The sequence below is a fragment of the Phaenicophaeus curvirostris genome, chromosome 7 (assembly GCF_032191515.1).
Source record: "Phaenicophaeus curvirostris isolate KB17595 chromosome 7, BPBGC_Pcur_1.0, whole genome shotgun sequence".
Taxonomy (NCBI): Eukaryota; Metazoa; Chordata; class Aves; order Cuculiformes; family Cuculidae; genus Phaenicophaeus; species Phaenicophaeus curvirostris.
In genome coordinates this window covers 8,151,854-8,296,032 of record NC_091398.1, presented here as the reverse complement: position 1 = coordinate 8,296,032, position 144,179 = coordinate 8,151,854, and the positions used below count along the sequence as shown (strand labels likewise).

General features: G+C 38.0%; 1 protein-coding gene and 1 long non-coding RNA gene across 4 annotated transcripts; one reads left to right on the top strand and one right to left on the bottom strand.

Annotated features, from left to right (window-relative positions):
* Positions 1 to 83,393: 83,393 nt before the first annotated feature.
* On the top strand, positions 83,394 to 142,153 carry SLC39A10 (solute carrier family 39 member 10). Of its 2 annotated transcripts, none has more exons than XM_069860723.1 (10): positions 83,394 to 83,413; positions 118,387 to 119,460; positions 120,497 to 120,698; positions 126,562 to 126,731; positions 127,718 to 127,936; positions 129,303 to 129,423; positions 130,315 to 130,683; positions 132,476 to 132,556; positions 134,245 to 134,435; positions 138,923 to 142,153. In XM_069860723.1, the coding sequence occupies exons 2-10, from the start codon at positions 118,396 to 118,398 to the stop codon at positions 139,079 to 139,081; spliced, it is 2,577 nt and encodes an 858-aa protein (XP_069716824.1). In that variant the 5' UTR covers positions 83,394 to 83,413; positions 118,387 to 118,395; the 3' UTR covers positions 139,082 to 142,153. The 2 variants fall into 2 exon arrangements, with proteins under 2 accessions (XP_069716824.1, XP_069716823.1); XM_069860722.1 differs by lacking the exon at positions 83,394 to 83,413 and adding an exon at positions 100,363 to 100,557.
* Positions 90,022 to 100,259, bottom strand: LOC138722489 (uncharacterized). Of its 2 annotated transcripts, none has more exons than XR_011337714.1 (3): positions 100,029 to 100,259; positions 93,797 to 93,867; positions 90,022 to 90,125 (listed from the first exon to the last, which is right to left on the bottom strand). It is a non-coding gene; the product is annotated as an uncharacterized lncRNA (long non-coding RNA). The 2 variants fall into 2 exon arrangements; XR_011337713.1 differs by having other exon boundaries at positions 100,118 to 100,259.
* Positions 142,154 to 144,179: the final 2,026 nt, after the last annotated feature.

The window sequence follows — 144,179 nt, the reverse complement described above, 5'->3', positions numbered from 1 at the left end:
TTTATGCTGTGAGCAAGTCCAGTAGTGTTTTTAGTCTTCCTGTTATATCTATCTTGCCTATATTCATGTAAGAAAAAGTCTAAACATCGCCTTTCAAATACTGTGATTTACTTCTTTTTTAATTATACCAAGTTAGTTTTCCTTCTAAAACCTTTAGTATCTAATGTGCATTTTCTCCAAGTCTACAATGGTATAACCATTGTAAACAATCTTTGTACACCTAAAAAATTTTTACCCTCTTTTAATGCAACTTTTAATTAATTTTCCATGAAAAAGAGGGACAATTCCTTCTATAATAAACTTACCCATTTTTAAGCAGCTTCCCTTTGGAAACTGAAATCTGATAGATAAGAAAACTTGGCTGTCTTTGGTGTGGTCTGACAAGGGTGCTGAATGCAAATACATTATAGTCTTTGCATCACTATATTGTTTGTGCATCACTTAAATGGGATTTTCTTTACAAAATTCCTCCTCCATTTTCTTCTTCATTTTTGTTCCCTTCTCTCTGCCCTTGATTTTGCAGCTACGGGAGGCATTTTGGGGCTGGCTTGGGCTTCCTGCCCTTCCATACCCACTGGCTTCCCGATGCTTTTTCTAACTTCTGAATGACTTGCCAGTAGAAATTCTACTTTCAAATGTAGAACATGTGAAATCTCAGGATTCAGAAATATGGCAACAGGGTTTTTGTTCTGTGAATTTGTGATTTTTACATAAAGCTTTTTTTTTTCAGACAGTGGGTCTCTTTTCTTTAGCTCCAGTAAGTTTTGTATCGTATTTTGAGTCTTTCCTATTCACTCAATAAAATTATAGTAACCAATCCTGTTATTCCCTCATTTTTTATGTTATTTTGTTAGATAATTTTTAACACTTCTTGAAATCTACCAAAATAGTAAGCTTTTAAGGCAAAAATATATCTCCTATGTATGGAGTCAAAACAGTGAATTCTGGTGAGAAGGCACCTCTGCAGATTTGCATCTTAAGCAAAGATGCTATAGATGGTTACTTCATTCTGGTAACACCCATATTACTTCAAGGGTTAAAAATAAAATTATAAAGTGCTGCATAAAGCCTAAAATGACCAGCTTTAAGTTTTATCTTCCCCTTAATGCTGTTGAGTGTATAAAGTATGCACTAATTTATGGTTTTAGTAGCTTTTATCAATCCATCTTTCCTTTGTAAAGGAGACAATATCTAGTATGTATGGTCCCTCCCTCTCTTTATACTTTCAACCTCATGATAAATCTTATTATCTTTCCTTGTTTTACTTGAGCAATATTTGGTTGTTTGCAGTATGCAAAGCAATAAACAGTTCCTGCTCTGCCGGTATGTTCAGAATCATACATTTATACACCAGGTATGTAATATAGGTGTACCCTAGTTCAGCTGACTGAATATTAAGGCCTTTCCGCATAAGCAGAAAGAAAATGGTTCATAAAACTTTAACATATTGGCGAAAGAATCATTGTTGTGTGAAGTACACCAATTAATGTGTTTCTATTGACTATGTACTTTTACTTTAAGTACATACTTCCAGTAATATTCCTCAGCTTGCTGCTTTCTTAATGAACCTTCTGTATTATATAGGAAAACAATTTAATAAAAGAAATTACATGAGTAGAACAAAGCTATCAATGATTTCAAGTATTGTATCACAAAATAATATTAAAAAGTAATAAAGGGATGTTGCTTGAACACCTAAAAAGTATCATAATTGCAGTCATGCCTAATAATTGACATAAAATACATAAAAGCCAGGCTATAGCTTGGACTAAAGAGAGGTGATATAGTTTTCTTCTCTTTGAACTACATGGATATTAGCAGGGATCAGCAGCTAATAGCCATCATCTTCCAGGCAAAGATAAAAACAAGAGGAGATAAATGCAGCAAAGGCTTGTGTTAGTTTCCGTGGGTCTAATGTTTTTTTTAATCTGGAGAAATGTTGTTTCAGTCCTGGACTTTCATGTCAACATCTAAACAGATAAGTCATAAGACCACTTTCACTCACATCTCTGAATACACTTGAAGCATACAGGATAGTTTTCTTATTAATAGACTGTTATCATTTAAAAATTATTGAAAAAATATCTGTGTCTCGGTGATATATTTTTGACTGAACATTTAACATCACAGAGAAACTTCCTACCACCTGCCAAATACTTATTCAGATTCCATAAATGTCAGAATATTTAGACTTTTTTTTTAAATTACCAAGGTTACCTGTCTTCAAAAATACTGTAAAAGAAAAGCTTCAAAACTTAAGCCAAACTCTAAATACCGGCATTTGTATTAGATGCTTAGGATTTATTTCACAAATCTACAATACTGGATGCTTGTTTCTCTTTCCTTTCCACCCACCCTTAATCCCTTTGGAATCTTCAAGTTACCTGTAGACAAGAAAACAAAACAGATAGCACTTATTCTGCATCTTGGTAGATTGACTTAAATCATCATTTTTCACTTCCCACTTATAAACTGTGCTGTGAATGGAGCAGCTGAAAAGCTTTAGCTTGAAGGATGGTGACGTGCAGCAACGAACCACAGTGCTAGCCAGCGTGTGTGTTAGAGCTTTGCTTGATGGTTGTAAGGTATCATACCTAAGTTTTGATGGGATTTTCATAGAATCATACAATTGTTTGGGCTGGAAGGGCTGAAAGCTTCTGTGATAGGAAGAGCAAGATTTGGAAGATAGTGGTATTTTGTCAGTCTCAGCTGATGGGTTGTGACAGAGCAGTCAGAAATGAAAAATCAATGACTTTACGAATGGACGCTTAGCAGCTTTCTTGAAGATCTTCTGTCTTTCTGTGCCTGACTTAACCAATTTGTATATATTTAGTCATGTTCTTTTTGTTTAGATATACTCCAAATGAATGAAGAACTGACTTGAAGTATCATTTCTGATCACATAACTTTTCTGGTAGAGTCCTGAATCACTTGTCCACAACTGCTTAGCACAGCTATGGATAACAGTGCATTGTCAGGACCCTTCTGCATTTTGGAGCTAATGTCATTATGCTGCAGACCAGCTTTCTATAACGCTACATTGCAGTAAAGCCAGATGTAAGGTGTGAGTGTGGAACTAAGAATTGCTACCATCTCAAGCTCAGTACAATCTAGAAGCTGTGTTTTGCAGATGCCAGGGAGCTGTTAGTCTGAACAGCTTAATTGGAAGAACTAAGGAGTTGACGTGATAGGGGCGTAGACTCATAAAATCATAGAATCACCAGGATGGAAAAGACCTCTTGGATCATCGAGTCTAACCATTCCTATCTGCCACTAAACCATGTCCCTGAACACCTTGTCTACCTATTTTTTAAATATCTCCAGGGACGGTGACTCAACAACCTCCATGGGCAGCCTCTGCCAGTGCCTGATGACCCTTTCTGTGAAAAAGTTTTTCCTGATATCTAGTCTGAAACTCCCCTGGTGCAGCTTGAGGTCATTCCCTCTTGTCCTATCACCTGTCACTTTGGAGAAGAGGCCAGAACCCTCATCTCTACAACTTCCTTTCAGGAAGGACTGGAGAACTCCAGAAGACAGACTCTGTGTTGGAAGCAAACTTCACAAAACACAATGAGGAAGCTAAACCAAAGCCAGACCTGTGGGAACTGCACCTTTTCATCCTTGCTGACTCCAGAAAGATGAGCTCTCAACTGGATTCTCTGGTTCATAGTCAGAACCAGAACTGAACCTGAAGTATTAAAATCTATCCAAGAGTTAAAGTAGCCAATGAAGACAGCAAGGACATGGTAGTCCTTGTAGTGCAGCCAGTTATTCATTAGGCTTCAGGTAATTTCTTTGCTAGCCCACAGAATTCTCGAATAACATTGAACAAATCAATCTATCTTGCCTGTAATCCCCCTTTGCAAAAATAGAATGACACTTTAAGCTCACAAGAGAAAATCTGAATATAAAATAGGTTAACTTAACCATTATTGAGAAAGATGACAGCAAGAGAGTTTACAAACTACTGCAGAGAACTGAGAGTAGAGGTACTACTGAGTGGAAAAGTGTCTGCTGAAACAGGGGGTAGTAGGTTCTTTGTCGCTCTGCATCTCGTTCAGTGAGTTACCAGTAATCCCCTCCTGATTCACTGGCATCATATTCGCCTTTCTGCTATTAGTGCCAGGAAAAAAAACTGCCTGTGGTGCCCAGAATCACCCTGTGAAAGAAATACGGAATCAAGAATTAAAAAAGGTGGTGGGATGGGGAAAGAAAAGAGGAGAGGTAAGCTGCTTTTCTCCAAATACCTTTTGTAGTAGAAAAGATGGAGAATGAGTAGAAAGAACTTATTTTTTTTTAAAAAAAAAAGACAATTATGCAGAATGTATGGAGAGAGATGATGAGCTAAGCGGTTCACGTAAAGTGGGTTCCAGATCTAACCCTGCTGCCTTGCAGACAGCAAAACCTCTCTAGTAGTCATTGGGATATTTCTGTGCCACAAAATTACAAAAACGGTATCCCCTTCAAAGACTAATTTGAGGAATTTTTGATTGATACTGTTTTGAAAACAGTGTCATATATTAGCAAGCTTCTGATGAAAAGCAAAGAGAAGTGTTATGCAGTTCCTGGAGGTCTATGGGGTTTTTGTCTCCATCTCCCTCAGGATATTGTGATAAGTTTTCCAAACATCCAACACTAGGAGCATTGCTAGTAAACAGGAAGCTAGCAGAGGACACCTGTAATGCTTTTTCATTACTTTTTTCTTTCTTGTTAGAACTGATGTATAAGCCATGGTATAAATATGATAATGCTCTTTTATAAATACTTCTTCTTTTAAATTCTCTGTGGGCAATAAATACGAAAGTCAATTCACTGGAAACAAGCAGAAATAAGAAGCTGTAATGTAAATAGCAGTGTTTATCTCCTTAGCTACCTTTTTCAAGAAGTTTGTGATCAGGTCAGTGTTGTTCCTTCCTTGCCACCCACTATTCTCTCTTCATCCCACTGGCAAAGTTAAAAGAAGGGTGTATTTTCAGTGACATATCTGATGAGATATAAAGTCACCTCTCTCCCAATAACACTCCCAGTGATGCTATTTAAAGCAAAAGTTTTTGCTTACATAAAGCTGGGGAAAATGTATTCATGGTGGGGACCAGTGATCTCCCTGCTGCATTGTAAGGTAATATCCTGTGCAAAGGCTGTACAAGATGATTGGGGCAGATGTGATTGTTTTGCCTGATACGTGTTGGCATGGAGCAGAGCGCTGTTTGCACTTGCCAGCATTCGTATAATCTATTCAGATTACTGTAGCAACGTGGCCTACAAGAGTGAAGAAATCAACTACCAGTTTAGCTTTTAAGGCTATCATCTTTAAAAAGTTTTAAATTGGTTGTTTACAGGTTGCTCATGTAAGAAGTCCAGTCCTACAACTAAGATGCAGTTATTCACAAACCAGAGTGATGAAGAAAAGGTCTTTGTAACATTTAAAAAAAAAAAAAATCATCCCTATTTAAAACAATGCAAAAAGATAGCTATTGTGGGGTTATTTTATTTGTGATACCTGTTAGGAACCAGAGAGGAAATAGTAAAAAGTCGGTCAGGTTTAATAAACCAAATTTTGCAGGTGACGGGAAGCGTGAATGGTTGTGGGCTATCTCAGAGACAGTAAATCCTTGCAAAACATATCTCTGCTATGCAGCCTCTAGAGAATACTTAGGTCAGTCTATTTGAATCTCTGAACATTTGAATTTTGTTACCAAAATACAGCTAGTGAAATCCTCCTCAGTCTGTCAGTTTTCTTTATTACAGCTGTTTCCAGCTAGTGTAGAAAACACTGATCTGACTCAAATACAAGTTAAGAGTGACACCAAGTGGTTAAGCAGCTTATTCCTATATGATTTCTTTTCAGAATATTTTTCTGCTTTATCTTTGATTTTTAGACATCTCTCTTGGTTTTTCTTCTAAACATTCCTGGTTATGTCACTGAATATTTTTTCTATTAAATATGCACACAAAGGTTCTCACTTGCTTTATAAGCAAACATTATCCTCAGATATACACTACAATTCTTTCTGTTCATATATTATTTGTACAATATATGTCTTTTCTCCAGAATAAGGCAATTTCTAGGTTTTAATGAGCTACGTGTTGAGAAAGATGAGGCAATATTCTCAAAGAGAAACAGGAAAGCAGCAGCTGCACTACAGTTCTTTGACTGTACAATAGAAAAAGCATCAGCAGCAAAATGTGCTTTTGGTAAGGAATCTTCAGGCCAGAGAAAATCTAGTTATGGTAGAATAATGCACACTCCTTTCTCTTACACTTCTTTTCAAATGGTAGATATAAAGTGGCAAGCTGTTCCTTGTTTTCTTCCTCAGCAGAGCTCTGTGAAGGACAGGTGTGAAGCAGCCCACTTAAAACCCCGTCGAGAAAACCAGAATTGATAGAATTCTTGAATTAGAGCCTACTGTCAGAAAGCTCTTTAAAAGATGGCTTCATTAATATAATCAGCAAAATAACAGCTCTGATGATAGTTGTCCCCTCCTTTATCAATCAGTAAATGATTCTTGGTAGCCTTATGAAGAGCCATTTTTCTCAAATTCAGTAATCATTGTTCTTCCAGAATGAAAAGATCTTTCTCTGGTAAGTAAGAGGACTAAGCTGAAACAGACTGTCTTACCCAGTATCCTGATTATCCTATCCCAAAACCATAGTCTACAAGAGACCAATACTTCCATTTTTATGATCGAAAACACAAAGGAAAGGGAATTGGTATTAATGAACACTTGGACAAATGAAGGAGAAAGAAATCACATCCCTATCCAGAAGGCAAGCCTAACAAAGGGAGCACTGAAGAGAATAACAGTGGAGATTTTAGAATGAATGTTAGTTTGAATAGGAGTCATTGGAAAGCCTCTGAGCCAATGTCCAGTCCTGCTACCCACAGGGCAAATAGCAGTTGTGTAATTTCTTGCATTAAAAATTATGCCAAATATAGATCAGTTAAATATCTGTAAATAATGAAATCATTACTTAGGTCAATAGCTGTGATTTCTAAAAATATCATATTTAAATAACTAGTATTTAATAAAAAAAAGCAACTATTTTAAATGCAGACATGAAATTGTTTCCATAAGTGAATTTTAGCATAGATATTAAACTCTCTGCTGTTCTTGTAGGACAAGTATATTTGTGCCACTGAGTTGGAAGGTGACAATGTTTTTAGATGGTGCCCTTGTGATCTCAGTAATTATCACTTCCCTTGCCAGGGTGACAAACTAGTAGTGCAAAATACAGTTTTCCAGTAGAGTTGTGAGAATTCAAGTAATTCAACTGCTACAGCAGAAGTAGCTGATGTGTCAGGATGGAGTGAGAAAAAACTGCAAGGGATCACCCTGGATTTTGTGGAAATTTAAGAGCAGGATCATCATAAAGGGACTATAGCCATTTTGTATGAGTGTCTCCAGTTGATGCTCTAGTTGATTTCCAAATTTTAACATACAGATTTTTTTTTTTGAGCTTCAGTAAATACTGTGTTTGGACATGGTTATATTTTTGTATCTTGCAAATCAGAAGTTGCTAACAGTGAGTTCTACAATTTTGCTTTACAAAAAATAGTATGTCCTCAGTCCACGTATTTCTAAGGTACAGAAAATGTGACGCACTTAATTAATGTTCCTTGTGTACCTATTATCTGGCATTGTTTTGGCAACCTCTTCTTCATGTATTCCCTTCACCAAATTAATGGTTCAGCAAACATTATCTTCATGTGATATCAGTATGGATTCAATTTTATAAGACACAAAACAAAGTTTTGGCTGGTAATAGTCACTTTCAGGGCAAGGGGCATCAGTTATAACTAGTATATAGTTTCTTTCCCATGCACTTACGAGCTTCAGATGAAAAGCAAAAATTCTGGACATTAAGGCAATGTTTGTCACGTCAGCTTCCTCCCCATCTGCAGTAGATTACTGCGTAAGTGTGTTTTATTCATTTGTGACTTTGCATAGCATGCCATAGTGAAACCTTGTGCTTTGGAGCATCAGATGTTTGGTTTAAGTATCAAATGCCAGTAATGTCAAATACACAGCCATTTCTGGCCATGCCTCTCAATGGTCACTGTTTAGAGAAGCAGCAGTTGTTTTAGTGCCAGAGTTGCCTTATTTCCATAGAGATTTGATATTCTTTCCTTGTGATATTGAAAATTACTTAATAAGAAGTCTCCAAAGAAAGACTGTAAAAAGAGCTGCTTATGCTATAAAAGGAATTCCATATGGCTTCACATTTCCCACATTAAAAATCATTTTGCTATTCCTCATTCATGCTTTAGCAAGTTGAGAGCTATGTTACCAACTTCTTTTGCAAAAGGGCATCAGAGATAGCACAAAGAATAAACTAAGCACAGGAAAAAATTATTGTTGTTAATCAGTGGCAAACTAGGTCTGTCGTAAATCTTTCGTTTGAAATCTGTATCTTATAGGCCTGAGGCAAAGCACTGGAGAATTTATCAGGACGTGTTTTGAGATGATGCTGTTTATCTCCATTTGCCATAGGAAGTAGATTTTTATATATTTAAACTATTCATAAACCAAGTTTTTCAGTGGTTCATGCCTTCAAATATCAAGAGGGTTCAAACAGCCCAAGCAGTAGTCATTGGAAGATAAGTACTAAATTTATTTTGTGGTATTGTAAGCATAGAACAACAAAAATAATGGCATTTTTTCCATGATGGAGAGCCAGGAAGGAGAGCATACTTGTGTTTGGCTTGTTGTAATGCAGACTTAAATCCTGTAGGAAAAAAATCACCTTCACTTTCAAGATCCAGGCAGGTTTTGTAACATATGAGGTACCATATGGGATCTTGCTGAATCGTGGGATTCAATTTAGCTCTTGCTAAAGCTGTTTTATCTAAGAGATATTTTGAATTGTTTTCATACAGATTGCAGAAGTTAATAAAATATCATACAAAACTGTGTCTGAATCCATCAAAAGCATTTTGAATCTCTCCTCTGCTGACAGAAAAAAGGGCTGAGAGCTGTTTAATATTGACTGGCCTCCCTTGAGCTGCAATGAAATCAGCTGTTAAAAAAGTGACCATGAATTTTTATAGTATTATCAGGAACACTTTAGAACTGACACTTTTTCCAATGCCTTATGTGTTAAAGAAAAAAATAAAATCTAATCAAATGTGTATATCTGGTAAGCACTCCGTTGACCCCAGCAAAATGAATATGACGCATGACAACTCTAGCAATTTTTGTGCCTGGTACTTGAGTAGTGGAGCATCAGACTTTCAAGGAAATCTCAGAAGATGTTTTATACCATTTGTACTTTCAAAAGCCACAGGCAAGACCAATTTTTCTGGCAAAATTTAAGTCCATATGGTCAATGTAAGCTGAAGGTAAGTTATGTGAATTCTTGGCTCTTACATTTTCAGAGTCTCTATGGGCCCTAGTTGTACAGTATTGGTACAGGAGTTATTTTGAAAAACAGAGTTTGTCCCTGGGTATGCTCTTAGTACAGTGAGAAAAAGTTGTCCTTAAACCCTAATGTAGGCAAGTAGCACTAACAAGCGGTCTCTCATACTGTAGCTAAGAGTTGATCTTTGGGTTAAGTAGCTGGATCAGGCTAAGTTACCATTTGTTGTTCTGGGACTTTGCAAGATAGTTATCCTGTTCCATTGTCAGGAAATATCCTTTTGTTTAGCGAAGGCATAGTCTCATCTTTTCTGTAGTTATACATTCCATCTTAAGGCAGGCATAATCAGAGATGTTAAACCTCAACTACAGGACACTCCCATTTGCTTTTGTTCTTCTTTCTCTTTATTTTATATCTGTTAAAGACTTACTAGAAGAATCTAAACAGAGAATTATACAATGCAAAGAAAAAAACAATCTATCCTTTCTGTACCACCACAATACTGTCATCTCTCTCAGGATAAGTAAACTTTTACAGTTTTACAAGGAAGTTCTGTATCTATCAATTTAGAAGAACAATAATGGAAATGTCTTAAGGAACCTAAAAGCAGCTGAGCAGATAGAAGCTTGCTGGCAATTGCATATGATAAATAAATAAAATAAAACCTAGGTTTGTTTCTTTTGATGATATGCAGTCAATATGTGACACAAGACTAAATTCTCTGTTAGGTTTTCTTATCTAGTTAAGGAGAAATAGCCTAAGAGACTTCTCTAGGTATGCCATTGACAGATTAACTGCTTTTTGAAACTCTTGCCAGTTGTGTTCACCACCTCAGGTGTGGTGTAAGGGTTAAACTAGTATCAGCCCTTATTATTGCACATTACTAATTGACAAGACATAAATGACAATTCATTATTTTTCAATGAGGTGATTATGCATGAGGTCTTAGCAAATCAGTTAATGAAATCATCATGCTGTGCATGTTAACATTAGAACAGTACCCTACCCACAAGGGAGAGAGAGGAAAAGAAAAAAGAATCATTAATGAGGGACTGAAAATTAAAAAAATATTAACTCCTTTTTCTATCAAAATTAAACTGCCTTGTAGAAGAATGTGGGAGAATTCAAGCCAATTTTTTCCTAGGTTTTCTACTTCTTCACTACACTCAAACAAAGTCTTGCCACCTTTACAAATGGACGCTACATGTTTTCTCGTGCTTCTTAGAGTCTTACACAATTCAAGGCCTGAAAATCAGGGGTATGTCTGTGCATGGGGCACTTTAATTTCTTAGGGGGGGAATGACTTTTAATTTTAAAGAGAAGGAGTTCACCAATAGTATTTCATTTTTCACATAAACTAAGTTATTTCACCCCTGTTTACTTCAGCTTTTATTTGTCAGGACACCCAACATAGGTGTCCTCTGACACCTCTGATTTGATAATTCACATAAATAGAAAATTGAAAGAACAGGCATTTGAATAAATTCCTACAACCCAGGATAGAAGAACCAGACCTTCAACAATTTTTTTTTAATGGTTATTCTACTTGAAGGAAAATCTTTGTTCAGCGTACTCAGAATCCTTCTGTTAATTTTTGTGGAAATGTGAGTGGAAATGGTTTGGAAAATCTTAGACTACTGAGTAGTATTTTCCTCCACTTCAAAACATTCTTAAAAGAATGAAGTGTAATCATATAGAAATTGTTCAAGTATGAGTCATCATTCTTTCTCTTTGATTTTTTGATATTTTAGAATGTAAGTCTGTAACACTTCTTTTAAATAGTATAGATCAGGCCAAAATACCATTAGAAGGTTTACCACTTTATATTGAATTATATATTACTGCTGCCACTTAAATTTTTCAATGAAATTCACAGCAACAGATTTGTTATTGTGGTTGAAAAACATTCAGCATTTTATAGATTTTAATGAATACCTAAAAAAACCTCAGACATTTATTTAGATTTTTTGTGCCATTCTGCTTAGGAAATTGTCAGCCTCTGGCCTGGACAGGCGCACACTCTCCTGGGTGGAAAACTGGTTGGATGGCCGGGCCCAGAGAGTGGTGGGAAATGGAGTTAAATCCAGCTGGAGGCCAGTGACAAGTGGGGTTCCCCAGGGCTCAGTGCTGGGTCCAGCCCTGTTCAATGTCCTTATCCATGACCTGTATGAAGGCATCGAGTGCACCCTTAGCAAGTTTGCAGACGGCACTAAGCTGGGTGGAAGTGTGGATCTGCTGGAGGGTAGGGAGACTCTGCAAAGGGATCTGAACAGGCTGGACCACTGGGCTGAGTCCAATGGCATGAGGTTTAACAAGGCCAAATGCCGGGTCCTGCACTTGGGGCACAACAACCCTGGGCAGCTACAGACTAGGAGAAGTCTGTCTAGAAAGCTGCCTGGAGGAGAGGGACCTGGGGGTGTTGGTTGACAGCTGACTGAACATGAGCCAGCAGTGGCCCAGGTGGCCAAGAAGGCCCATGGCATCTTGGCTTGTATCAGAAATGGCGTGACCAGCAGGTCCAGGGAGGTTATCCTCCCTCTGTACTCGGCACTGGTGAGACCGCTCCTCGAATCCTGTGTTCACTTCTGGGCCCCTCACCACAAGAAGGATGTTGAGGCTCTGGAGCAAGTCCAGAGAAGAGCAATGAAGCTGGTGAAGGGGCTGGAGAACAGGCCTTATGAGGAGCGGCTGGGAGAGCTGGGGTTGTTTAGCCTTGAGAAGAGGAGGCTGAGGGGAAACCTCATTGCTCTCTACAACTACCTGAAAGGAGGTTGTGGAGAGGAGGGAGCTGGCCTCTTCTCTCAAGTGACAGGGGACAGGACAAGAGGGAATGGCCTCAAGCTCCACCAAGGGAGGTTCAGGCTTGACATCAGGAAAAAAATTTTCATGGAAAGGATCACTGGGCACTGGAACAAGCTGCTCAGGGAGGTTGAGTCACCTTCCCTGGAGGTGTTTAAAAGACAGGTGGATGAGGTGCTGAGGGGCATGGCTTAGTGATTGATAGGAATGGTTGGACTCGATGATCCAGTGGGTCTTTTCCAATGTAGTGATACTGTGATTCTTTAAGTGCTTCATTAGGGTTATGCTTCCTACAGCATTGGCAGGCATTCTTGAAACTAAGTGAATGTATAAAAATTCCAACACTGTAATCTAAAATCATTTACATTCTTGTCCCTGTAAACTTCTTACATATTCAGTTAAAGACCAGAAGATACGGTCAGTTCAGAGAAGCTGCTTTTGAGAGAGATTAGGGGCAAACAATGCTGGTTTCAGATATCAGAATCCAGAAATAAATGCTTTCCTTTTGTCTCATTTCCCACAGCTGAGGGATATTTGTCTGTGTAACCCAGGAGACATTGCTTACTGTCATCAGACATATGAATCCTTCTTCACAGGTTCCTGACTCAGCCATGATGTCCACAGGGCATATTAGTTGCTGCATGACATGCTACAACAGCCTGCTCAAAATTCTGGAGCAAAGACCTAGTCTCAAAGATCTTTCAGTTTGAGAGTATAAGGACAAGAATGGAGAGAAAAAAATATTTTCATAGCATAATATTGATTATGGTTCTATTATTTTCTCTTACCTTGAACTCAGTACCTCTAGTCACCAACAACTACACAGCAGAAATATTTACAAGTAAGGTAAACATTAATGTCCATTCCATAAAAACAACATCAGCAGGGCCCTCCTGGCAGATAGGAGTGAAAAAAGTGCACTAAACTTTGGGACTTCTAAGGTGTGCTATTCAAGACAATTTCAACTCTTTATTTTTTTCTGTATGGCACCAATTATTATACTAAAGCAGTGATGAGATCTGAACAATCAAACTGCTATTGCCTGCAGTCTCCCTGCTGCAGCTTCCCTTTGGAATAAGAGTTACAGAATGCATCCCAAGGCAGCTGCAATTCAAAAGTATGAAGTTTTCCTCATTTCCACTCTGTGACTTTGCAAGTACTTACAAAGGACAGTGAGCATGTAAACATTTACTGACTTTTCTTCCTGTGCAAGTTTTGTGCTTAAAATAAACTCTTCCCAAAACTTCTTAAAATCTTGCACCTGATTGATAGTCATGCACTGGTTTTTACCCCGTTCATTATTTTCCACAAAGAATACTGCACTATATGAATTCCGTCCAAAAAAGTAAATCCGTTCCAGCAACAGCTTTTCTGATTAATGGTAGTACCATCTCAGAGAAGTTTGACACTAGGAAAGCAGCAACTGATTTCTAAAAGCCTCCACCCTGAGTAGCAGGGTTGTGCTTGACTGCTCTAGCGTGACCAGAAACCTCCTACTGGACGTAACGTTCCTCTGAAGGGACCTGCCAACTGCTGCAGCATCCTAGCCACATGAACTCAAAACATCAGTGCTATTAAAAATGGTGGGGCTTTACTAGTTGTAAACGTTTTTAGTTAGAAAATGAAGAATACTTGTCAAGGAAGGTGTTCTGAACAAGATTCTATTTAAACATCTTTGAGTTTTGGGAGTATCCATATTAGATTTTGCATTTCAACATGCAAGAGGCTACTGTAGCAGGAATGAGCCACCCTGGACTCCAGGGCAGTGGTGGGGGAATGGGATATGAATTTTGTGGCCTGAGTGAAAAGAATGGATGGCAAAAATTAGTTTTGATTGCAAAGAGACAAAAAAATTTCAGGATCTTTTGGCAGAAAAAAAAACCCAGGACATTGTGGACCAAATGAAGGGTTATATTTGAAAAACTTTGTTGTAAATCTTTTGTCTTTTTTAAAAAAGTCTACTTTAAAATGGTAAATGCTATCACGAACAAAGCTATATTCAGAAATGAAACATCTTTTTTAAAGTTCCCTACTCTCTTCAACGGAAATTGTTTGCCAAATTCACAGATATGTTTAGCTTCCTGAAACGATAATGAGTGACAAATTTCCTCCTCAGAAAATACAAAATTTTGCCTAACTCTTTGCCAAATACCTTGGAACTCGGCAGAAGAAACAGATAATTGCACTTCCTGCAAGCTCATCTTTACAATTAATTAGGTAGTAAGGATGGGCTTGATTCCCAGGCCTGAGTGAAGGCAACCTGGAGTTTTTAGCATATTTCAATACCATGACAGAGATGCCTTCAGGCTTTCCTGCCTTTTCTTTTCATAATTAAGGGGTAGAAATATTTCCTATTAACAAATCTAGATTCTGATGTAATTGTGTTACTGTCTGTAGGTGCTGGCTTTAAAGTCTTTGAAGGTATGTTCTGCTTACCCCCTAATCTGGCTCTGACAATAGCCAAGGTAAGTTATCCAATTAAATATTTTATTCAACTCTCTGGTACAGTTACTTCCATTCTACAAATGAGCAACCACATGAAATTCATGTACAATCAGATCAGCTCCTCCCACTGCCTGGCCTTGTGAGATACAGCAGCCAAATGGTGTTTGGTGCTGTATAGCAAAGGTGATATTCATATCTGAATACATTCATGTATAGAGACTGAAAGTGGGACTCAAACTGAAAGGATGGGCCCTGAGCAGAGGAAAGTTTTTAAAAGTACAGGTCAGAACTCTTTTTCTTCTACTTTTGTACTTCCTTGGCTTGGCAGGTGACAGAGGGAGAGCACAGGGAATTATTCCTGTCACTAGGCTTCACTGCTCTAGTTAACCAGCTGCAGCAGGCCTATTATGTTTTCCATAAAAAAAGGGAAACTGTGTATTTTTGATCTGGCTTTTATTAATATTGTGAAAAAAAACGGAAGTTGAGCTTCCCATAAGAAAGAGCTGCATGTGTGAATGCTGTGAACCACAGCTGGAATAAAATGGTTCTTGTCTCAGTGGAAGAAGAGCTGCTCTTAGAAACATCAGATTAAAGTTTATGGAATGTAAAGAAAACCCGGTTCTTAACTACTGCATGTCACAGTTACTATATTTAAAGGAAAACTTCCACCCAGCCCATAAGGTGCGTGCACCTGCAAGGTGGCAAAATGTGGTTTCCAGAATGGGGAGAGCTAAAAATTAAAGAACAGTTTTGAAAGTTTGCTGCTGCAGGCTTTAATGAGACCCTGACTGAAGCCGAAGCCACAGCTATGTTTGGATGCACTCGTTCTTTGGGCTGAGCATACACTTTGTTTGTTACACTTCTAAAATCTCCATCTTCCCTTTCCTATTTACATTTGGAGGATAAAAAAATTTCCCCGAAGTCGCATATGGCTGCCTCCCAAAAATAAGAGTGACCTGTTTAGAAAAGGGGGATCACAGTGGGGGAGGACTGTTTTTAGTTTAAAAATTAGGTGTAGGTCAAATTTCAAATTCTAAAGCACAGTCCTGAGCCACTATACTAAATGGAAGATAAATGAGATAATAGGACAAGTGTTTGCTCTGCGTAAGACTGCCATTTTGATGAGAGGCAAGTAATAGCTTTTAACCCTCCAGCAAGCTGAAGAAAATAGACGCCTCCAAAATTTATGATCTTTCTTCCTTTTCCATGAAGGTATCCAACAGAATTGTAACCTAAAGGCAATATTATCATGTGAGCTGTTTTATCTGTACAGCAGGATGCAGCGTTGCTGATAAAGTGAAACTTTCCTAAGACTGATCTGATTTGTAAAGAGATAAAAAAAAAGGGGTCAACACATGAATAAATACTTGGGTGTATCACAGTTGGAGTAATGAAAAAGGGAGTTTGGATTAAGTGTTCTAGCTATACAAGCAGCATTTCTTTTTTCTTGTTGAGAAGGAAAGCATAGAAATGAGTAATTACATTAATGTACTTGGTATTGTTCATAAAATGCCCTGCAAAATTAAACATCCCTGAAGAGTTAATTCCATTAGGCAAATTTAACAGGAAAGTAGTGGAAGTCTTTTACTCTTTTTTTTTTAACAACATATTAAAACTCATATATTAAAACACATCATTTTTTTTTAAAGGCTGAGCCTGCTTTAGGCAGTAGGTTCCAGTAATGGACGTGCTGACTTTTTCCCAGACCATTTCAGGAGATGTGTCCCTTTTTCTCAGGAAGAGATATTACTGGCCTCTAAAATCTGTGAAATTCTGCTGTCAGTACAAAAAACAAGTGGTCTCTATGAGCTTGGAGGCATGTAATCCAAGGTTCCTCAAAGCCTCTCACATCTTTGCACAGTTAATCATCTGGCAGAGTTTGTTAGAAGGCCCTTGGGCTTCTCTAGATGCTGGTTTTAATACCTAAGTAACTGAGATCAGAACAGTATCATAAAAGACCAAAAAAAAATCATTACGAATATATTTAGCCATGTTACATGCATACTTGATTCATGAATACACTCTGTTATCAAAAATTACCAGTGTTATTTTGTCCCCAGAGCTGTGCTCTTTTGAGGAGGCTACTCTGAAATTCTGAAATGCAATTTGGAATATATCGATTTTATTGATGTCTGGCTGATGCCTTCCCATGCGATGAAATGTACCTTGAATGGGATTTGTTCTGCTCTAGTATTAAGAAAAGCAGACAGAGCTTAGGTGATTCATGGTTCATTCTTTTTCTGCATTTGACTGTACTAGTAAACGAACAGTAAAATATATATATATATAAACTGTAGCCTCAATATCCTCTGCAAATCTTTAATCTCTCCTCTAAAGGCACATTTCTATGTATCCTAAACTGTGTTTGTAAGTAAGTAAATCAGCCTGTCAGCAGGGCACAAAAAAAGCTATCTCAAATTTCAGCACTGAGTTTTATACCTTAGAAACAAATCCACCATCTGAGCATCTACAAAAAGCTAGCAAGAAATTGAGGCAAATATTCCACTGAGAAAGGTTACAAGATAAACAGAAACCACAGGGAAACATTGGTTCAGTATTTTGTCTTAGGTGAGAGGCTACTGATAGCTGATGATTTTAAGGAGAGTTCACAGCTGAAGTACTGAGAGGTGAATCTTCCTTTATTTCAGAATTTACCCTCCCACAAGAAGCTAGGTATTTAAAGAAAGACACATTTGCCAGTTGCCTACATATGAAAAATACAATAGGGCGAAAAAGAGTGGAATACTAGAAACCAGACTAAGTAAAGCTGCAATAATTTTATATCAAAGGATTCCAATTTAGCCTCTGAAATAATGAAGATGCAGAAGAATCATAAAAGAAAATTTAGAAACTGTTCAATGTAAATGCTTCTGATAGCAGTCCTCCTCACACAGCTGCACTATTTAAAAACAATTCTGTAAGAAACTGGGGTGTTTTTTACATGATTGGAATATTCATAAATCGGTGACTAGTACAACTAAATCTCCTCTAAATGAGATCCTTACAGATTAACAATGGATGGCTCTCAATGGAAGTTGCCATGGTTACAAGCACAATTTTAGATGGAGCACATTTTCATCACAAATTGTTACACATTTATATACAAATAGTTTGAACAATTTTTTTAAACTTCTTTTGAAATGAGAGCTAGGAGGATAGTCTTAAAGGAAAATTCCATATTTGTGCCTGGGCACAGTGGTACTCCAGCTGCACTCAGAGTCATTGGATAATTCAGGTTGGGGTGGAGCTCAAGAGGACTCTAATTGGACCTCTTGCTCAAAGCAGTCAGCTACCAGATAACACAAGGTTACTCAGGTCTTTATCCGGTTGGATTCTGAAAGCCTCCGATGTTGGAGACAGCACAGCTTCCCCGAGCAACAGCCTTGTGTGCAGGCGATGGTATTGCTGCTTTCAAAACTCTTCCTCTCTCCTTCCTGTGGCTGGGGTAGAAAGCACTTTCCTATAATCTGTTTTAGAGGAAAGACCTTATTGACATACTCTGTCAGCTTTGCACTCCAAGCCTGCAATAAGCCTCTTCCGTTCCACTTTCGCTGTCTTGCTCACAGTATGGAGTAGAAATAGCAGAAACCTTGCTCCAGTTTCCCTTGCTATAGCAGTGCCCTAAGGTAGTTTCAAAAGCCTCCTTGTGTGAAGACAAATGTCCTCCAAGAGGCCAGTTGTCCTGCTGAGGAAGTGTTACGAAAACACTTTTTTTTTTTTAATTACTCTGCTGCATTTCATTGCTCTGGCTTCATCAGAGCACACCATGCTTACTGAATAGACTGGTAACTCCTGTATAATCTTATATCAAAAAATTCCTAGTGTGCAAAAGACCTTCTTGCTTGTCAGTGTGCATAATGGGTGATTTGTCAATGTTTAAGATAAAATGCAACATCTAAACACCCATCTGTTTTTTATTAAACAGTCTTCATGGTTGTCAGTGTCTGGACAAGTCTTCATTTATAAGGTCACACTAAAGTACTGAGGATTACTTTGTGTGAAAGCTTCAACCTATAGTATGGGATATAGTATACTCTGGGAAAATATTTTGTTTGATTTTTGCTTGGTGAATTCAGCCACCAGCACACTATAAGGAATGGAATCACTCAATAAGTTTTCATTATGCCTTTCTGCAATATACTGGCTCTTCAGGTAGCCAGAGCACAGGATTGCTAGGTTGCTTTTGGAAATATGGAAGGCTTAAAGGGAACCTCTGATGCTGTGATGTCACTACCAGTGCTGTGGCAATATTTATTGGAGCAGGGGACTGTTTTTATAAATCCGTAAGAGAAGGTCACTGCATTTACAAAATTATTTGATGGTCTTACAGTTCTTCAGAGCCACCTTGCTGGAAGCAAGCCACAAAACCTTTCTCTGTTCACCCTTTTATGACATCCTTAGTTCCTGTAATGGATTTGTCCATTTGAGTAGGCTCTGTGATACAGCTCTGCAACTCTGAAAAAGAGGGAGGATTGTTTCTTTTCACCAATTTGGTCCAGAAAAAAAACAGCCTTTTCAATGACTTTGCCTGTGATTCTCATGTGACTAAATTGCGTCAAGGCTTCTTAGCACAGTTTAGGAAACAAGGCACAGCCTTTTTTCTTCTCCTCCCCTTCTCCTCTACTAGTCCCTGATAAGTAACATGAATTAGTAAAACCTGCAGGAGACCTAGGCTCTTCTCTGTATCTGGAATAATTTTTCAACATATGATTCTTGATGATTTAATTGCAAGTACAGTCTCAGAAGCAAGAATGAAAGCTAAGTTTCTAAATATATTGACATGTAATAGATATCAAGCCCCAAGTGCTCTCTGTGCCTATTCCTAAATCTTCCCCTTGAAATTTTTACCTATTTAAATATATGTCTGCATCCAAATACTTGGGCATTTAATGCAAATTTATCTCACAGTAGTGCTGTGAGGAACTCTGATCTTACTGAAGTGCTTGGAATCTGACTTTTCTCTGTTGAAAACTGGGGTTTTCATTTGTTCCTCTTTGGGTTTTGTGGGTTTTTTTAAAAAATTATTGATACAATTCTACAAACAAAGACTGCCTATTACTTACTGCAAGTCCAGTAAAAACCTTCACTGTCTGGATCGTGTTGTTTTACATACGTGTGTACCTACACAGCATGCACAGATCTTTCCTCATATTCATAAAAAAAAAAAAAACACAATGACTTTGTTGTTTGATACGCAGGATTTTCAAAATCCTCAGTAGGAGCTGTAGTCAGCTCTGCAAATGAACATTTAAAAATAAAACTCTAAGCTTATTTAACGATCTCAGTGTTGAACCTATCATTCATTGGCACAGTTTCCACTGCTTTAATGTCCTTCAGAACCTTCCAGTAGAGAAGAGAGGATTTTAGTAGTTATTTTCTTTATCTTTCAGCATTTGAAACACCTAATCACTTCTAAAAATCTTCTGGGCTTTTATTAAGTTAGCTCTGATTTATGTAATTTGCCATAAAGTTCATTAAAGACTTCATTAATTTTTCACTAATCTGTAACAGTAGTCTTATCACTGCTGTTTTTATTAGCTGAGATATAATTAACTAGGTTTGACTTTTTAAATTTGGGGGCAAGTAATTTACCTGCCCTATCACCACTTTTACACTAATTACATTTTGCTTTGTCAGATGTGAAATGGTTCTCTTCTGATCCATCAGTTCCAGCGATTAGGACCCTGTATTTCAGACCAAGTGCTTGTACTGACATTTTAATCTTAGCAGTTTATGTTCTCATTAACTGACTGAATCTTGGGTTTTCCCTTTTCCAGAAGAATCATAGTTTTCGATACTTCCAGCACTAAAGAGGCAAAGAAAATTCCCATTGACCTGCAGCTCAACCATGAACCCTGAATGGACTGATAGCAACCTGGAATTCACTTGATATTTATCCATCTGCCTTCCCTAGAGCTCACTGACCCTTCTTTGGAACAAGGAAATATGAAAACCCTGCAGAGGTACGTGCATGTCAGACCACAAGTCAGGGCAGTGATTAAAAGCTTCTTGTCGAATAGGATTTTTTAACAACTTTCTGTACTCTGGTAAAACTTTCCCACCCCCAAATGCTCTATCATCTGTACTATACAATCACCCATTTGCATTTGACTCTACTGGTGATTTTCAAAGAGACTGTCATTCCAGTGCTGTTGGGTGCCTGGATCCATTAATGGTCTGGCAGATCAGCTGGACCATTATGTTATGGACCAATGCCTACCAATTCTTGCAGGCCATGTCTTAATGTATGATAAGCCTTATAATTTTCTTATAAATCTGTAAAGGGTAAATAATAAGGATAAGTAAGTATTAAAGGTAATGTTGGGAGATGCAGTGGGAAAGAAGGGGGGAGAAGTTACAGTTCTCTGGTTTAACATAAAACAAAGGTTATTGACATTCTTTCATTCAATAATCTAAAAATGGCTAAAAATAAATGTGTTTTCAAAGGAAAACATGAAGCCAGTACACATTCACTTTTTCTTTCAGAACTGGCATGTCATAGTCATTTCCTCTAATACTAATTAGTAGGAATTAGAGAAGAAACATGATCTTGCAAGAGAAACCCTCTTTTATTCAGAATTATTGCCATAGTTTCAAATTTTCATCCTTTGCCCCCTTCTATTCATACCCATTCTTGGTAGAGTACAACAGCAGTGTAAAAGGTGTCAATGCTATTTGTACAATAACTCTGAGCCTTTTGCCACGACAATATTTGGAACTCTTCATGCCAAAGGAACGTTTCAATGCAGAAAGCAAAGCAATACATTTGGCAGGCACAGAGGCTGTATGACACATTCAAGTGAACTCTGTTACAGACACAGTGACCTGAAAAATACATGTATTGCCTCTGATACCTTAAATTCAGTGCTTTTAATCCCTACCTTTGTGAGGATTTTGATAAGTCATTCATTTGAAGGACTTCTGGGATGCATGGGTGACTCCAGTCCACATTGTGATTTTAAGCTGTGCTGCTTGTGTTTACTTTCTAATACTAAAGAGAAGGCATGTGGAGAGGCTTAGAAAGACGCTTTGCATACATTTGAAACTCAGCTTTGAAGCAGGAATATGTTCTGACCTTTAGCTGAGAGTTTATTCAGGGATATATCCTTTAAATTTAAACGTTATTTAGTACCAAAAGAGTGAAAGCATCTCACTTAACCACACTTCTGACTTTTCCCTCTTGACAGATGGGAAACTATTAATATACCTTATTTTAATTCTCATGACTGTCACAAATAGTGCTTTCTTCCTGCACAACATTTTTGATCTGAAGAGCTACAACAGTCTGTGTCAGCATGGGAAACAAAATTGCCATCCTGCATCCAGATCTTGTGATGATAGTCTCTGGAGATTATATGTTCCAAAATTCAAAACCTTCTCATAGCTATTCGCAATTCCCAGCACATAAAAATGAAATTAGACTTGATTGAATGTCTAAATTAAAACACGTTGTTCTGTTTAGGGTTACTGATTAATCTTTTAAAAACTACTGTTATTCAGGTTTTCTCTAAATTAGCAATGTTTCCTCTTCAAATTGTTCCTAAGAGGTAGGCCCTATATTTGTACCAAGCAACATTAACTCCAATTGGAACAGTGGCTTTGATGACAAAGATTTAACCTTCTTATAGCACACGAGTCAGATAAATTAACTTGCCTCCACGGAAACTGCCGAACTAGGATTTCTTAATATATGCTCGAAAATTTGAATTCACAAATATGAGAAGAAAATAAAAAGAAAAACAAAACAAATTACATAAAAGAAACGAGAAGAGAGGAGAAGGAAGCAGGTGTTTTTTCTGTTATTTCATGAGTTTTTTCTAGTTTGAAGGTAAAACAATAACATTAATGTGATAAATCCTTAATGGCAAAAAAATGAAAGAAAATGTCAGTCTGTGATGAAAAATAAGCAACCTCAGCTTTGCAGTTAAAAGATAATTGAATTCTTTTCACATAAATATAATTTTAGGAAGATTTATTTGTATTTCCCTTTGAGACTGATTGGAGTTTCAAGGGCTTAGCATCTCTGTAATCAGAATTTAAAAGATTTTTAATATCCAGCATATTTCAGGATAGGGAATGCTGAAAGCCTGAAAAGCTGGAGAAAGCTGCCTGTGCTGTATGTCTTTTTGCAAAGGCATTCTCCAAGACTCAGAACAGAAAACAAAAACATGTTGGCAGAAACATCCCTACTAATAGAGAAGCACTTCTCTCTTTTCTCTTTCTGATTAATGTGTACAGCTCTGCATTGTTCTAGCCACTGTGCGGCTGTGTTTTATCTTTTTTGATGGCCATAATAAAGCCTGTCGTTGGAGCAGCTGACCACATATAGGTGAGGTTCTTTAACAGTGACTAGTCCTTTCTGATGCACTTGGCTACATGCCTGTGATTCCTGCTGCTTCTTTTTCCTAATACCTCTCAAGCTCCAAGGCAGTTGCTACCCACTGTTCTCCTCCCAGCTTCTTCTGTCACTGAGCTCACACTGTCTCATGCCATCCAGACCCAAGAGATTTTTTGCTCTTTGCTACCCATAACAACCCCATCATTGCTATCTTAATCCAATTCTTCCATCTGCTACTTCTGTACTTCAAAAGCACTCTTCCCACTCTATACCTTTAAAAAGATACTCCTTGCTGTCTCTGTTGTTGAAAACAGAGGCATGCACAGTCCAAATATATACATGTCCTCAAACTCTATCTCCATTATTCTTTGTATTTCCTTCAGTGGATATTGTGCAGGTGGAGATTAAAGGGTGACCTGAGGAAGTTTATGTTGGAGCTTTTTCCATGTCCTGCATTCATTTATTATCTGGGATTTAGACTTGTCTTAAACACAGAATGACAATCCACCAAATTGCTTGCTGATTTCACAGAGGCGCAACCATGCACAAGATATATAAAATGTGGTCTTTGATGGCAGCAGCTGGTATGTTATTCACTCTAGCTGCTGGCTTAACACTAACAGGTTCTTTTGCCAATGAACATTTCTCTTCATCCTTCTGAAATTTTTGCTTAGCCTTATCCAGTAGCCTTATAAATATTTTAAACTGTCTCCAACCAGCAGTACTCTTCTTACATATTATATCTCCTAAGATCAGTTCTCAATTTATGCGCTACTCTTTTGGCAAATATGTGGCTTAGAACAATCATACACTCTGTAAATCAGAGAATTATTTGAAGAGACATAAGCTTTGAACACATGCACAAGTATCCTGCGAATCAAGATGTAGGAAAGTAAAGGAACAAACAATTGTCCTGTGCACAAGTATAGATTTTTCTTAGTGTCTTCTATATCACCTATGTTTTAGATGTGTTTCGTGCTGGGATGTAAGAACAGAATAGCATGGAGTAAACCATGTTATGAATTCGTAGCAGTTAGCTACTCCTTGGTAAATACCGATGAGTGAGAACACACAGTTAAATGTAATTTAGAAATTTATTATGTGCCCCTGTCTATGCTTTTATTCCATTGAAGCAAAGATGCTGCATGCTATTTTTTCTCTTCTAATAGAATTCTGTCTCACTCAACTTTACAGTCACTTCTTATTGTCTATTAAAAGTAGAAGTCTGTAATGTCTTGTTAGACCGTCATTCATTGGAAGATCATAGAAGTTATTTACATTATATAGCACCCAAGAGAAACACTTATGAAATATATTTTCACAGGAACCTCTTCAACCACCACGGAAATGTATTTTTTTCTAAGAGAGAGTTGAAAAATACACAAAGCAAGGCACAGGAGTACACTCAATGGTTTTGAAAGATACAAAAAGGAAAAATTACATGGACTTGAAGGTGATAATGTCAATCTGGTTTTTTTCAAATTATTCCTGGAGAATTTTCATGCATTCCTTTAAAGGCAATAAATTATATCATGTCTTAATCCAGCTAATATTTTTAATACAGCAGCAAAACTAGCACTGTGATTTTCTTTGAAAATTAAAATCAACGAAAAATCGGCGAAGCCACCATTTTAACTGAATTTCAACACATTGCATTATACATTCATTATCTGACCTACAAAGGCAGTTGTTTATTACTATCATCAGCCTCATAAGCACTTCTGTTAGTGTGCACTTTTTGTATATTTAAATCCATTGTTAGGTGTGAACACATTCAATTTCACTTAATATATGGGGAGAGGAGGAGCTCATGTGTTTTTGCCAAATCTACCTAGAAAAAGCAGCACTAATATCTTTTTCAAATAGGACAAAAGACAGAGAAGGCCTTCAGGCCAGTAGTAAAGGCATTTTTGTATTCAATATACTTTTAATGAAAACATCTGTCAGTATGTCTCAGCTTGTCACTAATTATGGATTTGTCATTAATTCTCTTGGGTTTTGGTTAATCTGCTCCATATTGGTTTGGATGATACTTGTTCATCCCTTATAATTCAGAATTAACTATTTAGCTCAGATTTTTTAGTTATTAAAATTAACATTTTGTTAATGTTTCCTTATTCCTTATTTCAGCCCATAATATAGAAAGCATTAGCACCAGCATTTTAAAACACCATTATGTTGAAATTTTTTTTTATCGATGATTTTAATCTGCATGTAAGGTGTTTAAGTCTAGAAGACAGGCAGAAGCCTTTATTGCTGTGGTTTATTGTCTGTAGAAATAGCGTTAGTGTGGACCCACTGCCAGCTCAGTGCATTTCTTTCCTCTGTAAGTGGCAGAGAGATGTAACGCTTCAATTTACGTACCGTGTTTAGACTGTAGTCAGATAAGGGGTCTGATATACACAGTCTGTTCTCTAATACTTGCTCAGTCAGTAAAAGCCTCAGGCTTTGATGATTTTGAGTTACTAATTTACAACAGGGATACTGAGGGAAGATAGTTTGGTGAGATTAAAGAATTAAAAACATCCCTGCGCCATTTTGGAGAACAAACAGGATATGGACCCCTGATCTTAACAGAGTTGTTTGAAAGGAACAACAAAACTTAGACATAATAATAAAAATGAGTTGCCTACCAGCTTTAAGGAAGCTGATGAAAAGCTGGCAAAACACTTGGACTATAAAGTAGGAGATAACTGGGAGTACAGGGCAAGTGAGGTAATAAAAGCAAGTCTTTTTGCCTGTGTGTTCTGTCATCATCCAGAGTCTGGGCTGTGTTTCTTCTTCCACCCTTACACTGTCTTCTGGGAATAGGGTTGAAAAGATTACTTGGATTTCCTAGAGAATTCAAAATTCTATCTTCTTTCTGCAAAGAGTGCCTTTCACAAGGCATTTTTGGCATTAGAAAGAGTGAATTTTGGGCTTTCTTTCCTAATTCTAATTGAAGAGAAAGAGAATATCAATATTTTTCACACAATAGCATTCTGCAAAAAGCTGAGGTGCCTATGTTAAATACTGTATATTTTAGAAAGACTGTCATTTCAATTCAGAGGAAAAATAGGATACAGACGTTGTAATGCATTGTGTGACAGACATTTTAACACCTAGTCCACTATTTGCTGAACAGAAGCAAAAAAAAGAGTTTTCTGAAGGCACTGCAGAAATAAAAAAAATATAAACGGCATTTAAAAAAGAAATTATATTTTGTACTTCTGAATCACTAGCATTATGACATTTTATGCTCTACTCCCCAACTGCATTTTTAATTTTTCTTCAGTATACCAGTGATGAAGTTCTGTGGTCAGAACTCAAGACTACAAGATGCTTTCTAAAGCAATGAACTGATGCAACTTTCAAATATTTGGGGAAATATTTTGCATGTAGCATATAGACATATGTCTGAGTTTACTCAGGTCCTGTAGTTCTGAAATATTCATGTAATGCATAAACTTGTCTGAACATAAATGTCAAAATCTTGTGCATTCAAATCACAGCCTCTCAACTGTATGTTATTTCTATAAAGAACTACATCAAAACTCAGGTCTAAACACATATACACTTTGTTTACACCCAGATCTAAATTTTGCAAAGGAGACCAACCTATCCCATTCTTAGTGTATCCTGTCCTTAACAGATCAATCTCAAGTTGCAAGGAAAGTGGATGATATTTTTAAGTAAATATTAATCATATCTATAATAGTATCCGGTGCTGTTGGTTTTGAGTCCCTTTCTTTAAATTTTAATTAAGAAATCCAATTTCAAAATTCTGTCCTGTGACAAAATTGCTTCTCACTCTGAACTATGCTTGAATAATCAGTCTGATGTATTCAGTTCTAGGAGTCATAATTAGCGGCTTTCGAAAGTAATTTTTTTCAAAAATTATGTAAATCCCTGTGTAGACCTGCAGTAAATCCAAATCAATTGGGATTCTGTTGGATTTATTTTTCAAATGTCTTCTCTTTGTTCTTCACAACTGAAATAAGAACTATTTCTATTTTCTAGTGTGCCAGAATAATCTGGATTTTGCGTCCTGTAAGAGAACTTACTTCCAACATGTGAACCTTTCTCTGATCATGTAAACAGGAAAAGACACACTGCTCAGTTCACGTTACCAAAACATGAACAAAAAGACAATTTTAGAATTTTTTTACTATAGTATATAGGTTTTATAGCAGCTACATGAACACATAAATGGAAATAGTAGCCAGTGAGACACAGCAAAGGTGTGATGAATTTGCGTATAACTGATCTTTACTTTTCTCTTCTCACAGCTATATTTATTTGGGTTGTAATCCAGTGTCATAAGCCCCTAAGCAATCTCAAGCAGCCAACAATTAAAGCTCTGCAAAAAATGTTTCCATATCCCCCAAGAATGGAATTTCCCTTAATCTTGTATATGTTAGCTTAGTGGGTGGCTTGCTCTTGGTGTGTTTTTAGAGCTATATCTCAAAGAGTAATTGATTCATAAGTAGCAAAGCAACTTGTAGAAAAAGTGGCAGCAGAAATGAATTTTTTTCTCTGCTTCACCGCAACTGAAATCTAGAGCCCAGGAAGTAAGATCACCATTATTTATGTGCAGAACATACGGCAGTTCAGCTTACTGCTCATCAGCACTAGGGCAACTTTGCAAGACTCACAGAAAACACAGGTGAGCTGCTATCTTTCCTTTGCTAAAGGTTAAATGAGCGGGTATCCTGGAAAAATTCTTGGGCTGGTTCTGAATTTCACCATTGCACAAAAGATTTGGCCTTATAGGAAATGCTCCTCAAGGTAGGAAATAGAATTCCTTGGCATTCCGTTGATGTAACACACTGCAGAATTCTGCCAAGAAGCTATGACAAGAACTAATAGTTTGCTTTTAGAAAGCAGGCTATGAAAAGAAGATACAGAAGATTGTTCCAGCTATACAGCAGAGCCTGGATTTAAATTAAACAGAGAGAAGCTGCATATATTTCTTAAACTCACACCAATTATTTAACAACATTTGTGCTCTGGTTGGACACCTCATAGAAAGCAATACTCGGTCACAAAGGTAGTCCATGATTAACATTGAATAACTGCTTTATCAAGCACCTCTTGCTACTCTTAAGATAACAGTAGTAGCTGCTTACTCTCCATTATAAAATTATCTAATCCTAATCATTTTATAGACCATAATCTAGCTTCAGGCCTTTCCCCACCCATAGCTATGCCTCTAATTGAGTTTACTTAGGAAGTGAATTATGTAGTTGTCACTAACAAAACTGACAGACTCATTTTTCTCCTTCTCAAACAGTTAGCCATGCAAACAGCCATAATATCTGGCAGAATCTTGCTATTTGCCTGTCAGCTCAGCATGCTTTCTTCATTGTCTGTCTAAAATACCTTCTATCTCTAAAATAATTTACTGGTTTCCATGGCTTCCTGATACGTAGGAGATTCTGTCAGTGTGGTGTTCTACAATATAAACTGATCTAGTTATTGTATTAGTCTGAATTTTTTTTTTAAAGGAACCTTATTTACCTCAAACAGTCTACCCAGCATCTAACAGGACTTGGAGCTGCCTCAGTTCCATTCAGAGAAATGGTGTAAGCAAATCAGAGGCAGATAAGTACTCTTGCCTTTGAAGGCAATGTTAAGGCTGGAAATGGAGATAGAAAATACAATTTTGCTAATGGATCAGGTTGAAGTAATATAGATCCCAAAGACAGTTCCTGGTCCCAAGGAGCCTTCAAATGAAATAGCAAGAGAGGGGAGATAAGTTCAATGGAGGGACAATATCTTAGAGGAGCAATATAGAACGAACCAGGTTTACACATGACACTGAATCAAGGGAAGTGCATAGAGACAATGGTGATATGTACACAGCAATGCTAATAGGTAGAGAGTCTTACCATGCTACTTTCTTGCCTTGAAAAGGGGAGAATTGAGATAACAGCCTACAGTTCAGCATGGGCTAGCAGTTATTGCCATCTTAGCCTGCTTTTGGATAGACAGAGAGCTGCAGCCCACTGGGAGGGTGTTCCAAAAAGTGGCCACTGAAAGAAAGAGGTGAAGCGGATGTTGATTTAACAAACTGAAAGTCACATATGATGTAAGTCATCTTTCCGATCCAGAACCCCAATGCATCATCAACAGCACAGCCTAGAATTGATGAAGATTCCACAGTGAAGAAAAACTTTAGGTAACAATTCATAAGGTGACAGACTGAGAACGAGACATGATGTGAGACACAGAATGAGAGGAAGAGAGGCATCCCCTTTATCTCTGAATAAGGCTGCACTCCTACAGATGTGTTTAAATGTCACTGTGAAAGGCATTGTTCTTCACAGCGGAAAGATCTTTTAATTTACTGGTATTATCATTACAGACTGGTACTGCAAGGGTTAAGTTGCTTAGGTGCCTCAGATGAAAGCTTACAAATAAAGCCCAGTGGATACAGGAGCAGGCATACATTTCTTAAAAAATATGTCTAGAATAAAAAGCAAGCCAGTCCCTGATGTTTTCAATCTCTTGAGTGCTTGCTGTTTCTACCTCATATTCCAGTAAAGCTGAGGGGGAGGATGAGAAGTGCTGTCAGTGGCTGTATATCACTGATGCTGAGATGACAGCATTGTGTCTGACTGGAGGAGCACCTCAGATTTTAGTACCAGCACATTTGACATAAAGCATTTTATCCATTGAGACTAAATAAAATGTTTGACCCTCATGCTCACCAAAGATGATGGCCTCCTCTGGGTGAAAGCTTACTTATTGTGGTACAAGCCCAAATTCTGCTCTGTTGAGCAAAACTCGTGTTTCAGCCTGCATTAACTTCCAGCAAGTGTTTATATTTTTAACTTGCATTGCAAATGTGTAAAAACAATGTAGTTTTGATATTTACTTCATTGCTTTCCTGAATTGTGCCATAATGACACTAAACAAAGCTGATTTCACCAGTGCTTTAGGTTCTCTGAGATTAGTTTCAGAATATTTCACAACTGAGTTAAAAAGCATTTCCACAAAGTTATAGTATAACACCAAATCTTATGTTCATCTAATTTCCTGATTATTTGCAAGTATGACTGGCACTCATAACATTTGCCAGAATAATAATAACCTTTGTTTCTCAGGACACTTCTAGTGTCTAAAACAAGAAATGTCATCTTCTGAAGAGTTTTAGAAACTATTTTTTTTCCTTACAAACTTCTAGTAACAACACAACAATATAGGATAGTATTTTTATACAGTGTGTGTGTGTCTTTCTGAGTGCAATTTACCTTAGTATGAACAGTAATTAGTCACACCAATATTTTCACTGCAATATCACTGCTTTCACTTTTTAATTTTAAATGGCTTTCCTGGGCAAGATAAGTTTACAAACATAAAAATCACAGAAACTGCAAAGGATAATTGCTCCAGACGTAGAGCTTTTCCAGATCTTCTCATTTCCATGACTGTAATTAAGGATAATAGTAATAGATATGGTACCCTTGCTATTTAAAGTCCATTATTTCTTAAATAAAGTTCAATGTATCCAAAATATTTCTTCAGATCCAGTACATGAAAGTACTGCTTCTAATAAGTCAAACAATAACTATTACAGTTCATTTTATTTGAACTCAGGTCAGATTAGCATATATTTCTTTTAGACGGCTAAATGAGATTATCTTAATACAACTAAAATCAGAACTGAGTCTCACACACAGAAACCACAGAAAAGTAAAGGTTTGTTACCTAGTGTACTACTTGTTTTCATTTCATGCCACTGAACTATGTAGGCAACCACAGGCACTCAAGTGTAATCATTAAGCATATAAATAGTACTGAATATCAGTGACTGGGGAGAATCAGAGAGAAATATGACCTTCAGAGAGTCAGAAAATTTGCATAAACCAATAGTTTGTACAAGATTTTCTGTGTTACAGAACCCCAGCAAACTGCAAAACTAGGTGTGCTTTTATTATGTAACAACCAACATTAAGAATTCCATTATCAAAGCTAATAGTTTTGTGGTGTATAAGGCATGATCAGAATATGCTGCCTTTATCATCTGTATTAATGTAATCTTTCCATTTGCTGATAAAACTAAAACCTTTTTTTGTTAGATTAGGCAGATTTGACTTAGAAGACTTACATTCACTCAGATATATATTACATTGTTGAAGGTGTTTTTTCCTCCCTAAGTTTAAAATGTGCTTTTCTCCAGTAAATTCCCTGTGGTATATACATTTTTGTTTGAAACATGTAGCTGCTTTTCTTCTCTGAAGCAAAATTGCTAGGCAATTGCTTTTTATTTTAATTTTCTTTTGGATAAAACTTTAATGTATTACACTTCTGCTAGAGGCACAAGAAGCTCTAATGTGGGATTACTGGTGGAAAATTCTTTTGGAATTACTTTTTTCCAGAACAAAATTAAATTTTGATGATTTTATATAAGAGAAGAGGCACACTACTGCAGCACATCTTCCTCTTGCTGCTTTATACAAGCATATCAGGGTAATGTTCCTTTAACTTTGTTTTCTGTGTATATAGAGTTTCAAGACACACCAAAAGTCAACATCATTTTAACTCAGTTTTACAGAGATAACAAAGTACTGCATCACTCTTATTTTAATGAGTCTAGTATCTAACACTATTCACTAGCAGATGAACCTCAGACTTTTGTTGGTTATAGAAACATAGAGATAGCTCAAATCTTTATTTTCCTTTGAGCAGAAAATGCTGGGAAAGCCAGCTGTTCCCTTCAGCCCTTCACAAAAGAAAGCCAGAGAGGTTCAGTTCTTTTCCTTTCTCTAATTCACCTGTATGAAGCTATTGTTGGAAATGACAGTTGGTGAAGAGCAACAATGCAGGAACAACAGCAGAGCACAAGGAAAGAGTATCACCTTGCCATAACAGTGGAAAACTGAAATTTATTAGAGCCTTATTTAAGAACATGACTGAATTTGAACAGCAAAAGAGAGCTGGATGTAGAAAATTAACATAAACACAGTTAAGTCACTATACCAGAGGTATTTGGCCTCTGTTCATGTAAGAAATGTGTTGCCTGGACATCTTTTTTGCTGCACATAAATATCCAAAGTAGTGGCTGCTGAAATGTCACCTTCTTTCTGCAGAGCACCGGAAGATTGGTCGTTCTTATCAGGCTCTAATTTGGCAATAGCAATGCACATACTGACTTCTAGGCTTGATTATTGCAATTCAGTATAGCTAGGAATGAAACCATTTGCCCTGAGACTGCTCCAGTTATATCAACCCCCTCATTCGGCAGCCAGAGCTGCCAGCTCCTTGCTGTCGACTTTCTGACCTGTTCTCTGTCCTGGCTCCCTGGAGAATACACAATCCAATTCCAGGGTCTGATCTTTCTTAGTGGGCGTGGGATGCCTAATCAGAAACCACCACTGGAGCTGGCAGTGACTGGTGCCCTGTGTTGGCACTAGATGCATCTGGAGATTGGGCAGACCACTCCCTTGCAGATGGTCTTTCTCCACCTATTTTCCAAGCCAGCGCCTGCATTCTCTGCAACTCAAACCACCCACTGAAACGAGGATGTTTTGCATGCATTCAAAATCGATCCAAACCTCTTTCTTCTTCTGAAGAATACTTAATTAAGATGCTGAACTAGAACTGAAGCATTTATAGTTATTATCTAAATTATTATTATATGTCAGTTTTTATCTGAATACAGTATCTTATGTTATTTGGGTTCATAAAAGACTCTGCAAGAGCTGCTTGCCAGTGTTGTTATACAGACATAGATTCTGTGATCAGAGACTCATGAGATTGAACTCACACACGATAGAACAAAAGTCTCTGACAATAATTAGTGGCAGATGTCTAAACAAAGCATTTAAATTGGATTAGTATAAAGGGGCAACTTCCTTGATATGCCTTCCCAATTTTCTACAGTCTTTTCCTTATGAATTTCCTGAAGGCATTGCCTGTGTTTTTGTCTTTAACAGACTTTTGGCATATTATATATAATTTATCTGTGTGAAAATTATGTGAAAATGGTTATGAACAAACAGTTATTCTCTGTGACATAGATGTGACAAGAATAGATGTAAGCATGAGACTTTGTTAGTTTACTAAAAAGAAAATTTGAAAGGCTATCTGGTGCACAGAAAGCCAAACAGTAATGAAAACTTAAGGGTTTTTTTCTTCATTCTGCAGTCTATATATGTTAGCTGTCTTCAAGTATGGAAGCCTTCTTACAGTTTTTAAATTCTCTCCTAGGAGGGAACAGCAGCGAGTATATTGATCCTGGTTACACACAGTTCAGCCATGCTGAAGCCAGAGCAAGGCCAAGGTAAGCATTGCTTACAGACACAGCAAACCCTATTGTTTCAGTAATTAAGGAAAAAAGTCAAAGTTCCATCACTAATCTTTATATTCCCCATATACAAATATTCCCTCTATATTCCGGAAAATAGGAACGTGGTATTGCCATATGAGGTCACACCAAAGGTGATTTCTCTTTTATCTATGATACCAAGGGAAGAATGTAGGAATAGGTAGATCCTATGTGTACATACAACCGGTATTTCCCAGTCTGCGATCATTTGCAGTCTTGGGGCATTTGGGGGGGGAATGTTTTATACTTCTTCAGTAATCTCTTTTAAGATTCAGGCACCAGAAGAGTATCTGTACGTAGTCTGCCTTTTGGTTTTTACTGAGCACCAAGATGACTTCTTCATACAACTGTCGTAACACTGTAAGATTTCTGAGTTATAATGTTCAGCTTGAAACTCATAATTTCATGCATGATTGCTGTGCAAAAATTATTTCATTTATTTGTATTTAACCTCACCTGCCATTTCATATGCCCAGTTACTTAATCTTGTAATGCTCCTTTGAAATTCTAGCTATGTTTTTGCAAATTATGAATCTCAGAACAGACAGGAAGTAATATATGGATACTGAAATAGAAAAAAAAATGAAAAACCATAGTAGAAATGACATATAATGAAAAAAAGTATGCTTGAATTTTGGGAAATAAATGGAGATCACATAAAAGCACAAAAAATATCAAGAGATTTTGACTGATTTATTCTAAAACAGACAAGGTAGTTTGTGCAGTGTTACAAGAGGAGTAGATGTGACACAGTATGATTGGATCGGCAACGTTTTAAGCAGTAGCATGAATAATTTAGTAAGAATCTAGTATGAAAGACCATATTCTGATCACATCATAGGAAGAAGTACTAGAAATTTCATGAATGTCCTGTCCCACCTTAACCACTCTGCAGCCATTAAGCTTTAGATGGTTTATCACTAAACCATTGGAGAGTCTTCTATTACTATTTTTCACACTGCTTATAGAGGAAATAAACTTTAATATCTATTTCAAACCCAACCTGTGAATATCCCAAACAACTGTAGAAAACACGTAATGGACAAAAAATGGGGTCTCTTTTAAAGATACTATTGAATTTTAGCAGGTATTACACTATAAATAACTCCTTTGAAATGCAGACTTTAAAGGCAACCACCTGTCTCAAAGCTGGACAAACATGGTTCTCAGAACGCTGTTTGCTTTTCACTGTGTGATTGGCACTTCTTAGTGCAAGGATTTTGAATCAATGACCAAGTAGAAATGTTACTGTGACATCAGCCTCGTCAGCTACCTAAATATAATTACAGATGCTCAAGTGAAACATGAGTTATCTTTCTCCTTTGACTGGACAGGTATCATAGCACATAAACAGATTAAGGGTCTCTTCTACTGTAGGGCAGCCTCCTAGCAAAGCCTTGCACAGCTTACTCCTAAAGTATCCTATATGCAGGCTATAATAGCCAAAGGCTGGGCTAGGCTTGAGCTTGAAGGATAAGACAGCAGCCATAGAAAAGCAGTTGTTTCATCATTGTCTTCCTTGGTGGCTGATACGGAAAGGAAAAGGAAGAGGGATGTTAACTTCAGGAACACTAGTCATTTAAAACAAAAGCTGGAAAATGTCAAGTGTAAAGTAACTAGAGGAAATCAAACTACATTTTAATATGTTAAAACATGCATACTTAAATGGTTGCCTGGACTTCCAGCTGAGTATTTTGGAGAGATAGTGGACCACAAGATTTCCTGGTTCATCAGCAGGACTGAGTCTGGAAGCAATGTTCCTTTAAATCTGAACTAGGAATCAATATCCAGAAGACATTTCAAGGCTAGAATATGATGTGGTTGCAAAGCAAACAAAGGAGAAGCAGCATGAATGACAGCCTTACTAAAACATTAGGCTTCACCTAAGGCCAAAATCATGTGTAAGTGGAATAAAATTGCCAGTAATGATTTTGGTCATTAATGTTTAATTATGCATTTTATTATGTAAAGTTCCTATTGTAAAGGAGTTCATTAGTAACAATTAGAGTCCCTCTCTTCTAATTTATATGCACCTGTTCTTAATTACCATAGTATTGAAGTCAATACCGAAAAATGCTTAGGTACATTGCATTTTACATAATGTGCTGTATACAACTAGGATTACACCTTCAATGAGTTCTGCTGACATTGGATATACCTCCTGCTGTTCAGCTCCATACGGTTATTAGCTAAAGATCAAGCTAACTTAACATCTGCTGAAATATGTTCCTCTCTGTTCTAAAATGAGGTCAAATATCTTCCTATAAAATCTGAGTTTCATAGTGAATGCAGAAGTTACCGAATTAAGTATTAAACTTATCTTTGTAAACCATATTAAAATAATATTTTTTCCATTTTCTATCATTTTTAATTTCTCCATTGTAGTCTCTGTCACTGTTGTATACCAATGCTATATATAGTATAAATAATATAATTGTTAAGTCAATTCTCATAGCATTTATTACTATCTGATGTCCTAATAGAAATAGTTGCTAGGGGTAGTAACCACGTGCCAAGAGCAAGAAAGCTAGCCTCAGATGTTTCATGTGAGACTACAGACTAACAGCCCATTATCAATTCAGTGCCCACACATACCAGTTCTACTCTAAAAATAATTCTTATTCTTTGTACTTTTTCATACATAGGTGGATGTCCTATATAGAAAGTCTAGTTTCTAGAATATGTAACTTTAAATGGGTAATGGTGCTTTGCCATGTAATTAATGAAAATTTTCTTGATATGTATCAGTGATTATGTTTAACAAGCAACTCTTCAACAAGTAAGCAAACCTTAAAATAGTAACCCTTTTAAGTTCAGCAAAGCATCACTGAGGTTGTAGAGCTGTGCCTTAAAATAACTCAGCCCCAGCAACAAACACAGGAGTCAAATGAGAACCCTCCCAAGTTCTCTTTTTCCTCTAGTGTTTTGGTTTTGAAAACATGCAGCACACTGAGATTTCAAACATGTTCTTACTTAAATTTCTTTAATTCCTGGTTTGTGGTAAATCAAATATCAAGCACATTGGGCACCTGTAGGAAGCCAGGCATGTCTTTCTAGATTGTATCTGATTCCTCAACTGTCAGACAGGTATTAGGCATGCTTCAGGTACAAGATCTGTTCTGGTTTAGTTTTAGGAGTACTCATTGAGTTAGACCAACTGCCTTTCTCTTTCTCTTTTCCCTGGCCATCCTCCCACTTACTCAACCTACAGCAGCATTCAAGCAATGGCTCTATGTGAGGAACGTTCTTTAAACCACTTAAATCTCCAGTCTGATCCACATGGTCACTCATGTTCTAAGCGAAAGGAGTTTGACATATGCATTCTTGCACCTGTCCCAGAATTAACAGAACAATCTTCCCCTGTAAAAGCAAAACACAGGAAGTGTGGTAACATCATAGCATCAAGGTGTTAGCAGGAGATATTAGCAACAGTCCATGCAGCCTTTTAGCACTGAAAAGAAAACCGACCCATGATACACTAATACACAGAAATAACAGAATCAACTTCTTTTTCATACAAACCCAAATGAAAGTTCATTCCTGGTTATGACTTAAAGGTATGATATGCCACAACAAGCTATAGCATCTTTTTTTTACATGAGAAAGGATTCTCAGACATATTCTTTTACACAAATTAGTTTTTCAGTGCATCCTGTACTAGATGTACTAAACATTTGCTTGTATCTCAAGAAGATGCCACAAATTTTGGTTGTGAAATTCCCAAGAAGGTGAAAGAGGGTGAAACTGTCTTCATAATAGGAGTCTAACAGGAGGAACTTGCAAAGAAAAACTGACTGATGTAGCAAATACACCAAAAGCATAAGAACAAAGCAGTACTCTAAGTTGTGAGACAGATAGGACTTGGGTCTGAATACTTTACTTCATAACCAGTAAAGAATAGCAAACTAAATAAGAAATGGCAAACAAGAGCTAGGACTTGGTTCTAGAGCAAATTAAAAGCTATTCTTTTTTATGCAATATGATTTATAGATGCTACATCTGCAAGCCATATTTTAATTGCAATGCTCTGATGATCTAGATTTAATTATATTTTTAAACATGAAACTGAAAACCCAATAGCATTAATTTAAAATGTTTCTTTAAATTATTGTTTTACATCCATTTATTTAATTATTTTTACTTAAAATAGCCATTAAACTGAATAGTCCTGAAAGATCACTTTGTTCAGAAGGACTGCAAAATTGTCTGCAATGTAATTATATTGTCAATGTATTTTGAATTACACAGATAATTACTGTTTATCTTCACAGAAAAATAATCTACACAAAAATAGTTACCAGATGTAATCACAGAATCTACTTAATTCTCTTGCTCAAATGTGGCCAATGTTGTTGTAGGGCTTAGTTTAGTGTTTCTGGAGGACTAAGGAAGAGAAACAAGTAACACCCTTGCAGTGGACAAGTATTCCTGCTCTTATCCCTCAGTTCACTAGAGACCGGGGTTTTCTTCTGTTTCTGAGCCTTTCCTCTGTAAACTGCTAGTTATATCGAACTTTGTGGCAATTCTGCAACATGCACAAATTACATATCAGTCTCCCTTTCTCTTTGTACAGGATCCCAGCTTTATGATGCTGCACCAGGCTTTTGTCTGGTTCAGGATCAATCACTGAGACTGCTGCGGTAAAACAACTAGAATTGTTCATCAATCTTCCAGTCCAATAGTTTTATCTTTCATGTAGTAAAATTGATTTCCTTATCTGAGCTTGTGAAGAAGTGGAATGTGCACCTTTCTTGATTCATAGTTCAGTAAAGGCAGTAATGGAGAAGTTATGAAAGCAGCAGCTTTTAGGACACCAGAACGGCAGTTTTAGTTGAAAAAGTGTGATATTTACTTATGGGTGGACTGCATATCGTACAGTAACTAGGAAAGCAGTTTTACTTCTGCAGTGACTGAAAATCTCTTCACTCATAAATGGGTATTTAAATATTGGGAAATGAGATCCCTGGGGAGCATTAACTTTTTTACATATGTGGTTTATTTATTCTCTACTGAAGAACTTCATGACATTTTATATAGTACAACATATCTCTTTAGTTGCAAGAGAGATAGATTTATTCCACTATGTTCGAATCAGCTAAAAAAAATAAGAAGAAACTTTGAGTTGAACTACTGAGTAATTTACAGCTTCTTTTTCAAGGACCAACAGACCTAGGAATAGAGAACATTTCCATCAGCAACTTACCTATTTTAGGGCCAGATGATAGGAAGAAGCATTGGAAATCTGATTAATACCCTGACTTGTTTTTTACCAGCTCCATGGTTGCTGACCTTTCAAACACTTCTCTAAACCTTTTGAGTTTCTTTAGTAATTAGTGTTAATAGAGGTGGTAGCTGTACCTAATACCCCTTTGGGCCACTACAAAAAGAAGCCAGATCTTGTTTCTACTCTTTGATTTAACTGATTTAACTGTGACAGTGTCCTACCTAGAAACTAACATTTAAGGCACTATTTTGTTTCCCGTTCCTTTCCACTGTAGTCTGGGAATGGCTATACAATGCTTGCATAGCCACCAACACAAACTCTTGAATGAAAGTCCGATAAAGAAGATCTGTATAACTTTGAATTTTATCTAGACTTTAATCTTTTATCCACCATCTACCTCCTCTACTTTTCAGTAAAAATGGAAATTATTTAAGCCTAGAATACAATTAGGTCCTAGATCCCAGTTCTATATGGCTTCTTTTTGACTAAATAATTATTTTGACCGTTTTCTTTCCACTGAGAATATACTCACAGTACTGCATTAATGTTCTGTGGACAGAAAAGAAACAGAGATAAATCAGCTACACATACCACAATTATTCCGAGGTCTGCAAAATAATTGCCTCGGTAGCCGTTATTCTTACTCTTTGCTCCTAGTTTCAGAACTGTCTGCATGAATAATGAGGCTGTGCATGTAGATATTACTATAGCAAGGCACAAGCTCCACTAGAGTAAAGATTAACAGTCACTCTCTGTGCAAAGACCATCTTCTCTACGGATCCTACTGACATGGTTAGTTAGGAGAAGGGCTAAGGAGTGTACTTGCAGCCATATTGCATCAATAAACAAAGCAGGGAATTTGTACCACTAATGACAAAATATCACAACCACAAAAGGGCAAAAATATAAGACAGACCTTTGATGATTATAGATTCTGTTCCTCATTCACATTACGTAGCCCGTTATCCCATGTAAATACTTGTGACTACCAAAGATAAACATTTTACAGTGTTACCAACAGCTGAAACTGTTTCCAGCAGCTGGAATCAATAGCTAAAACATAAGTCAGACAATGAAAAATGAAGTTTGAAAGTTTATTGTTGCTTGGAATCACAGCACTGGAATCTCTGACTTGTGCATTTTCAGTTTGGGGTCTCTTGACACCTTGGTTCTTCTGTAATTTCTGTAGAATCCACAGAAGTCAGTTAAGCATGTAAGTAAGGAGCATGAAATAAATACCTATTTTTTGTTCAACACCATCCAAATACAGTGGTCACCTTAGGAAAAAGGAAATCAATATATGCCAAGAAAAAAAGGGTCAGCACAAAAAAATAACATACTATTATCACAACACACAGTGCTGCACACAACTAAACTGTCAGCAAATGTTCAGAAATAACAAGAGAGATGGAGTGAAATCCCTCTTATCACAGTTGTTTGGAAAACAACTGGAATCAAACCCATTCAGCCAGGGACAAGTCTTGGTCTCCTCTTATGAAATGGTTGACAACTAAGTTGTCTTAGACTAGGGCACAGGAGGGGAAACATAAATAGAGGAAGCTGGGGGTTTTTTACATTCCATAGTTCCTTGCTTCTTTGAAATAAATATTTTGGGCTTCTTATCTCAATCTTCTTATTACCATGAGATCTACTTGGTGCATATTTTTTATATTATAAGCTAGATGTGTGCTAGATCTAGTCTGAAAAATCTGTTAAAACGCCACTATATGGAGAAGACTCAAAAAGACAAGGTTGATCAGCAGTGCCTTTTTCTGGATTACATCTCTTCTTCATTCACTACATTTTTAACTGTCTTTCAAATTGTGGTAGAACTGATTGCAAGCTATAAGGTCCCCACAGGACAGACAGGTAAACAGTGTGTGAGACATGAACTCATCCAGCATTGCAGATATAGAAACGCTTAAGCAACTGTGCCATTCAGAAGGTATTACTCAAATTCCTCTCAGAGGACAACTGCACAGCTAACGTACCACATAAAATCTACATGAGATTTCAGAGTGCTAACTGCTTAACCTCAAAAAATCATGTTTTGGTCATCAGGTCTGCAGGGATGAGTGGAATGGGTACTTTTGGAAGTGCTTTTGGACAAAAGAACAGATCAGTTGAGAAAATATAACTTGGACCTTTCCCATTTGCTTTGTCAGCTTAATAGAATCAAGATCGAATGAGATATTTAGTATTATTACTATGGGGCTAAAGTGGAAGGCCTTTATCTGCAAATGTCAGCATTAAAAGTAATGGGAAATCCAACTACCAGTGCAAGGTAAATTCCTGCATAAGAGAAGAAAATCAATGAGCTATGGCAGTTGTCTGAAAGCCTTATCAGTTCAATGAATCACATTTATATAGACACTAATAATTATAATATAAATAAGGCAGTCAGAATAATGTAAAACAACCCATCATATAATATTCAGTATGTCAATGATATTACCATAGTGTTACAATTACTGGAGTTTCATAGAGAAATATAAGACACATGCAGAAAGTAATTGAGATAAAAGAGCATGGTAAATGGTATAGTATTGTAGAGTGATGAGCCACAGTTATTAATTTCAACAATTATAAACTTATAGAGCAAGTTCTGCTTCTCATGTCTCAGTGAATGATCATGTTAAAGCAAATAGTCCACACTGAATATAATTCCCCTACTTCATAAACCTGGATTTTCTGCAAAGCTATGCTGCTTGCATTTGCGTGTTTCTTCCACAGCAGTAATTGCAGAAGGAGAATGTCTCTCTAGAATGTCTCTGCACTTTGAACTGTCTGTCCTGAATGTAGGAGACATGCCATCAGCCTGCTCAAAGCTAAAGACGTTCTTGGATCTCAAATGAAATAAACTAATCCTTTTTTTTTCTCTCTTACACTAAAAGTAACTCTCCTTTACTGTCCCTGGAGTTATGCCCTTTTGAGTGGCTTCATAGGAGAGACATAAAGAAAAGTGATTGGCTGTGTTTTTCATGTTTCTACATTTCAGTAGGAAAAAGCAGGACAGAGGTTTTGCATAACCAAAATAATTGCCATTATCAGGTACAAGTTCAGAGAAATACCAAAAGTCCAACAAGCAAGTTAACCTGGTGGCAAGTTTGTACAGTTTATATCAGGCAATGTTTCCTGCAGAAGAATATCCATTGCAGAGGGATGGGGAGAGTCTCTGTTTATGGTTTAAGGAGTACGGGATACTGGCTGACTTGGTTGGCTTTGGAAGCCAGCTGAAAAAGATTTTATGATTAATCAGAAAATGCAGATACTGAAGTGTTTATACTGTAGAATAGCCAATACAAACCTCATTGAGCTCCTCCTGTGATGAGCTCTTCCTTATTAACTCATACATGCCGTAAGCTGTCCTACTTGTCCAGATGTTTATAACTTTTCTAAAAGCCCCATCAAAACTCTCTGGCCTTATTGCGCTACTGGATTGTGAGTAGAAAGCTGATCTCAAAATAGTCTCAAAATGACCTCATATTCTACACAGCCACAATATCCAGCAATTCGTTCTTCTCTCCCAAAACAATCTTCCCCCCTGCTGCTTGCATGTGTTCCTTCTGCAGCTTCTTTTTCATGCCACCTTCCTTAACCCCAGAGGGTTGCAGAGGATCAACTGAGTAGGAAAAAGTGAGAAGATAGCACAAGATTTAGTGTGTCAGTTGCAAAAGATGCAGGTATTCTAGATGCTTCAATGTTTCTAATGATGAAATTATACAGTGAATGAAATACTTTCAAAGAGAGAAGGAAAGTATTTTTTTAAATGCTTGCAAGTTCAATTCAGTAATTAATACTTTGCATAGATATTAATAGGGGAATAACTAAGGCTGGATGAGACTGAAAATGTCTGTTATGAATTTGTATTTTTGCAGGCAATCAGAAGGACAATTTAAACGGATAATGTGCAAATTGATTGAAGTAGAGCCTCAAAATCCTTTAATTTCCAGAACCCCTTCAGTAGAGTATTTAATAACTTTTGGAGCATTCCTAGGATTTACAGTTGGAAATCTTTAGAGTCTAGGAAGGATCAGAAGTTTGTGCCTGTTTAAAAGTATCACCTATGAGTCTGAAAAAAGGGAAAAAAAAATGTAAAGCTGGGAGAGGGAGTTACTGCTGGGACATATGTATCCATTTTCCTGCCACTGTAGGAATGTACAGATTATCAGTCTGGGTCAGTGGAAGAAATTCAAGAATTCACCCATGGGCCTTATTTTTCCAGCCGCTTTTCTTCAAAGGTATCTAAGTGAGTTCTATCAGTATAACTCTCTCCAGGAAATAGAAGCATCTGCATCCTGCTCCATAATATGCACACCCGTTTTCAGGCTGCTTCATGGGAGATCTAGGTGTCATGTGAGATGAGGGGAAGGAGCAGCAGCATCAATTGCCTGTAGTATGGCCCCTCTGTAAAACTGAAAGCAGTAATAAGAAATTTCACAAACACCAAAGTAACTTCTTGCTGTTGTGAGCAACTAGATGTGAAAAACTATAAAGTACTATTCCAAGTGTATACTTAAATCTCTGTTGATATAGAACAATTCCTAGGATTTCGTAGAGCAAAATAAAAAGTTGAAATATACTTTATATTAAAACAGTCAAAGTAAAATAGAAGGCATTACACTTTCCTAAATGAGCTATTTCAAGTTTGAAAGCATTTTCAGAATTGCATTTCAGACACAGGAAATCCAAATCTTAACTTTTCACAGTTGTTCATATCCAAAAGGGATGTAGAAACATTGAAATGTTTCATATGGTGGAAATTGTTTTCCCCACTAGTTATACTTCATTCTGATATTTGTCCCTTTACTCACCCTCCCACCCCCCCAAAAAATAAAAGGAGTTAATAAGTTGTTCACCAAGGTATTCATATAAAAATTAAAAAGGAACTGCAGGTTAATGTAATGTGATATGATATAGTATAATATGATATAATATGATATAATGTAATATAATGTAATATAATATAATATAATGTAATATAATATAATATAATATAATATAATATAATATAATATAATATAATATAATATAATATAATATAATATAATATAATATAATATAATATAATATAATATAATATAATATAATATAATATAATGTAATGTAATGTAATGTAATGTAATATAATATAATATAATATAATATAATATAATATAATATAATATAATATAATATAATATAATATAATATAATATAATATAATATAATATAATATAATATAATATAATATAATATAATATAATATAATATAATATAATATAATATAATATAATATAATATAATAGGCATTCTCCTTAAAGTCTAATCCAGTATCCACTGACATTAAAGAACAGACCTCTTTTGGATGAGACTAGTCAGTGATGAGACTGGATGATCTTAGCCACCAAAATGAAGATGCTACATTACCAGACTCTCTGCTCATATTATGAATCTTATGTGAAGACCCCATTATTAGTTTGTGTTTACATCAAGCTTTACAAATGATCACAGTATGTTTAGATCTCTTCTAAATTCTGTTTTGTTATTAATAGCAATTTGTAAAAATACTGTTAGTTCATAGTCAGGCTGCAAAATTTATACATACAGAAGTATTTCTCTTTTAGGAAGCTTACAACAAGTTGGAAAAAACAATGAAAATCTGTTTACCCATAAAATCAACACACCAAACTATGATTCAAAACAAAATGTCATAAATATGGAAACAAGATATTTGCATAACTCAGACAAGAAATTTCATGTAACCTTCTGCCAGTTTTATCAGTTATGTTAAATGATACTTTCCTACATTTACTTCATTGAGCCTTGATAACATTTGTCTTTCTTGCTGGATTGAAAATGTGGTAGCATGACAAACACTAGAAGAGAAATCTGCTCGGTGATTTATGGGAATGATTTATGAAGAACTTGGTACAGAAGCTTTTAACAATACCTAATCCTGGAAATTTAGTCATGACCTTCATTAACCATAACAACATTGCCAATTACTACAAAAGATGAACTTAATGTGCCAGGTTTTATTTAAAAGCACTGAAAACCAACCCAAAAACAAGACCAAAGAAAAGCAGGAAAAAGAAAAAAAAGAAATCTGCGTATGGGGCAGGAAAAAACCCCAGATTTCCAAACCAGAGTTGAGTCATTACTGAAGGACAAATTCTGGATGACAAAAATGAGACAAAAACTGCAGATGTGACATAACAGTGAGTTCTCCAGAGATCTTGACACCAGCAGCACCACTGTGCCTTGTCAGTTGGATACCCTTCCTCACTGAGCACTGAAGTCAGGAGGCATCAAGTGGATCTGAAACATCCTGCCAGGTCACTCCAGTGTCCTGTGAAGCAAGGGCTCAGATCCCACAGATAATATAGTCCTTTTATACCATGGATGTAAAAGAAATGAGGGTGAGATATTACCCATTCAGGAACCTTTTTGAGAGGCACATCAATAAACTAGAGAATCCATGGGGAGCTAGAGCTGTTCTTTTTCACGTTGGACAGGTATATATAGGTATATTGACACAACATGACATTAGACACAGTTGCAGTCCACGAAGTCTTTGCAGTAAAGGACATTTCTCCTCATGGAGAAAGGTATTACTTGGATAGTAAGTGTGGTGAGAACACTGGTTATAGTAGTTACAAGATCTTCCTCTTGCTGGAGGACAAAAACACTCCTTATCATGCTTTGTGCTGACAGCCTATTTTTCCTTCAGCACTTTGAACAGGAAGTATGTGTGTGGCTGCAAAGCCAAAGCACTCCCCATCTCCTTTAGAAGGAGACACAGAATAGATGAGTCTATGGCTGTTTATCCCTTGGCTGTGACAGATTTGTAGACTATCGTATACCTGCCGTGTCTAGTTGTTTTCCTTCTATCAAAGGAAAGATGTTTCAAAACTTGTGAGAGTAGAGTACAAATGAATCCATATCCCTTATGCTGCTATTTATATTTATATATTCCTAGGGCACTCAGTGGACCTGTTTATGGAGCAGGTTCTTGTTGTGTTCAGTACTACTCTGCTCATAAACACTTAAGTGCAAACAACTAGATATTGCCATGTCTACACTTAAATTGCTCATTGTAATTTCACATCGGCTTCAATTCCATATCAGTTTTTTATGCAACATATTATAGTATCAGCTCATGGTTTTTTGTGCAGACTATGTAGCAAGAAACTTAATCTAAAACATCTGCGGCAAGACAAGATGATCGCATAAATGTTATTCCTTGCTGAGGTTCTGTCTATAAACTACACTGAAGTATGTTTCCACTGCATCAGCACAATTCTACCTTTGCATTTACCTTTTAGCATCAAAATGGAGAACAAAGGAATATAAAATACAAGGGGAAAAGTCAAATTCCCAGGCACATAATCAGTATGTTCAGACAGAAACTGACAAACCTCTGAAAATTATGCCCCTAATCTGTAAACTTGTTCAATAAACTGCATTAAATATCACTGCTGTGTATCTGTTTATGTGCATGAATTCCCAGTAAGCCATATGGAAAATTACTTTCTAATGTGGAATTGCCAGAGCTTTTTGATAGCAAAAACTCCACACAAATGCTAAAATGTTCCAGAGTAATTCATGTAGTCAGCTATTTGCAGTTTTCAGAGCCTAATGAATGCAGTAGACACTTAAGGGATGTCTCAACTTCAGCAGCGGCATTGTGCTCCATCACATTACCCTGCAATAGAAGTAATGGCATACAACGCAGTCTTGAAAAAGATGGTATAAATTATCCTTGTAGTTGAGATTTAACCTTGAAGTTCGATATCTGTACTCAAGCATTTTCTCCTCAATCATTTCCTTTAGGCATTTTCCAAAGGACAGGAAGGTTGCATGGTATTGGGCATGTTTCAGCTCTGAAGTACTTATATGCTGTCTCATCCACGTATAAAATAAAATAAGGATGCAGCTTGCCATCAACACACAAATAGCTTTTGTCAGCAAATAAGCTAATTACAAAAATATGTGTTCCAAGACTTTCCATGTTAGTTCCTTAATGGACTAAGCACATTAGCTGTTTTCTCATTACATCATTTTGGATATGGGAATTATTGCAAGTCCCAACACAGGTTTCAGGCACTACAGAGTGCAGATTAATAGCTGAAAAAATTCACAAACAAGAGTCATTTTTACATGGGAAAATGCTCTGAATGGAATAATTTTAACCACTGTTAAAGACTGTTAATGCCCTTTGGAAATCAGCGAGCACTTGGATCCCCTCTTACCTTGCAAGACTTTATTAATAAAATTCAAGTCACTTTGCATGACTTATAGCCACATATTTGATTTTTCTAGTTCAGAATGTTCTTCAGCATCCTTAGTGGACCACAAGCAGAGGAGTTACATATTTGTACTTCTAGACACCTACAAGGATTTTTCCCTTTTATTACAATCCACCAGACTGTAAAAGGATTCAGTTAATAAAGCATACTCTTAACTCCAAATGACCTATTATATGATAAATCAGAATATCAGAGCCACTGGTATAAATGCAAACACATCAAAACTTTAAATTCTGGTGACAAGGAATTTATTGGCTTGTATAATTTTAACTAAAATAAATTAATATTGTAGGGGCAATTTCATAAGATTTTTCCAAGAAGACTGTAAGAAAAAAATCTACCCTGCCTTCTGCTGCTGAAGAAGCAAAAAAAAAATGTAAAAGCAACATTTACCAAACAGAAAGAAAACTCGGGGGAAGAATGCTCATTTTTAAGCCTCAAAACTTGGCTCTATGTACCAAAGCAAACTGAGGACGTAGTACTGTTAGCTCCTGGTGAATTCTCTTCTTTGGATTTTCAGAAGTCTGGGGATTAAATAACAATCAAAATCCATGAATGATAGGACAGTGTTTGTTTCAAATGGTTTTGCAGGAGAAGAAACACAGCCCTCTGGTACTGAGTTCAATCTCACCTCACCCTGTAATCTGCACTCCTGTACTCAGTGCCCAGGCAGAGCCTCCCTGACAAGCAGAGGTTCCTATGTGCGCAAGCACCAACTTGTTAGCAGATCGCAGCTATAATCACTGCATCTTCAGTGGGAGCAAGAAAGAACTGTGAGAAAAAAACTTGGGACCAAAAAACTGCCTAGAGCCTAAACACTGGCAATGATTTCACTTTTCTATTTAGGACAGAAAGGAAGGCAGGAAGTCCTATTATGTGCAAGGAAGGAAAAAAAGTCCTTGAGGCTCATTGGTGAAGTCTGTGAATTGAAAAATACTAATTTAATGCATGGGTAGTAAGTGGAATTATGGTATCCCTTCAAATGAATTCATAAATTAAAAGGTATTTTACATTCTTAGGGGAACAGTTGTGTTGGTTATGAAGAAATTAACAAAACTGAAAACCTCTGAGTAATACATTGTAATTGGATTCACAGGTTATCACTGAACAGCTCTGTTAAAGGAGGAAAATAACATCTACAAAGGTTTTGAGCTTAAAATGAAAACTGTGGCGAGTCATTCTCAAAGACAGTTTACTTCTTGGCAACTCTTCTAAGAACACATTGACTGATCTCTGCCCACATAAAAGAAAAGCCTATACTTAGTGCCTTCAATAAATTGAAGGTATGGATATTCCAAGAGGGTGTGGAGAATCTGGGGAAAATGTAGATTTTTAGAACAGAATTTTTTAAAATGCCAAGTGTTTCCTTCTGTAGAGTTACTGTGCTCAGTACAGTGAAAGCTGGGTGAAATGTACTGCATATGGAATAGAAGTCAGCCTAGGTAAGCCCTTCTGACCTTAAAATGGACATACAACTTAAGAGTTTTATGGGACTCAGTAACATAGGCATCTGGCCAAAGAAAATTTTGTGAGAGTATTCCTTTGCATTATAGTCATGTATTTAATTGGACTTCATATTTTTACTGTAAATTACCATACCTATCAAATTACTTCCTTTATCATGTTGTTTCCCATCTGCTTCTTTTTCCTTATGACTTCATATTTTTCTTCCTTCATATCCTTTTCTCAAATTGTTTGTCGTTTTCCACTTTACAGTCCCCAACTACTTACATTCTTTAAGTTTTTAATTGCATATCACAATTAATTCCTCCTCCTGTTTCTTTCTGTCATCATCATCGGAAAATAAGTACTGATAAATTTGCTGCTTTGCCTGCATTACTTAAAAATATTTTACAGCTGGGAGATTAACACAGGTAATAAATAGTTGGTTTGCTAGTGCACCTTTAAAGAATGTGTCACTGATAAAACCAGAACAGAGATCTTCTGTGTTACTGGGCAAAACCCTAACTTAAAGAACATTTTTCTTGTTTATGAAACTGAAAGAATCATTATTACCATTGTAAATATAGCATAGTCTTTCAGAGATATACTACTTCATCAGTAAGAAATCTGACAGAATTTTTTTGGAAGGCCTTTCATTCCCCATCTCTGCTTTTGAGAGACACCCATGTTAGAGACTCTGCAGAATAGGCAGTAAGTCCATTGACACCACTACTATTAAATGGAACTTCTTCTACATACTACAGCAATTACAAATCCACTCCCAACTTTTTCATACATCTGTTAAGTTTCATTTCTGTGGTTTTGTCCTCTGCATTAAGTTGTCATGCCATACCCCAAACTACACATCATTAAGGCTTTCAGTGCACTCTCTGCAGAGGATGATGAAGATCCAGAAATGTCCCACAGAACTCATTGATAATGCTGTGATTTATTATGAAATAATGAGGAAACAGATTGTCATTAGTTTCAAAGCTTTGAGTCAGGCCCTTTGAGAATGGATAAAATTGGATTGTATGATATTATGAGCTAGAAGATTTAAAGAAGATTTCTTTGAGCTGTATTACAAAAAATTCTGAAGATATTTAGTTTAAAAAAAAATAATCACACAGTCATTCTCCTAAGTGGGAAGGCAAGAAGAGCGAGGCAACCATTTTACAAAGCTGAAATGTTATACTCCTAGCCAGCTTCCTCATCTATTTTGCAGTGAAGTAAATAACAGCTTATACATGTGTCATTATCACTGCAGGATTAATTAATTATTATTCATTGTACAGCAATTCAAAGTAGAAACATTCACTGAAAGTATGAAGGCTTTAATCAAAACTATCTATAAATACTTAGTACTTAAGTAATTTTTCTGTATCAAGAATTTACCTGTGGAAAAAAGGAAACTTTCTAAATTATTTATAACAACACACTTAAGTAGTTAATCCAATATGAATTAATTTGCTTCTTCTGTAAATTTTATTGCTGAGAAATAAAGTGCATGGGTATTAAGCAGGGTCATGTTTCATGGCAGTCACAGATTTTATAGTGCATGAAAAACTGTCTTGTCTTACTTTTCACTTCAGCCTGCATAGGATCAGCATTTTTGTTTTGTATGCCTCTATGAAATTACAAAAAAAAAAAAAAACCAACAAAACCCCCAAAAACACAAACCAAGCCATTTTATTTTTGTAAATAAGTATTTATTCTTCTTAAAGCAAATGGTTGAGGGTACATCTTGTTCATTAGCACAATTACTGACCTAGACAGAATTAAATGAACTCTGCATTTAAACGTACATGCTGTAAACAGCAATGAATAAGGGCACCTAAACAGCAACTTAAATGCATCCATTTTGGTGGAATGAGTATTATAAAAGAGAGACTTAGTTCATATTAGAAATAATTTCCTGCCCAACTCAGCATCTTTATATTATCTCCTGTGTTTATTTACTTTTCATATCATTACCACTGTTGCTTTGCCAGATCTTTTTTTTAATGATAACATCAGTTTTTCTCAGCCAAGATCTTGTTTTCCGTAATTGCTTTTCATATTAGAACTTTTAGGAAATTAATGGCAATTTGGCACTAGTTGTTGAGGTGATGCTGAGGACTTTCTAGACATCCAGAACTAAAAACAAACTCCCAGAAGAGACAGTGGGAAATAGTCCCACTACCAAAGGTAGGTTCCTAATTCAGCTGGTGATACTGACCAACACTAAGCCAGCAAGTCCATTCAGGGCACCTCTGAATTCAGTGGAGATAGAAAGCTTCTGTTCGCTGTTGTCCTGTGTAATTCAGACATTCTCTGTTTCTGGTGAGACACTTATGTGCTGCTCCTCAGGGTTGATTCTCAATTTTTCTTTTTATATCCATATGATGACCCTTTAAAAAATTAGATTTCTTGTAGAAGTACAAGACAATGTTGTTAGAATCATATAATGCAGAGTAAATCAGGATTTCCAAGAATGGCATTCTTAACTTTTTTGCACTAAGAACTGGCTTTTCAGAAAAGAGATCATTTTAAGGCCAAATAAGGTAAGAAACAGTGATTTTACATTTTTATAACTGCTGTACTCAATACTGCCTCTTTTCATACTCTGGAAGTCAGAATTTAGCGATGAATGCTATCATTTTTCTTAGAAGTTTAGTTTAACCTGTCATTTGCTTTGTGTAAGATGGAAAAATGATCTCTTCATAGTTGGGATGGGACAAATGAGAGTTAACTGTCACAAGAATAATTGCAGATTCAGAAAACTGTTGATGAAAAGAAACTATAGATGTAAAGTAATCCTATCATCTTCCTAGAGCTGCACAGAGCTCAGAGTAGCCCTGAAAGCTGACTGGAACACTAAATTCATTGTACCTATTTAGCCATCTCCTCTTCTGGCCCCCCTCCGATCTTCTCCACCTAGAAATATGCATGAACACAGGAGTAGATATCTGTGCTAGATTTGTCTGGGATAGTTAGTTTTCTTCACAGTAGGTGGAATGGAGCTATGTTTTGGATTTGTGCTGAAAACAGTGTTGATAATACAGAGATGTTTCAGTCATTGTTGAGCAGAGCTTTCACACAACCAAGGCCTTTTCTGCTTCTCACCACACTCCATCAGCGAGTAGCCTGGGAGTGCACAAGAAGATGGGAGGTGACAGAGCTAGGAGAGCTGACCCCAGTTGACCAAAGGGATATTCCACACCACGTGATATCATGCTCAGCATATAAAACTAGGAGAAGAAGAAGGAAAGGAGAGACATTCAGAGTTGTTTGTCTTCCCAGGTAACTCGTATGTGTGATGGAGCCCTGCTTTCCTGAGGATGGCTAAGAACCTGCCTGTCGATGGGAAGTAGTGAATTGATTCCTTGTTTTGCTTTGCTTACCTATTAAAGAACCTTTATCTCAACACACAATTTTTATCACTTTTACCTTTCCAATTCTTTCACCCATCGGACCATGGGGGTGGGTGAGTGAGACGCTGTGTGGAGCTGAGCTGCCAGCTGGGGTTAATCCACAACACTATCTTATCTGTTCTCCTCCGAAAGAGGTGCCAACAGGCAAGTTGCAGCAACTGAAATAATACGACCCCAAATCATTTAATTTTGCTTGGCAATTCCTTGAACTCAGTTCTTTTCTCAGTTATTATATATCTTTATAATGCCAGGAAAGTTTCACTTACAAGAACCTGACTGAATGCAGCTTGATTGATTATTTTTTCTATAAGTTACAAGAAAATGGCACGAATGTGAAGTTCAAAATCAGTGTCTCCCAACAGTCCCTATCCCATAGTTTCCTTACAGCCTTACAAAAATCAACATTTTTGTAATCAGTGCCTCTGTACTCGGCACTGGTGAGACCGCTCCTCGAATACTGTGTTCAGTTCTGGGCCCCTCACCACAAGAAGAATGTTGATGCTCTGGAGTGAGTCCAGAGAAGAGCAACGAAGCTGGTGAAGGGGCTGGAGAATAGGTCTTGTGAGGAGCGGCAAAGAGAGCTGGGGTTGTTTAGCCTGGAGAAGAGGAGGCTGAGGGGAGACCTCATTGCTCTCTACAACTACCTGAAAGGAGGTTGTAGAGAGGAGGGTGCTGGCCTCTTCTTCCAAGTGACAGGGGACAGGACAAGGGGCAATGGCCTCAAGCTCCGCCAGGGGAGGTTTAGGCTAGACGTTAGGAAAAAATTCTTTACAGAAAGGGTCATTGGGCACTGGAACAGGCTGCCCGGGGAGGTGGTTGAGTCACCTTCCCTGGAGGTGTTTAAGGCACGGGTGGATGAGGTGCTGAGGAATATGCTTTAGTGTTTGATAGGAACGGTTGAACTCGATCACCCGGTGGGTCTCTTCCAACCTGGTTATTCTGTGATTCTGTGATTCTGTGATTTATACCCTATTGGGTATAAACTGGAGGCTGGGAACACAGAAGGTGTAATAAAAGAAGGTGTAATAAAAGGTGGTGAATAAGGTTCAGCAACTATTCAGAAACTCTCAGAAACAACACCTACTGAATCAAAATATTATTACGTTATAGTGTTGGCAGGTATGGGACACCAGCTGTGATATGCACCAGTTCATCCTTCGACCCAAACCTGCCTGGAATACACATTGTGACTGTATACTCATGGTCAAATGCATCCCATAGACAAGCTTGATTACCTGCTGTCAAAATCACCTATTGCAGCATAGTTTGATGAGCATGGTGCTCAACATATGTTCCATACACTCTTACAACATCCACTGGCCAGTATCAGAAGGAAAATATCACATCCGGGAGAAGAACTTGACATCATGCGCCGTAGGGTGGATGAGAGTTCTATACAGCTTCGGTTCAGGCTGCTGTTAAAGCAATGGGGAGCAGAGGTCCTGAAAAACAGCTGCTGTACACCTAGTATCAATGAGATGCAAACTTGCATATGGTCCCTGTAATCAATGAAAATGTAGTCTGGGTAGTTCTGAAAATATCCACTATGTGTGGGAATACTGAAACATTAAAAGCACCCTTTTTTAAATTAATCAGAAAATTAACTTATATTAAAGTAAGATCAATCAGATCAAAATCTAACCCAGAGATGCTTTCTGGGGAAGACTTTCCCTATGATTACACTTCATGTTTAGGTCTGCTGGTCTGTGGTTCAGAAAATGCATAATTATATTTTGGGACTTCACCAGGTGATCCAAATTTCCTCACAGCTCAGCTGTTGATTCTACAAAGTTATACACATAATTTAGACACCTTGATCAGAAGCCCAAATGCAGAGGCTCATGTTCTTGGACTGTGTGAACACTGGCAGAGGGTGGGGGCTATTATAGGGCATGGTTCAGAATAACATCTAAATTAGGTGCAACTGGAGCAGCTTGAGTATTCCCTCTTCCTTTGTGACTCCCAAAACTGTAATTTAGATGGCATAGTCCATTACTTAGGTAGGGCAAAGGCAGCCTTATATTACCCCTCAACTTTCAGGAACGCTCTAGGTACTAAAACGGTACCTCAAATGCAGTAGCATAGGCCTAAAGCTATTCATACTAACCTTAAACTGGTTTTGCACAGGTGGAAGCCAACCCTGGCCCCTTCAGTCCTAAAATATTTCTGAAGTTTTAGTTCTGAAGTCAGTGATCTAATGAGTCCCGATCAGCGCAACAGCTTCAGAGTGGTTCAAGGCAGAAAACTCCAGGAGCACAGTCGCACTGCGGAGAACCTGGTAGGGAACTTCCACAGACTGTAAGTGATCCTCACCCCTTTGACAAACTGAAATGAAAGTCCAACCAGCTCAGCTACAGAACTGCTCTGTTGTTTGTAATTCAGAGAACATAAAAATGCTCCACTGGCAGCATTTTATAACCTTTGACAAGACAATTCTCTAAGTGTCAGTCCTGCTATTTGCTTCATGTGGTAGACTCCATGCTAGACCGCGCTAGAAGGCTGGTGTTGGAAAGAAAGGGCATTTGCCCTGAAGAGCCCTTTGGAATGTGTCAGTGACAACGCTTTGGTAAATCAGTCTCATTTTATCCAGTACTAAGAAAGGGTCTAATATATTTCATGGCACTGTGTGGCTTAATTGCTTTTGGTTTTTTTCCCCTCTGATTCTTTCAAAATGAAGAATGTTATTTCCATATATCCTCACAGGCTACATGCCATTAATGATCATCCAGGCCACAGCTTTATATTTATTTCTGTGTACAATTTCACACTGTCTCTCTGAAGTCTTTACTTTTAAAATCATTCAGTCTTCTCTTGAAAATGTGAATGAGTAAGAGGCCAGCTGATTTGTTCCCAAAGATAATCAAATGCTGTATAAGTGTCTGTGCTGGTTTTTTACACACTACTCTAGCCTCCAAGGACAGAAGTACTTTTTAAATCTAAGTGTTAAAGCAAGACGAAGGCAGGAAGCTGAATCAACTAGGCACTCACTTTAGAATGAGATAACTCCATGCTTTTGTACTTCAGGATAGCTGTTTCAGGATCTTTTGCTTGCAAAGGGAAACAGCAGTTCTGATTAAACACTATTTTATCTGTGCCCTTTGTGAGCATAACTCAGTAAAGATGATGATATGATATGGCTGAGTTTTGAAGGCTTATGCTTAAAAGCCGTGTATCTTTAAGGCTAGTACCTTCTGTGGATTCTCTCCTAATTAAGAACACCTGTAGAGGCCTGACCAGCCCCTGTGGTTCAGTAGCAAAACTGCCGAAGGGCTCTGAAAAGGCAGAAACTTTGTGTTGTCTTTTAATCTAACTTATAACAGGGTTCAAGCCTGTGCCAAGCAGAGTAAAGCTATATAATTTACAAGCCATGAGGGCAGCTCTGGGCCCCTCTGAGGTGATTTTTATCAGTGCAGTAGCATAAACAGTGCTTTTCTTGAACACCGGGAACCAGAAGCACTGGAAGGCCTGCCGTATAAAGGGGATCCAGCCTGTGCTAGCATCTATGTAGCCAACAAATATTCAGGTAAGTGCATTTGCATTCCTCCTCTTTTTTTGAGCAATGGCTGAGGAAGAGGTTATGCTTAGCTCCTCTGCAGGAAGCTACAGGCTGAGCACGGGCTGTATTCTGTGTGACTATATCAGGCACAATTTGATGACAACGATTTGAGGTTCGCTGTTGAAGTTTTAAGCCTATTAGAGAGGATATTTTCTACTTTGTTTGATTCATTGCCTGCCTTTGTTTTAGAAGGCTCAGTTGTGCCAAACCTCACCAGTGGTGTAATGGGACTACCCACAGTAACACAAACTGCACTCCACTGTAATGATGGATTTGGGCCCTTGCTTTGTCTGTGTTTTGAAGAAGTCTTATTCTTATGCTCAAGCAGGTCCTTGAGTCAAGCAAAGTATTTGCTATAAGAAGAACATGTAAAGAACTCTTTTATTTGTTTACTATGTATTGTTAATATAGTCATATATAAACCATAAAAGATGGTTTGTAATAAACTCAAAATTACTGTATTGAACAGAACTCAACATATTAATCTTCTTTCTGTCACTGTTTGAGGGGCTTTGGGAGGCTTAAATAATAAGCTACTACTGCAGTTGCCTGTTCTGTTCAGCAAACACTAGGCAAGAGGTGAGAATAGCCTAAAAATACCAGCTAACTGGAAATAGATCTAAGCAACGTCCAGTTGACCCACCTCCACAAATAACAGATAGGATGGATGACCATCTGGCCACTCTTTCCATCACAAAAGGTTGGTTTCTGTCGTGGGGAGTTTTGAGAGGGTTTTTTGTTTGCTTTTTTTCAAGTTGTCATTTTGACCTTTATCTTTATAGGAAAAGGGGTGCCTTTAAAAATCTGAGAACTTGGTATTGTTGCAATTATTCCTAGTAGCTTTTGCTCTTCCCCTTGCATCTTCAGTAAATGGAGTTTATAACACAGTTTAAAGTGAAAACTTTGAAGTCTTGTTTGTTCAACAGTGCATCTTTAAGTACATATACTCAAAAGAAATGTACTTTCATCAGAACAGCAGGGTAATCTTGAGGAAATCTTTCATGATACTAGCTGTTACTCGTATATTGATTTGCATTTGGCATCCTGTTCTGAAAATGTACTTCTGGCCTAGCTTCTTCATGTAGTTGCATAAAATGTGTGGCACATCCACCACTATGTGGTTTGAGTTCAACTTTTTCCCTCAATGCTTGCTTGGTAAAATCTGTTAGGAAGTAAGAGATTTTGGCTTTACTCAGTGGCTTCCTTGTCTGAAGTTCTCCAGTTTGTCTATCTGATGAAGCAAAACAATGGAACCAGTTCTTGGAGTGTAAGCAGTGTCACAGTATATCGACGGGCTGTTAAGATGCACAGATGGTAAAATGCACTTACAGACTGTGCTTCTTGAAAGGAGGCTAACTTGATGTACTCGTCCTGTCTTTGTAATGAATCTGTTGATTTCTTTATCTGTTTCCTCTACCACTTCCATCCCCTCCCTCTTGAAATTAGGAAGTAAGTAACTTACTTTCCTGTTCCTTTGCAGATGGGTAAGAATAGTACCACTCACAGATAGGTCTAGACCTATAAGTGGTCTAGATCTATCTATGTAAGTGGGATTTACTTATCTCTAATAAGCTTTATTTGAGTCCTCATATCACATGTGAGTTCTGTATTGTATGTTGAACTCAAGACAGTCCATATCTTTATCTACAGACATAAGAATGATCCGTGTTTTTTGCAAGAGTAAAACATGCAGATATACTGGACCCCCAGGAAAGTCAGAGAAAACCCACCATATTGAAGTGGGAAGTGGCTCTTTATTCTTGCTGCAGCAAATGAAGGCTGCATGTTAATTTTGAAAGATCTTGGTTTAGGTGGTTTTATAAAAGGATACTTTACCAGCTTCTTCTGTTCTGTATTGTTGTAGTCAACTCGTAGTAGCAGTCAGAGCTGTCCAGTCATGTCAATACTGCCTCAGAAAAGTCTGACTATACCATCTCCGTTAGGAACAGAATTCAGGCAAATTACCAGACCTTAAAATAGTTTTGAAGATATCCTAACAAGCTTTGGATAACACTTTAAGGGAGATCTGTTTAATCAGAGTATATATCAAATATTCTTTAAGACAACATTTTGGGACATCAGCACTGGTCGTGTTCATAGATGTGAAAATCTACTGAAACTTCTGAGGGTTCCACCAAAAAAACACATCATTTCAGTGTAAGGAACCAGATTTCAAGCAATGTAAATAAGCACAGTTCCACTAATTGCAGCCTGGCATTGGGAATCTACATTCTAGCTTCAGTAGTGCACAGCAAGGGCAGCTACAGCAAGTTGCCCAGGATTGTGTCTGGATGACTTTCAAGTATCTCCACAGAATTAAATTCCACAATCTCTCTGGACAATCTGTTCTGATGGTTGACCACACAGTTAAATAAATAGGTAAATAAAGTGTTCTTTGGTTTTTGATTAATTTATTTTTTTTTCATTTATGCCCATTATCCTGTCACTGGACATCACTGTAAAGAACCTGGTTCTGTCCTCTTTACAGTTTGTTAGCAGTAACTTCATCAAGAAAGACATTTGTAAAGGAGGTGATTAATACAAGCTAGATTTCCACTGCCCTGTTTTGCCTGGCAAGTTCCCGAAGGTCCAAAGCAACGTTTGCTTCAGTAAAGGAGATTTACTAGGTCTCCGTGCTGTAGTGCCCACAAAAGACAGAGGCTTGAAATACCTACATATTAAAGATGCTCTTCCATATTTCAGTAATTTAAAAGCTGTAAAGTGTTTCCTAAACTGACTTAGAGTCACTGCATTCCAAACATGAGCTGTCTTTCAATTTCATGTTGACTCTCTCAGTGTTTGTCACTTTAAAACCTTAGATAGCTTGCAGTTCTGCCTGAATTTATTAGATATCAAAATGGGTCATCTAAATCTCCACCAACTTTGTCTGCCACAAATATTCTCTATTGCTTGCATATATGTTCAGCAAGAATAAAATGTAAATAACTCTTATAAGCTTTTATTGGTTTTGGTTCCTGATGGTTACTGTTAAAACAGCTACAACAGTAGGTGTCTTCATTTAGATTTAAAAAAAAAAAAACAAAAAACCTCTTTTTAGTTGCTCTATTTTTTATTTGCTCTGTAATGTTATGTGCTGGCTGCTGCAGCGGGAGGGGTGGGGAGATACATTTCAAGCTGAGCTTACTAGTCGCAGCAAAAGAGATTTGTTATTTAAAAGCTTTTTCTTGATTAAAAGCTAGAGCCCTGCCCTCATTAAGCACTGTCATTTGAAATAGCTCTCTAGTGCTGCCCAGTTATGCCCCATGAGTCTGGGATAAGAAGCATTTCCTGCTAAATGATTAGGAGGGAGACTTTTAGAAATGTTTTACAACATTGTTAGGACTGAGTTGAGCAGTAGGTTGTCCATGGACTTGAAACAACCAAGGCCACAGTTCCAGCCTGAACATGAGCTCAGTGTTCTCATTTGGAGTTCTTCAGGATTTTAAGCCATTACGGTCTATGACTAAAACCGCAGCTTAGATTGGCACAGTCTCAAAGGAAGGTATTTCCCTGCATCTGGAAAAAAAATGACTGCAGTCAATGGCCTTTTAAAGCATAGTGCAAGAAAACCATACAATAGCTAGAGGCATCGTGTATAGGTCATTTAATTTCTTCAGCATTGTTATCCTTTTAATAGGTGTATGCAAGTGCCATTATTCTTTCAGAAATGCAGTAAAAGACTAAATGCTTGATCAGTTCAGGCTAATGACTTATGGGATCTGTACTATTCTTTGTTGTATGTTTAATGCAATAGGTTTGTTCTGTAAATTGGAGATCAAGGTCAGATTTCTCTTGCATGAACTGAGCATCAAGAGAAGTTGAAGTAGCTTTTGATTAAAAACTTCTAATATGTGAAGTACCCTATATAATGCTGATACTGTTGTTAATACTGTAATTGAATTAATAGCATCACTTAATACAAAAAAAGCCCTCAACACACATACTATAAAAGTGTATAAAAAAACATATGGGTCTAGATTCACTGGATGATTATGCAGCATCCACTATGGCTCACACTTCATTTTTGTTGTAATTTTTGGCTCATTGTGAGTCTGTTTAGCTTTGATTCAGAAAGTTAAGTGAGCATTTTAAATAACAAACAGGAAAAAAAATATTATTAAAAGCAATTTGGAAGTTTCTCCATCCCCTCTTCCCCAATACTAGATCTAGAGATGGATATTTTCCTTTGTCTGAAAGGAGTAATAGAAAGTCGTGCCTTAGAGTGATTTAATCCTGTATCAGATACGCTTTGTCCCTAAAATAATGTGTGCACGTTGTAATAGTTGAGGTGGTCACTCTGTTTATCACTGTGAACAAGCACAGAACACTGGCCAGTTGAGCCAGGCAAGATTCTCATTAGATATTTGAAGGTATGCTGATAGCTGTGGTGGATTTTTCTGTAATATCTCACAGGGTGTCTCATAGAAAGAAAAGAATGTGGAATATGATTCTTCTTTTTTTTTTTCCTTCTACATTGTCCATGTTTTGCCCTCTTACAGGTAACAGCAGTTTGTGCATAGGTTTTCTGTTGCTGTGTATAGATCTTTATTAACCAGGCAAATCTGCTGGTCAGATTCCAGAGTTTATACAAGTTGGGAATATTTCATACTTACGAGTTGTCTAAAGTCTGTCTAGACATTGTCTGTTTCAGTATTATTTTTTTTATTATTCATGTCATTACTCACCTGATAATCATGGTGTTCATAGCACCTGACAAAGATGCACATAGATTTCCCTTCTTCTCAGCTTTTTTTTACTGTAATACCTGCTTTTAAGGCTCCATGCTGCTAAGGGAGAATTGAGTTGCAGTTGTTCACAACTAAGATCACTGTCTACCAACCTCTACTAACACGTTCGGAGCATTTTACACTTCAAGAAAACCTCTTTAAAAGGCTATTTGCATTTAAATTCAGGTTATCATGTGTACCAGCCCTTGTCATAGGACTAAACAGCAGAAGGCTGCCCAAATCCTTCACCTCCTTCAAAAGCTTCTCTTGGAAATCCTCTGCCTTGGCTTGGTGCTGGAGGCACTGTCTGTATCCTGTTGGTCGCTATCGCTGTGACTGTTCTCCAGCTTAGATAAAATAAGTAGTTTGCCAAACTGAGCAAGTAAGCTCAGAAACACTGTAAAAGACTTCATACCAGGATACATACTTTAGGGAATGTGCATTCTGTAATGCAAATGCCCAGCACTTGAATGAGAAGGTAACATCTGTCCAAGATAAGTGGAGCGTGTTGGTGAGCAGAGAGGTTAGTCCACCCTAGAACAAAGCAGTGCGTGGTGGGGTAGCTGCTGAAAGATTGCTAATGGCAGACATTGGGAATGCATCTTCATTCAAACAAAGTCCCTGCAATTGAAAGTAGTGCCATGACCTGAAAGGCCAAGAAGTCATGCTGAAAAATATGAATCTGGAAATTATCAACTTTAACCAGTGTGCACTTTGAAGTGAGGAGGTCAGCGGGCCTCAGAAATCTGAGCATTGTGTGCTTTGTGCTCTTTGCGCTGTAAGGCCTTCAGAGGAGGGAATAACTTTCTGTGATGATGGAAGATGATCTGGATGCTTCCTGTAATGAGGTTGTTCTTGGCTAGTTGAGCAGCTGGCTACAGTCACAGCAATACTGCATTGGTAGGAGCCTTGAAGATCAGGAAGTGGTGGTGTCTTCTGTCGAATTTCTGTACCGAGCTTAATCCTTAAGAAAACAAGATGAAACACAGCAATGCTCTTTAACTAAGAAAAAAATTTTAGATGGCTAAAGGAAAATATCTTGCTGCTAGAATTAGTCTTGCAGTAATTCCTGAGGCATCATCAGGAAAGTGCACAAAATCAGTAAAGTCTGCCAGAACAGAGTAATGTCTGGTATTGCTGCTGCTGCTGACTGGGAAACTGCCCCTGTAAGCCAAAGGGAAATCTGTGAGAAATCAGTGGATGACTCTGATTATACTTGTTCCTAATGTTAAAACCTGAGGAAAGAGAGCAGGAAATATTTGGGGATACGGAGGGAGGCAACCCCATTATGCACGGAAACAGCACATTTGAAGAGCAAGTCTAAAATGCACATTGTCAAGCATGGACTACCTAGCATAGATTCATAGAGAAGGCAGAGTTTCATATAGCACTGTAGAGTTTGGGGCTTTCTTCAAAAGCATTAAACAGACAGCTGTCTCCTATGTAACTGTTAAGAAGAGAGGAAAATGGTGCCATAAGAACTAAAAATAAGAAAATCCAAAGTGTGGATTCTGGCTGTGCACCCTGAACTTGCACTAAGCCAGAAACAAAGCATGGCTTAGTTTGGCAACCTCATTTAGGGGACAGGGATTATTGTATTGTTATAATTGACTTCAAATGCAGCTTGGTTGATTGTAATGAAAGGACTAGGAAAACCAGGAAAAACTAATTCTGGTCCCTGTAAGACGTCTCTCATACTCAAGTCAAATATTTGGATTTTGATTGAAATCTATGGATTACTTCCCTCCTTTACTTAGGCATTACATATATAAAGCTGCTACAACCCTTTCTCTTTATCAGTGTAAAAGTCTAACTCTACAAACTTGCTAGAAAATTTCTTTACTACTTTTCCTTTCAGCTAAACCATAAAAAGTCGCATGCATGAGGTAGCCTGTGTGCTTTACAGGTTCAGAACCATGCCACATTAGTAACTTTAATCTCAAACTCTTCAGTACTGCCGTGATCTGTTTTCCTTGGATGTTTCCATTGATGAACAGACTTTATTCACAGTAAGTGTCAGCCCTGTTCAGTTGCAGCTGCTCTAATTTTGATCCATTATGCAAAAAGAAATGTCAGTGTACTTCCCTAAATTTTAGCTTTGATTTATTATTTCTTTTTAAATTGTGCTAATTTTGGGGCTACTTGGCAGTGATATATAGCTTAAAAAAAAAAAAAATATAGTGACTCAAACGTTGTTGCCAGGTTTCTGTGGTTTACTTTTGCCCACACCAAGCATTAAGCAATTAATATCAAGGTCTTAGGCATGGCAGAACAAAACCACCTCTCAGATGTGGCTTACTGTTAGTTTGAGAAAACTTTCATTGGCAATGAGGAATTTGAAAGAAAGAAGAACAGAATATATATATGAACAACAAATAAATGCTTCTGTAAGCAGAGACTAAACTTGGCATTTGCAAGATTTTTACCTGTTTTCCAAGTATTCTGAAGCACAGGTAAACCCTTTGATAGGTCAAACTAAAGATCTTGTATGAGTTAGCTACAATTCTTAAATGTACATTTTTATAACATCTTCCTGAAACCTGAACTAGGGTTTTTTCCTTTAAAATTTCCTTTTTCCCCATTTGAAAAGGTGTGATAGACATGCCTCAGGTGAAAAGTTGTCCTTGAAATCAATGGCAGATATTGCACAGATAACTTACATTGCTTACAGGAAATGTTGAATGAACAGTGAGTATACAGTATATGGCTGTCCACACTTAATCAAAGTGACTTTTCCTTCAGTGAATATGGATAGCTAGACAGCACCTACAATGCTGGGAATATTTGATGAGCCATATCATGATGCATAGCTCTAACACTCTATTGAAAAGGGTTTTTTCATGCTACAAAATGAGAGAAACTCACTGGTAAATAAAGACCGCAAGAATATCTTGCTTTTTTCTTGCTGTGCACCTTCTTAATATGTTGTGTACTTCCAATTATGTAAGCTGGAATAAACCAGCTACAGAATCATGTTTAAAGTGTTGGATGACATACGAGTGTAACCATGCATATCTGGGCTAGGTGTGAATTTTCCAGCACTGCTGTGTGACTTGTCAAGCCCATTTAAAGCCAGGCTAAACTGTGGGACCTAATAGTTCCCAGCCTCACTAATGTTGCACCATGCTGAGCTCTGATACTGAGCACACAAGCATGCATGCATGCTGAGGAATGAGTGAAAAGCTTTTTAAAATACTTCTCACTGCAGGCTGGAGTGAGTAGGTGGACTGGAGCCTGGCTGCACATGAGTGCCTGGCATGCAGGACACAGCATAGAATCATAGAATCATAGAATAACCAGGTTGGAAGAGACCCACCGGATCATCGAGTCCAACCATTCCTATCAAACACTAAACCATGCCCCTCAGCACCTCGTCCACTCGTGCCTTAAACACCTCCAGGGAAGGTGACTCCACCACATCCCTGGGAAGCCTGTTCCAGTGCCCAATGACCCTTTCTGTGAAGAATTTTTTCCTAATGTCCAGCCTAAACTTCCCCTGGAGGAGCTTGAGGCCATTTCCTCTTGTTCTGTCCCCTGTCACTTGGGAGAAGAGGCCAGCACCCTCCTCTCTACAACCTCCTTTCAGGTAGTTATAGAAAGCAATCAGGTCTCCTCTCAGCCTCCTCTTCTCCAGGCTAAACAACCCCAGCTCTCTCAGCCGTTCCTCACAAGACCTATTCTCCAGCCCCCTCACCAGCTTCGTTGCTCTTCTCTGGACTCGTTCCAGAGCTTCAACATCCTTCTTGTGGTGAGGGGCCCAGAACTGAACACAGGATTCAAGGAGTGGTCTCACATAAACCCATGAGGATCACTCCTGTGCAGTCACTCTAGCCTCAGCTATCAATTACTGCTCTGCAGCTGCAGTGCATGGCATCTACCTTTGCCCTGGTCTGGCAGCACAGCAATCAAACAGCTCAGCTATGACCATAGGTGAACTTGATTGGAACACATCCGACTGTTTACATGGCAAGCAGTAGCTGCAGCAGCCTCTGCCTTTGAGCTGGTAGTTGTGCTGCTTCTGCAGTGGTTAGACACAAGGATAGCCACTCAGGAAACAACCTCATCTTTTCTGTGTTTGCTGCTGAAGTAGTCTTCTTAGCCTTCACTTTGGCTGCACTTTCTCCCCTTATCTGGTGAAATCCCAGAGCTCTGCCTGAGACTCTGCTGAAGCATGAAGTGTAAATGCTGCAGATCTTGATGAGCCAAGACACATCAGCCTCAAATGGGTTTTTCTAATGGGTCAAGATGACCAAGAGCACGTAGAAGCCCACAGACAGACTGGCTGCTCACCAGTGCAAATTGCCAAAGCTGAATGGCCAGACAACAGCCCTGAAAAAGCGCTGATCTCTGCTTGATGTCATTCTTTGCTGAGACCCAGGATGAACGGTGTGTGCAGGTGACAACATAAAATAAAGGGTATTTAAACCACCAAAATACTTGAAGCAAACAAAGATTTTTGATGATGCAGGTTGCTTTAAAAATACAAATGTATCCTCAACGTAAGTACCAATCAGCTCTAACATTTCTACTTCACATCCCTCTGGGCATATATTCTGAAGAACTGGAAGAATTGTTAAACCAAGAAACTGCTTGTTTCTTGAGTTGGGTGTTCTGAGACAGGAGTGGGATTTAAGGACAAATGTTTGAACAATACACTGTTGTTACTGGAAAGTTTCTTAATGATAATAGTTCAGAGAAAGCCCACTAGAGTGTTAGCACAAGCATGAAAGGAAGCCACATAAAAATGACTTCTACAGAGAAGGTGACAAATGTTTTTGGACTTCCCGTCATGAGACATGCTTTCAAGTTCTTGTATAGGGAAATCAGAGAGACTGAGAGGAAACATAAAAATTTGCCAAATACTTTCAACTTTTCTAACAGGTGTGCAGAAGAAATATAGTCCCTGTCACAGCTTTCTCAAGCTTTATTAGAATATAAAGTTTTAGATTTAGACTAGACATAAGGAAGAATTTCTTCACCACGAGAGTGGTGAGACACTGGAACACGTTGCCAAGGGAAGTTATGGATTCCCCATCCCTGAAGGTGTTCAAGGCCAGGTTGGATGGGGCTTGGGCAGCCTGATCTAGCGGGAGGTGTCCCTGGCCATGGCAGGGAGGTTTAAACTAGATGATCTTTAAGGTCCCTTCCAACCCAAACTATTCTATGATTCTGTGAAAGTTAATGACCAAAAATAACCAAGTTTTGTACAATTATATTGTCTCATTCTCCCCTGGCAGCTTTGGAGATGTTGGCCACTTTGAAGCAAATTTGACAGAAGAGTTTTTAAAACTTTGGCGAATGTCATTGTCTTTATGAGAGCCATTGTATGAGCGGGGAAGAGAGTTGCTATAGCTAATGCTAGAGAATTTGCCTATGGGTATGTTAGGTGTTGTCCAGGCTTATCCTGGTAAAATTTGGGACAAGCTGCAGGGTCTTCTCCCATTAAGCATGGTGTGGCAAAAGAAGCATGGGGAACTAGTGTAGAAGAAGCTAAGGGTGTGGATCTGAGGGTAGGAGTATGGTGTCTGTTTTTTCTAACAGAACTGTTCTGTAAGGCTCGTGAAATAATTTTAAACCATGTTTTCATAACAGCTCAGTAATGTATTCTGCCAATGCTGTCAATGCCCCAACTAACATTTTGAAAGTTGTGAGGATTTGTGACACTGTGAGGGGAATTCCTAGCTGGAGATGAGCCTTCTTACCAAGAAGCAAGGAACATATTTGTTCTGCTGGGGAAAGACCTGTTCTCTCCTCCTAACTGCTCTGCTACTATTTAACAAAGCACAAATCCCACTTTTTCTGCTCCTGTATGAAGCAATGGACCCTGCTTTCTTAAAGCCTGTTTGCACCACCACTTTCTGATTTAATATACATAACCCAAACAAAGCTCAGCTATGTTGTTCTCCAAAACCCCTTCCCCTGTCTTCACGTTACCTATTACCTTTACTCCATTCATTTTAAATAGTTGGTTTCTGTAGTTCCCTCTTATCTGTATCCTCTTAGAGATCCTATCCTACGCTTGTAGACCCATTTCCTGTTCTTGTTAGCCCTTGGATCCTTTTATGCCTTTCCATGTACCCATTTATAAGCTACATTTAAGGGCCCAGGTGCCACAATAAGATTAAAAAGCGAACCCAAAATTAACTAAATATAGCTGTTCCACAGGGAAGCACCTTTACTGATAAGGCCACCAAATTACAGGAAAAAATAGAGATGTAGAACATTAGTCCTGTACAGCCAAAAGCAATTAAGTATTCAAACAATGGCTAAACCAGCTGGATAGCAAAACAAGGTTCAATACAGCCAGGGAAAAAACATGCAGCAAAATGCTTTAGCTAAGTAGTGCTCTTCAGGCAGCCTTGCCTTGCCTCCTACCTAGGGAACTGAAGTGCAGTCTGGGCTTTTGCCTGCTGCCCAAAAGGCATGGTTATCATGAGGCTCCCTCAAGGAAGAAGATGGTGTACTAGAAACCTACAATGATGGTGGGTATCTGCTACAGGTGGGATGGGAAGGATATCTGCTACAGGTGGGATGGGAAGGATTGCTGCTACAGGAGCAGGCAGAAACTCCGATTTTCCAGAAGTCTAAGCCATTCCTTTCTCTGACTCCCTGCCTACCCTCACGGTGAGCCTTCACAGGGTCATGGGCTGGAAGAAGGGATTGAGGAAATCAACAAATGGCAGTGTCCATGAGAGGAATCTGGCTGTATAGGTAACAAGTATATTGACTTGCAGTCATGATAATATAGATTGGCAGGGACCTCTGGAGAACGTGTTGTCATCAACATCGTGTCCAATCAACCACGGCTTTGTCTACGCAAGTCCTTAAAATCTCCCCAGATATGGAGATTCTGCAGCCTCTTCGGATGCAGATCTAGTGCTGCACAACTACCCTCTTAAAGTCTTTCCTAAAACACCGTATTAATCTCCACTTCTGCAATTTGTGACTATTGTCCTTTGTCTACCATCTGCCATTACTGAGAATAGGTTTTTCAAGGCAGGGGTGGGGGAAAGCTACTATTTTCCACATGGAAGGTGAAAAGCGAACTTGTATCTGTACAGTGTGGATCACTAGGAAGTAAGAGATAGAGTGAATAACATGCCACATCAAGGGCACCACTAGCTGTGCTCATAATTTATGTGGTCCTGTGAATCCCACCACTCTCCACCCGCATTCTTGATTTAAAACTAGGATCCTATGATACATAAACTTCACAGATTCACCCTGTTTAATGGTGTTTACCAAGGGGGCAGCAGGAGGACAGTGAATGATGAGCTTTTGTTATTTCTATAGCTGCCGTTTTAAAGCAATATGGAAATGATAGCTGAGATGCCAGTCCTACAGTGACTTTGGTGAGTTGTTGTAGAGAAGCCGTGGAAGGCCAGTCATCGGAAACAGAGTGTAATAAAGGTGTTGTGTAAGGACAATAAGCTGCAAGATGCTATTGAGTCCACGGTTGAAATACTGGCTTGGAATAGGATGGATTGTATTAGCTGACATGTGTCTAATTTTAAATGTAGGCACTCATTTGCATATTGCTGAGGTTAGGATAACACTTAGGAAATAAAAATCTGTACAATCCATTTAGCTGTTCTCTCATTGTTAGCCTGTGAAGCTAGATGGAAGGCTGTGGTTGGAAGTTGTACACAGTTTGCATTCATCTTGTTGAGTGTAGAGATCACTCTTATATTTTTAAGTCATTAACATCAGGGAAATAACATTTTGTAGACAATAAAAAAAGAAGCAGGGAAGCTTGTAGGCTTATTTCCTATACAATTTTGCATAGGACCTAGGTAGTACAAGGGCTAGCTTGTTCACAATCAAAGAACTTATCTATTCTTGCAGACCTTTCCCTGACTTTCATTTCATTTGATTCCTCTTCAAAATACTTTATAGCCTTCCACCTTAACACTGAAAATATTTTTCCTCGTCTTCTTGAATGTCTGTAGAAAGACAGTCTTTGAGAGTTTAGGAAAAACTGACTGGCTGCTCCTGCTTGCAGTGCCTCCCATGATCGAATGTTAGCTTTTCCAGCAATGTTCATCTCTGCCTCTTGAGTTAGGGATACAATTTCTAGTCAGAAGAAATACAGGTAGACTAAATCAGTGCTAGGCACTATAAGGAACTTGGTCATAATCAGAAAGTGTGAACCTATACTACTGTCAGATACTAAGAAGATGCTGCAGCAAGCATGTCCAAGTGGCATTTATGAGCTTCTATCAAAAGCTTATAACTTGGCCAAACTTGGATAGATTCTTCTTTTCTTGGAATAGCACAGGATCCCTCCTCGACACATGTTCCTTTCATTCTCTCATTCCCTACTCATATGTATATTTTGCTGTGTGAGGCATAGAAAACAATGTTATCATAATTCTTGGTACATAGCTAGAATTGAGAGCTTTACACAAACACATAAAAAAACCCTGAAAGTAAACAAGAAAAAAAACCCACCCAAACTCATCCATGCACTGGGAATGGAATATCTAAGCCTAAAGGGCTGAACCCTTAGAAAATTATAAGCAATTGTTAATGCACCTTGTGAGAAAGAATTGATGAGTAAGCATATTAATATGTATTAATATTACAAGTTTCACCATTAACCATTATGTGAGGTTTGATTCTTGGAGGGTTTAAAATCTTAACAGCTGAAGTGCAGGATGCTTTTGAAGAGTGGCTAGTACATACTGGAAAACATAAAACACTATATCTGTTTCTCTGTAAATTCATATCAAGAGTGATTAATCTCATAGGATAGTAGTAATACAGTTTTCCTTTAAGTCTTAAGCTTGAATTCAGTCTCAAAGTTGAAAGCCAAGATAGGTTCCTTCATTCTGGTTCATCATCAATAATAAAATGTACGTAGGTCAAACTAGATTTTCGTTGACAATTGGATAACCTTATAGAGTTGCTGCTGGCAGAAAATAAGCAGTTATCCTCCAGCCTTCATATTTTTGGTGGTTTTTAATGAAGAATAAGGAAAAAGCAAGTCTTCAGCATATTCTTGGCTGAACCTGTAGAGCCAACAAGATAAAAACAGCAAAACTCTTGCATTAGTAAAGGAAGCTACTAATCCACCAGGATACAAAATTCACCAAATGCATGAGATGAACATAAAAAAGTAAGATGGAGTGCCAGTTACTCTGAAATATATTATTAATTGCTGTTGTTGGAAATGCCTACACCAAATGGTGCGTGAATCGTGAATAAGGTATATTCTCTTCATGTTTTATAAGGGATAGCACAGAGGCAAACACAAGGAACTCGACTGGAAGTAATGTACTGGCTATATTTTTATCTGTAGGTAAATCAATAAATAACTGGATTTTTCCTAGTAAAGTCTATAAAGGTAATCCTGCTGGTATGCACAACTATATTGTGCATGGTAACAGTAAGACTCAAAAGGGTTGATGTGCTTTGTGTAGATTTCAAGTCTTTCATTATGATTTGTCTTGTTCAAAGAACATGGCTTCTTATATAGCTTGTCTAATCAAGAGACTACAAAAACCCTAACCATTATTGTTTAGGAAGTAAACTTTCATCTGCAGAAGTGAAAACAGGATGTAAACTAGCACATGTTCTGCAGAAAAAAAAAAACCCTGTGCTTACAGTAAAGATCCCCTGTGGGACTGTACACAGCTTTGGGCTAGAAGGAAGTTTGATAGATGGAACAGTTAGTTTCCCATTCTCTTGCCAGTTTCTCTGTAGGTGGGGAAAGCTTTGAGCAGTTATATACCAGATCAGGTGCGGTGGGGAGGAAAGGAGATGTGGAAGAGATGTTTATTGTAAGAGTTGAATGTAGCTACGTTTGTTAATCTCTATCGGTACACTGTTCCTATGTGCTTTATTCAAATATTTATTAACATTGCGACTGAACCACAGATGTTTGGCCTAAAATTAGTGTAAGGAAATTAGGGGCTTGAGTCAAAAAGCTTCCAATTCACAAGTTTTAGGAAAATAAATAAGGGGTAGTGGAGAATGAAGACAAAATTAGGCCAGTACAAAAGTACTCTGGAGAAATCTCAATGCACAAGCAACACTCCGCAAATCTCATGTAGAGCAGGAAATTACCTTGAAGCTCTTAGGGCCCTTTCTGCACCAGTGAAGTAATGGGGACAGACATGCCAGAAGTATTTGACTTCATTGACCTACAGGTGGTTTGAGCCTTGCTACTGCTTCAGCTACTGGTGGTATACGGACATGAAGCTTGCAGAAGATGTAGTAACATAGTTATGTTTCAGAGAGAAAACAGACTTATGTTAACACAAAGATAATTAAGTTCTTAATGGGTGGCAGCTGGTGGCCAAGTAAAGGACCAGGAGCAAACCACAAGACACGTAACAGAGAGAGCACACTTAGTGCCTTGATGAAGGGGAAAGGCAACAGTCTAGGTTGATATTAGAGACTCCAATTGAGTAAACAAGCCAGTGAAAGAAATCTTATCAGAGCTACACTGCAGAAGCAAAATCGTTAATCAGAGGCTGAAACGACTACAAGAAATGGAGCAGCCAGAAAGAAAGGCTTGACGTATGTGAAATCTTTAATCATACTCTCGTTTTCCACCCTCCCCAGCCAGGTTGCTTTTTTTCAATTTTTGCTTGCCCTCTCTCCCCTTCCCAGTGAAATTACTCTGTGGTCACAAATGATTAGTCAGCTTTCCTCAGTATTAGGTCTCTTGTGATCTGATCTTTTAATCTCAGAGCTGAGAAATATTAACATGATGGAATCTCAGAAATTAATTCTTCTTGGTACAAAGTAAAATATTCAGCACTAGATAGTGGTCTGATCTCAAGACTGGTACTGCAATTCACTTTTGATTCAGACTCAATGTAACTGGCAGTAGAACCACCTCCTCTCTGTTGATCCATTTTTATATTATTAGCATTTAGACAAGCTAGTGAGACCAAAATCCCTGTTTTTCTAAATATTACGTCATACACAAAGCAAGACTGTAAAACCTTTACAATACTAAAATTAAGGATAATCAACACTTAAATAAGTCTGTTGGGGAGTAGGCAGCTAGTTGAAAATCTGAAATAAGTAAAAGCAAGTCTTTGCTCACAGACTGGCTGAACTGTGGTTTCAGCACAAAATAAAATTACAATGTTTTACAAATAGCTGCCTGCCAAATGAATCACAGTAATAGCCTACATGGACCTGCTTTATCTGTCCCAGTAGTGAGGTAATGCAGCTTAGATAGAGCTTGCATGAAAAAATACACTGTGTCTTTTGAAGCAATCCACTACTACGAAGAAACACTGATGTATCAAGGAAGCTGAATGGACAACAAATCATTTTACTGCCTCTTCAATATAAAAGGGAGCAGAGAGTCTTAGAACATTAGGGAAATAAATCCTGGTGGTCTTTTGACTAAAACACAAGACAAATATTGTGGTAGCACCTCCAAGAGTGAGCGCTGAATCTTCTGGAGATATGGTATGAATTTTAGGATCAGAAGATGTGTTTGGTGAAAACTGAAAGTCATCTTTTAAGCTGAAAACTCTTAACTAGGTGAAGTTGATTTCACTGCTTCTCTCTATAGTGAACAAGGCACATGCTGGTCTATGCTCCATGTGACAAATTCATGGCCTTTTAAAAGGAATGGAGCGTGCAAGGTAGTGAAATTACAGCATGCTTAGTTGGTGAACAGATGGGTAAAAACTTGAGTACATAGCCTTTGAAGACTTCCATGTATCCGTATTTTATGCATATAAATAATTTTTTATTTCACTGGATTGCCTCACATGTAAAGCTAAATCAGTTTGTGTGCGCAAGTAAAATGTCTTTTGCTGATTTTGCAGGGACTAATTCTGTAAAGCAGAGCTTCTCGCAAGCCTGTATTAGTGCATTTAATCCTCTGTTTATGTGGATTGTTATGTGACAGAGTTGCATCCCTGTAAGCATTCCAAGGTATTAACCCATTTCTGAGAATGTTTTTCTACTGACCTAATGGTAAGCATGCAGAAATGTGGATAAATGAGCTGCTGATCTATAGGTTAAAAGATTTAATGCACAGGAATTTTCACAGTCAAGTTGTAATAAGTATTGTGGGTCTTCAGAATAAGCTCAATCTCTTGTTACTGTTGTGAAGCCTAACTTGAGTGTATTTTATTAGGTATCATGAGATAGCATCAGCAGTAATACTTGATAGAGTTGCAATGAAAAAGCTGAATAAACTTTACTAATTGGGTCTTTACTTGAAATGTAAACGTATGATTTAACAGATTGCTGGAATAGATTATATATTAAAATCAAACTGAATTTTATTACTTCTTTAGAACATTAACTGAGGTTAATAAATGCTGCATGAGGAATAAGAAACCCCCCAGAATTCTACTGTCAGCAGTTTAAAATGCATTCATCACTAATCATATGTAACAGTTGTCAAACAGCTAACCCTAGTTGGAACTTATAAGGAAGATGGGTTCTTCATGGTCTTGTCAGGTACCTCATATTGTTTTTAAACTGAATTTTGAGCCCATCTCACTGATGTCACCATGCTATTATAAAAGGAAGGGTAACTATTAAGAATCTCAAACTTATAGATCGCTGCCATCCTCTAGATGTTAAAGATCATTAGCAAGTGATGTGTTTGTTTATGACTCTAAGATGAACAAGATATGAACTTGGAAAGAAATAAATTTAGAAGTACCTTCTAGCTTTCTTATTTCAAGGGACTTAAAGCAAGGAAAAAACAGCAACAACAACAAAAATATATCGTGTCTTGTTCCATTACTTAGTCATGTCTAGTGCCAATAGCCATTACCATTCCTTCGGCCTTTCTAATAATGATTAGTACAGCTGGGAATATGAATTAAGCCAAACATGCTGGCTGTATTTAGAGCCTCTGTAGGAATAAATAAACCTTTAATAGAGATACTTAATCATACCTTTGTTCTTGAAACCAGTTTCTCCACTGGAAATGGCACTATTAACCAGACCCTGCTTTTCCTTTTTTGCTATTTTATCTTCCTTTAGCTATTATGCAGAAATAGGTTTGGTTTGGTTTTTGAGTAGCAATACTTTACCAATATGGATTGAAAAGTAAACATAACTTTAAATGTCAGACAGAAAAAATAATTCAAGGAACTGAATTTGCACATTTAAATAGCACTGGACTGAAGGAGTTGTTTGGGGTTTGTGTGCTTTGTTGTCGTTGTAAGTATTAAAATGCCCCATAACATTTGGTTGGTTTTTCACAGGTAATGTTTTATTGAGAAAACTTAAGAGATCCAATAGCTTAGAAAAGCAAAATGCCCAGCATGTAATTAGAATTGCTATTAGAATTGCTTGTATCTGTACAACAAAGTGGGAAACTCAAAGGGGCTAGTTTTTAAATTAACCACCTGAGCCATGTGATCTAGCAAAGCTTCCAAAGAATGAAAAGTATGCTTAATCTGGTAACAACTTGTTTGATCGCTTACTACTAAAGGAACATAATCGGTGTCGGTTTCTCAAGAGTTTCACTCTCAAATCCACTTAAGTTTATTCTCAATAACCTGGAAAAAAAAAATCTCACCATTCTAAAACATAAATTTAAGGCTGAGATTTTTTGAGAGCACAGTAAAGCCCAGGTTCCCAATGCCTACTGAATTCTAGTAGAAACAACAGACTTTCACAAGAGGGACAACCCAATGTGTTGTTTTCCAGCAGTTTCATTTAAAGACACATTTGATTTTGCTGTGGCTGTAACTGTCGTTACAGAAAGCTCTGATGTTTAAAATAGATCTCAACAGTGTAGTTATTCTCAGAATTGCATCTTTCTGCCACCTTGATGTTCCTCTTCTCCCCTACCCTGCCGTCTGCTGCAACCTCTGGAAAGAGCCAGAAGGATATAGGCAAAGGACTGGCATCTCCAGCCTGCAGGCCATCTCCATGCAAGTGAGCATAATTCAGCTCTTGTCAAGCTCTAGGGAACTTAGCAGGGAGCAATCATACAGACACACTTCTTGTGCTGTACCACACTTCTATCTAGTGCCGCTGAGGTTTGGGGCAGGGGGGCTGGATTTCTTGCCATATGAGAAACTTGCAGCCAGTATGTGAGTTCTCATCCATAGAATCATAGCATTACCAGGTTGGAAGAGACCCACCGGATCATCAAGTCCAACCATTCCTATCAAACACTAAACCATGCCCCTTAGCACCTCATCCACCCATGCCTTAAACACCTCCAGGGAAGGTGACTCCACCACCTCCCTCGGAAGCCTGTTCCAGTGCCCAATGACCCTTTCTGTGAAAAATTTTTTCCTAATGTCCAGCCTAAACCTCCCCTGGTGGAGCTTGAGGCCATTCCCTCTTGTTCTGTCCCCTGTCACTTGGGAGAAGAGGCCAGCTCCCTCCTCTCCACAACCTCCTTCCAGGTAGTTATAGAGAGCAATGAGGTCTCCCCTCAGCCTCCTCTTCTCCAGGTGAAAGGGCCCCAGCTCCCTCAGCCGCTCCTCATAAGGCCTGTTCTCCAGCCCCTTCACCAGCTTTGTTGCTCTTCTCTGGACTCGCTCCAGAGCCTCAACATCCTTCTTGTGGTGAGGGGCCCAGAACTGAACACAGGATTCGAGGAGCGGTCTCACCAGTGCCGAGTACAGAGGGAGAATAACCTCCCTGGACCTGCTGGTCATGCCATTTCTGATCCAAGCCAAGATGCCATTGGCCTTCTTGGTCACCTGGGCCACTGCTGGCTCATGGTCAGTCACTGTCAAACAACATCCCCAGGTCCCTCTCCTCCAGGCAGCTTTCTAGACAGACTTCTCCTGGTCTGTAGCACTGCATAGGGTTGTTGTGCCCCAAGTGCAGGACCCGGCACTTGGCCTTGTTAAACCTCATGCCATTGGACTCTGCCCAGTGGTCCAGCCTGTTCAGATCCCTACTGCAATGCATCCTGCAGAGAATAGATAACTGTGGTTAGTCAGTGTTTGAATACCTCATTCATGTCACAAGGTAACTAAAGAATTGGGGAAGAGAGGAAAGTTTCCATTATATTCTTCACCCAGTCTCTATTTCAGAAGTTACTGTGTATTGTAACTGCTAGTTGCTGTGAATGTTGGTCCCTTCCACATTATAATTTATTCTGTCAGTGAAGGGATCTCATTATTAATTATTCTGTGGTAGAGTATTTTGGGGTTTGATTTTCTTTTTTTTCCCCCTTAGTGCTGCTGGCTTGCTTTCAGTTTGATTTATGGCCTGTACTTAGCTGCATATTTTTCAGTAGCTTTAAATGGACCAATAGTTAGCATCATAATTCAAAGTTTTCCACCCTTTGCTCTCCTGCTCGTTTCTACCAAAAGAGTTCATGTGAATATCATTTGATAATTATGTATCGTGTAAAGGTGATAATATAATCACGCAGTTTCTTCTAGGATCTTAATTGAAAGTAGATTTATCCTTCATAATTTTGGAGTGGTGGTTGTTTGGAGGGTTTGAGTTGGGGTTTCTCTGTTTGTTTTGCTTTTAATGATCCTGCTAATCTGTTGTTAAATCCAGATGATGTTGGCACATGTTTGAATGTTAGTGAAGCCATTTCTTTGTTTTTATTTTATTTCCTTTCAGTTCAACATCACTAAAAGCTTGTAGTTTCACTAATTATGATCAAAAGACTACAAAACCTTTTAAACCCTTTCCTGCTACAGGGCCTGACGTATGATATGCTGCCATTGTAATAGCAGGATGTCTTTTTTTTTTTCATTTGAGGAGAAAGGGCAGTGTTCCATGCTAGTTCAACCCTCTCCCACATACACTCATTTTTCATTTTGTATGCTAGTAAAGGTCAACAGGAATCTGAAATATGATTTGTTGTCAAATAACAGTAAAAAAGACTAAGTTCCTGGGTTTTTGCATCTACACTAGCATACAGCCTCATTTTAGCTTCTTGTGCATCCTCCTCACGCTCGGCTATTAAAACATTTGACATGAAGATTTTGTTGTCTTCATTCTGGAGGTAGAGTTTAAACTCCAGCTCTCTGCAGAAATATGGGTAATGCCACAAGTTTGCCTTCATAAAAATAACACAGCAAGAGATCCCTTTGAATAGTACATTCCTGGTTGAAAGGAGATGATAGAGCTATTGGTTTTTTCACATAACTCTTTGTGAATAGTAATAACTACAGCTAGATTACAGCAACCAGCATTAGGATGTGGCCCTAGACAGGGCTGACTTCTTTTATAACAGATCCTTCAGTGGCTCAGAAAATGTAGCAAGGAGTGGTGGGCGCAATAATTTTCCTACATCTTTGACTGTGTGAGATAAAAGTTGCATTTCACTTCTTTCTTGCACACTGTGACCACATCTGCAAAATGATGAGGGGAGAGGAGGAGAGAATTGTCTTCATTGTCCACATGTTCTTCATCAGTACTGTCTTATGCTGTAACCTCTCTCCTCCCTCGCATCTGTTCTCAATTTATAGGATCATTACCAATAAACATTGACGTGGAGAGTGAACATAATACCTCTGTATCTTTAGATCTCTAGTTTGATCCACCTCACAGGTGACTGCCTGTGTGATAAATGATGCCTAGTTCTATGCAGAGCACTTGTCTTCAGCCTATCATTTGGGGCGACTTGTTTTGAATGGTAAAGCTTCTTACATATCAAAAGAAATCAAACGAACATGTGTGAGCATTTGCTTGTGGCTATCACTTGACTGTGTGCTCTCTCGCAAACACATGCAGACTATATTACATCAGTTTTTATGTTTAAACATGTTACCTAAAATTCTCAGTTAACACTGGTCATGAGCTGCAGAGTTCTGATCCCTAGCTAAGATTACAAAGCTCACAGCTGAAGAGTTGCTTAGATTTTGTGTGGTTCCATCTCAACCAAGTCCATCCTAATAGTAATGTTCTGCCTTTTTTTCTGCTGCCACTCCCCCAAAGCATTTAAAATAGTTGTTTACCTTGGGGCTTGGGAGGGAAGCAGTCTTTCCAGCCAAACTGCTGTGCTAGCCTTTAATCAGTTGTGAGGAGGAGCCAAAGTTAAAACTTTTACTTTTTTCCTAGATTGATGACTTCCTGGCTTTCCTTCATTCTTTGTTTCTTCCTTATAATCCCAAATTTGTTCTTGTGGATTCACTGAGCACCAAAGGTACAAAAGGCTTTTGAGGGTCATGCAGCAAAGACTTTTCAAATTAGAAGTTAAAGAGAATAGCAAAGACTAATCAGGAGTCCAGCTGTTGGACCAGTCTGCTTTTATCAAAATATTTCTAGTTTATTTGTAGTGGAGAAGTCTAAAGCATACAAACTGAACAATATTTTTAAAGGCCTGAAGGATTTTCTTTCTTTGAATTTTTTTCCAAAATTGCCTTTCCCAAAAGCACAGGATAACACACCATGCTCTCTATCCCCTACATCCAGTCACAACCAAAAACAATGAGTAGCAGCTACTATGTCTAGTCTTACAGAGCTGTATTTGCCCAATTACGCTGCCTTCAGTTCTGATACAAGCCCTAGGCTCTTTGCAGATTATTCCAGTACATAATGTTGACAAGTCCTCAAATCATCACACTGCCTCATATTAAACAAGAGGCTTTCACTGATTTAGGGTCATTGATTGCTTTGTCCTGAATCTCTCTTTCATAGACTGGACCCTTTTCTAACTCAAAGTTGGAAAGTATACTCCTGTAGAGAAGGGCAAGATGAGCTAACACACAATGCCACGAAATCTAGTGGTTTCTGCTAACTTCTTAGGAACATATGTGGTTTGCAGTGACTGCTTTTTAGTTTAGCTAATTAAAGAGATGACAAACAATATAATGCTTCAACTGCGTGTGTACGTATGTATATAGGTGTCAATTTTAAAGACAGAAGAGAGTCTAGAAAATTCTTCAACTATACAATCTTTTTAACTAGGCTTCACAAACTACTTTCCCTTTGGCCTTGGGCCCAGCATAACCATATTATGATCTCTTGCCATGAAACTGTGTCTCTGACGGTTTAATTCTTCTGTTAATGACTAAATAAAGTTTCTGGTGAAGTGTTAAGCACAGAAGAATGGGTGACCTTCAAACAAATCACTTTTCAATACCTGAGAACCTGGCTGGGAACTGTGCTGGTAGCGTGCAGAGCTGAGCATTGTACCACAAGCACTCCCTCTTATCTCGCACCTCATGTCATTCTGAGTCCCTCTCTGATTGGTGTTGCTGCAGTGAAGTATCTCTGGCTTATTCTTCGTGAGAACAAAGGCTTCACAACCTAGTTGCAAAGCAGATTGCTTCTTGCAGCTTTTCAAAGCGGTTTGCCAGGTGGTACTTTTCTTGTCAAAAGGGAGGCTAAGCCCAGCTCTTAGGTTCCTGTTGACTTTCAGACTCACTCGGAACTGGATGAAGCTGAATGTCCTCTGAGTCCTGAGGAAAGCAGAAGGATCATCTTTGGTTATGAAACATTTATTGTCTACCATTACCTGTCAGCTTCTCCTTGGTAAACCAGGTAAATGGCTGCAAATTGAGGGGAATGCCAAACAGGAAAACAAACATTTCCACATTCATGTGAGCTGTCTTCTTGGTCACAAAAGCCCAAATTCCAAACTATTAGCATCAAAAGATCATGCTAAGATTGTTACTTTCCACACAGGAGTGAACTAGGCTTTGCATTACTGTGGGGAAATGTCTGGTCTGGAAAGAGAAGCAAAAGATATTGTCAGTATTAACCACACAATTCAGAAACACCAATTCCTCCAAACCACCAATTATTTTACATGCTAGCAACCTTCTCTACCAAAACATTAACTTTTACGGGGGCAGGTACTGTTAGTCAGCTCAAATCAGAGAGCTGCTGGATGAGAGGAGGTGGACATGGCTTATACGGCCTCCTCCTCTCCTTGAGAATCTGCTGAAGCACCAGATTTCAGTGTGGCTTTTTTGCTGCTACCAGGCACCACAACTCTGCTTTGACTGCACCATATGAAATGAATTACTCTGTTCCCTTCCTTCAATGCTAATTAGCCAAACTCATATGCAACGCTGCTGTGTGAAGCAGCTCCAGGTATAAGCTCTGTGGAGATCACTTTGTGCTCAGAAAATAGTCCAGATTTTAATCACACTGTGTAGGTGAGTTAAGGCCACTGTGTTCCTAATTTAGGTGATAAATATGAGCCACTGTTAGTCACCTTGATGGCAGATGATTCTAACAGCTTGTGATCTTACTGAACCTCAGTACTTCTGCTGGTGGGTGTCCCAGTGAAAAACCAGGGAACACTTAGAATTTTGGGAACCTTCCCCACTGGGATTCCTGGTTGTGGAATGCAGAGGTATTGCAAAAGGTGCATTTGATAGATAGCATATTAAATATCATATGCATACCCTGCAGCACGACGTTCTTTCCAATAAAACAGGCACTAACGAAAACAGATTACACAGGAGTATTCAACAACCCAAAGTGGATTTTGGCAGGAAGAACACCACAAACAGTAACACGCCCCCTCTTGCTAAAATTAAAAAAAAAAAAAAACACCAAGAAGAAAGAAAAGAAAAAAAAAATAAGAAAAAGACACTGAATTGTTAATGACCACATATAATCAAAACTTTGATCTTGATTCCAAGAAAAGACACCTCAAGCCATTAGCTGATGTCTCAAAAGCAGGCACAGGCATTGGTTTAATAATGGCACAGACTAAGCTTAATGATACTGTCATAGCCACCTACATTTTTTAGATAAGAGATTTGTTTTTATTGATAATGAAAGACTTCTAAAGTTTTTAAATACATTCTATAAAACAGATGATAAACAACTGTCCTTCAAGAAAGGACATTTCATGGTAGTAAGAGGCAGCATGTTTAAATTAGAGTTCTCAGCCCAATTTGGCACTGACTTTAAATAATGCCTGTAAAACTGAAGTCACAGAATTTGTACTATGAGTACAAAACTTAGCAAATGATAAACAGAAGGCCATTGGTCTTAGTGAGTATTTAGCAGTCTATAAATAAGCTTGGAAGTACTTGTGTGTTCCTCATGGAAGTCTTATCTAAAAAGTGAGACCATATGTCAGAAGCTGAAGAAAATGAAATCAAATAAACCTTAATACTTAGTGGTATGTCTGCAAAACAGCTGCTGCCGCTAGAAATGAGGAGAGCGGGGGTGAGAACAAGGATCCCTTGAAAGAAATTTGCTCAAACTCCAGAGGTGGAAAGAACTAGCTTGTGCACAAGTTAGGACTTCACTGAGGAAAACAAATCAGTGAAGAACAGAGAATGGCGGAGTGGAGGGATGAAGGGAAAGGGCAGAGGGGCTCATGAACAACACATCACGATCTAGAAGGTAGCACAGGCTGATAACTTCTCCCATGTCAGCTACTAACAATAAAAGAGCTGACAGGGTGTGTTTGTGTGTTAGTGGGGAAAAAAGGCAGGTATTACTATATTCAAAGACCATGATCCTGTTCAAGTTAATGAAAGCTGAGTGGCTCAAACAGCACCTGAAAGTTTAAATGAAATTGTAGCTATATTTAAGATCTCCTACCAGATCGTATAATTACATGATTAACCAACTACTTCTTGCAGTCCAAAACTTGCATAGAAAAGCTTTTCAACGGGGTTTTATTTATTCTGTTCACACCAAATACATTTTCTACAGTCAAATATGTTGTGGAGTTTTGGGTAGGGATTTTGTCTATGTATTTTGGTGTATGGGGAGGGTTAAATCTTTCCTAAGAAAATGTAAGATCAAGCTCTAGGCATTATGAATTATTTTTTTCATCCTTCTTTGTTTTGGTCATAGGACTTGTCCTACTGAATTTTACAAGATACATGCTGTGTTCCTGCTGACTTATTCCCTTTGGGGAAAAAATGATCAGCATGTGTCCTCAGGCTTCTTGCCTTTAGGATGCATCTTGAGTAACTAATTGCAGGTTTCTTTCAGCCATTTCTCCCCTTGCTTCCTAAGAAAATCTCAGATGATTATGCCAAAATTTGCTTTCAAATAAGGAAGTTAATGGATAGCTCTTTTTAAAATTTTTTTTTGGGGGGGTGGTGTACCTTTTACGATGTGTTCTAAATGTTTCAAATTGGATATTCATGAAAATAAATTAATTCTCTTGTTATTTCTTATTGGAGAGAAAAAAAGGTGAAACTGGGGTTTCTCTGGCCATCCTTTGGACAGCTAAAAATTACTTCCAGGGCTCTAGTTTCAGCGTATGCGTGTTTTTGTTAAACAGCTCCTACAGAACTCATCAGCTGGCAAATGCAAGGTGAATTAACAGGGGAACTGAATGACAAGGAAGGTAAAGATTCAACAGAAGCAAATTGAGGCATTGAAATTACTGGGGTTATAGTAAAAAGTAAAGTGCTACTTCAGAATTCAGGCCATAAGTAATAGGTTTGACGTTGAAAAGGGTTCTTTGCATAGCTGTCACTTTACTTCCTAAGCTTTTTGAAATACATTTACATCTTAAATCTAGCTTCTGTTATATTTCACGAAAAGGGTTGTATTCAAGGGAGATCTAAAGTATAAAATCAGGTCACTGCTGCTGCTACTTATGCAAGAGGCAGCTCAGGTGTTTCTTGGCTATAATCCACTCCTATTACATAGTGGTGTTCTCCCTAACTGCTCTGGCTATTTTAGGTGTATCATGAACAGAAGATGTGTCTACTTTTATTTCCCCTGCACTTATGTATCTTCTGTTTCTTTCTATATCTATTCATTGGTTGTATCTCCTTGTTTTAAATTTATCTGCATTAAAATGTGTCATTCATTACCTCAAGGGCTCTACATAAATTAGTCTCCTGCATCCAGCAGTTTTATTCTTTCTGGTAACTGCATCACCTAGAAATAAAATTATTTTTGTGTATAGCAGATACTTGAATTTCTATCCCTTAACTACTTCTTAGTTCAATCAGTAATTTTTGCAGTTAGATTTTGTTGAAGTCCCATGAATCTGACAGAATAATTGCAGTCAGAACATTCTCCTTCCTAATCTGAGGAACTTAGAAATTGGAAAAGCCACGTGGTGTGTATGTGTAAGAAAGAAAAGGTTTCTGACCCTTTTCTTAAAAGGGCTCCAAGACCTATTTAGACAGAAAATACAGATTCACAAATGTGAGCTGTAGCAGCCTTTCCCTGTAGTAAAAGTACAGCACCCAGTAAGAAGTTCACATATAAATGTGAATTTCTAGTGAACTCTTTGGTATTGTTTTCTGTTCTAGGAGTTTACTTGACAGTAAAACTTTATGTAGTCCTCCTAACTACTCTGTAATCATAAATATTCTTTTACTTCTAAAAGTACTAAAATATTCTGCAGGTAGATATGCTCAAATTAATTTTTCACATAACTTAAAACTTATCAAACATAATATAATTTCTTGTAATAACATCAGATATTCACAGCAAAACATTAACTTATATGGAGAATGCATTGGTGCAAAACTGAAAGGTAAATTTGATTATCTAAATTAGCTCTTGGTAATTAATGCTGATCTGTAATCTCTGCCTAATAGACATGCAATAATCCTTCCCAAAGCAGTTGTACCAGATTTCTAGAACTTTATCCAACTAGGGAACCAAATACTGCTATTATTTGACTCTCTAATTGTATGATTAAAAAACTCCAAAGCCCACTGCTGCTCCTGGAAGGAGCTGGATAGGCAAGTGTCTCATACACAGTACTGAAACCTGCCTGCATGGAGGAACTTCCTTTCCTATGTTCCTCTCTCCTGACTACCAGAATATGTCCCCTTCTGCCAGCTGCAGCATCTGCTCCTCCAGACTGACCTGCTGCCCAGTGGGTGCACAGCCTTCCACTACCTGCAGCTGCTTTGACACCTGTACAGGCGAGAAGGACTGTTTATTCATGGTGTGAAGAAAGTGCTTCTTGGTGCTTCACCAGTAGTGGCTTCTGAGGATAATGCTTTTCAGGTAAGCATATAACCCTATCCAAGCTGAACAATTAAATATTTCGCACTCAAATATGGTTTTGAAATGGGCAAGACTTTAATTTGTTTCAGTTACCTGTACAAATATTCTAACCCAGGGATTAGTTGCCCTAGTTTGAATAAAGTGTATGTTTAACACAGCAAAACACATGCCCCTAAACTTAGCTTGCAATGCTGAACCAATTTCTTAAGACAGATAGATGTTCAACATGGTTTTGGTATCTTAAATATATGCAGCTGACACTTGAAGCTTAAAATACTAATTTTATTTAGTTAGATGTTCTATTTAGTTAATCTTATTTCTGTAGTGCAGAAATCACTTCACAATTACATAACCATGTCCTCGGCACACTTCGGTGTCTTTTGTTGTTTGTAAATCATCTCAAGGGAATCCACAAAGCAACTACTGGCAGTCAGGAATTTTAAGTAGTTTTCATGACAAGCATTTTTCCGAAAGTGCCCTGTTTCATGGCCAGTTCCTGGTATCAGGCTCATGTGATAAACATCCTCCCATGTGTTTCGACCCTCCTGGTCCATAAAATGCTACCCCAGTAATCTTCTGTGGCACTGCTGTGGACAAGACGCTTAGAGAATGCTTTACATACATTAGAGTAAATTCTCCAGTTGTGAAGACAGAGTCCAGTCATCTCCAGGATAGCCTGTAAGTGTAATAGGATGTTTCATTTATTTCTGTTATCCTATTGAGCAGAGAGTATATTATCAGACAAAAAGTGGTGAAATATAACAACCAAATATAATAAACTTGTAGATAATTGTTAAGAAAGTTGCAGAGCAAGAATTTGAGTCTGCTCCCATTTCCCTAACTTTAAGTCTTTAGATATAAACCTGAGGGCAGAATTTGGTTACTTTATTAAACCAGGAGTTTACAGGAAGTCGATGCACTTTTCCTGTTCCACAGACTGTTTATGAAACATCAGGGGGAAAAAAGAGAAAAGTATTCCTTCAGAAGCTATAAACCTGGAATTTAGGATTGTATTTTTAGGTTAAAATTTGTTGTGGGTATAAAATACACTTCCAGGAAGTTGATTCACAAGAGGAATCATGATATCAGATGTAATAATATCCATCTCATGTATTCATTCAGAAATGTTGCAAGCTTTGCAACTTCTTCACATTGGAGGTTTGGGTGTTAAACTCTAAACAAGGTGAAGGTAATAGGAAAGCCTGTTGCACACTAAATTCACTCTGCAGCTTGATAAATAGCTTCTTGTTGAGCTATTAGTGTGATTTGTTTCCTTTGTAAAATAGGCACTTCGATCAGCAAAGACCTGATGGATGATTATGAAAAAATGGAGTAGACGCACACAGAATAAGTGCAGAATATAGCTGAATCAGGATTAGATATGCTAAGCAGTAATGAAAGAGAGAAACATGCTGTTAAGTGTGATCATCACTGATCTTTACCTAAGTATTCTTCTACCATTCATGTATAGAATTTTAATAGCATACACTCAGAAGCAGCTCAAAAAAAAAAAAACCACAACATAATTTCCTCCTGAACTGTTCTTTAGAGTTGTTTTAGATATTAAACAGACAAGTAGTAATGTGGAATGGCAAAGCAGAAGATAACTTAGCTGTCCAAATGGATTCGCCAAAATCTGTATTTAATAAAGATTATGGCAAATTTATTACATTCTTATCAGGCAGTGCATGTTGTGTTGTGTGCTTATAACTTATTTTTGAATATAAAAAAAACCTTTATAACTGAAAATTTAACTCAAAAGTGATGAATCATCAGTAACTAGAGTCAAGCAAAGGTTAGAGTTGCTGCCTCAAGTTAGAGATCAAATCTAGGGGTGCCCCCTAAAAACAATTTTTGGAGGGAAATTGTTTGGAGTGCAGAAGGAGTAGTCTTCCCAAACCTATTTTACAAAATGCTGCAGGTTTTTTATTTCAGATTACATCTTATCTTGGATAAACTGCAAGGAAACTGAGTTATGCAATTCTATCAAATAAGACTGGCAGGTTACATATGCATGTAAAATATCAGGTTTCATGATAAACTGTGAAAGAAGCATCAGCCTCAGTCCTTAATTGCTTGACAGCAGGTAAAAAATTTAGGGTTCTGGAGCACTATTAGCATATTCTGTTTACTGTCTAGGCAGGTGATGATTGCTTCTGGGTAGGCTTAAGGGAAATGAACATTTTGAAAGCATAAAGGGGTGCTCACTGGCAAAGAGGGAGGAATTCTGAAGTTACCTGGGACATAATGAATGTTAAGAAATCCTTCTCAGCAGGGTGGAATGAGGAGGTGGCCTTGAATCTTAATAAACCCCCAAGAAGGGTGTTGGTAGCAAAAAAAAAAAAAAGGAAAAATTCCCAAAGCAAAGCTCCCTATATCTCTCAGGACATAACTATGCAAACAGACTAAACCTATGAATATTCGTGTTAGATTCTTAATAAGGGAAGAAAGTTCTGGTCTTGCAATAAGTAGTTTTTCTATATCTCCTTCTCATTGCTGTCCTCTATTTGTAAATGCTTTGTATGTAACTTAGTTATCTATTTCTGTATGCAGTCTTCCTACTTGTTCTTAAATAATCTGGATTTTAATGACTTCAAGACCTCTAACGTCAAGGTATTCCACCCTTTACAGGCAAAATAAACTTTAAGCTGGGATGCTGGACCACTTTCACAGCGTACCTTCCTTACTCCCCTCCAACATTTCTCTAAGGCATCCAAAGCATAACCAACCTTCATTAAGGTATACAGGCTACTGTAGAGATGACAATTCAGAGCTCTGGGTCAAAGAAACATCTTTGACATAATTAGCCAAGAAGCTCCTTGTTATATATTAACATAGTGGGGCCTATGCAGCTAGTAATACTTAATGTTAGCCATCACTGAATTTTAGCACCTTTCTGCTCAGTATGTCAGCTGCTATGAAAGATACTCCACAACATGCATTGTATACATTGAGTATACATTCACTTAGGCATGGAAGCATTCACTACATATATTCTTTTTGAGAATCTAGTCCTAGGTGATGTAGAGGCTTTCAAAAGTATTATCACCTTGCTTAGATTGTGCCCGCTTAAATCTTTTTACATATTTACTTCTATATGATGAGCATACAGGCTCCCAACCAAAACTGGTCACTAATATTGTAGCAGTTCTACTTACAATACCACCAATACAGATTAATCAACAATATCCACTTTGAAAGTTATGTCTTTTGGCAGCTTTCAGGGGACACCGGGGCAAAGTCAATCAAAGAGAGGGTTAGGGCTTTCTTCTTTTCCTGAATTGACACTATACAAATTAAATCTTAATCAAAATGTGTCCTGATAAATTTTAAAGAGTGTCTCATCTGTTAAAACTTCCCTTTAAGGCTTCAAGTACTACTTAGTCTTTCATTCTATCAAACTGGTTCTTTTAAGGTCATTGCACTTCTTCAGTCAACAAAACTTCCCCATGACTCTTCCCATGATCACTTTTGCTGTCTCTTTCTCAGTTCTCTTTTTTTTTTTCCTTTTCATCCCACGTTTGTATTTGAAAAACATATTCCTATTCATCCAGTTTATATCCTCTTATTTTTTTCCGGAATATCCATTGCAAATATCCGTTACCTTTACAATATCTTAGTTGGTCTAACAGAAGACTCATGTTTTTAGTATTTCCGATTATCTTTTCCCTACCACCATCATTTGCTCTATTCTCTTCGTGGTTCGCTCTAACTTATTCTTTTAAGCTTCAACGTAGACACTAGTATGTTATTCCAGGTGCAGCTGTGTTAAACAAAGTACTGGCCATTAAATTATTTTAAAGTAATAGACATGAGTTGTACTCCTTTCTTCTAAAGAAAATTAGACTTTATTGGCAAGGAGACAGTGGAACTGACTGTCAGAAATTCTACATTGCATTTCCAGTTGTGTATCTGTCCTGCTATGTAATTTACTGGGATTTTCTTGTGCTTCTAATTCCAACCTCCAAGCCTATGTATTGCAATGCTTGTCTTAACTCTTACAAGAGTACTTTATCTGCATTCATTTACAATTCTTGTTCCTCAGACCAGTAGAAATGAAAACACTAATTCAGTAACTTTGAAGCAGCAAGTGCACTTTTAGTTTTATGGAGGAAATCTAGTCAAAATCAGACAGTATTTTTTTTTAAATTAAAGGTAGATATATTAAATGGCTTCTAGTTTTTGCCTCTCTTTTCACTGGTTTTAAGTCTTTACTGCCTCTGCATAGGACTGTAGCAACATCAGAAATGACAACACGTTGTTGTTCTTTTTTGTCATTATTTATAATGCAGTAAGTATTAAATTGAAATGTCAAGTGAATGTTCATTGTCCAGAACAAAGTCATCTACACAGTATTGGAAGCTAGCATTGTAAGGTATTTTTCCTTTTGTTCCTGTTAGTCAAGGCTCTGTTTTTCCATTCCAGTTAGGGTGAAAAGACAATATCTCTGAGGTTTATGCTGATTCAAGGGCCTGTCTGCCCAAAGCTGACTTCAAGAGGAAGATTTGAGTCAGTGTGCCTTCCTCTTCTTGTCTGGGGATAAGAGGCCTGTATGGAAACTGTCATACTTCAGGGTAACTGTCTGCTTGTATAGCATGTCTGTGAGGACAGTATTGCAAGGGCAGGCTTTGCTATGATATACAAGAACTGTGACATGTGTAGGGGAACATCAGTCTTTCCACATGTAAGCTGCAATAGGATGCCTGTTCAATGGATGCCACAGATGTCCAGGCAAAAACCAGTCACGGATGAAAGAGCTTGTGCTGTTGCATGGATCTGCGGTAACCGCACGTAAGAAGGAGTTTTGAATTCTGCCACTAAGAACGGGACCAATATACCAAACAAGGTTCTATCTAGAAGTAGAAGACTCTCCTGGGAAGCGTAAAAGCATTATATGCCTGGTTGTTTCACACTGGTAGATCTTCCAGGGGATCTCCATGTATGTAATGCATGGATATAAAGAATGTTAGAAATGCAGCTCAAGGTGTCCGAAGCCACAACTCCTGCCATCTTTACAACATGTATGGTAGCAGCTTTATTCACCTGCCATCCTTGCCAATTCCAGTTAGATTATTCCTTCACCTGATCTACAGAAGTGGTCCCCAAAACAGCAAAGGAAAAACTTCTACAAAGCGGCAAAACAAGAACTCAGTCTTAAATTTCAGTTTTTAACTAAATCTCCTCAGGACAGAAATAGAAAGGTTTTTCTTGACACAGGATTGTCATTGTGAGTAAACTGGACTTAATAACTATAGGCTAATAATGCGAACATAAGCCAATGAAGGCAGAGAAAAGAGGCAATGTATTAAGGCAGAGAGTGCTTAGTTTCTTGAATATCTATGCTGCATACTCTCCTGCAACAACTTCTGGCAGTTGAAAGCAATGAAACATCTTGCTGCTTACAGTGAAATTAACTCAGAAATCTTCTGTGATAGCTCAAAGAAACTAAAAGCTAAAACAATTTTCCTTAGGGGGCGAAAGGAAAGGGAGCCTTTCTTCATGTGCACAGATCTCTATGGGAAAGAAACCAAGCTATGCTATTTAATGATAGCTATGGATTACTGCTTAATTGTAGATGTTGTTTTTATCTTTCATATTCTCCTCTTCCATTAAGAAAACTCTCTATTGAAACTTGAGAAACAAAACTAACTTTGAATTTTAATCCAGAGTCTATTGAAGTGGATTATGCATCAGTTATTCAGTACACTGATTTTCTCACAGAGCCACATAATTCTTGGCAGTAGTATATCTATACTTCTCTGCACGCTAAAGAGGGCTAAACGCTACTTTCAAATAGAGAAAGAAAAAAATATCACCTTGGTTCATACTGAATTTGGTGTGTACGAAGCATTTCATAAAAGGTTGGTTATGTTATGGTATCCCACACCTGGCAAATAGAAAGATTTTTTTTTTTTTTTTAATCTGTATGCAATGTTCCTAAAGAAATAACATGGCTTTCAAACACCTGGCTTCTAGCACCTAGCACTTCTCCAGAAATGGCAGAACCCTGGAAATGCTTGAAAGCCTCATGGCAGGAAACAGACACTCCCTCATCCACATCCACACTGGCTTCATGTCCTGCCACGTTCTGCCTCCTGTAACAAACGCTCTTGTCCTAATTTGGCGTACGGTCATGACCACATTTTTAAGTAATGATTGTGACATGCAAAGGACATGATTCAGCAAGACCCTAAAGCATGTGCCTCACTCATAGTACATTTACATTCCCATTGATTTGGAAGGAACTACTCAGCAACTGAGTCAAGGTAAATATTTGCCTTTGTAAAGCTGGCAACATGTTTTAAACTCTTGAACTGGAGCCTGATAAAGGGTAAATCCTGTGTTCCTTTATAAGCTTGTTTTATCACTTTCAGAGAAAAGACTAAATCAAGCAGACTTCCTTTAGGTTCACTAGGTGACTACTGGCAATGATTGCTTCATGGTAATAGAAACCACATAATCTTTTTTCCACATTCTCCTGGAACTCCACCAACCAGGAGCACAATGGGGGGTGGAGGGAGGAAAGTCCTACATCCCATTGTCTCCACAGGACTCACTGTTCCCTACTGAACATCAGTGTCTATTTTTCCAATGGCTTACAGATTTATCATATGGGAAGAATCTTTCTGCCAAAGATAATGTATATGTTTTGAGTATATGTATAAAGAAGAAAATCGTGTCACTCGCATACAGCTACCTTGTTCTTTAAGCACTTCAGTAATCATTCCTACATTGTAGTTCATGGTTGCTTTGAAGTATTTAAGATTAAATTGTACTTATCTTCACACATCTCAACAAACTAATATTGCTACAGGTACCTCAAATTACATACTTTTTTTTTCTTTTTGAAAGATCAGTGTTAAAAGTTCTCTTTTTTTTTTTTTTTTGTGTGGGAGGTTCCTAGTGTCTGGTTTTGCACCTCCTAGAATGTAAAAGTGAAACTAAAGGAAAACATATTTTGCCTCCTCTATGAACTTACATTAACAATGTGCTTTTTTCCAAAAACAAAAGAGAGTTTCATAGTATTATAGAATGGTTTGGGTTGGGAGACCCTTAAATGTCATGAAGTCCAGCCCCTCTGCACTGAGCTGGGACACCATCAACCCAATCAGGTTGCTCAGAGCCCTGTCCAATCTGACCTTGATTGTCTCCTAGTATGGGGCATCTACCACCTCTCCAGGCAACCTGAGAGTTTTAAGACCACAAAACTACTATTGATAAGCTTTAATCCCCTGAAAATAAAGTCAGGCTAAAGCAAACAAAGTGTATTGAGGAGAAGCTGTTTTTATTGGGACATTAACTTCAGCAGCACCGCAAAAGGCTGTTGCAGTGTGTGTCACTATGCAAGCATCAAACTGGAAAGCGTTCTCAAGCTGCTTCTTCCTGTGTGCTGTTGAAGGAAAAGTGTTTTAAAACTTGATTCTGTGACAATTATTCCTAATCAGTACCTCAGGAACAGAATACATGTATATTCTATGTCCTGTACATTGCCAGGGCATGACTGAGAGAGATGCTACATAATAACAGTCAGTATTTAGACTTCAAAGGCCTGCTATGAAAAGAGTGACAAGGCAGTGAAGAGAGGCGATAGCTTCAGTTTTACAGTTGAGCCCTTATCAGCAATGGATTTGGTTTTCTTATTGACTCCTCTGTACTTGCCACTATTCAGTTAGGATTCCACCTTTGGAAATGCTGTCACAGAGGACCGAAGAACCTAAGTACAATGTTTCCTGACCTTCCCTCAAATGGCAATTTGGTAATGTTATGATAGCAACACGATTTTTCTTCTTGGAGGAGAGACAAAAAAGTCAAAGAGGGAAGGCTACTTCGGAGGAGGAAATCTATTTTAGAGCATCTCCTAGACTGGATATGTGGACTTTGTTAGTATTCCAAAGCAGTGGTCTGTTGTGAACACGACTGTCCTTATCTTACACACACTTCACCACCAGAAACAGATGCTAACAGATGCTGATCAGGATATGTTAGCATGAAAACTGACTCTCTGTCTTCTGCCCTTCAGAAGATCATAAACTTTTGAGATGAATCCTGGTTTTGTTCTGTTTTACAGTGTAACACAAGTGGCATTTAAAAAAAAAAATTAAATGGAAAAAGTTGAACTAATTTTGATCTACCCCACCCTCCACTACAAAAATCATTTTTCTCTGTATTAAGATTTTGGATTATGATTAAAACTTTCAGAAATAACCTCTGAAAAACAGACTTACGCCGCTTTGCTCCACACTGCACACATCTCTGAGTTCAATAGTTAAAAGTTTTGTGAAGCAAGTTGAAGTGCCCTTCTGTGAATATAGCAGCTCTGGTTTTAGAACTAGAGCCCTACAATAATATTGCTTTTATTAGTTCAAGGTTCAATTTCAATATAATAATAGTGAAAAAAACCAGTCTTGTTCAAACAGCTCCTTAAAAATACAGTACTTTAAATATGGAACTGCACAGAGAGCAACTATTCCTGTTCAGGGAAGTGACTAGAGGCCGTGCAGTCCCTCCCTCCTGTAAATGAGGAAGAGAAAGGGCAAAATGATGAGAATCAGACACTGCTGTTCTGAATGATGAAGTTGGCACGAAAAGTTTTCTAAGTGGATTGATCTCTTCTGCAATGGGTGTGTGCTGCTCTCAGGATGAGGGGAGGGCATAGCTGGCAGTTCATTTTCTGATTCACTGTTTAGAAGCTGCATCATTAAGCCTGGTTTTGTCTAAATGATGACTGTGGTACTGTTGGTATCTCCTGAGATAACGGGGCCAAAATTTGTATACCTTTATTTTAGGGTAAGAAGCATAGATTACATTAAAACCAAAGCCCCCTTGGAAGAACAGCAATGAATTCTTGTCATTCTGATGCTGTAAATTTGATACATCCTGTAATATAAATAATGTTATCCTGCAATCACACTGTCCAAACTAAGCATATTTCAGCCATTTGAGATAAACTTAAGTAAAACTCCATGAGCTCATTTTGGAATGAGAATTGCCCAGAATCTTGCCTCTGCTTCATGTGGGAATTTGTCAATAAGCCAGCCCAGCCCAGGTACGTGGGAGCTGCAGAGTCTCTTTCCATGTTACCTGGTTTGCCTAAAATATTTTTATTCCAAGCTTCCTTGGAAATTACTAATAAGTATTCATTCTAGTTTTAGCTTCTATTTAGTTTTAAGAAACAATGTCTTAAAGATCCTGCATACAATTTCCTTCTTTTCACTATATATATATATTGATTTGCCAAAGGATATTATGTCGTGCTTCAGAAACTTATTCTCAGAATTTTAGTGAACTAGAAATCTAACAGATCACAGGCTTTCGAACTGCAGACTTCACTTGCAATTAATCCAGTGGATTTCTCATATATTTAACAATTAGAAAAGTAATTCTGAAAATGTGAATTAAATTACAGTGTTTACCCGGTTACAAAGACTTACATTAAACTATCTGCATAAAATGGAGAAAGATGATTCTCTGAAGTAAGTACTGCTCAAAATAAGGCTATGACTCAAAACAATCATGTTGACGTACTACGTTTAAGTAACTACATAAGTGGTCTGAGCCAAAAGCCGCTCACTTCAAAATACAAACAGGATGAAGTACCTTCATGGGTGGTTTTTTTTCCTTCTAAGAAATAGCTGAGAAACCTCAGCAGTAACTTCTACTGAAAAACTATTCAGAAGTTATATACATATAAACATTCTTCACGTATTTAGAGAAAACCACCTGTTGGAAGAAGTTCCACAAGGAGACACATTTCTTGTGAGACACCACTGTGATTAAATGGAAAAATAAATATCTGTTCACTCCTGAGACTTGAATTTTGCTTCTACCTCTCCAAAAGGCTGTATGCTTGTAGAGCATTTTGGTATAGATTCAATGATGTTAACCTGTTATAAACAACAGCTTTCGCTGTTCAACATTTCATTTTTAACATCCTTGGAATGCACGGCTTTATCAAATAAAAGTATAAAATCAAACTTGTAGACTATTATTAGAAAGGTCCACAACATCTTCATTACAGTTATTGTAGAGGCTCATCTGAGTTCATGCTTTGTGTATATGGGAATCAATTTTTAGTTATATTTATATAGTGAGAGGTAAGGGATAAGAGAAGGGAAGGTTATCCAAGAAGAGCATAAAGACACAAATAGCGTGAGTGAAATCAAGCATATTCAAGCATAACTTTTGTCTTATTTTTATTACCAATATCAGTGTTGACAAAGCTGGCATTAAGTTTCTCTCAGACTGGTTTGCTTCCCCCTGCTTTGCTTTGTCAGCAAAGGCGCATGACCACATCCCCTCCTCCACAAGCAGTCTCATTAGTCCCATGCTCACTTGAGGAAATGCTTCAAAACTTCTCTTCCTTTTCCAGATGATAATGGGATTTATTCATCACTCTGTTACACTACCCTGCTACTGCTAGAGCTTGGTCTCTGTGGAGTTACTATTGGTTTACAGCAACAGACATCAAGTGAGGATACTAACTCATGCAGCTTTGAAAAAGCAATTAAAAAGGGCCTCCCCATTTTTCCACCTCTCTTCCCACATCCTAGCAGTGCAACATCCATGTGGCCCATCTCTCCACATATTTTCACTGGTATTCACCTATGATTTTCACATTTCTTGTCATTTTGACCACGTTCTATGTATCCCTATGCTTCATCTTTTTGTGTATCAGCTGAAGGTTTCTCTCTTCTTTGTAGCTGTTTATGGTTAAATTCACAGTCCTACTTCTGTTATTAAAACAGAATTATAAATTATGGGGAAAGAAACCCAACAACTTCAGTACATGCCAACATTTCAAAGCCAAGTTCAAATACTTTTAACACCGATGGCAACATCCTACTGCTCCCTGTAATTCTCACTTAACGTAATTATCAGGCATAGAAGGATAAACGCAGCCAAGTTTGATCTAACTTGTTCCCTAAACTTTGGGGCAGTCATCAATAATTTTTGTTTAGAGAGCTTTCCTGATGATTTAGTTTTTGCTACTGGTACAGTTGATTTAAAGAAAAACAATCAAAACACCCACTTCATGATATGTTTCATTCCAGCAAACAATACCTTTGTTTTTCTTGTCAGCACATGTTCTTTCCTCCTGTCTTCTCCATAAGGGTCCCTTTGAGGCTTTGGATCTGTGATAAAGAAGGGATGAGGCTGTACAACATCCCTGCCCATTCAGTCAAGATTAAGTTACTACAGCATGTTCATGATAGCTCATATTGGCTTCCCTTTCCACTGCTGAAATTCCATAGACCACCAGTTCCTCCTGACAGTTTTAAAGCAGGCAGCCAGTTACTTAAGGATGTCTTCACTTCCTGCTTCTGCCTGCCAATAATGGAGGGATTGCAGGAGTTTAAATTCGTCATTTCCACTTCCACGTGCAACAGAGGTGAAAGAAATGGGGAACTTCACCCCAGCTCCTACTAAAATCTAGCTTTAGAAGAGCTACGCTCATATTCCTCAGCTAAGACTAGGTCATATATAAACACTGCCAATTACCAAACTACTGGTTAGAAATAGACAGGGACTGATGTAAAAGATACTGACCTTCATTTTCTTACTTTACTAAACTCATTGATTCTTTCAAATAATCTTAGGGACAGTGTAATTAATTTTTTCCATTCTGTTTGAGCAGAGGGTGTAAAACAAATTCCTCAGCATGTAAAGAGGTTAAATTAAAGTCAATATTCCTTCTTTGGTGTGGTGGGTCAGTTTTGGAACCAATCCAGTTTGTTTTCGTAAATGTAAGCCTTTGGAAGAATTTTCAGTTTACCCCACCCAGCCAGCTAACACAGCTTTGTTTAATGTTTTGAATCCTGCCTGGTTCCAGCAGAGAATATCCCATATCTATTGATACAGAACTCTTCAATGGATATGACCCTAAGTTCTTTCTGCTCAGCCATCTCACCCCAGTTATGTGCTGAAGAAAGCAGTTAACTGGCCTTTCCCTCTCAGCATGATATTTTTACTGTGTTGTCCTAAAAAAGAAAAAACCTCAGAACCCTATGAGATATGTGGATTAATCCAAAACCTATGTTCTCTTTGCTTGTTCTAAGAAGTGAAAGGTTGAAGAGGAAAGGCCCTGAGAGAGCAGTATAAATTATGCACATGAAAAATATGCAATACAGCATAGAGTCTGGGTCATACCCTTTGGTAAGAAGATGAGATCTTTCTGCAACCAGTGCATACAGGTGGTTGCAGCAGGCAGGAAGGAAGGGGGAAAAATAAATAAACCCAAGTCTGCAAGACAGTAAGGAGGCTGTGACACACTGTCCTTGTTTCCTCATATCTTTCATTATGAATCTTATCGCATCACTGCTACCAGCAAATCCCATTTGTCTCAGATCTTACGGAAGGGCTTTTGGCTGCTTTAGACAGTAGGACTAGCAAGTTGTGCTTAAAACAAATAATAATAAAGCAAAGCAAAGCTCATTTAATAAAATAAAGTTTGCCCAGCAAGAGTTTTCCTGTGGATAAACTATACCAGCTTTTGCTAGGTTTGCAAGATTAACCAAAGGTCTACAAGTCACACTGCCTTTTTTTCTATGTTGCAGAAAAAAAAAGCTCTGTGTGAAACAAATACTTCAGTTGTTCCTGCAGCATCAAGCCCTTCTGCTTATGTCCTTTGATGTTTGTGTAACCTTCAGAGCCAATGAAAAAGGCTTTCATTTTTTTTCACTAAAAATGTCAGTTTGTGTTTAAAAACAAAACCAAAAAGCCTAGCCCTTTCCTACGAAGAAGCAAGCTCAAAAACTTCTGAAACAAAGACCTTTAAAACTTGTTTGGGCAAGTTTAAAAAAATCATGAGCTTCTGTTTAAGTTAATTTCCTGTCACTATTTACACTAGTACCATACTTAAAATTATGCAGGCTGTGTCATTGACATAAATATTTTTGCTCCAAAACCCATGCATATGCCCATGCACGTATATATACTGTCCAAATTGGGGGGGGGGGGGGGTACATGTAATTGTAAGAGAAGATGGGCAAGAATGGTTTTCAAAAACAAACAAAACAAAAACCCACAAAGAAAGCTCAGATGGATTTCCCTTTTTATCCCATCTGATGAGTAAAGAAGCTTTCAAATTATACTTCCAGTTGGTAAAAAACTAGCTAGATCTACTTTGAATTATCATTGGAATTCATACAGTTGAAACCAATTAGAACTAACTAAACAAATCTGCCAAGCAGAGGCTTAAACAAGATCACCCAGTTTAGCAGGAATGTGGAAAAAGCATATATAGACTCTACTAAAAGTATCATTTTTAAATACAGCCTTGGAATTAAATAAACTTGAGCTTTAAATCCACTGCAAACAAGCCATATAGTCCTGAGGCAGTAAAATCCCCTAGAGGACATCACTGTCTATTTCCAAGCATGAGCTTTAATCACAGAATCACTATTTATTTGTAGTGATACTTAAGCTTACCCTGATGCTTAAACACCTTCACTTACATCCTCGCCATAAGCAAAGTTTTTGCTGCTCAGCACCTCAACTCAGTGCCCTCTTACACAGTTTGGGAATGAGCTGGTATCAAACCACCACACCAGACAGTGAAGGTATAGGAAAATCTGTAAAACTAATAGTGTGTGGTTATCTAGTGAGTACAATGGCAAATTCAAAGCAGAAGAGACAACTGTCATATTTTGAGCTCTGGATTGGAAAATTATGTAAGGAGCAAAGAAAATGTCATCTTTATGATTTCCTGACATTCCACTTCAGCAGTTCTTGTGAATGTACTTCTGAGCAAAGTCTTCTGTAGCAAAGCTCTTCCACTCTTAAGGAATTTGGTAAGATCTCCCTGTTTGGCTAGTTCGCATCAACAATAGCTGGGCCCAGTCAGCCATTCATGACCTCCCTGAGGTTAATTCTGCCACTTGCAATCTCCATTAATCTCTTTAGCTGGTGAATAATACTTGTTGGCTGTCATCAAATAAGAAATGGCATTTCTGACTTTGATTCAGTCTCCTACAATGAATGAAAGGCAAGGACAGGAGCTAGAAAAATGTTTTAAAGAACAGAAAAGAAAACGTACACCACAAACCCAGCTATGCTGGCATTCAAACTTCCCTAAATTCTGATTAAATCTTTGGACAAGACGGTTTCAAATCAAGGAGGAAGTTGATGGTCAAGCCATCATCTCGGCTTCTTCTTGAAACATCACTCTTTTGAAATTAAGAAAATTAACTTGGGCGCTTTGACCAAAAAAGCTGAATTTGCCAGAGGCTATTGCTTTAGAGAATAAATTAATAGCAAGGAAAAACTTGTTTCTAAGCAAATTATTCTGGCGTACAGCTATATCTTAACCTTCTATCCCTCACACATAAATGGGTTATTATAAGAAAGGACAGGAAGATAGATCAGCATATGACATCTGTAAAAATGTCCAATCTAACACATCTTTAGGCCTCCATCTCACGCCTGAAGCATGACACAAGATCCTGTCCCTTCCTTTACCATCTTCTAGGTGAACATTGCTAGTTGACCTAAACTAGTGTCTGCTGACCAAAAGCATCAGGTCCACTGGCTACTGGAAAAAGGTCACAGCACTGTTCTGGAACTGGAGATGTGCCTCTAGGCAGGATCCCATCTTGAGACAAGCCCTGTTTGAAGCCATAATCTGCTTTTGCAGTATTATACCCCAAGACCTTCTTTGAGAAGATATAAGAGGTCTGACAGAAAAAAAAAAAAAAAACAAAAACCTACTGTGCCTGTAACTCCTTCTATTTAACAAATTCAGGAACTCAACTATGATCACTTTCAAAATAATTCTGTTCTGAGTTGACACACAGCTGCATACAATGCTGCCAATGTTCAAAGCAAATCCGCAGATCATTTTCTGAAAGGCTGTTGAGGATCTCTGCTGTTTTTTATTTCATATCTTCTACCAACAAAAAGATTCCTTTGAACACAGGCTTGATCTTTGGGATCTCTTCACCCTAAGTCTTAGCCAGTAACTGAAAAGTTTCCATTGCACATTTCTTCATTTTCACAAGAAACTGAGTGATCAAGATGAGCCTTGATTCACTGTGACAGGCTAGAACGTGTTCGATAACCATCTCTTATTCTCTCCCCTCCCCCTCTTGGTTCCTGAGCTATAGGGTTAATCTCAGGTGTTCTGTGTTGGACCTTGTCTTCTCTTCCTGCAGCCCAATGTATGAGAGTACACCATGCAGTGATACTCAAATGTAAGTGCCCTGTAAGAGAGGAGAGAAGACAGTTGTGTTCTAAAACCATAGTAATGTAGCATTCTGCTTTGAAGCTTGAAAAAATAATCTGGATTTCTTGAGTGCATTTGTTAATCTCAAGCCATCGGCACTTTTGCACTGCTGGCTACCCTGCTCTGTGGTACCAGTTTCCCTGCAGCACAGAAAATTGCTCCATGTGGTTTATGGGGAATCGCACTTCTCAGTTGTGTGCTTTTCATAGTAATGCCGGATCTAATAGTTTGTGATCTGGGTGTCAGAATCTGAGGTATAGAAACTTGCACTTTCTTTTCTCCAAGTATAGATGAGCGGACAATTCTTGTAGTAAAATGTGGGATTAAAACTAAACAGAAGTAAGCTAATACCATGTACAATTATAGGGAAAATATTCTAGATACAAAAAAATCTTTCAATGTATCAAGAGAAAGCCATCAGCTGACTCAATGGGGAGGTTATAGCCTAGCTTAAAATAAAAACGAGACCCTCATTTCTCAATGAAGAAAGGACACTCTTACATCACAGTCCTGGTAGGCCTGGTCCCTTCTGGCTTTAAAATACACAAATACACGTTAAAGTGTGCAGCAGCTGGAGAGGAGGACTTCTCCTGCATAGAGAAGCCCCTAACATAGAGATTTTTTAATTTGTATACTTTAGTTGCGTGAATTTCTGAAAAGGATCTATGCAGCATCAATACCTCCACAATAAGACAAGGTTGCCTTCAGAAAAGCTTCCTTACCCACCTCCTAAAGTTTCAAAGTTTTCTAAATACAGCAAAACTACTACAAAATCAATCAATCAGTCCCAAATTTTTAAAGGACTTTTCTGTATTAAGCATCTTAATTTCAATTTATCAATTGAAGTGCTCTTACTTGATTTTGGGGGGAGGTGTGTTGAGATTTCTATACTATTTGAATTTTACTTGAGAAAACTAACAAACCCCATTAGCCCTATTTTATTACTGTGTTCAGTAATAAAGTTCAGTCTTCTGAAGGAAGAAGACATAAAACTACATTTCTTACATTCTTTGCACTCACTTGTTTTCTTCCCAACCAAACAGCAGCACAAATCAGTCACGCCTAGTGATCAACACTGGGTATTGAGGTAGGTGTCTAATGACAGAGGTCAAAATCAGATGTGTATCTAATTTGTCGTACAAAAATTGTGACAGTTAAAAAACCTGCTTTGAGGCAGAAATCATCCAAATAGTAAAAGTGATCTGGTGCAACAGTTCGGTACAGGACCTTTTAAGAGTTGCTAAAACTTGACCCGAGCAGAGGTTGTCAAATTTTTGCGCTAATGTGGTTTGTATTTTCGTGATTGATTCAGTAACATATTTGGGGGAAAAAATGAGGGTGGGAATGTAGATGTTACTTTTTACCCCTCAAAATAAATACTAAGGAGGGAAAAGCTGTTGTAGGACACCTGAAATTAGAAAGCCCAGGACATGAAAATGATTAGGGGGAGGGAAGGACTAATTGGAAAAACTAAGCCAATATTCACCATCAAATACCAAAAGATTGATGTAGCATAACACACAAAGCTGACACAGTCTTAGGTCCAGAACCACTTGATAGTTCTACATGCCTTTATCAGATTATGTTGGTCGGTGGAAGTGATTCTACCCTTCTCCTCTCTCATGACACCCCTCCTGGAGTCCTGTGTCCAGTTCTGGAATCCCTAACGTAAGAATAGAATGGCTAGGGTTGGAAGGGACCTTAAAGATCAGCTGGTTCCAACCCCCCTGCCCTGGGCAGTGATACCTCCCACCAGACCAGGCTGCCCAAGGCCCCATCCAGCCTGGCCTTGAACACCTCCAGGGATGGGGCAGCCACAGCTTCCCTGGGCGACCTGTGCCAGTGCCTCGTCGCCCTTCGCGTGAAGAACTTCTTCCTAGTGCCTAATATAAATCTTCCATCTTCCAATTTAAAGCCATCCCCCCTCATCCTCTCACTCCATGTCCTTGTAAAAAGTCCTTCCCCAGCTTTCCTGGAGCCCCCTCAGGTACTGGACGCTGCTCTGAGGTCTTCCCTAAGCTTTCCTTCTCTCCAGGTTTAACACCCGCCTCGTCCCCCCCAGCCCCTGCTCACGGCGGAGGCTCCGGCCCTCGCATCCCCCCGCAGCCCTGCGGAGGGGGATTCTGCAGCTGTCGCCGCGGTGAGGGGGCCGCGTTTATCACCTCGATAAACAGCTTCATCTTTCACTTCGTGAGCGAAGCCCGACAGGGTTTTCTGTAGTTAAAACAACAGGGGTAGGAAGGCCGACCCTTGTCCGCCACGCTCCTTTTATCCCCGGGACTCTCCAGCCTGGCTGCTCCCGGCCCGCCCGCTTGAGTGATGAGCGCAAGCCGCGGCGGGCGCTACGCCATTTTCGTAGCGGCGGCGGAGCAGGGGAGGGGAGGAAATGGCTCCGCATTGGGCGCCGCGGGGACGCGTGTGCAGCCCGCTCCGCAGGGTGCGTAGGGGCGAGAGCGGAGAGGGCGGCGGGGCTCGGCGTAACCGCGCTTGGTGAATAGCGTATCGGCGGCGGCGGCAGGAGCTGCGGGAGGAGGAGGAGGAGGAGGCGCCGCGGCGTTTTGGTACCGAGCGGAGAGGGAGATGCACACGGCACTCGAGTGAGGTAGCTATAAAACCCCATTTGTTTACATTCCCTCCCCCACAACCGGCCGGCGCGGCGGTGCGGGTGGCGGCCGGCGGGGGAGCGGGGGGCGATCGGCGGGAGCGGAACGGCGCCTCCGCCGGGGTGCGGAGCGGCCCCTCGTCACGTGGCGGCGGGACCCGCGGGTGGGCGAGGGGCGGGGGGGGGGGGGCGACACGCTGAGCCCCCCCCGGGCAGCCGGGCGGGAGGCGCCGCCGCGGCCCCGCACCGCTCGGTTCTTTTCCCCGTTCCACGCTCGCCGTGCGGCGGGTGAAGCCTCCCCGCCCCCGTCTCCCCTCCACGGGGTACCGGGAGGCGGCGGGCGGGGGGGGGGGGGGGGGGGAGCGCGGCGGAGCCTCGCCGGGGCTGAGGTTCCTCGCTGCGGAAATCGCAGCCGCCGCGTTGCCTGAAACAAAGGTAAGAGAGGGGCAGGAGGCGCTGCCGCCGGCTGCGAGGGGACCCTGTGCGACCCCCGGGCCAAAAGAACCGCTGGGCCCCGATTCCTGCTTCACCCGCGTCCTTCGGAAGTGAATACTTCGAAACTTCGGAATAAAACTGCTCTTTAAAACCTGCGGTTATCTTTTTTTTTTATGTTGTTGTTCTGTACACACCTGGTAGCTCTCAAAAGTCTTCCTTCGATATTAGAAATAATGCTGATTCTCTCTGTGTATCTCTCAGTAATAATCGAGATTTATTATTGTTATTAAGGTAGGATGCTGTACTGTGATACCGAGGGAACCTCTGATGCGTGGAGAAATTCACACTGGAAGGCCTGGTTAGGCTTCCAAAATGCAGAAGCAGCAGCCGTTTGGTTAATAAAAGTAGTTCCTAGGATATTCCAGCTAGTACATTCTGCTGTCCCTTTGGGTAGTAGTAACTGACACAATGACGTAAAGGTATTTCTATACAAAAGAGTATCCTAGTGGGTTTTAAAAATTTTATTTTAACAGAGAATGTGCTGAGATTTTCTTTTAGTTAAGAATGTGCTTTCCATTAACTACGTAGGGGAATAGGTATTCTCTGTGGACTGATGAGGCATCCTACCCCACTCCAAAGCAAGAATTAGGCTTATTAGTGGTTACTTCTGAGGCTGATACTCTGGTATGGTAATAGACAAAAATAAAGTTATGTGGTTCCCAAGAACATTGAGACCAGTGTGGCTTCAGGCTTTCCTAGCTAGGTATTTGTTCCAAAACAACTGTTAAAATAGAATTGGTGGTATTGATCTGCAGCGCTTTTTTTTTAAGCTGCCTTCAACATTTAAATGCTTTTGAGAGGAAAAAATATATAGCCATGCAATGTAGTTCTGAAATAAAATAGGGCCTGTATATATACTGTGAATTAAGTGTGTGTGTGTTATGAGATCTAACGGTGGCAATTCAATGAGGGGATGTGCCTTAGTGTCCACTGAAGATGGATGTTGAAGGATCGTGCTTAATTGCCTGTCTGGAATAAGCAACATGAAAGAAGATTCTTCTTATGTAAAAACAATTTCTCAAAAATAGTGTGGTTCATTTTAATCTATACTCCTTGCTTTCTTTGCTTCATGCTTTCCAGGTTAGCTTACATAAAAACCAGGTACTAAGTTTGAAGCGTGCATCCAAACAGTCATAGTATGTGCAATTATAGAGAAGCTGTGGTTTTGAATGGCAGAAATATGGTCGTGGGCTTAGTTATCTTAACGTTTGTTTCTCCTGTTGCAAGACAACCCCACAAAACCTCTTGAATTGGATCATATGGGTGATTCAGGCATATTCCAAAAAGAAAAACCACAAGTCCTGGTGCTGACCTTCATCTACTACAGTGCTTGGAAATCCTCCTGTGACGTAATGCTATCCATCTTAGAGAGTTATAGGGTGAAAAGTCAGCAGGAGGATATTCAGTGGAGATTAGGCCTTGTATTATATATATACCATTCCTTTTGAATATTCAGTGGGAAACCTTAGTGAGATGTGTACTTTTTGTGTAGTTTGACTTTCCACAAATAAGATAAATGTTATATATATGTGGAAAAGTTAATGTATCCAACCTGGCATTTCTTTGTGATCTTTACTGAGTCAGTCAAGCAACTGTAATTTAGATATTTTTATTCATAATAAATTTTCTGCAAAACAATGGGTCATTCAAGTTGGGAGAAACCAAGTAATGCCCAGATCACATGGACTTTAAGGGTGGTTGTATATAAACGCAAAGGAAGTGTGCTTGGACTTGTTTGCTTTTGCTGTCCAGCGTTGACATCATTTGATCATGATTGTGCCTATTGTAATGACTGTTATTTCTGTCTCTGTCACAGTTTTTACAGAAGTGGAAGTTTATTGTGAATGTATCATGGGCACTTGATGAATCAGTCTGGTTTTAGAAACACTCTTAACACTCTGTTTTTATCAGATTGAATTACCGAATTAAAATTACACAAGCTACTTAAAAGCTAAGCTCCATGAAAGTCTTCCTGTAAGTTAAGATTCGGTTCTTAACTGTGATGAAGCTTAGTGGAAAGATAGTGGCATTTTTACAAACTGTTTTGCAGAATTGGGAATGGACAGGCGTACCTGCATGTGCGAACAATGAAAATTGTATTAGAACAGGAAAAACCTCATTCCAGTTTGTTCACAGCTTGACTGTCAACTGTCAGAATGTTTCCCATTTTATAGCATGTTATTTTGCAGTATATTTTCAGAATTGTCACAAGAACATATCCTGGCTTCTTTCTTAACACATTTGAAGATGTCAGTAGAAGTTTTAAAGAAGGAAGGCCTAATTGCAGTTCTGTTCCTTGTATAGGTATGCTTTTAATGGAATTGAGCTTTTGATGCAGGGAGAGTTCTGTGAATATGAGAAATGTATGCCTTTTGGGAAGCAGTTTCTGTTCTCTTTATATTGGTATAACTTGGTTTTTTGTGGGAGTCCAGCTGAGTTTATTTTTGTTGGATGATAAGTATTCATCTTTTGGGGGGTAAGCTACTGAAGTTATCTTGGATGCAAACTAGTCATTTTAGCTTGGTGATAAAGGGAGGAAGTAACATCTGACGCAGAAAGAATTAAGATTGTTATTAGGTCATTCTTAAATTGCAACTGAGATACTATTTGAAATACGCCTAATTAAGTCTGGTAAGGAAATGTGTACCAGTTAGGAAAAGCTAATAAAAACAAATGGGGTTTTTATGTTTCAAAAACCGATTAAAGTGTGGGGAAACTACATTCTGCCTACGTTGTGATCTAAAAGAAAGAGAGGTATGTGCTGCATCAGTCCACCTGTTCAAAACATTTTATGTGCTGTTGTATCAGTGCCATTTCTCCAGTTTATCTGATGTAAAGAAATCTGAGCAGTAAAGGAGTTGAAAATAGTTGTTTGAAGTCACTTGCGTCTTGGTATCTCACGATAATGCAAGCTCTGTATAGGTTTTAATACTCAAAAAGCTGAAATCCTCCACGAAAAGAGTGGAAATAGAATTGTTTCCTGATGTTGGTCTCAAAAGCTAATTAGCAGAAGGGATGTTCAAGTTATATGTAGGGTGTTGTAGCCATGCTGGGGGATATGGTTCATTACACTGTAAATGTTTTCATCTTCTAGTTATCACGTTGTGCTGCCTCATCTTCTTGCTTTCCAGTTTCTGACTACTTTGTTGCTGCAGAGGAGGAATGACTCAGCTGTTGTCTTTCTCTCTCAGCTTTTGATGACCTGGGAGTTTCATTCTCATCTGGCTATCACTTTTCTATAGCTTGCTGCTTTCCAAAGCAGTAGGATAACAGTGAAGAATATATGTTCGTTTTACTAATGCAGAATTAGACTGCTGCTAAAACGATGGACTTATTACAGAATTCGTACTGCATCGTTTGTTGGACAGCCTGAATGTAGGTGTATTTGTTACTGCTGCTCTGTGAACAACAGGAACAGAGTAAGAAATATTCCTGAACAAATCTTAGTATCAGCAAAAGGAACCTAGCAAGCTGTGTATCAGTTTCCTTTTGCTTACTAGAAATTTTAGGCTGTGGAAGTTAAATAAAATTAATCTCCATATTTGGTTGGGGAGTTTTTGGTTGGGTTTGGTTTTTTTTTTTTTCCGAAGAGCAGTCCTAAGAGAAATCTCGTATTACTTTTGAGGAATGTATCTATAGTCTTATGAAACCTCCTCTTTTTCTACCGTGTTGACAATCATAATCTTGGTGTTAAACAAGGCACCGAGTATGTAAAAATGCAGAATGTTAACTAGGGTAGAGTTAGAGCTCTAGCTTCAGAAGAGGTACAGAAAATTGTATTCTGTAAGCATTTGACTGAGTGCTTAAGTGACCAAGACTTCCTTTTGTAGCCATTGATACTAGGTAGCTGTATCGATCCAGAATTGAGATAAAGTCTGCATAATACTGGAAATCAATGCATAACTATGATCATGTCTGAAACTCACTAATCAAATGAAGTCCTGGAAAAGTATTCCTGTGGTTAGTCTATTTGTGAGATAAAATGTGTATGGGAGATGAAAAGCTCTTCAGGTGAAGAATGAATGAAGTTTTATGCAAGATTGCAGGATTTGCATAGAATTACAAATATATTCCTCAACAGACTTTACACGGTGTTTCTGCATGGAGGTTATAAACACTTAAGAAAGTTTCAAATCAGAGCTCCTAGTAAAGACTGGTAGCATAAAATGTGAATTACAGATAGGTGCAATCATACAGTTTATACAAAGATAGATATCTCAAGATTACCTGACTTGTGCCACACTCATAGACCTTTCTCCACTTTTGTTACTGAAGGGTGATGTTTATTAATGGACAAAAATAATACTTTGAATTCTGAAGGATAATTGTCAATAATTGATTTACAGCTGGTGATTTAAATCTTTCAGCCATGCTAATTGCTGATAATAGCATGCAGCCATGCTTAGGTTGGAGTAGCAAGGCAAATCAGAAGAAATATATGTGATCTCCAAGGCAGTCTTTTCCAATAGGTGTTGCTCAGTGTGATTCTTGATGTGGATTTGTTTGAGTAACATTTATATCTTTGTTAATATTAATTTGTATTTTAAGTTGCACTGAGTAGCACTGTATCCCAGGATGACTGGTTCTAAGGCTTTTTCATGATAAGGCTTTTTCATGATAAGGTTTTTTCATGATAAGGTTTTTCATGTGTCATTTGAATCACTGAAAGCTGTGATTATCGCACGTTACAAAATAGATAGTAATATGACAACTGAACATTGTCCATAAGGGGCAATGGTGAGCAGGTATGCATCTCAGTCTGACTCTGACTCTGCCACTGCAGGCACTACTGCGTTCATATTCTGTGCAGAACATTCTTATCATCTGCAGAGCAGTCCAGAAGAGCTTTTTCACTTATCAAGTGGAATATTGTTTTAAACGATGATTATATTACTCTATGCAATTTTTGTAGTCTGTTCCTTTAAAGACAGACCTGTTTTCATCAGTGCTTTGCTACCCTAATAAGTAGTCTCGCTCCATGAAATGCAAACTGTGTCATTTAGGCCATATTTATTGGCTAATTCTGTTTGCGGAACAGAAGTGTTTTATTTATTGCTGACCTGAATGTCTGTACATAGGAGAGACTATCTCAACCTAAAAATTCTAAATTGTCCTAATTTACAGTAAAACTTAAGAGATTTGCTACTTGGCTGCAGTCTAAATAATGTGGTAGCCTAATACTGCTATATTTTTATGCTAAAAATTATTCCCATTTATTTGATATCTGGCATGATACGTAAACAGGCTAGACTTTGTCATTCCTGTTCTGAGCTGCACATTGTAGCAATTTTACCAGAGGCTTTGTATATTAACACGCTTAAATTGTCCAGATGCTTTCAAGATTTGTACCATATTTTCAGTACATCCACAGTAGTTGCAGCGGGACGTATCTAAAAAATATTAACTCTTTATTGTAATATGCCTATAGCTAATTTCTTAATGCTTGTAATATGTTTTAGACATATTTTCTATTCTGTACATGCAGTTAGAGTTTGCTTTTGTTTTACTTTTCTTGACAATAAGCAAAGTGTGATCCTTCACATTTCTACCTCAGTCCAGTTACCAGCGATGTACTTTTAAAATGTTACATTTGCATTGTAAAAGTAAAAAGCTGAACACTAGAAAGTACATGTAGTATCATCAGAAATTTAGAACTTAGCTTATCAGACAGGAAAATATTTTTTTAGTATTTTTGCTTATGTGTTGTGCTTTGCTTTGAGGATACAGTTATGTTGGCCAATGTTAGCCTTGCCAAATTTCTAAAAAATAATGTATTTCAGCCTGTATTATTCAGGCATCAAGTTATAAAATTTTCTCCCTATATTGAAAAGGTCTCTGATCAGGGGCTATGGTACAGCATTAGCTAGATATTGCTTCCAAATATAGGCTTGAGAGCCAGATAGCCAAACTATTTCTTGAAGTATTTCAGCATCTTGACCTGGTGATGAGGTGGCCTGCTAGGAGGTGGTGTTTTATTCTAGTGACAAGATATGATAAATACTTAAATGACTATGAAGAAGATCAGAGGATTCACAAGAAAATGTTGTGCATCTAGAAATAAGAAAGGTAAAGCCTCAGACTCGTTTAACAGTTCACAGTTCTCCAGGTATCTTCAGTTGTGGTTCATGGTAATCTCAAGTTTGTCTGTTCTCAGGATTAAACTTTCATACTGTTTATGTTTAATGATAATTTAAACTGAGCTATTTTAGATGTTAAAAATAAAACATGTTTGGAGGTGTAGATGAACTGTAACTGTCTCGATTCTTAACTGGTTCTTCCAGTAGATTTTAATTTTTCTGATCTGTATCTGTTCGATAGATTTTCGTCAGTTTACGCTGGTGGTTTAAGCCATCTTCCGCCACAAGTCTTGTTTTGCAGTCAGTTAATTAGTTTAACATGTAGTTTGAAATACAGGAGTTTTAATTGGCTTGACTTTGTAGAAAATACGTGGAACCCTGATCACATAATGCGTTTACTTTGGATCGCTTTAGTATGATCACAGTCAAGGATTTTGTAACATGACGGTGCTGTGCTCAGGCAGACCCTGGAAGGGGGTGATGTACTGTCTATTGCAGTAGCAAAAGGGGCAGGAAGGAGGGGAGAATGTTTCCAACAGAACATTTGACTCCACTGTCCATGGAATAATAAAGCATTTGTTACAGAAGCTCATGGTTACATTCTGTGAATCGTAAATATTTTTCAAGTTTAACCTGGGAAATAATGATCACTGCCAACTACTGACCCACTGATTTTAGAGACAGAGTCCAGTTTTCATTTGCTTTCAGTTACCAGTGGCAAGGAGCATGAAACATCTTTCTCAGAGAAAATTATTTCAGTAGTAGACTGTCATGCCCTTTGTGTTCATCAGAGAGAAGAACTACAAGCATTTTATGGAGTGTGCCTCTTGATTAGTCAGAGTGATCTTATTTTTCCAAAATAATGGATTTGAGGTACACTTACTGATCACTTCTATTGAAGGTTAGAGACAGCAGGTCACTCTCATTTTTTATTTTTTTTAACTGTTTCTTGTACCATGGTATGGTAATAGAAATATTTTAATACTGGAAAAATCGCAAAAAGTTGGTTCAGTTGCTTATTAACTAAAACTGATAGGTGTCAGGTATTTGGAAGGATCTTCTTTCCTCAAACAAATGGGTTATAGAAGTTACATACAGCTTTGAGAAGTAATGGAATCGTGAAGGATGAAGAAAGCCCCAATAGCAAGCAAAACCAATAATCAGTTAAGATGAAAGAAGGCAATTATCCAAGCAATTAAATAGGGCACATTAGTAAGAATTAAGGAGAAGGATGGTGACCACAGTAGCATTGAATCAAATCACCAATCAGCAGTTAGTTCAGAAAATACTGAAAATTATGATGAAAGGAAGAAGACATGGTGATGCTCAAGGCAAATTGTAGTGGTGCACCCGTAATTCAGGAGAAATTTACTATAAGACTGTCCAAAACTATAGTTACTGTAAAAGCCAGGAACTGATATTACATCAAATTATAATGCAACATGACATAGCCTAGGTTAGATATTTCTAATTGTAATGTAGTTTTAGAAAAACTGTTAGCACGGTCTCACTTTCCATAGTCCTTGCTTGTCTGTGTTGCTGTTAGAAAGTACTTGGACTTGCAAGGTGGTGGACACAGGGAGGCAGATATACATGATAGTATTTTTAATATTTCGGTTTTAGCCCATCAGTATTTTGAATGTGATTGACTAAGAAGAGATTTCTGCTTGCCTTTTATATTTAGCCTCTAAGGATTCTGCTTCCTTTCTACTTTTCTGTCTCTAACCTTGCAGGAAGAGTAACATTGGGTATTGAATACTGCAGTTCTGTGCATTCGCCTCAAAGCTGCATCCCTTCAAAGTTGCTTTAAGACCCTTCTTAGGAAAGATTAGTAGTTCATGGTGAGTGATTTGCAAAGCCCATTAGTATTTGTCTCAATTTGAATAGTTGCCTCTTTGATCACACAGACCCGTAATTGTTAACCGCGTAGATCTTTAACAAAAATCTTGACTAAAATAAATGAGAGCTAGGCAATATGATGACTTCTGTTGAGGTCTTACTTGAAATGTGATGGAAATAACACATTTTGGTTCAGCTGGGCATTTTCTTGGTGGATCTAGCTGTTGAAATATGTACAGCTATTTTATGTCACACATTAGACTGGTTAAGTGTTACTTCTGAATCTGCTGAAATGTGTTTATGAACACTTCTCTCACAATTATTGAACAAAGACAGATTTGAAAACCAATTAACAGAAGATGTGAATGGTTCCAGTAGCTGCCAGTAGTCTCCCAAATGTCCTTTACACCCATAGGAAGAGAAGGCTGTGTTCTTGCCAAAGAAGACCAGTAATTCTCTTGGTTTATACTCTTGACAGAATGAATTTGCTAAGAATTTGAATGGCATGTTGGCAGAGGGCCTTATAGAAGTCTGTGATGGTAATTCATGCACTAAATTCCCTATTTTAAAATACATATTTGAATCAATGATATATGTTGTCAAGTGAGAAATTTACCACCTCTGAATTCTGGAAATAGACTTTAATAATCACAATCCACCAGGCGCTGGTTTTGGCATAACACTTGTAAAAGAAACATGCCTTAGTCACATTTTTCAAATGGATTTTTATATTTGATAGCTTTTGTAGATGTTTATTTTTTTATAAAAGTGAGAGCAAGTCATGGGTTTAGTAGTAGACATGCGTAATTCCTTTTTGGATTGTGGCTGTGATAGAGATTTTTATTGTAATACTGCAGGAATTAAACACATACAAGACGTGCCTTCAATTCTTCTTAACTTACTGCAAGTATTTTAACATTGCACGAGGACAAAATGGGTATAGTACTTATATAAGATCTTATAGAAATAAGATGTTATATCAGATCTCTGTAAGAATAAAAAATACTGCAACTGATTTTAACACCCTATCGCAAACATGAATATATTCTGAGTTGAAGGGAAAGTTAGGGAAATTGTTCTCAAATGGCTTTCAACAGAAAATTTGTCCACTGCTGTTTTTTCACTGTTATTTGAGTACATTTGGAGGTAGCCAATTGTTTTATTTGTGCTGTAGCCAAAATACTCTGTTAGGCTGCAGATCAACCAAATCTGTAAGCTGGTGTGGCCACCAAAAGCAAGGTTGCTCTTTTGTGTGGACTGTGGTGTTTGTGCAGCTGCACAGTGAACCAGATAGGAAAAGTAATCTGTCTTGAAAAAGTATTTTTTTTCTTTTTGTAGGCTATTTTTCAGTAGAAAATGGTTGTACAGCTGTACAGTGAACAGATCAGCAAACAAATGTGCTGGTATACAAAAATGGTTTTGTAGGAATGGGAAGGAATGAATAAATGAAGCAATGGGGGAGGGCAGGACTGCGCTTTTAAGTGCAACACCATCTTAAAATATTTATTGAAGTTCAGCCCTAGTTTGAACAAAAACATTTGCTCACTTTCAGTAGAAGAATAAAATATTAAAGTGCATGTGTAATTGGTTCATATTTTCAAGTATTTCATTCTTAGAAGCACTGGTATCTTAATAGGACCTGATTGAACAGTAGAATATTGGCACAAAGTCAAACCAGCTTTGTTATAAATGTTGTGCATTAATAGATGTTTTATGGACTACATAGAGTTTATATATGAAAGACTGAAAACTTCTTGGTAAGCAGAACTAATAGTTATAGAAATTGGAACTGGTTTGATGTTTTTATATTCTTTTGAGCCCTGAGATGCATCCTGTTCTTTGCAGTGTCTTAGAAATAACTGACCCTTTGAAGAAAGCTGTCTATTTTTTTTTTTTCCATTCAAAATAAAATAAATGCCCTTTTCTGGATAGCTGAGCTAGAAGATTTCTGCCATATTCGTTTCAGGTAATTGTCTGGTATGCTTGGGACTTGGCATTTCAAATATTTCACATATCAGATTTTTAAAAGTTTTCAAGGTGTGTTCGGCTATGCATAGATGCTTTCTATGCTATTTAAGTGTTATCTGCTATTAACTTAGCAAATATGGCTTGGATCAGTTAGTTCATGGTCTATTCCTACAAAGTGCCCCTCCTACTGGGCTGCAGATTCTCAAATGAATGAGTTTTACTTAAATCCACAAACCTGTTTCACTGAAATTGAAGAGGGAAGAAAATACAGGAGATGGGTGAGAGCTAAAGTTAGAAATTGTTAATTGTAACTTTAGATCTGTATCATGTTTTCTTGTTTGTATAACCAGAAGCTAATGTCAGTTTAAGACTGATTAAAAAAATGAGATGATTATTTATATAAATACTTTTATGGTTTTCTTATAGTGTCTTTCAGTAACAGCAACATATTACTTTCACATTAATAATTTTTAAGTTACCTTAAAAGTATGTGCTAGACTACTAGGTCTTTAGATTCTGATATTTGTTAAAAACTTGAAATTTAGGAAATAAAGAGTAGGCCTATTTGGCTTTTCAGATTTCAGCCTTTTTTGGATTGGATGTTAGTGTGAAATATTGCACAATTACTGCAGTGGAAGTGGTGGGGGCTGCAGGCATGTCTCCTGCGTGTACATTGGAGTAAATACATGTAATATAAGAATGTATTTTAATTTTCAGGAATTGTAGTCAGTAGCTTTATTTCAGGAAATCTCCTTGTGCTGTCACTCTGAGCAGTTCCTAATAGAAATGAATGCCCTAAGTGCTTAACTTTCCAGTGCTGAACAGAGAGAGTGTATTAGTTTGGTAAGAGTATTGTTTTGTCTTTATTTTTAACACATTTTGTCTTTCTTGGTCCTGTCTTATCTTAGCTGAAGTGTGTGTTTGGTGTTTTTGTTTGGTGTGAAACTTCTGGTTGCTTATGAACTCTTGCTAAGGTGGCATTCAAGCTGACTAACTACAAGGAGTCTAAGATACTTTTCAAAGATCTCTTCTGCAGATAGAGGGGAAAAAACAGGTCAGAACATTCTTCAGAGAAAGCAAGGAAAGAAAGGTGAGCAAAAGGGGAAAGAAACTAAAACAACTTGGGAAAAGGAGCGTGGGGAGGGGTGAAATCTAGTGCTTTTGTTGCAAATATTACAGGTTATTAAAATTGCTGGGAGCAGACAGGAACAAGGGTGGGGGGAAGAAAGTTGAAATAGTGTAACTAGTGTTGTACACTAGCAAAATGATGTAGTATGTGGGTTGCAAACACTAAAATTATGGATGTGACTTTAAGTTGTGTTTGAATTTTTTGTGGTGAAGTTATTTGTGTAAAATTTTGTTGTATTAAGTAAAGCCCAACCGTTGAATTAGTTTTCTAGTTTGAAGGAAGCAGCTGGCGATAAACAAAAGTGTTCCCTAAAATCATGTTCATATTCCAGTCTTTAAATGAAGTCATCTCAAAAATGATGTGCTATAAGGGAGGAACAGTTGAAGTAGTAGGCACTGTGAAGAAGTTTCAGGAATCCAGGGAAAATTTAATGAAAAAGCCTGTAAAAAAATACCAAGTTTCATCAGAGGTGCATTTATTTTAATAGATGAAACACCTTCAGCAGACATAGATATTGTGAGTTTTCTATATAGAAAAGATAACTTCTGGCTGATGTACTGCTCAGGTACTTGACCTCGGGCCTCTGGTTTAAAACCCTTGTATGCAGTCAATATGGCATTTAGTGTGAATGATTTGCTTGCATTGATGAATGAAGAGGGAGGGGATGCATTTGGCAGCACTCTGTGCGATTTCTGACGTGTCACTTGAGGCAGAATGTATCTTATCTGCTGTAAATATATGTGTTTGTTCTAACTTCGCAGCTTGACTTAGGGTGGGGTTGTCTGACTGCATTAGCAGGGCCTGAAAGACTTCTCTTGTTCTTTTTTGCACTTCAGTGAAACTAGTAGGTTCTGTTACTTCCAACACTGGCCTACGGGTCTTGTGTTTTCTTACCCAACGCACAGCAAGGAGATGTTTCCCCTTGTGCCTCCCCGTTTTGGGTACCCGGCTGTAATTGAGCTATGGAGAGAAAGATGGAAGGCAGCAGAGAATCGAATGAATGAATAAAATAAGGTGAAGGCTGCCAGCAGTAATAGCCAGAATGTTTTTCAACTTTGCTGTAGCCTTGTCCTCAGGCTGCTCTTCCATGTTCTTTTGAAGGGATTTGAGACTCTTAATATTCTTGTATTGAGATCACCTTCAGTTCTGTGTCACTGAAATGTATAGAATTTGGACTTAAAACTTTCTGGTATTTTACATATACAAATACTGCCCAACAGGTTAAAAATTACAGCTATTTATGGTTGCCTAGAGAATAATGAAGCTTGTTTAATAAGAAAAAAAATGAAGAATCAGCTCTTACTAGTTGTTTTGTTTGAGACTTTGACAGGTATGTTTGTTTTGTAAGCATCTTTGTTACATAACAAGAATTACAATGGAAGATACAGAGGATTATATAATAGAAGATTAAAATATTGTGTTAGGATTTTTACTAGTTTAATTGAAAATAGACATCTAATTGATTTTTATATTGGTGTGATAATGCTAAGTGCTTGTATTTCAGTATTGAATGATGGTCATAGGTTACAAATGATTTTAACCGTTAGAGCATGGAGAAAAGGTACCATTCAAAGCAAAACACCACAATTAGGGATGCATGACTGAAGTTTCAAAGTAATGTATTAGTAGTATTGTATGAGGCGGTCACATGAAAAAGATCATGAGGTTGTGAAAGGGATTATGATCACGCTTTAGGCATGAATTTGCTGTTAGAGATACTTTAGTCTGGATCGTGGTTGTTTAAATGGGAATAATTTGACTTTGCTTATTCGGATTATATTACCATTACGCAGCAAAGAAGGAGAGAAGGTGTCTTTGCCTACAAAAGCAGTATCTTTTACATGACTGAATTTTACTTGAGATGCTGTTTTCAGTACTGAGAGACTGGAGTTAAAAAAATACTGTTCAGTTTGCTAGAGCATTACTGTATACTGCGTGTACTTACCTGCTGCTGTCATCTTCTATATAAGCATGTAGAAGTTTGTCTTTCTCCCAAAGTTTTCCTTTGTCTTGCATGTTCCTTTACTGCTTGTCCCAGATCCTGAACCTGCTCTTCACATTAAGTAACATTCAATGCTGTAAATCCTCACTAGATGAAGACCAGCCTATTCCTGAAGAAATGCGGAGCTCTGTTACCAGCCATACTCCTGATCCAGTCCCTTTACTTACTGCCAGAACATTTCTGCTTCCTGAGATGATGTAAGTCACAGAGCTCAGGTTGTCAGCCTTCATGAGAAAGAGCATATAGAATCATAGAATAACCAGGTTGGAAGAGACCCACCGGATCATCGAGTCCAACCATTCCTATCAAACACTAAACCATGCCCCTTAGCATCTCGTCCACCCATGCCTTAAACACCTCCAGGGAAGGTGAATCAACCACCTCCCTGGGAAGCCTGTTCCAGTGCCCAGTGACCCTTTCTGTGAAGAATTTTTTCCTAATGTCCAGCCTAAACCTCCCCTGGTGGAGCTTGAGGCCATTCCCTCTTGTCCTGTCCCCTGTCACTTGGGAGAAGAGGCCAGCTCCCTCCTCTCCACAACTTCCTTTCAGGCAGTTGTGGAGAGCAATGAGGTCTCCCCTCAGCCTCCTCTTCTCCAGGCTATACAACCCCAGCTCTCTCAGCCGTTCCTCATAAGGCCTGTTCTCCAGCCCCTTCACCAGCTTTATTGCTCTTCTCTGGACTCACTCCAGAGCCTCAACATCCTTCTTGTGGTGAGGGGCCCAGAACTGAACACAGGATTCGAGGAGCGGTCTCACCAGTGCCGAGTACAGAGGGAGAATAACCGCCCTGGACCTGCTGGTCACGCCATTTCTGATCCAAGCCAAGATGCCATTGGCCTTCTTGGCCACCTGGGCCACTGCTGGCTCATGTTCAGTCAGCTGTCAACCAACATCCCCAGGTCCCTCTCCTCCAGGCAGCTTTCTAGACAGACTTCTCCTAGTCTGTAGCACTGCACAGGGTTGTTGTGCCCCAAGTGCAGGACCCGGCACTTGGCCTTGTTAAACCTCATGCCATTGGGCCAGCCTGTTCAGATCCCTTTGCAGAGCCTCCCTACCCTCCAGCAGATCAACACTTCCACCCACCTTAGTGTCATCTGCAAACTTGCTAAGGGTGCACTCAATGCCTTCCTATATGTCCTATATTGAAAGGTTATGGAATGAGTTTCCAGATGATCCTACAGTCGGAGGATTGATTCAGTCCAGTGACTCTTGGATAAAGATTTGCCACCTGTTTTGTTATGCTCCATCAGTAACAAATCTGTACTACTTGTTTCTTCAAAGGAGAATAGAATAAGCTGGAAGGGGCTTGGAGGTGCTTTTAAAACTTCTGTGCTCATCCCAGTGTTGTGTTTATAAGAACGTTAAGGTTGCCTTAAATTAGAGTCCATGAGTGAAAAAGAGTACCTGAAGATAATATTTCAGTAAATTCTGGGGATGAACTCACCAGCACATTACTTGAAAATGTTTTTCTCAGCCCTTAAATCAGGAACTAGAATGTAGATGATGGAACTGGAGGCAAGCTGTTGCCATTCCAGACTGATGATTGAATGGTTGTTTACAAAAATAAAGCAGTAGTGTACAGTGATTCCCCATTGACCTATTTGACATCCCTGGAATGAGTTTTGATGCAGATGCCTTCATTTGATGGATGCTCTTCTGATCTTACATGTGTAACTGGGTCAGTACTGCAAAAGAGTTCTGGTGGTTTTTAATCTTGAAAGTATTTGAAGCTCCAGTGAAAACTGAGAGCTTTTCATCTTTTGTATTTGTAGAGGTTAACAGGAAACCTCAGCCTCCTGTGTTACTTATCTGCTATATAAAGTCATTAAAAGGTAGCCCTTTTTTTTTTTTAATTCCTTTTCTCTTGACAATTTGTTGCAAGCATAGAAGCTTCCAAGATTTTTTATTTTTGTGCATTAATACGGTTGCGATTGCTTAAGTACAAAACATCAAGTTAGTGTTTTAGGAAGTTTAAATACACATGATGTGTTTGTGGTTTGCTGCAAAGTACCTTCCTGAATGATGTCGTGAAGCTCATTTTAGCAGCTCGGGTGGGCCTGACAGCTAGATTTCCATTTATTGTCTGAAAGTCAGTAGCATTTAGGATGCACTGACCAGCTGCATCTTTGTGAATATAGGGTCAGTCACAGCTCTCTTAAAGATGTGTTTAAGGAACTGAAACAGCTTTCAGTGTAAAAAGCAGTGAAAGCAGACTTGACCTGTTTTACTGTTATTTTACATCCTTGTATTTGCTGCCATGTTTTGGTAGCATCTGAGTCCACAGAAAGCAGGATGGATGGAGCTCTGTCCTTATTCTTTCTCTCTGCTTTCATTTCCTTTTCAGTCATATTCTAATTTTAACTAGTTATGTGTAAAAGCCATACTTTTGGGCTTGTTTCCTTTGTCTATTTTAGTCAACTCTGTTAATCCATTCAAAATAGCCATTCAGCTGTTGGGACTGACTGGGAAGCTACGCTTCTTTTTTTGTTGTCTGCTCCTTTGCCGATAGGAGGGCTTGATTATCTACTATATGTATCTAGCAGAACTGTTGTAAATGTTACACATCTTATTTGACTCAGTACCAAACAGAGCAAATTAAGTGTTGCTGGGAAACCCTGGCCGTTTTTGAATGATTATTTATTTTTTTTAAAGCATATATTTTAGAGGTTGTTCTTTGCCAAAAATAAATCTCTAGAAAATAGTAGTCATCAAGTACAGTTCTTGGCTCATATGTAGCTTTCTTATTTGATAACATTTTTTTGTTAAAAGTTTCTTTTATAATAACTATTGCAATCATATATATATATTTGCTATCAGATGTAAACAAAATAAAGCAGTCATACTTTGTAAAATACTGAGCTGTTTTCAATTCTGAACACAAGATAGACTTTTGCAGTGTCCTCTTCATTGCCTAATGTTGAATAGTCAGTTTCTTACATTTAATACTAAATTGAAAACCCCATTGTCTAGATGATATAATTTCTGAAAATCAGTACTAACTACTTTGAGCTAGTGTGTCAGCTATAAGAGTGTTTTGAGTTGCATAAACAGACATTTTTCTTGTAATCTTATTGCCAATTGATGAAAAGCTTGACATGAGAAGCTCAGTGTAAGCCCGCAATGTGCGCTCACAGCTCAGAAGGCCAACTGTATCCTGGGCTGCGTCAGCAGGAGCGTGGCCAGCGGGGCGAGGGAGGTAACTGTTGCAACAGGTCTGGAGAAGGCCACAAAGATGATGGGAGGGCTAGAGCAACCTCTGCTATGAGGACAGGCTGAGAGAGTTGGGGTTGTTCAGCCTGGAGTAGAGAAGGTTTTGGGAAGACCTTGCAGTGGTACCTGAAAGGGGCCTACAAGAAAGCTGGGGAGAGACTTTTCACAAGGGGTTGTAGTGATAGGATGTGGGGCAATGCCTGTAAACTGGAAAGGGGGAAAAATTCAAATAGATATTAGGAAGAATTCTTCATAATGAGGGTGGTGAGGCACTGGCACAGGCTGCCCAGGGAAGTTGTGGATGCCTCCTCCCTGGAGGTGTTCAAGGCCAGGTTGGATGGGGCCTTGGGCAGCCTGGTCTGGTGGGAGGTGTCCCTGCCCAAGGCAGGGGGGTTGGAACTGCATGATCTTTAAGGTCCCTTCCAACCTAAATGATTCTATTATTCTATTTTTAAATTACATTGATGTACATCTTCAAAATCAGTAAATACATTTAAGTAAAGTACTAAAAATACGAACATTTAAGCAATACATTGAAGCTGGTTCATGACAAGGTTTTTTTTTATTCTGTCATTATCAGTTAAAATAGGGAATTGTGCAGTGTATGTACTTAGTGGTGGTACTTTAGGAACACATAAAAGAACAAATTATGTATGGGTTTTCAAATGTTATCTACCTGTCATCCCCATAAATAAAATACAGGCGTTATTGTTTTCAAATTTTGTTTTCTTTTGTAACTGATGTTTTAACAAGATTTCCAGTGCTAGAGGTTATCGTAAGTGTAGATGCCTCTGGAAATATACTTTAAAATGTTCTGTTATGACTGTCTGTAAATCCTGATCTTTTTCTTGTAACTGCTCTTATAAGTATGGTGTGTAAGACTATCTCTAAAATACACAGAGCCTATCTTACTGTTGGATAAGAAAAGTACATTAATACAGTTTAGACAGTACAAATACTGCAACTGTTATTCTGTTAACACCAATATGTATTATAAAAAGATTTGTGAGTCATTCCATTGGTACAAATAAGTACCAGACTGATACTCATGTAGTACAAATGTTGAGATTGGTTTTACTCCTAAGTGCTTCTCTTTGTGTTTCTTGTAGGAAACAGAGATGAAGGTACACATGCACACAAAATTTTGCATCATTTGTTTGCTGACATTTATCTTTCATCAGTGCAATCATTGCCATGCAGATGGACATGACCATGATACTAAAAAGGAACGTGTGCACTACCATAATGACTATCAGATCTCAAATGCATCCTACTTCCAGAATGGAGGAACAGAATCTATGCCGAGTAAATTTTCAATGTTGGAAGCTGAACATGAACAAAAATACTACATTGAAAAGATTTTTGATCGTTATGGGGAAAATGGAAGATTATCTTTTTTTGGCTTGAAAAAACTGTTAATAAGCCTTGGTTTAGGAGAGGTGAAAGTAGTGATGATAAATCATGATGATATTGGCCATGATCATGTTTCTCACTTATATGCTTTAGAAGTACAGGAAGGAAAGCACTCTCACTCTCATAACCATCCTCATAGCCACTCATCTTCAGAAAATCAAACTATCTTTAGTGTGGCTGCAAAGAGAAATCATAAATGTGACCTTGAGAGAGATGCAGTAGTGCCATCAGTAAAAGATGATGGCAGACACGTTCATGACCAGGGTCGCCATCACCATCATCGTCATCCTCGTCCACATCATCATAACCATAATGGTACTACACATCATTCGCGTAACGATTCAGTTAGTCATAGTGAACATGGAGAACAGAACCATGAACCTTCAACAGAGACAAACACAACTCAGGATCAGCCCGAAAGAAAACAACGGAAACAGAAGAAGAAGCAAAAGAAGATCAGTGAGACTACAGGAAATGCTACACGGGATTATGCCCCAGATCATGATGCAGGTGATCAGTATGAGTACAACCGTGTTCATAAACATGATCATGTACATGATGCATCTCGTGTGCACATACACCATCACGAACACAGGAGTGATCGTTCTACTAGGCATGGACATCAAGATTCTAGTTTAGGTAATGAGGATGGACACCACCATACCAGCAACCGAGAGGCACCTCATAAGCAGGTTAGCGTAAAAAAACATGCTATTTTTTCAACACGGAGTCATAAGGATCATAATGAAGATGAACGTGATCGTGAAGAGGTGAGTATTAAGTAGAGAACTGGTAAGTTCACTTTCACTGTTGTTGCATAATAATTGTAGATGCAAACCCACAAATAGTGCAGAAGCAAATTTGCAACCATAGTGTAATATGGATTGACTGAAAATGTTGAAGTTCACTGCCACAGTTTGAGTTTACTTTACGAGTTCTCATTTGTGTCTGCCCATCTTTTCTCACAGATCTATCTTCTTGCCTATTTGTCTGTATAAAGGAATACTTAATGCTTTTTGAGATACCCAGCTTGCGGGTGGGGTTATTTTCCCTTCCCAGTGTTCATGAAAACTTCCACACACATATCTCTTTTAGACTTCTTTCTGAATCTAAGGTCATTAATATTTCTGGAAACTGCACAGAGGCTCTTCCTTGAAAGAAACACCTGCATTTTTTTCAGCATGCTTCTAATTATATAGATGTAATTTTTGTAGCTCTGTGCTCAGTGTAAGCTCTTCCATTTCTCCCTTCAGCATCCATTTTTTTCTGTCAGGACCATAACTATATTTTCTCTTCCCTCTTACAATTAACTATAGAAGGAGGACACTTAGATATCACAGTTTTAAACTAGAAGTCAGAATAGGAAAGGATGGAGTGAGTGCTGATTTTTAAGTTTTAAACTGAATTAAAAAGTGAGACAACTCCAAACACAGAAGGTTGGTAGGTAAAGAGAAGCGTTAGAAAACCTGTTTCGGTTTTATGTTCTTCCACTCCTTTCCTGCTGCTGTTTCTTCGTTGTTTTTACTCTGTGATGGTAAAGAATATGGAAACTGATTTTTTTCATTGACATGTATTAAAAAATGTATAGGTGTTTGGAGTCAGAGTTTGTAGTGCAGACGTGTTTCTTTCCCCTCATAAACCATTTAAATCAGCTTAGACACATTTTAGCACCAGTGGAATGTTGTTTCTACATTGCAGAGTTTCTGCTTTCTGCTTGTGTTCTCAAGTCATATGCTAAATTTTGCATAACTGTATTTTTTAATTAGTGGCTTTCACGTCTGATTTGTTTATACAATTTGCTTGCAGTGCTTAAATGTTACCCAGCTGCTACGGTACTACGGTTTGGAAACCAGTTCTCCCATATCACCTGAATTGTTTATATACATGTGTCCTGCTTTGCTATATCAGATTGAGAGAAGGCTTTGTATTGTACATTATGATGAGCTTGAAGATTTTATGAAAAGTAAAAATGCATCTATTGAGAATAAAGACAAAACAGGTGCATCAGGTAGGTGTTTAACATCTAAAGACTTCTAAATTATTTTGCATTGCAAATATTAACTTCAAAGTTTGAAATGTTGTGCAACTTAGCATTGACTAAAGAGTAAAGGAATGGTTAAAATTTAACATATTTATTAGAAGAAATCTGAGACAGCATGCCCCTTTTTAGTCAGGAGACATAACATCCTGTTTTGGTGGTATTATAGCTTATTCTACATAACCATGGTTCAGGCAGTCATGCCTTCCTTTCTTGTACACTTTTATCCTTTTTATTTTCATTTTTTATTTTACATTTACTTATGTTTATTTCTTTTTTTTTATTTTTTTGTCCTCTATCATTGAGATCTACAGCTGAAACATTTCAGCCTGGATTCTTCCCACTGTCTTTACATGCTGGACTCTTTTGTCATAGGAACATAGGCAAAGTACCGAATTTTTGGAGACAGAAGGGCCTCTAGGGATGAGCAAGTCCACCCACACTTTGGATTATTTCTGTCATTTAAAATATGTTATGTCTTTTTCTCTTAATGTGACCGAGGAGATCCATATATTTATCTCAAAGTCGGAAAGTTGCAGTGTTCGTGTGGCACAAATTTTCTTAATATATTTGCCCTGGACAGCACCTTCATCACAGTTCATTCACTGAAAAATATGATTTGAGGCGTTACTATTTTTGTATTGTAGCAGTGGTGTAAATTTGTAGAATTGACATCCAGAATTTTTTGTGAACTTAAGAAATAAAGACTGAAACAAGATACCAAGAGCATTTAAACTGCCATTTTTGACAACAGTTCCTTTTCTGACTTCCGATGTCAGTTATTCTGTACTACTCTTCTCTTAAGCATATGAAAAGTATTCAGTCAAAATCCTCTGTGATCAGTTTTAATTTTGTGTTTGTGAGCCTTGAGCAAAAAGCATTAGGGGTTTTTCCTTCTTATAATAGTTCTAAGCTACAGATATTTTTACTATTGTTAAAACAGTGACTTCAAGGGCAGCAACTTCCATTTCTGTGATTTCGTAACTGAATATACTTTTAAAATATATGTTTGCTATTCCTGTTTTATAAATTATAATGTTGAGCTGTTGACTGATGTTTAGCTGTGGTTAAATATTAAAAATCTTGGGCAGCATATCCATGTATTGAATATAAAAGTATTAGCAATTATGAATATTGATTATTACATAGGTGTTTATTAGCATTGTTAGAAATAAAGAAGTAACTAAACTTTCGTAGATGTTAATAACTGTTGGAAAGTGTATTGATGGTAATCTTTCTTAACAATGCTGGAGTCATTAAAATAAATAACTTGTTATACAGAAGTCTTCTGTAGTGACACAGCTACTATCTTGTTAACTCTTCGAAGATTGCCATCAGCCGGATGCACTGTGTTTTATATGGCAGCAATTTGTTTTGTGGGGTAGTCTCATTGTAGTAAGAGTTGACCCTTGCCTAATTACCAAGAGGATTTTGTAGAGTGGCTGTAAGCATTTTCTGCCAATTAAAATGTTGAAATGATGCACAAAACTGTCATGTTGCCCATGCTTTGAACCAGTTTAATTAGAAAGTTTCTACAGATGAGTGCTTCTTTTTAAAAGAATGCATTTTCTTTCTTAGTAATGAGTAAGGGAGTTGATGGATAACTCAGCTTGAAGACCTTTAACATTATAAGAGACTTAATTTGCAAAATTAATGAAGCTTATTGTGAACATTTAATATGTTTTATGACATGTGATATCTTGAGTATAAATAACACATTTGCCAGTTAATTGTAAAAAATTGAGTTTTAACTTACTGATTTGGCTTTGAAAACAAACAGTAACCTCTAAAACAGGTCAACTTGATTAGATAATGATAAATCATTCTTCATAACAATTTCCTGTATGCTGTTATATTAACTGCAGTGAGACTTCAGTTCATGTAATAATCATTTTCCCTTCTTAACTAAAGAATTGAATCACAAAATAATGAATCTTAACTGGTTTATAGGGCTTGTGGGATATATGTCAGTCATAGAGTAGCTTAACCTGCAAGTTGTAGGACTCCACTAAAATGAAAACATGTGCTTACCTGAGCTAACATAAACATTTTTAGATAGAAATATTTGCCAGAATTAGGAGAGTGCAGAAACTTTTAAGTACTAGTTTTAAGTGGGTTACTTTAATTTGAACTAAGGCTTTCCAAAATACATAATAGGCAGGTGCTGCTTCTGTTCATTGACACTAACCTGTAAGTTTTCCACTAGTTCTGATAGTGCAGCTTTCTAAAGCAAAGTAATTTTAAGTAACTGATGACCAAACCCAGGAAGTGATGTTGGATTTTCTTCCTGTAACTTACAGATAGTTCTGTAACATCTTCTAACAGCAGATTTTCAAGAGCTTGTACATACAGCTGAGCTTTCGAAGTGTACCTTCTGGAAGAGGTGGCTTTGTTGTCATTGAGAGCTCCTAAAGAGCAAAAGGAAAGGTACACATTGCTATGAATCAAGCTAATGGAAGCAGTACAAGTAAAGACTAAGCAATTTTTTTAAAGGTGGAGATCAGTTAGAGTTGTTGATTAAAAATATGTCAGTTCAGATATATCTTGCAAATCTGCCTATGCAGATGCCAGTGTTCCCTGGAGCTTTACTATTCCCTGAACCTAGCAAGGATTTGCTTCAGTGGAACTTTTCTGTTAACTTGCTTTCCTGTTAACGCTTGCAGGTAGCTAGCTGTTATCAGCCTCCCGAGGAGGCTACCTTACTACCCTGTAAGTCTCTTTTAATTTACAGGTAGCTGTCCAAATCCAAGGCACACAGCTGTCTTTCATTTGCTACTCACTGTTTGAACAGAGATTCCTTACTGAAGAAATTTTTCAGTCACCTCTGTCCTGGGTTTTTTTCCACACAAATCTTTTATAAACCAGTGCTTAATAACTTCAGCACATTGACCAAGCTTTATACAATATTTCATGGAATATTATGCACTAAGATCCTTTAGAACTTCAGAGTACTTACAGTGTTCATAATAATGCATATTAGCTCCACTTTCATAATAGTTTAGTTTTTCAGACACTACAGGTGAAATAAATCCTTCAATAAAATTTTGTGTTGGAATTTTGTCATTAATCTTCTTTAGTACTTCTTTTTATGAGGAGTGCTTGTGTGTGAATGTAACTTGTGGAGTCATGCACAGCTTTTGTATATATTTTTTATTTTTGACCTGATAGAAGCCTTTTACCAATAAGTTTGGTTCCATACCATTTTTAAGAGTTTAAACAGAGACTGAAACTGACAACCAAGATCTGAGAGATGCAAAATTTCTGTATTCTAATTCTCATGTGCCTCATCTTAATCATTGTGCCATGTTTAGGTAGTGCATCATTCAGAAGAGTACATAAGCCCTCCTGAGATGCGTTTGCCAAATCTATGCTGTGTTATATGAAACTTAAGCCAGTTTGCATAATTTCCTTTCCATTTTTTTCCATATACGGCTCTTGGTCATCTAACCTGGCACTTAACATCATAGCATCTGTGTCTGGACTGGACATCCAATCTCCTCTCAAATGCCTGTGTAGTTTCTATTTGGCCATACTTGGCATGCATGATTTAGTATTGAATTACAAGTCTGCATATGCCATTTCTTTCAGTGGAGCCAGTTAAGCCAGAGTGCATAATTGAAGCGCTCTAGGGATGAATCAAGGCTGTGTAGTGGCAGTGTATTGGTCAGCAGGATCCTGTTTCCACTCTAGACCTACTTGCATTCCTGTTTTCCAACCTCTGTTTTTCAGTTCCTCATCTGATGTAAGTCTCTGCCTTTTCACCAAGTCGCTCTTTCCTTTCAGTACCAATATGCACACTTTTTAACGTTTTTTCCAATCAGTTTCTCTTGATGGATGTGCTCTTTAGCCCTTTGCATTTGAATTTGATTGTTTCCTTTTCTGTACTGTTGTGGAATCACAGCTACAGGCTTCAAAAGAAAGAGTATCCCAAACCAGCAGATTATGTACATTTTGAGGTTGAACCAGTCCAGGCCTGCAGCAGCCACAATTCAGGTGGCAAAGTCTCATCAAAACCGACCTGTAGCATTTTTGGTACAGATAAGAGTTCTTAGGACATTTGACTGTTAAATTATAAAATTCATCGAGCAGCTGCAACTTATTCATTCCCTCCCCCCCCACCATTTCCCAGGATGTTTTCCTCCTCTTGATCAAAAATGAGTGGGCCTTCAGGATTGTAAGGAAAGTCAGATTATGCACCAAAGTATGACGGTGCTAATGTTTTAAATCAGAAGTTGTTGACTTCCCTTAAAGTTGTCAAACTGTCTAGGCAATTTTGATTAAGAATAAAGCAAGGAAAAAAAAATTAAAATCTTGAAGCATTTAGGTTAGAACTTAAAATAAATAAATTTCAGATGGAGGAAATCATGTTTGTGAAAAATCTCAGCCCAAACAACAAATGTTTGTAGAATAGGAACACCGGCTATCCCTGTCTTTGGGACTATGAACCATCTGAATTGTATTGTTGGAATTAAATGGTTTTTATTCACTGTTCTGTGACATTTCTGTGATGGGAAGAAACAAGAGAAGTGTAAAAAAAGCAGAAAGAGAGGAAAAAAGACTTCAAACAGTTTTTAACTCTTAGCCTTACTAATGATTTGAAAAGGCAGAAGGAAAAAATATGTCATTGTAGTGAGACGCTGACTGCAAGAGCCATGCTTCTCTACTCATAGCAACTGTTTCTTGTGTAATTCCTCCTTCTCTCTGTCACATAGAAATTTGCACATTTTCCCTAATTAGGAGGATTATCTTGAGTGCACCATATTGCATTATCAGTTTTTCTTTTAATGACAGTAGAAGTTCCCAGAAAAATACATACTGCTTTTTTTTTCATAGCAAGTTGCTTGCAGCTCTTCTAGCTCTATACTATAATAGTATTTGATTTCAAAGTTCCTTTGTCAAAGGTTGAGTCTTACTTATTTCTCATAAATCGAAATGCGTGTTTCCAAGCAACAGGTGAAGAGAATGGCACCTAACTGAACATGTTGGTCCTAACAAAGAAGGAGGAAAATTCATTCCAGTTAAACTTTGCATCACAATCATGATGAAAACAAATGTCAAGTATGACTTAGTGCTCATAGAGCCCAAGTAAATTTAGTAGCAGAGATGTTTTTGTCCCAACATGAAATCTTTTGCTTTTTGTGTTTCATTAAGGGCTACAGAGCTAAGCCTGGAACTTACAATCAGGAAGAATTGCTGGGCTCTTTTTAGCTGATTGTCTTCTGATGTCTTTCACAGTATTATACTGTACAGTGGATAAGCGTGTGGACTTCACAGAATCACTAGGTTGGAAAAGACCCACTGGATCATCGAGTCCAACCATTCCTATCAATCACTAAACCATGCCCCTCAGCACCTCATCAACCTGTCTTTTAAACACCTCCAGGGAAGGTGACTCAACCACCTCCCTGGGCAGCCACTAACAGTGCCCAGTGATCCTTTCCGTGAAGAATCTTTTTCTGATGTCCAGCCTAAACCTCCCCTGGCAGAGCTTGAGGCCATTCCCTCTTGTCCTATCCGCTGTCACTTGGGAGAAGAGGCCAGCTCCCTCTTCTCCACACTCTTCTCGGGTAGTTGTAGAGAGCAATAGTGTCACCCCTCAGCCTTCTCTTCTCCAGGCTAAACAACCCCAGTTCTCTCAGCCGCTCCCCATAAGACTTGTTCTCCAGAACATGAGGCTTGAGTATTGCTTTCGTATTTTTCAGCACCTTTTGAATGAACAGTCATAGAACTTAAGTTAAAGGAAAGTCACCTTCTTAAGAAAAGTCATTAATCCGTCTTGAAAGTTTTACAAGTATTGTTCTGATAACCTTTCTGTATTCATTTCTTCCCACAGCCTGGTTTTGTGGTATCATCTCTATCACCGTCATTAGCCTGCTTTCGTTGCTAGGTGTGATCTTGGTTCCCATCATTAACCAATGGTGCTTCAAATTTCTTCTAACTTTCTTGGTAGCTCTGGCTGTAGGAACAATGAGTGGAGATGCACTACTGCATCTGTTGCCACACGTAAGTATTGTTTCCTTACCTTCTATTCTTGACTGTAACTGTATATACAATTTTGAAAAAATTGTTTGACAAGTGTCAGCAAATAAACCTTCACCAATGCTGGTGTAGATTGAGTTGACTGAGGGACATCCTGAAACAGTGTTGGCAACTTTCTGTTAGCAAAAAGATAGGAAATGTGCATTTCTTAAAAAAAAAAAAGAAAGGCGGGGGGAAGTAGTTGTGTATTCACAGTTTAACTTCTGTCACAGTATTTTAAAACACGTAATGAGACCAACAACAGTTATTTTAAATTTAGCAGTATTGTTCTCTCTTCTATTTACTGATACTTGTGTATGAGGAGTAGCACCTGAAAGTATTTTGAGGGAGTAACTTCCCTGATGACTCGTTTTTTGGGAGAAAGTAACTTCTACCTTACTTAATTAAGTCTAAGTCCTGGGAGGGTAAGCAGTTTTTAAGTTCTGATGGTAGACTGTAATTCTTAGAAGCAGAAATGTTTTCTAAAATTTTGTTACCTTAATACTTTTAGCAAAAATACTGATGCATATATGTATTCTTTGTGTAATTTTAATAATTTTTTTTTTAAGTTTATGTTTTGGATCAGAATTAAGGCTGTAATTGACTGCAATAGTTTAAAAATAAATTGATAAAGAATTTGATTGCTAATGGGACTGTTATATTTCTGACTGTTAGTCTCATCTTCAGCATTGTGGCAGAAAAAAGCTGAAGCTGGATTATCTCCTCCTCCTCCCCTAAATATTTCCCAGAGGAACGTTTTTATCAATGAGGGTAATGAATAGTGTAATGAAAGATTTCTATAGTAAATGTATTTGTATTTTAAAAAAAAAATAAAAACCACTGCCCAACTTTTAAAGACTCTTTATGGTACTTGCCTGGCAAGGTTATATGTTTTGTCATCTGAGCTCAGGGCCGTTTCAGTCCTCTAATTGCAGCAGGTCATTCTCTGATACTATTTTCTCTCCTCACAGTCACATGGAGGCCACAACCACAGTCACCACCATGGCCAAGGTCATGTTCATGAACACAGGCGGTCTCATCAACATGCCCATGGACACGGAGTACAGACTGAAGGCTTTCTAGAAGAAAATGATCCGGTGCTGAAAGGTCTTGTGGCACTTGGAGGCATTTACGTTTTGTTCATCATTGAACATTGTATAAGAATGTACAAGCATTACAATAAGCAAAAGGTACACCCTAAAATTGCGAGCTATTTTAAAATACGTCACTTCTGAGTGTTGAGGAATTGCCTATGTGATGATTTATTATTCTGGGAACATGAAGAAGTGTGGCAAATCTGCATTCTGTTTAATTCTTTGCGAGGAAGCCCTTTGCTAAAAGAGGTTGCTTTTCTTAGCAAGGTAGTTTGGGAAGATAAAGTAGAAAATTGATGGGGGAGGTTGCAGCTTTTTGGCGAGGTGTATTTGGAGGTAGATCTAAGTAAAAGAGATTAACAGCTCTTTCTCTAAAGCGTCTGATCTTTTTGCAAAAATATGAAAGGCAGTATGTGAGAAGGAACTGGTAACAGAGCCAGACAATTGTTAGACAATTTACAAGAAATTTAACTGTATACTATTAGCTAATGATGCCAGCGTAACAGAGGTAGTCAGTTTTTCCATGTGAGAAAATGCTAAAACTTGCAGACCTCTTGCTTTCTAATTGCCAGTTAAAATTTAACTTGTTTCCTCGAAAATGATTGGATTTTCAGGGCTTGGAGCATGCTGTGGTCATGATAGTGTTATCAATGGAGATCTGAGGGGCAGGGTGGCGGTGGGTAGAAATTCAGGCCACCAAAGAGCCATAATTTTTCGACAGTCAACATAAATACGTTTTTAACTTTTGCCTCCATCATTCGACTTCGAGGAGAAAATTATTTTGATGAAACTATAGCTGCTTCTCCCAAAATGAGTGCAAAATTTTAAAGTTCACTGTTTTCTCATCAGACTTTCTGCCTAAGCTGGATAGGCAGCAGCAGATTTCCTGTGTTCAAGGAAGCATTTCATAGATCTTCTAATAAAGAGAGAAAAGCTATCACGTAGGGCATATATTTAAGATTAAGTAAATAATTAAATCCCTTAGGCTGCTTTGGCAAATCTATGATCTCTGTTGTATGGCCTGCAGAGAGGAGAGCAGCGAGCTTTTCCTGAAACAAAATGCAGGGAAGTTATAGGAGTATAAAATTTAAGTTTTAAGTTGAACAGAGTAGAGGACCTGTTCTTGCTGCATGCTTGCTTTCTTGATCAAAATAAGCAAATATAATAACTCTGTGCACATTCCTTTCTGGACTATTACCAGCAATCTTTGTCATAACATACTGTTACTGAAGTGAAATATTGTCTGTCTGTCTGTGTGAGCGAGAGCCTGTGGTGGGTAGCTAAGGGCTTCCACTGGGAAGAGATATTGTTACCAAGCCTTATATTATTCTGTAGTCATATACTTCTGTTAGGCATATTAAGAGGGAGATTAGTCCATTTTGAAGAGACTTTTTGATAATATTTCAGTTTATTTCTATCGATGTCATTTTACAAAGCAGATGTTTTCCATTTCCTGTTGCAGAGTAAGCAGAAATGGTGCAAGAAGAAACAGACTGAAGAATCACCAATTGGAAGGAAACTTTCTGATCACAAATTAAATAATAGACCAGATGCTGACTGGCTTCAGCTCAAACCCCTTGCAGGTAGGCATTTATTTTCAGAATTTTCTCTCATTACGAGATTCAAAGTAAAGGCATGTAACCCATGGCATGTAGCATGTAACCTCTTGTACAGTTTTGCTGCTATTATGCAAATCATTGTTAATAAGACTTAATAAGCTTTCCCTATTAAATCCTTTTTAATTTTGTTTTCCTTAGATCTGAGAGCACTCTCAACACTTCCTAATACGCCATACAAACAGTTCTCAGATTTCTGAAGGAGTCAGGTTTTGGGTGGCTGAGGCTCTTCGAGGGGGTTTTATTTGTTTTGTTTGGGGCTGTGTTTTGTTTAAGCCATTATTTGTATACTTATACATAGTTTAGCTGAGAAGACTAAACAAAATTAATTTAATAAATGCAACAAAGTATCCTGAATATTCCTCAAGCATACATAACACCTTTCACATAATGTTCCTTCATGACAGTCTGAATGCCCATGCACTATGTGCCCAGAAGAAATGCTGTATGACCCCTCTTGAAGGGCTGAGAGAAGGGGAAAGGCTTTGCTTCAAGAACTGCCCTTTCCATTGCCTGTATGGCTGCTGAATTAAATTGTTGATGAAGAATCTATAGGCTATATTTATACAAATGCGATTTTGTTAATTTGAATGGTTTGTGGAAGGGAGAGTTAGGATCATAGCCGTCTCCACTCCAGCAACTTAAAATGGGATTTAGGGCATTGACATAGCTTTGAGAATGGTGATACATCTATTCGAAATGTTTCCATTTTCTTTTAATGAGAGATCAGTTCTTTTGCTTTCGCAAAGCAGTTAAATTCTTAGGTCAGTGATGCAGTAGTTGCTGCTGCTATTTTAAATAAGAGTTAATGCAGTGCAAGAATTAATGCAGTGTCTCTCCCAACTGCCTTCAATGCAGGACCAGATGACTCAGTTTTATCAGAAGATCGACTCAATGAAACTGAACTAACTGATTTAGATGGCCAGCTGGAATCCCCGCCCAAAAATTTCTTATCTGTAGAAGAGGAGAACAATATGCACCATTCTCACAATGATGTCTCACGTGCTGCTCATGAGCATGACCTTCATGATTCAGAGTATGACAGCCATGGCGAAGATAAAATGATAGCTAGAAAACACAGTCACCACTGGCATCACAAACATTCCCATCATTCCCATGGCCACTGTCATTCTGGAAAAGACCTGAAAGATACTGGGATAGCTAATATTGCGTGGATGGTAATTATGGGAGATGGCATTCACAACTTTAGTGATGGCTTAGCAATCGGTAAGCAAAAGCACTGAGTATTTCACAATGCTTTCTTCTTACCTTTGGTAACTTTGGTAATATTTTATTTATCAGTGGTCACAGGTAAGGCTTCCAGTTGGCTGCCGCAGTTACTGGATTGTTTAATCTCCTTCAGAACAGAAATTAAAATGCCATCAATTGTAATAGTCTTGCCCTTGTTAATACTCTGTCACTCTTTCCACCAAGATTAGTGTATTGATAGTAGTGATAGTAGCAATCTCTGCCAAATAAAGGTAGGAGCATACAAGCCTCCTTATGAATTATGGAGCACATATAATGTCTATTTGTTGTTTGGATCTTAGTATTTGCCTTTGAATGATAAATAAGTGCTTTCAGCCTTACCTATATTTATTTATACTACTACTACTATTTCTGTTATTATTAATACATAGAATTATTCAGCACTTGTAAATAATAAACATACTATGAGTCAGGTTACTGAATTAAGAGAAAAACAAGCACTACTTAGGATAATTTAATTTTTGTTTGATAAGAGTGTTCTTTCGGCTTATGGTCAGTATATATTTATTTCTAGCCAAATGTAGAAGAAATTGGGTACCAAACAGATTTGGTTAGATTATTAAATCAACTTTGATTCATAAAACCTCTAAATGTGATTTGAACTGTAAAGCACATTGATTGAATATATGTCATAGAAGTCAAAATGATGGTGAGATTACTGAAGTGCATGCTTTTAGTTTTTTGCAAAGGTAGCTACTTGGTACACGGGGTTCTGAGCTGCAGAAAGAACACGCTGATTTTGAAGGAAGGAGGATAAGCTACTTATTAGGATCCAGTTAATCTACTACAGTTTCTCCAAACAATTTCTAAAGAAACCAAACTCCATTAAATTTAACTTTTTGCTTCATTTTTTCCGTTAAACAGGGAAGGCATTTAGACAGTGGCTTCTAAGGCTCAAAGGGATCACTACGCCATCTGTTGAGAATGTCACTGTATTGAAATTCCATTTCTAAATATTCCTGTGTCAAGTCCAAATAGCTGATACTTTGGTAAAAAGTGTCTTCCATAAATTTTCATCCTTTTAATATATTGAGTTATGAGGAATCCAGAGGATAGTTAAATTTGCTCTCTGTCTTCAGATTGTGTCTTCTCTTTCTACTTGCCTGTTTTGACTGCTCTGTCAGAGGCACTTCTTGTGCCTTTCTCTACTATAGTACAAAAATTTAATATCACATTTCTCATGACAGTTACTTACGGTATGAACTTAAAGTTGATTGAATTATATTACCTTACACATAAGCCTCTGAAAGAGGTTTATGCCAAAGTTTTTTTTCCTTATTATTTGGCAGGTCTTGCTTATTAATGTTGCTGATGTGTGTTCTACAAATAAGCATAAAGGAAATAGATAGGTTATGGGTTAAATATTAGTTTGGATTTCCAGCCTGGGCAGGAGATAGCTAAGCTGTTGCTTATGTGCATTCTTAACTGTCCTGCTGTACTTTGTTCCTAAAAATGTAAAAGTGATGCTATATATTAGCTTGTTGCCTTTAAGTCTCTGTTTTGCTCAATTGTGTTTTCCCATCCCAGGATTTGTATTTCAGATAAACTGAGTAATAAAGTATGCAGTGGTAATGCACATCCGGGGTATTTTCAGTTTATGTACAGGCAGGACACAGACATAATGAAAACAATACTAGAGTGTGTATTCTAACAGAAGGGTGTAATCTCTGGAAGGTCTGTTGATTAAATTTTCTTGCCTGAAAATAGTAAAATGTTGTTTGAATCTTTTTTTTTTTTTTTTCCCCCCTAGGAGCAGCTTTTAGTGCTGGACTGACAGGAGGAATTAGTACATCTATAGCAGTATTTTGTCATGAGCTTCCTCATGAACTAGGTAACTGATTCTATAAACTGGTATGTTCAGTCTCTTCATCAGTACAAAATATTTGTCTGGAAGCTGTGGTGATACTCGTCCTGGTAGCATAATGCAATGCAGATGCTGCAAGGGTAACCAGAACTTCAGAGACTAATGGAGCAACATTACTTCAGAGTACATAACGAGAATATTAATACATGATTATTTTGACAGGTATCTAGTTACACTATTACAGAGAGAGTTCACACAACTCTGGCTTTGTCTTACATGAAGTTAAGTAAAATTACCTAAGTACACCGAAGTTTCCACAAATAAAGTTTTTTGTGGAGATCTTCAGAAGAAGCTTTGTACCAATTGGTACTGAGTCCAGTAGGTGTGGGTGACTGTTTAGCATAAAGCTTGTAGTGTTTGTTGCCAGTGCCACTGATCTTCCTCCCTAATTACATGATGTTTTCTTGGGGTTAGCTAACCATGATGAAACCTGTTGTTTTTCTGTGAGCCGTAAGTTGCGTCACATGAAACTTTAGTGTGCCCCAAGGCTTAAATAGAGCAGCCAGAAATAGGAGAAGCCATGGTTTTTTGCCAGTAATGTGAAATTCTGCTAGATCAAGCTGTGTATGTACTCAGAGCTTGCTTACTTGATGAGCCACTAGCTCTAAATTATCAAAAGTAAGGTAAAACAAGTACTTCAAAAACCTTTAGAGATTATGAGTGAAAGCATTTTCCGTGCACAGGTGCTAAGTATAAGCTAAGTAATCGACACAGATGGGAAATAATAAAGCAGGTGTTCATGCTTTGACACTGGTGCTATACTGTCATTAGTTAAGTGAAGCTGCTGCAGTATATATAGAGGCTTGCAATATGTATTGTGCTTATAACTTGCTAGGTGAACATGATTAACCTTATATAAAAAGTTAGTAGTTCACTGTACATGTTTTTTAATTTTGATTCTAGATCGAGTAATTAATTTCTAGCATTTCTGACACAAGAACATACCAGTTATCCTCACGACAGCCTATCATCTTTCACTCCTCATATTCACAAGAGTTCAGTTTGAAGGGAGTAAAATTATCAGAGCTGAGTAGAACATATACCTCTATCGGCAATTTTAGCAGAGCTGTCCTGAACTCAACACAGGTTAACAAAGTGTGTATTAAACCAGCAATTGATTAAACATGGATGTGAAGTTATCCTTTTTGAATGTAACTCTTCCCACTGCTATCTTTCTCAAATTCATTGTCACCTTCTGCCTTGTTATCCTCCTCTTAAAGTTGCAGAATAAGATGTATTTAGTGAAGAGGCCATTTCAGATACTGAACAAAACTAAGCCTTTGATTTTATGTGCCATGAAGAACTACTGCAAAATATAGACAAGTCCTGTATTCACAGGTGCATTCTCTGTAGGAGGACCAGATCTAGACTCCTCCATTTACCTTTAACCACTAATCACTATTACCTTTCTGACAAGCAGCAGGTATTGTATTTTATTGTATTACATTGTATTTAATAAAGGGGTTGCTGCACATAAATACAGTTCTTGCAAGAGTTGTCATACCCTATTGCCCAGTCAGCCTTTGAGCCTCTGCAGCAGCATTTTTACTGTAGCAGTGCCTTGGATTGTTGAGATGGTAAATGTACACCAATATATCTCCTTACTCACCTGAGAAACATTGAAACTAAATCCCTGTGTTCTGTCTCCATTTTAGGTGACTTTGCTGTACTTCTCAAAGCGGGTATGACAGTAAAGCAGGCTATTGTGTACAACCTCCTGTCTGCCATGATGGCTTACATAGGGATGCTGATAGGCACAGCAGTGGGACAGTACGCTAATAACATCACCTTGTGGATCTTTGCAATCACTGCAGGCATGTTCCTCTATGTGGCCTTGGTTGACATGGTAAGATTGTTGTGGTTCTGTGTCATTTTTGCATTCCATGCATAAAACCTTGTACACATGGTATCAGTCCATATTCAGTCCAGATTTCTGTCCTAAGCAGCTTCAGAGCTGCATTTAAGTAAGCCAGTTTTCTCACTTCTTGTCCTTCCCAAGCCCAATGAGGATGAGATCAGTTTTCATTTCGGGGACATTTTCTTATGTTTCTTCTGATTCAATATACAGGGGGAAAGTTTTGTCACTTCCCTGGATTTTAAGGACAGATCTTGTAATGTATTAAATAATTAGCCAGTTGGTCTAGAAACTCCAACTTAGTTAAAGCTTTAATGCACAAAGATTCAGATAGCTTTTTGTGGAGTGGCTCCCTGGATTTGCATTGCTTCATTCACAAACGACTCTTGCCTTGGACAGACATCCTAAAGCAGAGGCAGGCTTCTCACAGCTCCTCTATTTTCTCCTCAAATAGACTAAGTAGCCATCTGCCTCTTATCAGTAATTGCTGGTTGGATTGCCTGGTGTGCCTGCATAGTGCTTATAGAAAAATACTGAAATTAACTGGAGTTCTGGCTTTGAGTGATGTTCCAGTAGAGATTTTGTCATAGCTTCTTTGTACAGGATTGTGTTTACTGGAATGAGGACCAGCCTGTTTCAGTTTTCAGTTGTGGGTAAAATGGAATAATTTACTCTTCTGTAGTATTTTAAACCATGCATTTTCTTCAACTTTCCAACTTTCTTCAGAGATTTTGTTGCCATATCTGGTAGCGCTGTTAGCCTACACTGATAGTTCTGCTCTCCTGCATACATTTGTGCTAAACATCCTGCTTTCAAAGCACATTTTTTAGCAGCTTCCTCAAAAGTTAAGTGATGCAGGAGTGAAACATGATGTTTGACTCTCACTGGCTGACTCGTCAAAGCAGGCAGGCATCTGTCAGTTACTTGAAGCCACAGACTTCAGGTTCCAGCAATTCTCACTGAAGGAGCATCACATCTTTGTCAGGTCACTGTCTACAAGGCTGTCAGTTGTCTGTTCTGGTGTGGGCGCATTGTATTATTTCCCTGCTGCTAACTAAAGCAGCTGACATTTTGAACCTGAAAGCAAAGCTTCAGTTTCCACTGGATTTACTGGCGTTGGCAGAAGCTGCCTTGGCCTTTATGCCCTCTAGCAAATTTTCCTCTGCAGTTTGTTGTGTTCAGCTCTACTGGCACATTGGTGCTTAAGAAACTTAGAGTCAGAGGGGCTTCCAGCTTACTTGTAGGTGGCATCCTCCACATGCGAGAACTTTCTTGTAAACTTAGCTTTGGTTCTGAACGTCTCACATTAGTCTTAGTAGTAGTTATCAGTTGAAGGCCTGAGCACAGGTCAAGGTAGGACATAGTGGCAGGGGCTGCTTCTGTGATCTTCATCTCATTCAGCCCTGCTTGCCATTAGGTCCCTTAAGGGCTCTTGGAAGCCAAGCACTGGCCAATCATACTATGGGATATTTCACTTCATTAGGAGAAAATTAATTTGAAAATATACTCTAGTGATGAAGTCTCAAATCTATTACAAGGTTCTCTGTCTATTACAAGGATCTATTACAATCTATTACACCTTTCCAGGGTTTGCTAAATAAAGTGCCTGTGTAGTTGAGAGTGATCCTTCATGCAACTTCAGATGTTTTCTATAAGTGTTTTTCTATAGATGTAGCCTATAATTAATGAAATATCACTTCCTTACAAGTCCTGTGGCTGATACTTGTTTCCTGTACTTATTTTGACTTAAGGCGTCATGTATAAAGGAAAGCAGTATTTTCATTCTTTTATTCCTTGTTCTTTTCCTCAGTCATCACAGTAGCAAACAAATAGTCAAAGCCCAATAGTCTTGACTAAACAAAGGCAGGAAAGGTTCCGCTAGGCACACTTGAAACTGCACCAGATTTTTGATTTGATGTTTCCATAATCTGCCTCCTTCTCAAGGAACTCATTTTCTTCTTATCTGACACTTAATAGGAACATATTTTGATCCTTCGCTAGCTCAACAGAGATTCACACAGGTGCCATTTTCTATCAGTTTCTTACACAAGCCTATCAAGAATGGACCTCTTGGCTTTTTTGTATCCGATTGTCCTGAAGTTTGTCTAACTACATGCCTTCTAACAAAAGGATGCTATTTTCCAGTAGAGTGGAAACTCGGGCCTTTTTAAATCCTTCAGTCTTTCCATGATTTCTCATGAAGTTTCATTTGGTGATAACCATCAGAAGAATAATCATAATATCCTCCTTCCTGACGATGCTGGTTTGATTTGACTGGGAACAGACTTTTCCTATATTCCTTTCCAATCCAACTTGAATCATTTCATCTTACTGGAAAATAAATGTCTGCTATATTTTTGTTTCCTTATATCTCTAGGGCAGAAACTATAAGCTTTCAGCTTCAAGAGGGTGTTATTTTTCATTCTGTTGACAGGACCAGTCTCTGAAGTTGGTCAATAGCTAATAGCTGTCAATAGCTAATAAAGCAAAAAAGTTTAGTGATCTTTAGATGTGCTATCAAAGTAGATAACCAGTAGTGTTAAAGCCCATCATTGTAAAGCTAAGGTAAAGCCTATTTTTTTCCTTTAGAGCACATTCTCTCAAAAAAACATCTGCAGTTTCTCTGGACAATTTCTTCTTCACACCTGTCAAGCTGCTATCTGAAGTTCTCCTTACACCTCCTTTAGCTGCTACCGCAAGCAGTACTGTGTAGTTGGGCAGTACTTGTTCAAATGAGGCCCTCCAAGGAGCTTTGCCTGCAGGTGAATGTGAATATGCAAGAGATTCCTACAGTGCTAATGTGTGTGTGAACTAGATCTCAAAGATGGAAGGAGGGCCTTTACCAGTAACAAGTTCTTGCAGTGCATAGCCTTCTTCCTCCTTCCCTCTCAGAGTCTTTCCACAACCCTTTCTTCACTGGTGTTCTGCCACTGAGGGAGAGCAAAGTGGCCCTGGCCTGCTCTGCCTGCCTACTCTAGCGCTGAGTAGAAGAGGAGCATGTGCACGCCTCTTCAGATGTGGCAACAGTGAAAAATAAATACTTTAAAGACAGCGATGGGGAGTGTGCCCATAGTACTGATTTCTATTAAGTAACCTTTTTTCCTACCATAAGGAGTCTTTTACTTGCCATTCATTTCTACCATTTTGGGGATATATGACAGCTGCCACGATCTGTAGCTGAGGTTTCCACTTCTGCTCATCATGCTCTCCCTTTGCACGTCCATGACCAGAAGCCGTGGAAGTTGTGGAGATGGAGCACTGTGCTCTTCCTAGATTTTGAAACAGATGCCAAAATATTCCTTATTTCTTCTTAGGATCATCTTTAGATTTGGAACAGCAATACTATGTCTCTGTAGAACTTGATTACAAAACTTGAATTACGTGCAGATCTTCCATTCAAAAAAAAGGTGAAGGTGAGAATTGGCAGCAGCAATTCTAGCACAACTCTCCGATTAGGTTCTGTATTACTTGGTGAATACGATTCTGATTTATTAAAAAGAAAATAATTATGCCACATACCTTGCCTGCCAACATCTGCCTGCAGATTCAATGGTCTGATGGTTTTTCATTGCCTGTTGTGCAGTTTTCAGGTACTTGCAGTATCCAAAATTATTCTGGCCTATCTGATGAAGGGCAATAGACTTGTGCTGTGTACTACCTAATAGAGAACAAAATTGAAACTTTATGTTTTTCTATAATAAAGAGTGTCCTGAAGAAATTCCTTCATTTACCTGATGCTTTCTTATTTTAATTTATTTGTAAAACATTTTAAGTTATTTCTTTCTGCGTGGATGGCTTTAGAAGACACTTCATAAATTTAATTTTTACATCTTCCAAGTCCACTATTATTTATTGCTTTTGTCAGTACTGTGTGACTTTTCTTCATAGGTGAGAGATATAAGGAATATCCAGAGCTTTCTGAGGTTTTTTAATAGCTTTGCATAGAATTTCTCTTGAATTAGTTGTAGCTGTTATTCTCATACTTAAGAGGGAAATGTATGTGAATATGTGTAAGCATATAACAGGACAAGTGAATCAGCAGAGTCATTATAAAGGGTATATTTATAGCAATGTAATTACTGTAGCAGTAGTCAGAGCTTTTTATTATGTTTATTTGAGCATGACTTAATTTTAATTGAGTAAAAAAACTTGAATGGGCAGAACTCAAGCATGCTGAGCTGGTCCTTATCTTCAAGAATTTAAAGTGGGTGTGTGATCCATTAAAAGCTTAAAAAAAAAAAAAAGTAAAAGTAAGTCCAAAGGAAATAAAAGGCATTTTTCATTTGTTTTGTAAATACATTATGTGATCATGTGTTGATCAAATGTAGTGGGTAGAAAGAGTTTAGCTACATCTTAATATTTTGGTTTTATAACTGAATCATTGAGTGTCTGTTTTGACAATATCATCTTATGAACTTGCCCATATATAAATGGAACAGACTTTCTAAAATAACTTTCTAAATTGTTTTGCCTTTTAGCTACCAGAAATGCTTCATGGAGATGGAGATAACGAAGAGCATGGTTATTGTCCCGTGGGCCAGTTCATCCTTCAGAATCTGGGCCTGCTGCTTGGATTTGCCATCATGCTGGTGATTGCCCTCTATGAAGATAAAATTGTGCTTGACATCCAATTTTGACCTAATTCTGGTAATCACTGTGGTTACAATAACGTTACTGTACGGCTTTGAGTCTGCACTGTTTCACTGGACGCACATTGCTCAGAGGAAAAGCAGTGGCTTGCACTACTTACACAAGTACAGTATCTTCATTTGTCTGTAGACTGATTGCTTTTTTTTCTAATTCAAATCAGATGAGATTACCCAATGCATCTTCTAAACTGAAGTGACTGACAATTGGAAAATACTAAATATGAGAAATAAATGCCAAGTTCAGTGTACTATATAGGAATCACTGCTTGCTTAAGAACGAAAAAGTACAGTGAATGATCTACTTATTTGGGAAAATACCATTTTATTAGTACACTCAAACAGAATCCAGAAAGTGATACAGCTGAAATTCATACCTCTGGAAGGAACCTGAGTAAGCTTCTAGTGCCACATAAGTCTTAAGCAGCACATATATATATCTATATATGTGTATAGGTCTATATGTAGACATATCGATATATGTGTATGCATATATATATGTGTGCCTGTGTGTGTGTATATATATTCATTCTGTGCTGATTCTTCTGCATAGTGGTGACTTGAAGTATTAAATCTCACAAGCACATGACTGGAAACCACTGTGCTGATTTACATTTTGAAAAAGAAATCCAAAACCTAAACACTGTTTAAATTCTTAAGAGTATGTGTTATGCTGCACTCCCATCATGATAAGCTTCATGTGTAAGAAGGCAGGCTGTTGCAATATACGCTGCAAAGTGCTATGTTCTGTCAAGGAACAGTTTGACAATGTTTTCCTGACTAAGATTTATTTGATGTTTGTTCCTTGATATTAGTAGGAAAATGCAAAATGCAGTAGAGTTAGTGTTAGCTTGGGGAAATCCCTGATGTTGGAATTACTGAGCTATTTCTGGTTCTTTTATACAGATGCTAAATATGCATTGTGTGCCACTTGCAGCATAAACTACTGAAGAATTGTGGCTGTGAATTTGTGCAAACTCTTTTAACAGAGAATCCATATGGGAATTTCTCCTTTTTTTGTTGGGTTTTTTTAACAATTATGTTGGAATGTTTTCTCTTCTTCATGGTAAAACGATCCAAAGTGCAGGATGCTCGTTACTGAACCTGGGCACAAGGGTTAAATTATGCTCTATGTATGTAGTACTGGTAGGTTATTTACAATACTGTAATATCAGATCAAAATCTATTACTACAACGCCTTGATATCAGACATTGTAGCACCAGCCATTTCTGGCAGTAGAAAGTATGTAAGATTTCTACTTCCAGCATAAAGGTGTTCATTTCTATGATATTTTTTTACAATTTTGGTATTCAAATTAGATTATTAAAAAGCAGATGTGATAGATTCGTGGTATGTGTAATTTGGAAGGATAGACTGACAATTTGGGCCTTAATTTGCTGGGATGAGCTGTCCTAGATTGGATTGTGCTGGCGTGCTTATATTGCCAGACATGAATTAGTTCTTCTTGTACCCATCTCCTTAAAAAAATCATGAGTTTGTGAGGAGCGCAGGTTGATTCTGTAGAACCAGTCCTAAGCATGGCCGTAGCCTTTTTTAAAACATACAGTTTGTCATCTTTTATGTGTATGCCAGGTAAAATCTGTATTTTGACTATGTGCCGTAAGTTTTGTTTCGGTCTGCGTGGTGCCAGTGTAGCTGCTGAAAACACTGATCCTAACGCCTTTAATGAGAGCCAGTTGGTATCTTCATTCCATTTCAACTAACTGTGTGTCTTCTGTGGCCTTTTACTGTTTAGAAGGTTCATTGGTCAATTCAGTTTTTACTGAGAGCAGCTCATGCATTTTAAAGATATCAGGTGGTTCTTGCCAGTATTTTTTCCTAATCCAGAAACAGTATTAAGGGTCCATTGCGAAGAAGGGTGCAGTTTCTTCAGTGAAGAAGCCAAAAGCTCAGAGTTCGAGCATGCAGCCATTTGATGCTCAGAACTCAGGTTTTCTTTCCTACTCTTTACACGTGTTTACTGCTGGACCCTAATTAGACACTGTTGTTAGCTTCAGATTACTGAATTTCTGCAGTGCAAAGATCCTGGGTGACATTTTTTCATAGTGCTTGTGTTAGGTCACTGAGTACCATTTTCAGAGAGACTTAGATCCTTGGAAGGTATCCAGTGAGTTAAATTTAACAGTGTTTCTTATGTATTAAACTGACCCTTTATTTCCCTTTTCTGTTAACAACTCCCTTGTACTCAAGAGAATTACATGGTCGAACTGATATTTTGTCAAATAATTTTTTTTAAGTTTATTTCTTTTAATCTTTTCAAATGAAGATTTCTCTGGTTTGGGTAGTATATTTACTTTTGCGTTAGTTGGAGTATGGTTATAGGTTGGTTATAACACTGCCAATGTAGGGAAATAGTTAACTTCCTTCCAAGACCATCTTTAGAGAAGGGAAAAACATGGTCCTTGAAGGTAGGTACTTGTATTTTTCGTTAAATATGGGTTGTTTTCCTTTTTTTTTTTCTAGTATTTATTACAAGTTATGAAGAGCAGTGTAACAGCTGTGATTTCTTCTGTATGTTTCCACCAGTACTGAATTCCAAATGATTCTAATGTACACTTTTGAGTCATGTTACAGACAATCTGAATTCCACTACATTTCTACTTGGCTTCAACATTCCGTTCTGCTTGAATCCAGAGTCTCATTTAACTTGTATTTGTTGGAGGGCATAAATGTTACTTGTATATTACAATGCTGTCACTGTGTGACATCCCAATTTTGATGTAGATCACATTGCACTCAATCCGCTGTGATTATGCTTAGAATAATATCGTAGTTGCTAGATGCAGTGTGATTTTTGGTTTTGTTTTTTACTTTTTTTTCCTTTCCCCTCCCATTAACAATTGAGTCTATGGTTTAAAATGTGTTTATGGTCCTATCAGATAACTTGCTGAGCTATCAGTCTTTTTGTTACAACTAAATCATTTTTTTAAATTTTATAAAGCTGGAAATGATCAAATGCTGTTTTGTTCATTGTCAACAGTGTTGTGTTCATTTTATGTATGTTCCTTATAAATAAGGAACCTTCAGAAAATAAAATTATTCAAGAAGCAGATATTTTTGTTGGCTTTTACAAAGTTTTATTTATGTTTGAAACAAAACACTAAAATACAAATCTCATCAAAGGCACAAATACAGCCTGGTAAATGCATTCATTTTAATTTTCCTTTTTACGGGGCATTTCAGGATGACACACATCCCTTGCCAGTGACCTACCTCCATAAATTGTGGTAACTTTATGAGCTAAGCTGACATAATAACGCCACACCCCATCTGATCCAGTGATCCCGGGGTTTGTCTGAAGGGAGAGTAATTGCGATGACAATGTTGGTGGAACAGCCTGTAGTTGACAGGACCCCTCATCTCTCACTGGTCTTGTACACTGGGGCCAAGTAACTTGGTCGCTGTGGAATATCTGCTCTTTTACACAGCTTTAGCCATATCTGCAGTAAAAACTAAAATCATCCTCTTCATCTCAGCTCAAAAAAAAGGCACTTAGGGAAACTTGGCTTGGCCGAAGAATTTTGACATTGCCTGGTTTTTGGTTTGTTTGCTTTTTAAGAGATAGCCCTGAAAACCAGTTACTTGTTTCCTTTATTTATCAGATTGCTTTTTCTCTCCCAAAATATGCAACACCAAACTTCCTGTCACTGTCACTATTAACAGAGGATTCTCAGCTCCTCTTAGACACTTAATTTCTGTTTCAACGCCAAACAGTTCATTTTTTAAATAATTACCCTGTTACTTCCTTCAAGCCTAGAATTTAAGAGTATCAATTCTACAGTAATTTGTTGGTACATAATACTATAAAATGCCATCAAATGAAAGATACTGACCACAGGTGCTGTATCATGGAGGATTTGGGGATGAGATTCTCCTAGCTGCTTAGTTTTTCTGTTCCAGCATGCTCCATCCAAGAACAGTCCTTGAAAGTAGACCCTTGAATCAGTTGAAAAAGATACCATATGACAGAAAAACTGAAAATGCCTTCTTGCATTTTTACCATCCTTATCATGAAGTTTTCTGATGTCAGCTTTAATGTTTCCAAACTTGGAGATCTGATCACGTAACCAGCATCTTTCACTAGTTAATCTTCACGTTGTTTCACTGCTTGCGTTTCAGATTGCCCCTTGTTTATACCACTTATAAAAGGTTCATTAAAGAAAACAAAACTTAAATGTTTAAAAAAGATAAATACCTTTATTTTGGAATGTCATAATGTCATGACAGAATGACAGCTGTCATTCTATAGCTCTCCAGAAAACAGTCAATTACAGCAACATTGTCTTTCATCAGACATTATTAAGATCAGTTCAGTTTTATCTGTTCTTTTTTCCGAGGAAGGGCAAGCTAACAAATGCACTTGCAACTGAAACCTAAGGTAAGTAACATATAATACAGTGGTTTGGTAAAAAAAAAGGGCTTTTCCCCCTTTAGAGCAGTCTTCTATTGCACACTGTGATTCTATCTGTAAGATATTTTCCTATGGATAGTGAAAGTAGTATAACTGTCTCCACTAAATGCTTGGTTTTCCTTGGCTTTAGGAAAATGCATGTCTTCAGCCAAAAGGCAAGCCAGATACCGTTTGAAAGTCTGATTCACTGTGGGAAGTTTGGGGTAAGGCATGTCTTCTGTTGGTTTCATTCTAGATCACATGCCAGTCCAGGAGGTGAACTAATCTCAGCAGTGTTTAAGGATTGAAATAGTATTTTGCATTTTCACTTCTTGTGTATCTTATGGGAAGGAGCAGTGCAATTTTATATGTTTTCCAGCTGAACTCATTAACTTAATTGCATAACTCTTAAGTCTGCAAACTAATGCTAACTTCTGAGTAGATAAGCAAAGGCAGATAATTGTTTGATGAATTTACTCAACATCTTCAGAAGCAATTTCATATTCCCTATCTTCCAGCACTTCATAGTCAAAGTCTAGTAGGTCTGTTGGAATGGTGTATTTTCAGGCATAGTTTGCTGGGCAACTATTAAGAAGGCTTGAGGGAAGAAGAATCCTGAAATCCAGAAGACTGGTGGAAGTCCATTTTCATGACACAGCTGCAGCAGTAGCAAGAGA

Excerpts from the sequence above, each read along its gene's own strand:
- SLC39A10 (XM_069860723.1), top strand. The coding sequence starts at position 118,396 with ATGAAGGTACACATGCACACAAAATTTTGCATCATTTGTTTGCTGACA. Across the intron at positions 129,424-130,314 it reads TCAGCTCAAACCCCTTGCAG|GACCAGATGACTCAGTTTTA; the intron begins GTAGGCATTTAT and ends CCTTCAATGCAG. Across the intron at positions 130,684-132,475 it reads TAGTGATGGCTTAGCAATCG|GAGCAGCTTTTAGTGCTGGA; the intron begins GTAAGCAAAAGC and ends TTTCCCCCCTAG.